General features: G+C 34.5%; 3 protein-coding genes across 5 annotated transcripts; 2 read left to right on the top strand and 1 right to left on the bottom strand.

The window, feature by feature from the left end:
• Positions 1-49164: 49164 nt before the first annotated feature.
• On the top strand, positions 49165-53278 carry LOC142344407 (uncharacterized). The gene has a single exon (XM_075396022.1). It carries the CDS (start codon positions 50541-50543, stop codon positions 53136-53138), a length of 2598 nt encoding a protein of 865 aa, XP_075252137.1. The 5' UTR covers positions 49165-50540; the 3' UTR covers positions 53139-53278.
• Positions 53279-59523: 6245 nt separating this feature from the next.
• On the bottom strand, positions 59524-110407 carry LOC142344406 (dynamin-like GTPase OPA1, mitochondrial). The gene is made up of 4 exons (XM_075396021.1): positions 110387-110407; positions 69144-69412; positions 60858-62557; positions 59524-60460 (listed from the first exon to the last, which is right to left on the bottom strand). Exons 2-4 carry the CDS (start codon positions 69402-69404, stop codon positions 59740-59742), a joined length of 2682 nt encoding a protein of 893 aa, XP_075252136.1. The 5' UTR covers positions 69405-69412; positions 110387-110407; the 3' UTR covers positions 59524-59739.
• On the top strand, positions 87941-133143 carry LOC142344405 (uncharacterized). 3 transcript variants are annotated; one of them, XM_075396018.1, is made up of 8 exons: positions 118320-121227; positions 121293-121519; positions 125968-127934; positions 128638-128879; positions 129828-130265; positions 130813-131382; positions 131779-131940; positions 132049-133143. In XM_075396018.1, exons 2-8 carry the CDS (start codon positions 121320-121322, stop codon positions 133066-133068), a joined length of 4599 nt encoding a protein of 1532 aa, XP_075252133.1. In that variant the 5' UTR covers positions 118320-121227; positions 121293-121319; the 3' UTR covers positions 133069-133143. The 3 variants fall into 3 exon arrangements, with proteins under 3 accessions (XP_075252135.1, XP_075252134.1, XP_075252133.1); XM_075396020.1 differs by lacking the exons at positions 118320-121227; positions 121293-121519 and adding an exon at positions 87941-88022; XM_075396019.1 differs by lacking the exons at positions 118320-121227; positions 121293-121519 and adding an exon at positions 111659-111869.
• The last annotated feature ends 11036 nt before the right edge of the window (positions 133144-144179 follow it).

The raw sequence follows: 144179 nt of genomic DNA, 5'->3' as shown, positions 1-144179 counted from the left end.
TATAATTATTATTATTTTATAACAATTTGTAATAATTATTATATTTTATAATAATTTTAAAATTTATAAATTTAAAATAAAACGGGTTAATACAACGCTTATTTGAACCGAACTTCTTTTCTATTGCAATGCAGCAGGTTTTAAAAAACAGATAGAGACAATTTGAAATAACTGAACTGAGTGTAAAAGATGACAAACATTGAAAAGACCCTATGGGCCACAGAGAACACACTTGAGCGTAAGAAGCCATCTCTTTTAGCCGCAGTAAGCGTTTTCAGTACATATTCATCCTCTTCAAAATATTATTGTCTTTTTCTTCATTATTTCAACGCTGAAGAAATGTCACTCCCCAAGCGTCAGGAAAAATGTTAACAAAAAATAACCGGTTGTTATCGAACTCAAAAAATCATTAAACAATAAGGCGAAGCTAAGCTGTTAGCCAAACTTGCACAAGACAAAATATGCGTGCGGGGAACTTTTTAACTAACTCTTTTTGCTCTTACATAAGTCAAAAAACTTAATTAGGGAGAAAAGAGTGGCAGTGCAGAATACAGTACACACAGAGTACGGGCTCGCAATTGTTTCAGATTTTCATAGAACAAATTAGGTGCCAAACATTAATTTAATCAACTAGTTAAACAGCTGTTATTGAAATGCGTAAATTAAAATGTGGCTAGATTAAACCGCGTGAATGCGAGGCTTATCTGAAATGCTTTCCTTTTTATTTACAATGCAGTAACTTGGAGAAAGCAGATAGAGTTGAATTGAAATGACCGAGATGAGTGTAAGAAATGGAACATGCGAAGAAGACTCTTTTGACCAGAGCAAAAGCACTTGAGCAAAAAAAAAGCGAGCTTGACTTGTTGAAGGAAGCATTTTCAGTATTTGTCCACATTCTTCAAACAATGTCGCTTCTTTTCATAATTGCAAGAAATGGGAGTTGCAACAAAAATGATATAATCTGACGACAAAAAACGAATCGATATCTTCAAAAACTGTTCTGAGCTAATACCCCGTGGCGGGAAAAATTAGAAAAATTACTCGGCGGTTTTTATTGCAGTCTGCTTCCTCAAAATTGTTTCGTGAGCTAATTACACGCATAAAAACATTATCAAATAACTATGCGACAGGTATCGCAATCAAAAAGTGATCAAATTATCAAGCAAAGCCAAGTTACTGAAAAAATTGGCAACAATCGGACGGACAAGCATACCCGGCAGATTGCCGGAAAATAGCCGCCGTTGATTCCAATAAGCATGATTGGCATTGAAAGAATAGAAGATATTGGAAAATAAGACTTTTGTACAAAATCATTTTTTTAAGTCCGATTTATTTTGATGGCATTTCGTAGCTGAACATAACGTACTTCTGTTTCTTAGAGAGAGGCTACAGGGGCTACTATCAATACCAATAAGCATTAGAGATGGTAACTAAGACTTATAGGAACGACGTTCAAATAGCGGGCATCTAAAATTGGGCTTTATGGGTTTATCCCGTTTCTATTTCTGACTTCAATTTTTTATACTGACTCTGTTCATTTTGAATTGCTTTGCTTAGCAACTGATGTTCAAATTCACTTTTAGCAGAATGAGAGAAGAGAGAAACTAGCCTAGAGAAGTCAAAAAGATTTCACGCAAAATGTCGAAAAAGCGGCAAAATGGTAAAGCGAAAAAAAGTTTGACGAAGTAAAAAAAAAAATACGAGCGCAATAATAGCCGGCTGAGAAGATGAGGGCGGCTATTAAAAACAACCATATGGTGAAATCGTTAACTGACTCTTGTATTAAGTTAAAAGCAGATAAGGAATTGAAATAACAGTGTCTGAGATGGCATAAACGAAGAAGCCCCGTGGGCCGGAGAGAAAGCCCTTGAGCGTAAGAATCCAGCTGTATTAGGTGTGGCAAGCGTCTTCGGTACTTGCCCAGACTCTAAACAGCATTCTTCTTTGATGTCATTATCTATATGCAAACTACAAATTTGGCAAAAAAACGACAAATCACTTTTTATCAATATTGACATTATTCATATGATTAAAATTACAACAACTGAGAGAAATGAGAGTTTTAGTGGACAAAAACTCATGGAAGGAAAAAAACTGACTCAGATTTCTCAATGTAATACTCTAGCTAATCTTATCTAGTGTCGAGAAAGAATATTACAAAACTTTAGTACGAAAACGACCATTGGTGAAATTTTCAATTAACTCCTGTTGCGCTTAAATCAGATGCAAACCATACAAGACCGCGTGCCTGGTTAGACTACAAGTCCCTTCTCTTTATCATTGATTTCTCTTTAAGCAACAGTAGCGAGCGAAAAGTGGCAGAAAAATGCTCCACGCCTAGAGCACAAGTTGGCCAAAAATTTAGATGTTTGTAGAATATATTGTGTCACGCCCTTATTTCGTGCCTCAAACTTAAGTAATGTTATCCTAAATAAAGCCCAAATATTCTTAATTATTTACTATAAGTAGGTTTAAATTTAATTAGTTTAAGGCAACATTTGATCTCCATTTCCATCTAAGACTGTTAAACTCTAATTTGTTTAGGTTTATTGAAAAAAAAAAAAACGCCAGAATAAGAGATTACTGCTAAACATTACGTATAAAAAAGTCTTATTATTTACCTTTTTAAGTTCGAAGAAGATGAATTTGTATAATTGGTAAATACTGTAAAGAGAATTTATGTACCTGCTGAAGTATTTGTGCCGATAAAGTAGATTCTAATACGGAATGGCATATGTACTTACAAAACATCGAGAAACGTAAAAAAACGGAAATTGCCCAACTGGAAGAGCAGTAAACATTTACAAAGGACCAAAACAACTCAAGGTATAAGCCTGTCGACCCCAGAACACCAGAGAACCAGACTGCTAATCACTGAAAACAAGTCTTGAAACTTTCTTGAATTTTAGTAAAAATTTCTAATTCCTTCTTCAGATATTCTCTATTGAAAACAGACTAATGAACTGAAAGAAAGAACTGGAAAAATTTTGTTCGTTTCTAAGTTTAAATGGACGCTGAGACAAATTAGTACAGCGGTAAAAAAAACTATTTAAAAACAAGGCTACTAGTGGACAAAACAAGCAAACCACTCAAATAAACGCAGTTTCTAGCTAATTGTATTGAATTTATATCCACTAAAATCGCACAAGGAAGAAACCATTGTAAGTCCTTTTAAAATGACAATAATACTCGTCGATTACTCCAAAAATAAAAACTTTAAATACCCACAAGGAATCATTAAAAGTTTGGCGTAACTCATTGGGTTCTAACAATTCAACTCATCGATAAGTTGGTCAGCTGTTATTATCACAAAATGACTTAATATTAGTAAATACTATGCTTATCTGAGCTGGTTTTCTTCAAAATTTTACTTTGGCAATGTGCAGTAAGTTTTAAAAGCAGAAGATAGCCGACAGATTGCCGTAAAATAGCCGCCGTTGACGCGCTAGACGCACTTCGGAATTGAAACAGAAAGAAGAGATAGAATTTGACAAATTTTTTTCCTTAGTGTCAAAAATTGTTCTAATTCAGTGTGAAGTCTCAGTTATATTCTAAACCTATACATACTTCAGCTTCTAAACTGAAGGGTTTTAAGCTTAATACTAATGTCAGCTAGCAATCGCTCTAATTTACTTTGATAACCTAATGCACTATGACTCAATGACGGCGCTTTATCAGTTTATCCCGTCTCTTTTGATTTTACTGTTTTGACTTTGACTGGATTCACCACTACAATGCGTAATTCAATGCGTGAAAGAACTTAAAATCCATTCAGTTGAAACAGTGAGTGAGGTAAATCAGAAGTCACACGCGAAAATCGTGACTTATGTAAAACCAAAAACGTGATCAAAAGGTAAAGCGAATTTAAAAAAACGAGAGCGCCTAAATAATAGCCCTTTGAGAGGCTGACGGGAGCTATTTATAAAGAAATGAAATGAAATAGAAAGAAATGGCACGAATGAAAAAGGCCCTCGGGTTCAACTATACAACCATTGCGCGTAAGAAGCCAGCTCGATTAGTTTCGAGTTGCGTTTAAAGTACTTGTCGAGGTTCTTCACAAAATGACACCTGAAAAGGATATTTGGAGTACGCATCAATAGAATATACCCGACAGATTGCCGGAAAACAGCCGCCATTGATGCCCATAACACCTATTGGAATTAAAAGCACTGAATAAACATTGATTGTCAATGAGAGTATAACGGGATTGCTACTAAAGATAAGACTTGGTAAGGCAGAGGATTTAGCAGTCACGGGGCATCTAAAATAGGTTAAACGTTTAATCACGTTTCTATTTTTGACATCAAAAAGATTTTATAGAAAACGACAAAAAAGCGGCAAAATGAGGCTAAGCGAAATAAATTTTGATAAAGCGAAGCAAAAAGAAAACCAAAAGGGAGCGCTATAATAGCCGGCTGAGAAAAAGAGGTTGGCTATTAAAAATACTCCTCGTTCCCAAAACATACCCACTAAGAAATTTCCCCCTAAAAACTGACTGGTAACCCCCAACACGCAGACAGTAAGGGAACTATTGTGTAGCCTCAACTCAATTGAAATATCCTATAAAAAATGTACTGTCAAACTTTCTCATCTGTCAATTAAAACTTAGAATTAAGTGATTAATTTCAAGAGTGCTTTAAATTAATACCTCAAATACCTTCAATTGCAAAGGGAACTATAGATATTTTTAGCAACCTGCCCCGCTTGATTTGTCAAAGGCATTTGATTCAGTGGACTAGAAAACACTTCGAAGTTGAGGGAAGCTGGTCAAAATTAAAAAGTTTAATATTGACCAACAGTTTCATTCGAGGACTACAAAGGCTTGGTTAACTGTTTTAAAAGTCATTTTGAAACAAAGGGTGCCCCATGATATAGTACTAGGAATGTTAAACAATAAACAGACGATACAATGTTAATAGTTTAATTTCCAATCCAGAAGCCTTTATCATCTTCCTGGACAGTAACTTCAATCATCTCAGTTTTAATGATCTATAAAAAAATTTAGTTAATCAAAAACGATATTTATTTTTTAAGCCTGTAAAAAAAGACAAAATCAACTGTTAAAAATAGCAATAAACACCATGAGGGCTTCAAATTGCTTACAATAATTAGGCTGACAAAAAACTAATAACACAGTCCAAATTTTTTATTGATTAAATAAAACAAAAGGTAGAAGGAACGAGATGGTAAAAAGTGTACTGAAAACTGCAAAAACAAAGCCTTCTTCACAGTAATTGTTGCAGACATAAAAACTTAAAAATTAAAATCCTTGCAATTAAATGAGGGCCAAGAGTTGAAATCACGAAAGAATTTTGTCAAAGAGCAATTTTGGAAACAAATTTGAAACATACGCGGCAGATTGCCGGAAAATAGCCGCCATTGATTCCAATAAGCATGATTGGGATTGAAAGAATAGAAAATATTGAAAATGAAAGATTTTTGTACAAAAACATTTTTAAGTCCGATTTATGTTGATGGCATTTCGTAGTTGAACATACTTCTGTTTCTTAGAGAGAGGCTACAGGGGCTACCATCAATACCAATAGACATTAGCGATGATAATTAAGACTTAAAGGAACGACGTTCAAATAGCGGGCATCTAAAATTGGGCTTTATGGGTTTATCACGTTTCTAATTCTGACTTGAATTTTTTATACTGACTCTGTTCATTTTGAATTGCTTTGCTGAGCAACTGATGTTCAAAATCACTTTTAGCAGAATGAGAGAAGAGACAAACTAGCCTAGAGAAGTCCAAAAAATTTCACGCAAAATGTTGAAAAAGCGGCAAAATGAGGTAAAGCAAAACATTTTTTTGTTCGAAGTAAAAAAAATTAGGTGCGCTATAATAGCCGGCTGAGAAGATGAGGGCCGCTATTAAAAATACTCCCAGTTCCTAAAACATACTCACTAAAAATGTCTCCTAAAAACTGACTGGTAATCCCCAACATGCAGACAGTACGGGAGCTATTATGTAGCCTCAACTCAATTGAAATATCCTTTAAAAATTTACCGTCAAACTTTCTCATCTGACCATTATCACTTCTGTTTTAGAATTAACTGATTAATTTCAAGAGTGCTTTAAATTAACACCTTAAATACGCTCAATTGCATAGAGAACTATATAAATTTTTAGCAACCTGCCCCGCTTGATTTGTCAAAGGCATTTGATTCAGTGGACTAGAAAACAATTCAAAGTTGAGGGAAGCTGGCTAAATTTAAAAAGTTTAAAATTGACCAACAGTTTCATTCGAGGACTACAAAGGCTTGGTTAACTGTTTTAAAAGTCACTTTGAAACAAAGGGTGCCCCATGATATAGTACTAGCAATGTTAAACAATAAACAGACGATACAATGTTAATAGTTTCATTTCCAATCCAGAAGCCTTTATCATCTTCCTGGACAGTAACTTCAATCAACTCAGTTTTAATGATCTATAAAAAAGTTTAGTTAATCAAAAACGATATTTATTTTTTCAGCCTGTAAAAAAAGACAAAATCAACTGTTAAAAACAGCAATAAACACCATGAGGGCTTCAAATTGCTTACAATAATTAGGCTGACAAAAAACTAATAATACAGTCCAAATTTTTTATTGATTAAATAAAACAAAAGGTAGAAGGAACGAGATAGTAAAAAGTGTGATGAAAACTGCAAAAACAAAGCCTTCTTCATAGTAATTGTTGCAGACATAAAAACTTAAAAATTAAAATCCTTGCAATTAAATGAGGGCCACGAGTTGAAATCACGAAAGAATTTTGTCAAAGAGCAATTTTGGAAACAAATTTGAAACATACGCGGCAGATTGCCGGAAAATAGCCGCCATTGATTCCAATAAGCATGATTGGGATTGAAAGAATAGAAGATATTGAAAATGAAAGATTTTTGTACAAAAACATTTTTAAGTCCGATTTATGTTGATGGCATTTCGTAGTTGAACATACTTCCTTCTGTTTCTTAGAGAGAGGCTACAGGGGCTACTATCAATGACAATAGGCATTAGAGATGATAATTAAGACTTAGAGGAACGACGTTCAAATAGCGGGCATCTAAAATTGGCCTTTATGGGTTTATCCCGTTTCTAAATCTGACTTCAATTTTTTATACTGACTCTGTTCATTTTGAATTGCTTTGCTGAGCAACTGATGTTCAAAATCACTTTTAGCAGAATGAGAGAAGAAACAAACTAGCCTAGAGAAGTCCAAAAAATTTCACGCAAAATGTTGAAAAAGCGGCAAAATGAGGTAAAGCAAAACATTTTTTTGTTCGAATTAAAAAAAAATTAGGTGCGCTATAATAGCCGGCTGAGAAGATGAGGGCCGCTATTAAAAATACTCCCAGTTCCTAAAACATACTAAAAATGTCTACTAAAAACTGACTGGTAATCCCCAACAAGCAGACAGTACGGGAGCTATTATGTAGCCTCAACTCAATTGAAATATCCTTTAAAAATGTACCGTCAAACTTTCTCATCTGACAATTATCACTTCTGCTTTAGAATTAACTGATTAATTTCAAGAGTGCTTTAAATTAACACCTTAAATACGTTCAATTGCATAGAGAACTATATAAATTTTTAGCAACCTGCCCCGCTTGATTTGTCAAAGGCATTTGATTCAGTGGACTAGAAAACAATTCAAAGTTGAGGGAAGCTGGCTAAATTTAAAAAGTTTAAAATTGACCAACAGTTTCATTGGAGGACTACGAAGGCTTGGTTAACTGTTTTAAAAGTCATTTTGAAACAAAGGGTGCCCCATGATATAGTACTAGCAATGTTAAACAATAAACAGACGATACAATGTTAATAGTTTAATTTCCAATCCAGAAGCCTCTATCATCTTCCCGGACAGTAACATCAATCATCTCAGCGATTACTTTAATGATCTACAAAAAATTTGGTCTATCAAAAACGATACTTATTTTTTCAGCCTGCAAAAAAGACAAAATCAACTGTTAAAAATAGCAATAAACACCATTAGAGCTTCAAATTGCTTACAATAAATAGTCTGACAAAAAACTAAGAATACAGTCCATCCAAATTTTCTTTTGATTAAACAAAACAAAAGGCAGAAAGAACGAGATATTAAAAAGTGTACTGAAAATCGCAAAAACAAAGCCATCTTTATAGTAATTGTTGCAGACATAAAAATTTAGAACTTAATATCCTTGCAATTAAATGAGGGCCACGAGTTGAAATCATGAAAGAATTTTGTCAAAGACTTATGCATCAGATGCCCAAAATATTTTGGAAACAAATTTTAAACAAAACCGACTAGCGTTGGGCGAATTGCTCTCAAACGACCGGCGAGCGGTTGGTTTCGTCATCAGCTAACCACGGTATATTGAGGCTAGCTTTAGATTAATTGAAGGGGCGTGAGGTGAGCGCAGCGGGGGGAGTTGCATGATGGGGGCAGTAGTGGTGCAATAGTGGGGTGGGCGCAGCAGTGGGGGGGGGGCAACAGACAAAAATCAACGGTTAAAAATAGCAATAAACACCATAAGAGCTTCAAATTGCTTAAAGTAATTAGGTGCGCATATTGACAACCACCTCACTTCTCAAATTCCTGAAAAAAACATAAGCAATAGAAAGGCACTTACGCCCTTGAACCACTGGCCTTGTCCTGTCTACTTATCCAAAGACTAAAACCATAGCTGGAAGATTGCCAGAAAATAACCGCAATAGCTTCTTAGATCTGCCGTCTAAAAAAACAGTATAAAAGACAGACCAAAAAACACTCGTCTTTTCATTGAAGGCTGATATGTTATATTTTGATTAAAAACCTGTATAAGTTTTTGCTGCCTTTATTAGCTGCTCTCAAATAACCTTCATTTAGTGTGACACACACCCATTTGACCTTATCTCTTTGAATTAAAGTAAATAAAAGTCAATTTCAAAGTGAGGAAGTCATTTTTGAGAGTGAGGTAAGTCAAGTGTGACCAAAAATTTAATCACGTGAATGAACAAAAACACTCGCTCCACTAAGAGCGAAAAATGACGTCACACACGCACTTCAGTTGAAATTGCATGAACGAATGAACAAAAAGCAGATTTGAAGTGGTTGTGACGTCATATGGTCGAAACAAAAATCGCGCCGACGAAATAAGAAAAACATAGCAGGACAAGTCCTGACGTACAATTCAAAGAATTTTCATTGACTAAACAGAAAACTAGACCTAGATCGGACTATGAATGGATTGGGAAAACCATGTAGAACAAAATCCGATCCAAAAAATTGAAAAAAAAAATTAAAAATCAAAGTGAAATTGCCGCATGTGAACAAAAAACCACTAGCGAGAAAGCGAATTTTCGTTCAAACACCGTTTTCTCACTCTACTTTAAATTTACAGCAAAAAAATTCACGCCGCAAAACCACTCGCTTTTTCGCTCCACTTCCTGTATCGGCGTGACCAAAATCACTACAATTTGACTTCAGAAATCATGAAAATGTGTGAACAGATCTTAAAAAAAAAGACAGCGTCCCAATACAACTCAAATTCTTTGAATTGTAAAAAAAACCAAGAGAAGGCCAATAATAGCCCCAGATATCGCTGTGCGGCTATTAAAAACTTACTCCCAACCGTCAAAAACAGCTGATCCGGGCTAACCTGGCATGTTTGTGCAGAAGGTTTCAGATGGTCGAATTTTTGAGAAAAAAAGCCACACTTCCTATAGAACATTTCATTAATCTGACTAAAATGGTTGAGCTGGGAAGTTAAAAACGATTCATTACCTGTTTTATTCCTCATAACTCCAAAAGTATTTCCCAATTGATTGATCGATGATAATAATGGCAGCCCTTATCCGTTGTTTTATTTTCGCCGTCTAAAAATAAAGACTCGCGGAAGTTTTGCTTGCTTGATAATGTTGTATTAATAGAATCGAACAAAATACATCAAAGAGTTTTTTAACTGGGAAATCAAAAATATTCAAAAAAGTGCTTCAGAGATTAAATAATACATGGTCTTCTGGTCTTCACTCCTTTTGATATTCTTCTCATAAAACTAATTTGAAAAAAGTCACGTGATGTGTTTCAAACATACTGACTTCACACCATACACACCTGCCTGGTTTGTAATTATAGCTATATCTGAGTTTAAATTGCATCAGGAAATAAAATGTTCTTTTTCAACAAAATAGCTCTTTTGCTTAAAGGATGTCGATAATGGCTCTAAAATCTATCATACATTAAAAGCATAACAGCCATTACAATCAGGCAAAATCAAATAAAGAACAAGATAAAGCTCACCTTTTCCGTGACGCTGTGCTAGCAATTTGAGTGAAAATTTTTGCCAACCGATTTTTGCACCATGCGCAATATAATGACACAAAAATATTAACACAATCAGGATTTTGTTGCATTTAGAAAACAAAAATGGGAAGAAATGGAAAGAGGGGGAGGGGGAACAATGAGAGCTCTTGTCAAACTGAAAGACATCCCACAAGTATCACCTGTAGCTGGGGAAAGAATACACTCCAACCTCAGTTTGACATCAAATACACACTGTGGACAACTATGGATAACAATTCAATCAATCTTGCCCCGTCCCAACAACAATGGTAAGAACACCCACAAACAGAAAAACAGAGAAAACATGTCTCAAGTTTGCACAATGCGCTTAATCCACCACAGGGTAAACCCACTTGCAGGTTTCAAAACAACATTTGAGGTAATTTGCAGCAAATACCCATTCTATAAGGACACTCGCAGGCCACAAATTTTCTTCACTGACAGTTGCTCAAAATTAAATTGACAAGATGAATGAGATAAAATAGAAATAAACTGCAAATCAATAGTTAGACTTGGTAAAAGCTGTTATAAGTAAACGCCTATCATAAAAACCATCCAAGAACCACAAGCGACCTAACAACATTGTGCTATTCAGCAAATGCAAATTTCAATTGAACGAGGAAAAGACAAAAGATTGAAAAGAACAAAAAGAGTTAAAGGTGAAATAATATCTTTATATCAAAGGACTGTCATATTATTCTCAATAAAAAGCGCGAAAAAATGTGACGGCATAATCTATCTTAATTTGTCATTGAAGATTGTAGCAAAGGAAACCGAATTTTCAAAAAAATACCAAAAAGTAAAGGGATTTCTCCGAGAATTTAATTTTTTTTGCAGGTGGGACAATTTAACGCCGCTATTCTAGAATTTAATTTTTATTGCAGGTGGGACAATTTAACGCCGCTATTCTATATTGCAGATACAAAACATATGTAACAATTCACATGAAAATGTCTTCAATTTTTTACAACAAACCCGCCAGATTTCCAAAAAATTAATCGCCATTGATTCCCATAACCATGATTGGGATTGAAAGAAAAAAACAACAATGAAAACAAGTGATAACAATTTTGATGTCATTTCCTAATGACAATCCAAAGAACTAAACAAAAAACTAAGAAATAGGTTACCTAACCATCACGCCAACTGAACAAAACAAGCCAAACAGACACAAATTTCAGTTTCACAAATTTAGAGCACTAGAAAAATAGCAGCATTCAAAAATTAAATACTTTTAGTATCAGCGAAATCAATACCAAAATGTTTGATCAATTTTGTAAGAAAGAAAAAAAAATGGCAAATAAGAAAAAAGTTCCTTCATATATTAGGAAAGCAGATGAAGGGAAAACGACAAAGTATAAAAAATTGGACGTTAGACCTTATGATGTCCATATCTTTAAAATACAAATGTTGGCGTGCAACATAAGCACAACACTAAGCTCCAAAAAACGAAAGAACACCTGAGCTCAGAAAATTTGAAAATGACAAAAAAATCAATCCATGAACTTAAAAAAAACAGAAGCCAATGCGATTTGTACAATTCTTCATACTTTTGTCTTCAAAACCAATTTTCTTCTTGCTGGGATCTGCAGAACAACTAAACTGCATGCTAGCAGAAATCAGGCCGCAGATATTAGAGCCAAACAGAAGCAGGATCCAAAAAAATCTAAAAATTTGTTTAAAAAAATCCAAAAGGACAGTAACGTTGCAGAAGTTTTTCAAGTTATTGATCTCACAATTTGTATTCATGCAACAAAAACAAACACTATAACCCAGAAACAAGCTTTGGAAAATCTTCATTGGCCGTTAATCATCAAAAAGTTCTTGAAGTAACAAATGACAACTGTGATATAATAAAAATATCATAACAGCCCTTTCATTGTCAATAAAAACCATCCAGTAACCAAATTTCAAGCCCTGAAAAAGTTTCACTGGATATCGAAAAACTTCAAAATTTAAAAGAATAAAAAAGAAAACCAATGCCAAATAAATTTCATCAAAACCATTTCCTTGCATCTAGAAACTATCCAGTGACTCGACCTCTAGCGCTGAATAAACTTCATTGGCTGCTGAAGATAGCAACACTAAAAAGAACGAAAATATTTCTGCAATCTATTAAAAAGACACAAAACTAGTAAAAATTACGATTTCCAAAACCAATTCTGTGACGAAAAGCTATACAAAACCCATTTTCAAGCCCTCAAAAATTTTACTGGCCCCTGGGGACCGAAAAAGGACAAAAAATTAAAAACAAAAAAAAATTTCAATGTATATTAAAATTTTGCCCAAATTTGTGCTATCAATATTTTCAAAATCATTTCCTGACACCCAGAAGCTATCGGTTCGCCCATCTACTGGCACTAAATTAGTATAATCTGTCGCCCAAGATAAAAAAAATTAAAAAAAAAAAGAAATTATTTTGAAAAATAGCTCAAGTTCAAGGAAAAAATACCTTCAAAATCTTTTTTTTTGTATCTAGTAGCTATCTGCTAGCTATCTACAAACTCACTATCTTCGGCCCCCCAAAAAAATAATTGTGCCCAAAATATAAAAACTCATCATTCTGCGCTAACAAAATTCCAAAAACAGACCTTTTACCTTGAATTTAGGCTTTCCCAGGAGGGTCAGAATTCTAAGCGCATGAAAGACAACTAAAGTATCTTAGGGCTTCCAAAGAAATTAAATACCTACTTACACCGTTTTGAATTTTCAAAGCCATGGAAGAAAAACATCTTCTAAAAAACACAACAGGACAAGTCCTCAATTCAAATCAAAAATAATGAATGACCTAAAGACCTGGCAATCATTTCTTTCCAGCATCATCAGATGATAAGAAAAACAAGAAATGACATGATCTGATATGCGCAAAAATAAACAAAATGCAAAAGAAAATCTTCATTCAATTTAAGAAAATTTAATTTTCCTTAAACCAGCGTTTGAAGAAAATTTCAAATCACTATTGACATTACGCATCCTTGGATTGAGTACACAATATAACACACTTGTTGAAATCAAAAACATGCAAGGCAAAAAGGGAAAAGAACTGAGAAATTTTGTCAAAATCAGAATGTTTCTGAAAATTAGTGACGCCAAAGTTAAAACACACACAAAATTACATACTAAAATCCTTAATCACAGATAGCATACAACTTTAAACCGCATAAAACAACTATTAGCCGTTCCAACGCGTAAAAAGCGACAAAAAGAACAATACATAGCCGGCAAATTGTCGGAAAACAGCCGCCGTCGACGCGCCGGAATTGTATCAGTTCTTTTGCTCTTTTGACTCTGACTGTAGGATCATTCTGCGCTAACAACAATAGCATCATTCTGCGCTAACAAAATTCCAAAAACAGACCTTTTACCTTGAATTTAGGCTTTCCCAGGAGGGTGAGAATTCTAAGCGCATGAAAGACAACTAAAGTAGCTTAGGGCTTCCAAAGAAATTAAAAACCAGCTTACCCCGTTTTGAATTTTCAAAGCCATGGAAGAATGAGCAAAAACATCTTCTAAAAAACACAACAAGACAAGTCCTCAATTCAAATCAAAAATAATGAATGACCTAAAGACCTGGCAATCATTTCCTTCCAGCATCATCAGATGATAAAAAACAAGAAATGACATGATCCGATACGCGCAAAAATAAACAAAATGTAAAAGAAACTCTTCAATACAATTTAAAAAAATTTATTTTTCCTTAAACCAGCGTTTGAAGAAAATAATTTCAAATCACTATTGACATTACGAATCCTTGAATTGAGTACACAATACAACACACTTGTTGAAATCAAAAACATGCAAGGCAAAAAGGGACAAGAACTGCGAAATTTTGTCAAAATCAGAATGTTTCTGAAAATTAGTGACGCCAAAGTTAAAAAAAACACACAAAATTACATACTAAAATCCTTAATCACAGATAGCATACAACTTTAAACCGCATAAAACAACTATTAGCAGTTCCAACGCGTAAAAAGCGACAAAAAGAGCAATACATAGCGGGCAAATTGCCGGAAAACAGCCCCCGTCGACGCGCCGGAATTGTATCAGTTTTGATTTTGCTCTTTTGACTTTGACTGTATTCACAATGCGTAATTCAATGCGTGAAAGAATTTAAAATTCATTCAGTTGAAACAGTGGGTGACGTAAGTCAGAAGTCAAGCGTGAAAATCGTAAAATCGTGACTCATGTAAAACGACCATATTTAAGCTGCATAAGAAATCTAACGAGGTTGATTTTTTTTGAGACAAGAGCACAAAAAAGCAACAAAACCAAACAAACATTGTTGCCTCATTATAAAAAAACCTGTCATTAATAAGATTATGTTAAAGGACAAAAAAGAACTACAAAATTGGAAAAGATTAAAAAAATCAGTGATTTTCTTTTGAAAAACAAAACGTGATACAGTAGTCAAAACTATTAGATATCAAATGAAATTATTACATAGCTTCTAGTACGCCTCAATATAGAGCCAATCAGACAAGTCGTAAAGCGACAAACAGACTCATAGAGATGCCAACAAGAAGGACTACTAGATCTGAAGACAACAACTTAACAAGTTCAATGACGCCTCATTGGAGAGCCAAAGGGACCTGTCATTTATGCGACTTAGTGACAACAACAAAAACAAAAAAAATTTTCAAAACAAAAACTACTGATATTTCATTCAAACAAACAGTGTTCACGTCTTTTAAAGCATTAACTGCCCTTTTAGCAATTCAAAAAAATACAAAATGCATTATTAGAAATTTATGATCTTTTGAAATTATACTTAGGAAAATGTGGAATACCACAGCAACATTCGTGGCAATAAGCCGCACTTGGAAAAAAGCTTTCCAGAACTGGCATTTTATTCGAACGCCAGGTTTTCAGTCCATTTTCAAGGTAATTTGAAAACGTTCTCTTGCTTTCCCGCTGCTTGCTTGGTCGTTACCGTTAGATCATCGTGATTAAAATCGAAAGTCCAATTTTACTGCTAATTGAAATAAAACAATGTCGAAAAGTGAGAACAGGTCCAAAATAGAAAGACAACATTCACAACAATTCAAATTCTTTCAAATACAACTAAAAATGAATTACTAGAATACGTTTATGACAGTTGGAAACGATTAGTTAAAAAATAGGAGACAAATTAGGAGAAATTGCCGCACGTGAAAAAATTTTGCTTTCAGAAACCGACAATCTGTTCATACGCCAATTTCTCACTCCACTTTAAAATTTATTTGAAGAAAACCACGCTTCAAACCTACTCGCTTAATATATGAGGGCCACAATTAAAAGCATTTAAAATATATTTGAAAAAAAAACATTAAAACTACTTCTGTCAATATCTTTTATCAAAACGTCCAAGAAAGTCAACCGCGAGCATTCAAATTTTTTTCTAATACTTCTATCTAAAGAGTCTGATGATTTGTTAAGGAAATCAAAACCTTTGGGAGTTATTTGAATAATTGTTTTTTTTTTGGAAACATGGTGATCCTCAAGTGCTCGCCATAGTACAATACGAGAAAAATTTAGCATATACTTCAAATTTACGTTTGGTTTGGCAAATTTTAGGAAAAAAGAACCCCAAGCGCTTTTTATAAATGAATGATTAAAAAATACTTTCTACTGGTCACTTTGAATTGATGGTGTAAATTTCAACTGTTTTGTTTAAAAAAAATGGAAAATTTAATTTGAAACGCTCTACTGGCTAGAATAGATTGAACAAAAAATCCGCTGAGAATACAGTTCCTCCCTCTATATAAGTGCGGTCGGAGCAAAATAAAACTTCTGATTTTTTTTAAAAACGAATTCCTGTGCTTTACTTCGTGATAACAAGAACTGATTGTTAGAATAAAACCTACATTAATTGATAATATGAAATATATCTACATAAAATGAATGAAGTGCAGAAAGAAAAAAACTTGAAAAAAAACAGATCATTAGAAAATTTCACAGACAAATTACACATGTGCCTTCTTAATATCTGTTTAATAATAAAATATTTTAACAATTGTCATCAGCAATAAAAGTGTGAAGACCTTTTCAAATAAACTGTTAATGTAACAAATCAGATAGTAATATAATACAAAGAAACCTCACTTGACTTGCAAAAGGAAGAACAGGAAACGAATGAGCCCAAGCAAGATTTCATTTCAGGAAGTGCAAAATTTTCATAAAATGGTCTGAAATTCGGTCACGTGGAAAAAGAAATTAACAAATTAAGCAGACCGTTACAGCAATGTTGTTAAGACACAAATTATGGTTCCATTTTAAAAAGTGACCAATTAAGAAAGAGACAACATTCCTAGCCTGTCAAAGATGCTTCACTGAATTACAATTAGAGTAAACAGTCTCGCGAAAACGGGTGGGGCATTTTCACCCCTTGTTAGTGGTTTCAACCCCTGCACTGGTGTTAAAATTCGCCGTAAATAGTTATTTTATATCGAAATTGATAGTAGCAACTATGCGACTAGTCTTCTAGGCAACATTGGACTAACTTCAGTAATCCGTTGACATTTTGGTCACGCAAATAAATCAAAGTTAAACTATCCTGGCTTCGCTGTATTATTATAATAAATAAATTCATTCAAAATAGACAGAGTTTTCAAAAATTATCAAATTAAATATGATTGTGGATTTTAAACAGACGTCTAATATAATTGAAAAAGCTAATATTCAAATTGAAATCGAACCCAAGGAGCGTGCAATAAGTGATATATTAGCAAAATTTAATTGCAAAATAGTGAAAGGAAAAATTTATAAACATGATGGATAAAAAGTAATTCCTTACCAATAAAATCGGTCCGCCCACTATTCAATATTATAATACACGACTCACTTTCACACATAAATCTCTATCGAGTATTTCTGACCTGTTTTGATAGGCAAAGATTCATTAAGAGCTGTTAAACTCAAACATTTGAATCAAAACCAGTCCCCCTGTTTGACAATTTTAATAAGGGTATAAAAATAAAACGGTATAAACCCTGACAAAAATAAGCGCCTGTTTAGCTCTGAATGTTTTGTCAACTTAAATACTAATATTTATCTCGCTTTCACTCTAGCTTTCGTAGGAATATGAAATAATCGAAGGATCGATTTCGTGAGGGTTAATCAAAAACTGACTGTGGTTTTAAACTCAAAGTCTAAATCAAAAGTGAAAGCTGGTGGAAAAATATTTGATCGCGGCCTCTAAGAAAAACAATTCAAATCTACTTCCACGCAATGATTAGAGTTATGGCATATTAACACACAGATAGAACACTCAATCCAAACTGTTGAAAGTTGGGAAAATATTTCTGGAATGTTTTATCCACACACTTGGATAAACAATTAATAATCTAACAGAATGACCCCTCGAAACGTGATTTTAACTATTTGAGAACACCAAATAACTAACTCGTGATCAAAAATAGCTGAAAATTATAATCAATTTTGGTAAAAATTTCTGCTACAGAGCATTGATATATTTTGTTTTGTGATAAATTTTCTCTTTCCGATTATTGGGCAACTTTTTAGAGAAACAATACAATTTATTTATTTTAAAAAGCAGACACTAAAGACCGCATTCTCTGATTCAAATGACAGGACTAATTATTGATAGACTTTGAATTTATTCAGCTGTTAAGATAAAATTCACAAAATGTAGGGAACAATTTTTTTATAAAAAAACCAACGATGAAAGAAACCTAGAAATAAGAACAACAAGCATGATCAAGATAGGAAATAGCGTTGATATTAAAGTGCAACCATTTTTTGATCTTCAATCTAATCCACCAGAAAACAGTTCTTAAGATTCATGAATAAAATTGCAATAGGCGCCAATTAGAACAATTCATATATTAGATACCATTTAATTTAAAAAATTAAAGGAAAATTTAAAAAATAGGGCACCTTTCAGGATAGTGGCGAGCCTTAAAAAATAAGACACGCAAATGCTGAGTGGAGATAACTTGACCAGATATAACTTCATAACAAGGAGGCTCGGTAATAATGTTCCGACACCGCTCATCCATATTTCTGACTTAATTATCTAACAAATGAAGAGATTAGAGAAAAACACAAATAGATGTTTTTGTAAAAATTGTAGCAAAACCAAACCACGAAATGAAAAATATAATGCCATGCCGCATTAGAGATCTCACGATAACTGTCATTAAAAAGACTACGAGACAATACAATTGACAAAATAAACAAAAAAAAACATATTTATGGCAGAAACTCAAAATCTTCTTTTAAAAGCACATAGTAACAAAATCAAAATACCATCAGAAGAAACCAAAACTACAGAAAATATCTTGTTCTCAAAAACAAAGCAGATGGGACATGTCCATAATAGGACAAATAACAAGTCGACAAAAACAACAAAAAAGGGGCAATGTTCAAAAATCCATCGATTTTCTTTCAGCAATTAATTTCGTAAGTAACAAAAACCATTAGTTTTCAACTAGAATTTTTTGATAGATTTACTTATAGTACCTCAAGGACTATGTCTCTGGTGACACTAAGTCACAGGACAAGATTAAAAAATAAATGAAAATAGAAAAATTTACAAACAATTTACGAAAACAAAGTATTGAAGCCATTAACGTCATTGCCTATTATCTGAAAACAATTTGTTAATTTTTTATTATTTATATGATTTCAGTTAACATATACATGTAAAACTAAATATTTTCCCTTGCGTCTAAATTAAAATCAATTGGACTTGTTAATAACGCGAATATCTTAAAGGTCATCAAATAGGAAAATCAGAAAAATTTTAAGAAAACGCAAAGTGTCCAAGAGATAAAATACATAAAACCATTAAAAAACTGAGGTTTAAGTCACAGGAAATATACCACTCACGCAATTTCTAATGATAGCACTCACGATTCGAGCCTCTCTAACGATACCACCCACGATTCTCTACGATGAATATATCAGCCGGCCAAAATTGACTGAACAAAAAAAAGAGAAAAAGCCCATTTGAACATATAGTTGCCCCTCCCCACTAAGTGGAGTCGGAATATTAAAGATGAAAAAGATCCGGTTTACTAGTACATTGAAATATACAAAATTTTGGACGAATTGCTGTCAAAAGACCGATCATTTTATTGTAACCAATTTTGGCCGGGGTGTAGCAGTGGTACAATAGGTTCGCTTTAGGAAAATCAATTTCAGGTGACAACTTGAAACCAGTTTTGATAATGATTTACAATTTATATCACACAAAAATTCAAGTCAAAGTAGCAAAAGGTATGTACGCTTTGATTTTGGTAGAAAACTGCCTCTATTTGAAATTAGCTGCTGAACACTCAGAATGAGACTATTAAAGATCACGCAAAAATCAAGAATTCAAGCGTGATAAAAAGACACAAAAAGTCTAAACTATCGAGCAAAAATTTTGCATGAGAACATACATGACCACGATAATTGATTCAAACTTGTTTGACGGGAATCAAACTTTTAAAATATGAGGAGATATTGTGCGGTAGAAATTTTCCGCAGATAAAACATTTTGTTTTGACTACAACTCAGAGGAAAAATGAGCGCATCATCTGATGCTCATATGACAGTTTCAAAATAATATAAATCTTTGGAAGTTTTTGAAAAAAAAAGAAGTTCGGGCGAGAAAATTATCGATTGTTAAATTTCAAAACTACTGAATTTAATTGTTAAGATTAAATTTAACCAATTTCAAGCCCATAAAAACAGTGACAGCAAATATAATATCAATATTACCAGACACGCAATTTGATAATTGTACTATTTCGAGATGGCTAGTCCCATTCTCTTTTAATATACATACAGCCAAGGACTTCTTTACTAAGAAGTAAAGAATCGACTGAAACTGATAACTGATACTTTCAGGGTTACGTCATTTTAGGTCAATTATTCCAATCAAACTCGTTTTCGCTTTTTGCCTTTTAGCATCCACATTTTTCACACCGAGATAAAATTGTGTTCAACTTTCATATTCTCTATTTATTGTGAAGAAATGATTACAAACAAACAACGATTGCTATTAGAAAAATTTAAATTCTCTTTTCAATTTTCAACATAATTTTTCAATCATGCCACCTTTATGTCTCCCACAAAAATAACCGGCTGAAATGACATTATTGAAAATTCAGAGCAAATACGATCAAATACAGATCATATATCAGGAAAAAATGACTCAATGACAAAAAGAGAGCATAATTTTGAAATCCTTTTAACAGCATTACTAACAAATGTTCAAGATGTACTCGGTTTTACGAATCTAACGAACTACGAATTCCCTGGCCACGGAAATTCAGAATGAATATCTTGTGTTGCCTGGTTAAGGCACAAGATGAACATTCCTGGATGCTCTGTACCCCCCCCCCCCTTTGTGCAGAGAAAGGGTGGATACAGGAACGTCGTTTCTCTCAGACCGTCTCAAAATTTATCATAAACGCTGATAGTTAAAAACATGTCATTTTTTATTTGTTTTTCACTGACAATTAATTTCGGTTGCTGTGCAATTATTTTTCAACAAGGCACTAATTTGCGTCAGTGCTCGCCAGTTGACATTTGCGGTTATAAGCCAGTCAAAAGCCTACTTTGAACAAGTTTCTCTATTAAAATTCACTAACATGGTGATTTCCAAGAATGACATTTTCGAGCTCTCCTTGCTTGAAGTAAATATCAGTACAGCCGAGAAATAATTATTAACAAAACATTAAACTAATTATCACAAACACTTCTCGCCTCTTATTCAAGTGAAATTCAATTTTTCCGTCTTTTCAAAAAATGAAAATAATTAAACAGTACCTGGTGAGATGGAAAGAGCGCAATTAAATAAAACCAAGAGATGAAAATTTCGGGAGAAGGTGACGCAAATACTTAACAACAGGGAGGAGCAACAGGTAATAATGATTTGGCCTCTAGTTTATTTACAATTTTGACTCCCACGTGTCACATGGTTTATGGCGCGTGGTTAGAAAGCATTTCAGCGAAAATAAATAAGCAATTATTAAAAAGGAGGACTTATAAGGATACTTAAATCATTCAGTCATCCATTCTCACCTGCTAATTATTGTGACAGGAAAATAAGGGCGAGGTTTTGTGTTAATGGACGTCATGTTTATGTTGTTCAACCAACGCATGACAGGCTTGAGATTACAAGAGAAATGTCAGCGAATATCAAATTAAAACTTTTCCAACATTTCGCTCAATTGGTAGAGGATAGATGCCAGATGTCATTTTGAGCTCAGAAAGCCCCCCCCCCCCCCCACCTCCGATTACGCCGTTGCGGTATCAGATATCAAAGAGACATGACGATTGAAAAAAAAACGCTGATTTTTGCTATTCGATATTTCAAATCAAACCTTATGACGCCACATAGATTATCTTATTTCGTGTCGATTTGTATAAAAGCTCATCCGATTGTATTAATTCGTGACCAAGGAAGAATTTGAGAGGTTTTCCAATTTTTGAACTGCCAGTTGTAAGAACAATTAACAATTTCTATCCATTTTTTGGCATTACTTAGTACGGATAACAATGGATAGGCAGTTAATTTGGTCAGCTGGCATTATTAATTGAGGGTTGAGACTTTCCTTTTCCGAACGAGTGACCAAATGAGATGTAATGAATGAAAGTAATGAAATAATGAAATAAATCAAGCTAAGTTTAGCTCACAAGCTCAATAACTTCTTCAAGCACTCCCATTTAGACAATTATTAATAGCTGTGATTTATCTTCTGACCTTTCCCAAACCACATGTTAAGCGATTTATGATTATGGAAATTAATTTCGATTACAATTTAGATTCAATTCGGGGAACATTTCAAGTTCAAACCACATTTGGCCAGCTTTATAGTGAAAATTAGAAACCGTTAGGGTTGTTTCAAAGCTGTCATTTTGAATCCTTCAGTTAGAAAAAAATAGAGGGCCGAAAAACAACAAAGAACCCCGTCGTCAATAAGAGCTTCAGTCAACTTCTCGTCACCTCAAAAGAATGGAGGGCTGATAGATAGCTACTCCAAATTCCTTAATTTTGCCAATTTTTAAATAATGGTTAAGTGAATCTGCTTGAAGTCACTGAGAACTTCTGGCGTTTATCGAGAACCGCGAAGCTGTTTGAGATATTAAGTCAGAATTTCAAAGTGACTTCTGCAGAGTCACTTAACCATGCTTAAAACACGAAACGCACACTTTTTAAAATGACGAAAGTCAACGAAATTAAACTTCTGGCTAAGTAGCAACTTCTGGCATTTTGAATTCTGGCACTGCAGACTTCGGCATTTTAAAATGTGTACGTGAGTGTTTTAACATGGGTACTTGAGCTGTTTTCATCGATTCCAAGCTTGACAAAAATGAGCAAGCGCCTTTCAACGAATAACAGGAAACTATTTTACGCTGCACTTGAAACAAACTTACTACGAATATTCAAGTTGTGAAATCTGACGCACTTTTCCATCTAGGAAATATCAAACCTTTCGAACGCAAATTTTTACGACAAGCTCTCCATAAAAATAGTTGGAAAATTGTTCGATCAAATAAAAATGTTTGTTAGCGTCCTCTAAACATGAACCGACTAACATCGGACAATTTGTAATTTAATATAGAGGGTGTATAGCCCAGATAAATTTTTTATGGGTGCAAAAATTTCAGACCAAGCAGTGGTTCGAACTCCTGCCATCATTCTGCTAACAGGTCTTTGTAAAAGATTATATAAATAGTAACCAGCTTATGGTCAGATGAGGGTACATTTACTCGCTGGAAAAGTGAGGAAGAGAGGCCGCTGAGGGCAAAATTGAAAAATCTTTAGAATTCGGTAGACCCGGTTGCGGAAAAAACACACGGAAAAAAACCCACTTCATTTTAGATAGAAAACAACCCACGGAAATAAACCCCAAAGGAGATAAACCCCCACATTACTATTAAAGAGCTGCGCATTTAGCGCGTTTGGCCATGCCTTAGCGGCCCATGGGACTTGATATGAAACTATCAGAACCGAACAAATTATCATGACCGAAATTCAATTTTAAAGGTAGACCTTAGACCTTTACAATACCTGTGAATTCATTGGCTTTAGAAGACTAGAATCGAAATTTAAGAACGCCATACACTAAATGTCGCGGCCAAAGCGCTTTTCAACGGAATACATACGCAAAAAATGTGTGTAACCTAAAAGTAGTGGGTCAAGCATAAATTTTACCATTTTTGTATTTTTGTCCTACGAAATTGGCAAGTTAAGAGCTATACTGTGTGCAGGAAATGAAAATAAAATGATAAATGGGAAGCAAATCTTTATGAAATTATAATTCAGGAGTGTTTTTGACCCAATAAATGTCAGCTGAAATCTTAGTGCAGGTCACGTATTATCTCTTAACGCAACCCAAACTCATGCCAAGTAGATAATAGATGCCATTGAAAAGAACTGAGTCTTTACAGCTCATCACAAAAGAAACAAATCACTTTACGGGCAAATAAGTCAATCAAGATAAATCAACGGTCTTAAGCTCAAAACTAGAACACGATCTACCCGAAAAGTTCTTTAAAGAGAAGCTGGTAAAAATCGCTTGGACAAATCTGCATAAGATAAGAAGGAAAAAGGTTCTCGATACTCCATGAGCGGAACTTGGGAGTACAATGAGAACAAAAGAGAAAATGCAAGAGATAATTTCCCCTCTTTACAACTGTTTTTACCTCTTACCAGTTCAGATAAAAGAAATATACACAGGGGAGGAAATTGGATTGGAATCATGGTCCACGAGCAAAGGAACTCGTTTCAAAACTAGTGCTGCTGTTTGTGATACCCTAACCAATCAGTGAGCGATACTTATAATTTTTGATACCAAAATAACTGAAAATTTTTGATACTTATAATTTTTGATACCAAAATAACTAAAAATTTTTGATACCTATAATTTTTGAGACCAACATAACTGAAAACTTTTGATACTTATAATTTTTGATACCAAAATAACTGAAAATTTTTGATACTTATATTTTTTGATACCAAAATGAAAAGTATCTTTTTTTCAAGATCCGTTCCGTTTACCGTGAACAAAATCTTTGTGTTGTCGAAAAGTAGAGAATGTTTTGAATTTAAAAAGGCTACTTGTAATCCTTGTAGGCTATTACTAGGTGCGACCAGCCATAAAAACTTACACATGCAGTGCTAAATTTGTAAGGAGGTCAATAATGGAGGCTCATATTCCATAATCAGGTAGGGGGTAAAGTAAAATTCTTGCTAAATGATTTAAGTTTTAATACTTGGATAAATCAATCTCAATTTCATTTATAAAATTATACGGTATTACTTTTCATTGCGGAAGTTCTTTATTCCTTTTTATCCGTTAAAGTAGGACTTAAATGGCCCCACCTGTTATTTTAGTGCTCCCAGTCATCTAAGCTACTTATGTACCATATTTTGTACAGCACGTGCTTGTGATGCTGACAACGTTCTTTTTAACAATAAGAAGTTTCTTAGAAATCAGGGATGTATTCTGTTCCCCCCAGTGTTTTTTATGACCCCCAAATTATATGTTGTTATATAGCACGTTACTATGTAAGAAAATAGCACGTGCGCCTGGGGGTCATAAAAAATTTATGCTAACTAAGCTGGGGGGGTACAGAATAGATCCGAAATCAGTAATCAATCAATTGTTTACCACCAAATTTTAATATACGACCAACAATGGGGCTTTCTGCCATGCCTCTGCTCATAATGTTCAGCCCCCTCCCATTCAAATATATCAAGTAGCTATAAGATAGAGAGCAAACTAAAGTTTTTCTGACACTTAAATAGTTTTTGAGACTTCATGAATAACTAAAAGAATGCAAATATCTCTCTAAAAGTGTTGCGCGCTTTTCACAGTTAAATGTTTGACTCAAAATCTTTACTTTTGAACAGTTTCGCTGTATGCAATCAGAGTAGCGATGCACAATTGTTTCAAAAATATTCTCGAAAGGAAACATGAAACAACAACACTTATGGGACTGAAATAAACAGCCGACTAATGTAGAATAGACAAATGACAAATGGAGCAGTTAGGAGAACGGTACAGCTAGTGAGGGAGGGTTAAGAGTACTTAAATAATGAGGGAGAGTCTGTTAAGAAGCAAAAATTTCTCAAAAGGAAAACTTCGTCTTGAATATAACAAGAGGTTGCATAGTGTATATTAGTGTATACGTGTTCTTCAAGGTATCGAGTTCTTCAACGAGTCTTCTTTTATCTGATTGTAACAAACTAACCTCTTCTTCATAAAAAAATTTCGTATAGAATTGTTTTGTTTCGCCTATTTCTCGATTTAATTCTTTGATGAGAAATTTACAAAGTTCATACATGTTCCCTTACAGTGCATAGTTTATGTTTCACTCTTAAATTCTTGACTAAATCGTTTCTCTTCAAAGTGAAGAGAATTGTCCAATGAATCTTTGGTATTTTTCAATTTTCATGATATTTGTTTTGCTTGTTGTTCTACAGATTAATTCACTGTACTGAATAACTGGTTGAATGTAGTTAATGTAGATTCGATTCAACCTTTTACGGCCAATAACTTTCTTAAATGTTTTTCTTATTGTACTCGAAATATATTATTGTACTCACATTTGGTATTATAGCTTTGTAATTCCTTTTATGGGCGCTTCAAATTCTAGCTTCTGATCAATTATCAAACCTTGGTACTTGGAACTGTGACTAGTTTCTATTTCTTGTCCATTTACCACAAATCGGTTGCAGGAATGACAAGGAAACTCAACTATGTGTGTTTTAACGCGTTAATCGTAAGTTTATGTTCTTCAAAGCAGTTGCTATTTTTTTTCAAAACTTCATTTGTAATTAAAATTCCAGTATCAGGCTTGTCGTTCTGCAAAAAATTTTGAAGCTCTGAAAATGCTTCTGGAAGATCATTTATATAGAAGAAAGACAGTGGGACCAAGCACAGAACATTGGGGAACCGCCGTATTTATCTTTTGTAAGGTAGACTTTTTGGCTGCAGCAATGACACATTGAGTTCTGTCGAAAAGATAGTGTTGCCAAATTTTTAACACTAGTCCTTTGAAACCGTAATCTGCACACTTGTAGAAGCAATTAGGGATCAACAGTGTCAAACGCTTTCTTCAAATAAAGGAACGTGCAGATACTTTTTATTTTATTGCTATTATTTGATCTGATTTTTTCAATAATAACTGTACAGTGCTTCTACAGTACTTTGTTTTTCTCGAAAACCAATTTGATTGGAGTTCAAAATATTGAATTTTTCTGGAAAAAAACCAATTCTTAATTTCAAAACTCGTTCATAAATTGTGATGATTACAGTGAGCAAAGATATAGGACAATAATGGCTGCAATCTAAATTGTTTTCTGACTTAAACAATGAAAATTTCTTTCGCAAAGTGCCCTATTAATCAGAAAAGACAACGCCGCTGATTTGAGAATTGACCAATTTTAAATACTTATTGCTTATACACCTAAACTCTTCAGACCCACTGTTTTTAAGGCTACTAAAACAACTAGCAAAATCGAGAAGACTTGTTTGTCTAAGAAAAAGGGATGGGCTAAACTTATTAATTTTGGTTTCACTTGGGTCGGGTGAACAGATTAAAAAATTTTAACAACATTAACAAAAAATGTGTTAAGGCCATTGGCATTTGAGTTATTTACATAAAGCTGGTTTTTATTTCCGTTATTCTGAAAGTTTTTTATGACTTTAATTTTTTTGTCCCAGGATATCATTAAGAAGATTCTGATTAAACTTTTTCTTCGATTCGTAAATTAGTTTCTCGACTTTGTTTCTGTTTTTCGAAGCGCTCCCAAGAGTTTTGGGTTCTTCAAAAAGGAAACCTTTGTAAAACCTCATCTTTTTCGCTGACGCATTTTTGATATTATTTGTAATCCAAGCCTTGTTTTTGCTTTAATTAGATTCCAATTTTCTTTTTCTGAAAAAAACGTTAATAATGCTTTACTTGATAAATTGTTGGTCGATGCAAAAGCACCATTTTTTCCCAATATTGGAGATCTTCACAATCCTGAATAGCAAAGTTCATCCAATTTTTAATAAGTTGATTTAAGTGAGTTCCGTTTTCAGATTTTTTCCAGTCCTTCATTAAAATCTTTTCAAATGGGCTATATTCAACTTCAAATACATCTGTTTTGCCTAGAACGCTGAAATGATCGGTTATATCGGTTTGCGCAACGTCACAGTTAAGTGTAAAGTTGGCGAAGCACAAATCTATTAGAGAAGTACAAATTCTTCCTTGTCTTGTGGGTTCAAGATTTTTCAGAGAAAAATCATAGCTCTCCATAAATTCAACTAACTATGATGCCGCAAACGAAAATTTTAACAGATTCAAATTGAAGTCCCCGCAAACAGCATGCTGTGTAGTTTTAGGTCTCGGTAGATTGTCTTGATGTAAATTCATTGTTTCTATTTAAAAATCTTCGTTTGTATTAACACAATTGTCAATGCATACTGAGGTGTAGTGTTAAATACAAAAACGGTTAGCAATTTTGTAGCATTGCTGATTCTAGTACGCAATACCTCAAAATCAAGATCATCTTAAGGTAGATTCCAACACCACCTCGTTTTTTCCGATTGCATAACATAACTTCCTGATAAATTTTATTTGAAACCATTTTGCATTGATAATGTCAGTAGTCCAAGTTTCAGTTGACGCTACTACCAAGGGATCTTTTTTGCAGGCCAATTGAGTTAGTTCTTCGCAATTTTTGCTCAGTGATCATATATTCTGGAGTGGAAAGAAAGTAGACATTTTTCCATCCATTTTAAATCATCGGACGCTAAACCATTTCAAAAGCGCAATATCCTATCCTGTTGTCGCTGTTGTTGTTCCGCCGAAGTCGCAGAACAAAGCAATGACGATATAAAATTGAAACTCAACTTTAATTTTTCTTAAACAGAAAAAAAACAATACAAAACCTTTTCAAAAATCTAGTTTAACTAAACCAAAAATTGTTCAACCGATCAGCTTACATAGAGGACAACACAAATATTGTTTCATAACGAGAACACATTTAGTTGAAGATTGATACAGTTTTTCTTACTTTTTATGCTTCAGCTGGAAGGTTTTTGATAATCATTTCCCCTTTTTCTTTCAGACATTTTTTCATAACTTTCAGCTCGCAATCTGGCCTGTTTCATGCGATCATGAGTTCACTTCCACTCTCGATTGCTATTGATGTTTTGCCGAGCTTGCTTTATGATAGGAGCTTTCAACTTGTCGAGACCAATCAGAGAGTCCACACGCACAAACTCTTTCTCATCGCTGCCAGTTTTAAAGCATAATACTGAAATTTTGCAATTTCTTGACGTGACAATAAGCCTACGCTTTTTAGCTTCAGAGAAAATACATTGTTCTACAGGACGAAGAGGCTTGTTGATGTATATATTTTATTCTTTCAACGGGTTTCTATACCTTTTAGTTTGCGTCGGTTTTTCATAATCAATGCCTTCTCATGAAATTGAACGATCTTAATAATCACAGTGGGCATAATTCCTGCTATTAATGTTTTAAAGGAAACAACACGATACGCCTCTAATCCACTCTTTCTGATTCATTTATTATCAAAAAAATTTTCAAAAAATTTTATGATCTCCGTCAAAATTTTGTTTTACTGGCGTCGAAGGGAGGGTTCGTGATTTGCACACTATCTTTTCGCGTATACGATTACTGATCGCGGAGTCTATCAACAAGTTCATCGACAAAATTTACCAATTCTCTAACCTTTTGATTCGCAATATTACTTTGTTGTCGAAGCACTCATACTTCCTCCTGTAGATTTTCGTTAATCTGCTCCATGGTCTGTTCCACCGAGTTGTCGTCAGACTTAATTGATAATAGTATTAAGTAAATTTTAAGGGGATAAATTGATTAAGGGATTTGAAACCAAAGTTGTTTCAATTTTGTTCTTTTCAAGTAAGTTCAAATCAATGTTCCCATCGCGTGGATGAAGCAACAAGAAAATCAATGCAAAATCTGTCGCTGCATGATGCGACCGTTTTCGAACTTTGCTCTTTTGTTCTCTTTTAATTACTATTATTGCTCTTTAAAATCAATAGAGCAGTAATAGTAATTTAATCCACTATACCAATGGATTAAAGCGAGTCAAAAGTCCGAGTAAAACCATATAATATATCCGATTACAGTTCCTCTCAAACGAAAGGTGGAGGTCAATTTTGCCATAATTTGGCCCGAGCAGGGGGTATAATGTCACTAAGAGGCTGAAGAAATGGTAGTTGAGCTTATTATAGACAAAATAAAAGACACTGCTGAATTGACTTTTAGTAGTAAACTGCCTTGAAATAATTTAACGCCTTCAATTCTGAATAAGATGCATTTAGATCACGCAAAATCAAGAAGTAAAGCGTGAAAAGTCACTCGAAAAATTTAAGCGTCAGAGAACAATTGATGAAGCAAAAAATAGCATAATCAAGACCAACATGACTAGTATAATAGTATAATTGCTACAAAAATCGTTCAATAGCAAGTATTTACACCTGTCGAAAACAGTAGTCTAATGTGCTTTTTTTACGAAGTTGCGTGTTTTTTGCACGCATCAGCACAGCTGTTCTACGACAAAACATTTCATTGACATTGAAAATCAAATTAAGTATCCCAATATTGGACAGTTTATGTAAAAATCACTATTATTGTACAGTTAACATAACAGGCAGCAGTATTATTGGATTGTTGGCGTAAAACTCGGGTGTTAATGACCAGTTTCGCTCGTATTATTGCTGTATTACAGGATAAAAACGTCACTCAGATCAGATAATTAACAAGTGATATAGAATTAAATATCCACTAAATGTTGATGCCAAAGGTGCGAAAACAGATATCAACGTTCGAAAAAAAGAAGTAATGTTCAAGTCATCACAAAGTGTAAATCAGCTTAAAAACAACTGGCGATGACCAGAAACGACTCGAAAGGACAAAAATCAAAACATATCGCCTTATAATAGTATAGAAAAATTCTTGAAGAGAAAGCTGTTATTGCTGATTGGGGGTAAGGTACTCGAGGGGCATGGTGGTACGAGTAGAACCTGGGAGGGGGGAGGGGGGGGGTTGTACATGAAGCACAGAGTGAGCAAGGGGGACTGTTAAGGGGAATAAACTTTTCAAATTACCTTTCCAATGATGCCTCATAGATTTTTACCCAAAATATTTCGGTTGACCGAAACTGAGTGAACAGTATAAAATTGAGAATAAGTGAGGTCGGAGCAATCAAATCAAAATAACAAACTTTTAAAAACAACTGCCGATGAATTGTATGTATTAAAAAAATTAGATATGTGAAAGAGTGCAAATTTGAGTTTCGAGCTTTTGAACGAGAACATCACTATAGTAAAATTCTCCATCATCACAATGGATCACTTAACTCCATTTGTTCATTCTTCAAAAACAATTCTTGGAAAATAAAACAAAAGAAAATACTCACATTCTACAATATTCCACAAGATAAATCATTCATAAACGTCAGATTTCAATATAAATCAAATATGCCATGCCCATTCATTATCAAAAATTAGTCTCCCGAGTGAAAACTAAAGCAAAATTGGGGATAAACTCATCTAACATTAAGGAGAGTAATTTTCCCTAATGGAACGTTTCAGCTGTCAACCCTAGGCGTTATTGTGTTGAAACAATTTTTATTGTACTCCAATATGACGTAAGTACAATGACAGCAAAAAGTGACAGCTTAATGGTATCATGACCACGTACTGTTACAATACTAGTATAATACATTATAAAATTATTAATACATCAGTACAATTTTACCCCTCCTCCTTTTTTCTCCTTGGAAAAAATCACTTTTATTTGTTTAAAGTAGCACTCGTGGGAGTCACATTATTTCAGAAAGCAACAATTATGCCATACTGACAGCAACAAGTATGCATTAGCTCATATAAAAGGTCAAAATATTTAAGCTTGGAAAAACTGCGATAACGCACGAAATTATGTGCAGGGCATGAAAGCATTGCCTCTTGTGCGGACGAGAGGTTTTAGAGCTGAAATGAGGTATTGATTAATATACTTCAAAATCCTTTGTTGTATTGTCGAAAATTTCAGCTAACAGGGGTAACAAATCTCATAGCATTGGGTTACTCATCTTCACAACTTGCTTCAATAGCTTGCGCAAAAAATGTAATTTTATTGTTATGTAGTAAATATGAAACAAAAAGGCTCAGTGATGTGCGATCGCACAACGTTCGATTTTGAAAAAAAATTGAACTCACACCAATAAACAAAATCAATAATGACGCATTATTAGGTCGATCAGATCTGCCATTAGTGAGACTATGAGACGAGACAAACAACATCAAATAACAACAACAAACATAAATTACGACCAAAACTCAAAACTTTACTTCAAAAACACTTAATAACCAAGTCAAAATAACACCGCAGAAAACCTAAACGAAACATATTATTTTATACTTCACCCTGAAAGATAGGAACCTGTCCTACATGAGACTAGGTAACAAGTAGACAACAAAAATTAAAAAAAAAGCTATTTGAAATAAAAAAATGAAAAAAAGAAAAGTTATTTAAATTTTTCGATACCGACTGCTGAAATCTTCCATGAGTAGCTATCAAACAAAATCATTAAGTACGCTCATTTATGATCATTCAGACCTGAATTCATCCAGAATATGTCACAAGACTATAAAAAAAACGACAAATTCAGGGGAAAATAACAAAATCAATTAAAAAATTTTGCGAGAAAACGACATCGAAGACGCTAACTCACAACTCATTAGAATTTTTCAATTGCGCCTTCTTTCAGTGCCAGTAATGTGACGTGTGACCTGTCATTAATATAATATTGTGAGACGACAGCAAAACTATAAGCTCGAAGATTGGCAAATGTCCAAAAATCAGAACAAATTTGGTGAAAAGTCGAAGTATCAAAGCCCAACACCATTCCAAAGAAAAGAAAATAGAAACGAAGACACTATAATTCACCAGAAATTCACTATACTTTTCACTAGATTTCACTAGACTTTTTAATTCACTCGAAGGATTATGGGATCTGTCTTTGCAGAGACAAATCCACAAAAAAAAACAAAACAGAAAAAAGATGAAAAGGTGAGAAGCTCAAAAATCCATTGCTATTTTGAAAACAAATATTTTTTAAAAGAGAGAACAAACCATGAGCTTTCGACTTAGAATTATTACTTAGACTAATTTACAGTTCTAAACGAAGGCAATTAGAACTGTCATTAGTGGGACTAATTCATGAGACAAAAACGAATGCAGGCAGAAACCAAACGCTCAAAAGCAATTTTACGCACAGTGTTGAAGCCAAAAAATATGTAATACTAATATATTGCGCCTCAATTGTACTTAAATGTTATCTACAAAAACAGCCTTAGTTTGAAACCATTTCGGTCTGTAATTAACATAAATTAACAAAAAACCATAAAGATTAAAAACGACAATATAAATCGAAAAATTTTGCGGATTTTAAAAACCCTCGATTGGAACAAAGCAGCCCTGTCATAGCTTGGCGTCCATTAAACCCAGTTTATTATTCCAAATGTTAGCGCAATAGACAATTTGACAAAAAATCCATTATATCAACCCTAAATGATGAATTTTGAAAAATTATCGAGTTAAATAAGCGAAAAACTGACAGAAACTTTAATTCCAGAACACTCTCATAGGAGGCAAAAACTAGCCATCAGTAGGTTTTGCGAACGTTGTGGATGCAGTTTTTAGGTTTATATGTTCTGCAAACTTGAACAAAGGGGTCCGAAGAAACATAATTGATGTCGTTTTCGATGAAAAGGCAGAAAAAAAAATTTAGCCAAAATTATAGCAAAAAATCAGATCAAAGCGTCCAGAACCACTCCACTGTCTTTAAAATTAAAACCAAAAAATTCTTCATGAAAAATTTTAACATTTGTTTGGCAAATTTGACAACAACTGAGCAAAATACGGAAAACGTGAAAAAAACCACAAAAATCAGTCACATTTTAACGAAAACTTAAGCCTCGATAACTACATGGAAAATAATTATCTTTTTATTTAAATATTCTCTTCAATGAATATATCGATCGGCAAAAAAATGACTAAAAAAATTGAGCGTATAGTTTCTCCCCCACTAAAATTGGTCGGAACAATGACTTAAGTTCTCAAGAAAAGAGATTAATATCATCTCAAACTCCAATTTTATGAGCTCCAGCGGAGTTCGCTTTCTTAACACTTCCAAATTCTATTCGGCAGAAAACAGCGCGAAAGTTCTCACAGTAATCATGTTCAATTCACACTTTTCAAGCTCTTGCATTCCATACCCTTCATTATTTGAAAACTTGAAAATACAGTTACACATTAGAGATCAAAAATCGCCGTATTGGAAAAGAACATCCAAGGCACAATATAGCTTTTGAGGATACAATATTTATTTTTTAAAAGACAGTTTTGATAAACGTATTAGCATCAGAACAATTAGACAAAAAACGGATTAAAAAATCCAAGTCGCTTTGAGTTCCTATTGAAGAAACAACCAACTATCGTCCGGCGAATTGCTCTCAAACTACCGGCGAGCAGTTGGCTCTGGTAAAAACCACATGGAGAATAAGGATGCTAGCATTAGGTCGGGGTGAGCGGAGTGGGTAGGGAGAAGTGTTTGGCGGGCTGCACGACAGAGGGTTCAAATCTCAAGGCAGGAGGGAGGACGGGGGAGTGCTTGTGTGTGTGTGTGTGTGGGGGGGGGGGGGGGTTGATCGATGAGGGTCAGACTTTTAGGTTTCAGAACAGCCCTTAACACCATAAAATTGTCTCCTCAAAACAGATTCTCCGAATCGCATACTTAGAGATAAAAAAGATGTTAGGCTTTAAAAGAGCTGCTCAGGCACTTACATTCGAGCATTACCTGTTTACACCGTTTTGAGGACGTAAAACTAATAGGGTCAGATGAAAAATTGTCAAGCAAAAAATTGCAGTAAACAACAACAAACATTAATTACATAAAAATTTAATGTCCGTTTTAAAAACAAAATTTAATAACAAAGTTAAAATATCGTCAGATAAAACTGAAACTAAACAAAATAACTTCTAATTCGCCAGAAAAGATATGGGACCAGTCCATAATAAGGCTAGGTAACAACTAGACAATAAAGAAAAACAACAAAGTTTATAATTTTTGAAAACAATTAATACAAAGTAATGAAAACCATTAGAAATCAACTAAAACATCCCATAGATTTACGATTACCAATGCTTCTATAGAAGGGGATTAAGAACTGTCAGTATTCAATTGTTTATGCGAGAAAAAAAAGAACAACAAAAAGGCAACAAACAAAAAGTCAATTAAAACTTGCCAGAAAACGCTTTCGAAGCCGTTAAAGCCATACTTTGGCCCTCAAACTATGTTCAATTACACCTTCTGCGAACACCAATAATATATTATGTGGCCTCTTATTAACGAAACTAAGTAGCAAGTAGACAAAAAGAAAAAAAATATTTCCAAAGACATGAAAGCCATTAATTACCACAATGAAATAATTGAATACGTTCGTTTATTCTTCCAACGAAAGCCCCTGAGACTTGCAATTATCCAAAATATGTCTTACGTCTATAAAAAAACGTCAAATATGACAAAAATCGAAAAGTAATTTACTTTTTTTTGTGTGAAAACCCGTGTCGAAGCCAGTAAAGGCATAACGAATTCTTTAAAAACATTAAATTTTGTGACACCAATCATTTTTGACACCTTCCCCTGAAAACAATATTGTCATGTATTTGGCCTGTAATTAACGAGACTAGGTAACGAACGGACAAACGGAAAAAAATTGCAAGGTTTGTGTTTTTTTAATTTTGGAAAACAATTGTTTTCGATGTCATGAAAGCCATCAGCTATCTACTAACATCAGAATATAAGTTCATCTATTCTCCCGTGAAAACCAATGGAACCAGGTCACTGTACAGGAGATTCCAAGAGCTAAAAAGACAAAATAAAAACGACAGTTGAAACAAAATTAAAAAAATCAATTAAATTCGTCGAGAAAGGAGTGTCAAAGCCGATAAACCCATAACCTAAATCTTTAAGGATTTTAATATTATCAATTGTGCCTTATTTTGAACTCCAATAATGCGATATATGAAATGTCAATAACGTGATAATGCGACAAAAATAGAAAACATGAAAAAGTGGCAAATAACTAAAAAATTTTTTAAAAAATGTAAAATCTAGTAGTATCACAGCCAGAAAACCATAACTTAAGGCTTAAAACCTCAATAAAGATTGAACTTGAATTCAGTAGAAAGAAGCATTCTTTCAATGCTGACACTAAGCTACAAGTAGACAAAGTAAGAGAAAAATGGAGGCAAAGTTCAATAAGCCATTTTTTTAATTTAAAAATCAAATATTTTTAAAAGTCAAATTGACCATAAGCTTTCAAGTAACAATATTAGATACGTTAATTTGGAGCTAATTATGAAACCAATTAAACCTATTAATAGTAAGCTTTGATTTGAAATGTTCGGTTAATTAATTAATATAAAAAAGATCCAATTTTTTTTATAAAAAAGACCGACTGATTACAATCTGAATTATTTTTGGATTATCACAGTCCTAGACTGGTCCAAAACTAGCCCTGCTAAAGCTGTTTGTCCATTCAGAACACCTAATGCTCAATAGTAATACGAAAAATGTACCTCTACCATAATAAAAAAAAACAAACCCTTCAACGAATAAAGGAAAGATGTCACGCACAGCTTCAGTTACAGAACGTTGCACTGAAACAGAAGCACAAAAAAATGCACTAAAAAGGAAACGCCAAATTCTTCTTAAATTACGATTGTTTTAGCCCTTAAAAACAAACAAAAAGCGTAACTTATTTGACACCATCAAGATTTTAAGTCTAAAACAAACGCCTTAAAGTTAAACTTTATAGAAACACAGAAAATACATCTTACGGGCTGGCTAACAAAGGTTAAATACTTACCTACAGTATACAAGTAAACAAATATAGATTATAATTGCACAGAAAAAGGAAGCACAATTAATGTCACCCAAAGACAAAGTACCTCGTGAAGGGAAAACGAACTTAAATCAATTCCATCTACGTTGATGACACCTTAGGGACTAGACGTGAAAACAGATGGTGAAAACTACCCGTGAAAACAGATCAGCAGTGGATTCAAGCCAGTATCTCCTAACTTACGAACCTCTTAACTTTTTCATCTGTTAATAAATCTTTTTACTCACCTAATTTTATGTTCAACTTAATCTTCGTTAAGGAAACATGCTTTTAATGTGTCCTATATTCCAACAAGCTCTTGAAAATGCGCCAGTTGGGCCAATAGGTTTCTTGATGGTGCAGCATATTACAAATTAAAAGATGAATTTACAATTCTAAACATAACCGACTAACGTCGGGCGAATTGCTCTCAAACGACCGGCGAGCGGTTGGCTTGGTCAGTAGCTAGCCACGGGGGGGGGGGGGGGGGGGGGTGGAGCCAATAGTGGGGGTGGGGGTCAACAAAGGGGGGGGGGGTGTCAACCTCTAAGAACCGCCCCTCACACCATAAGTATAAGTATAAGTCTCCAAGACAGTTTGAGCTGAAACAGACCTGAAAGGCTCTAAGAGCACATAATGCCCGCTGGGCGCTACCTGTTTATCCCGTTTTTGAGGACGAAAAGTCAAAAGCGTCAGACGAAAAAACTTCGTTTGAGAGCAATTAATAATCAACTCTAAAACCAAGGAACAATTTATTATAGTACGGCACGACATATGACACCACCAACTGGTCTTAAGCTCTCAAATCTTGACTTCACGTGCAACCAGTTACCTTGTTCGTTGTTGCTTCTCGGATCACCTTGTTTTCATATGGATATTATATATGAAGATATATTGAAACAATGCCCAGCCAGTCTGATACAGCAAACTACAAATTGAATGCTCTCGGATTATTCTACCGTGATTACTTTTTTGATTATTTAGCTCGTTGAATATTTTTCAAAACTCAAATTATGAAATGATTTGCAAAAAATGTGCTGCTACTGAAAGGAAATCGGAAATCGGAAATCAACATCAATATTTTTCGAAAACAACACAGCACACAACTTGCCAGAAAACATAAGTCAACAAATTCATTTCATCTCCAGCAAAAAATTATAGACTACGAAACTGAAAACATGATCGAAAAACAACTTTCTTTTCAATAAAAAGCTACAAGTAGTATAATTATTTGTACAAAAGATTGTCTGCAAAGACAGGTTTTTAAGCTTACGCAGGAACCATCCAAAATTAGGCCGAAAAGATCTAAGTAATCATGAGAAACAATTTCAATAGACCATCATCGTCTTCCAGCTTAAATTACCGTAATTTATAACAAGTTTGAAAGCGCTTGATTGTGTATACTTATGCTTATAAATAATTATGAAATACCTACGCTCTCCTGAATTCAAATTAGAAAACAATTATAAATGTGCTAGAAAAAATTGTTAATATTTTCCTTAGTTGCTCCAAAATAGCTCAATGAACAGATCTCAGCAACAGTTCGAAGAGCCAAGTTTGTTTCTTTTGCAGCAAAAAAAATTGAGAGCGGAAACGTGAAGATTACAGGATGAATACGGATTAAACATGAATTGCAACACAACAATTTGAACATCAGCAATTAACTGGTATAGACAGTTTTCATTCGATTAGCTATTTTTTCTAAAAAATCCTAAAAAGACTGCGACCACGACTAACGAAACAAAAAAGTACCAATTTTGTAAACACTGATTCAAATTTTGGAATCATTAAGGTCTAATTTGCAAAAAATTTTAAACAAACAATTTTAAGAGAATGGCGCAAATAATCGTGCAGAGAATGGCGCAAATAGTCTGCTTCGGAAAAATTTTAGAAAACATTATGGTAACACCAGTGTATGGGATAATTTCACAATACTTTTAAATTTTCGAATCATTAAGGTTTAATTTACAATAAAAATGTTAACAGAATGTCCCAAACATTTGTGAGAAGGTTTCTGCTTCGGAAAATCTCTGAGAATCATTTATTATGGAACCACCACTGTATGGGATAACTTCACAATAATTGTAAATGTTCTTGTTCAATTCATCATATAGTAAAAAAAAACAAAATGTTTCGACATAAATTTAGCGCAGCTCAAGAGCCTCACAAACAGTAGACGATAAGTTTGTATTAAGCACTCAATTTTATTTCCGAAGAGAATTAAAAAAACAATTTTTGCTGAAATTAAAGTTGCTGCTAAAAAGAAAATATTAAAAATTAAGGAACCAATATTGTAAGAGTCCCACTTGTTTAAAAAAAGCAATTAAAAGAGAAATTATATCAACTTCGAAAAAAAAAATGAAATTTTTTGAATAGACTATTTGACACAACTTGAGAATCAGGTTCTTTCAAACCGCCATCGTCGGACATTGGTTATGGTCCACAGGCTCAAACACAGAAGCGTCAACTGATTATACACAAAAATTGATTTAAAAGAAAACGTCACCTCGGAGAAGTCTTCTAAAAAACTCAACAAAAACCAGCAATATCATTTCCGGATAGTTGTATCTGATAACTTCCAATTAAGAGATAAAATGCTGCCAAAATTGCTTTTTACCAATTTAAGTATTAATTGTATTAACAGTTCTTTCAAGAGAGAGTTCAACCAAAACATTTACGGAAGAATTATATTTCAAAAATCTGTTTTTTTTCAGATGTTAGACAGATATTAAAGATGATAACTGTCACTTCTAGATGCCATATACAACAATTAAACAGCAGAAAAAAAGTGCGTTCAAATAATGGTTCAACAAATTCGTGTAAAAGTAGCCAAAATAAAAAATGCTGGTAAAACAAGTTACATCAAAAAAGCGTAACTTTTCACACGATGTTATTCCAGTGTACTTATCACATTGTTATTCTATTTCATTCAGACTAATTTGAAAAGCAAACACTTATTGCTCTACTTAAATCGAAGAAAAATAAACACGGATCATTGACTTCTTTATATTTGAACTGCTATTTCTTTAAAAGCTCTGAATTAAGTACAACTACAGACATCACAATTTAATCACATTTTCTCTCTAGTGTTTAACACAAGTGCTAACTTAGCAATAATTGGAGAAACCTGAAAACACAACATCTTGTGACAACTTTCTTTTTACGATGAAACCTGGATGAAGCTCACCAACTTCACATTTCTGGTAATTGAACGTTCTGTTTTATCTGAATTTCATAGGCAGGCAAGAGGAATAGTGTAGAAGATAAATGGTGTAGAAGTTAATTTCGAAATTTTATTTTAAGTCGGAGTAATATAACCTCAAAAATTGAAATTTTACTTCGTAAAAAAGGGGGTGCTAACTTATTTTTGCCGTACAGTATAACACGTCTCATTCACCCTGATAATTGGTGCAGTCTTTTTCGACATTATTTGCAACACACAGTATTCGCAAGATACCCTAAGGAACTTTCATAACTTAAACCACTAATTCTCGGTTTACACATTTAAACAATAGTGCCCGAGGAGTTTTATTGATTTATTCCATATCGCCTCATTTTGCTTTAACGTAGTGGCGAAATATTGCTCAATCAAATCTCAATTCCAATCAGTTAGAACAGAGAGCGCGATAAATCAGAAGTAAAATGTGAAACAATGTGTCTTATGCAAACAAAAAAAGGTAAAACTAATTAAAAAAAACAGCGGGACATTCCTGAAAAACAAAATGAAGAATTCAATGAGAAACTATAAGGTTTTTTAATGGACTAGCACACAAATTGAACGTAACGATCCAAAGAGATGAGAAAAAAAAATCTTTTGGCACTTCAATTTTTTATTTGACTGTTTGGTATGAGGGTGATGAATATAAACACAGGAGTTACATATTCTAGCAACAAATATTCTGGTCGTTCAATATGGCGCTTAATAACAAATTAGAGATTCCATGATTCAAAAAGACAGAAAACGAAATTCTGAGAGCCTTCGCTAACAGAATAACAACTGTTAGCTGTTACAGATGCAAAGATTTTCAGAGTCAACAGTGGTTTATTTCAAGAGCCGATAGCATTGCCTATCCAAAAATCAGAAAAGCATTCCTTTTCGCTAAAGCAACCAACGGGAAAATGTTCCAGAGTACGAAGCGCAAAAAATATGCTATTGCTTAGTTCAACTGAAATAACTTCACTGAAAACTGGCTATTAGTAAATTAGCTATTGATTCGTACATTTACATAATCAACAAAACGCTCCCAAGCGGTCTCACTAAAAAACCCGGCCAATACTGTTTTTAGCTTAACAGAACTGTTTTTGAAGGAAATGCGTTTCTATTCAAAGCACTAAGCAAGGGGCTGCACTAAGCAAAAAACAGCCCCCAAAACGGTATCGCGGCTTTTAAAAAAAGTTCTTAAAAATTAATTATCCCGACTATATAGTGACTATTTAATAGTGTAATATAATCATATTTTCTTTCAGAAACATAGCGCAGCTCATGAGCTGTATAAACAGTGAACAATGTATCTATTAAGTACTCAATATTGTTTCACAAAACATCTAAAAGCAACCAAATTTCCAAATGAAATTGCAGATGAGTATATGCTGACAAAATTACTTATGTTGGGCTGGCTTCAAATTAAAAAATTATACAGATCAGAGATCTTATCAAGAAATTGAAATGATTTCATGTAGTTGTTCCGAAATAGTTCAATGGGGCAGATCTCAGCAGCATTTCAAAGAGCCAAAATTGTTTCTTTTGCAGCAATTAAATGACTTTTGAATAAATTAGGAATGCGGAACAATTACGATTACTCACGCAAAAGATAAGACGCGAATTTCATTGACCAAAAAGAACAGCAGAAACAAAGTGGTGTAGAGTTTTTTTTGTATTCGATGAGCAATTTTTGAATTTATAGCTTAAAAGTTTGATTAAGTCTGTTTTAATTTTTCGAATCATTAAGGTTTAATTAACAATCAAAATGTTAACAGAATGACCCAAGCATTTAGGAGAATGTTTCTGCTTCAGAAAATCTTTGAGAAACATTTATTATGGTACCAACAGTGCATGGGACAATCTTATATTTGTTATGAGTATTCTTGCTCAGCTCATATTAAACGTAAGTAATAAGAATGATCAAATTCGGAATTATTTCGACTATAATGGTGATTTTATGGAAACAGAATAAAAACTCTTTCTGTCGTAAATTTCGTGCAACTCAAGGGCAGTATAGACAGCAGATAATAAATTTGTATAAGGCAGTCGTTTCTTTTTCAAAAAAAATGTCTCAAAGCACTAAATTTTTGCTCAAATTGAAGGTGTTGCCAAATCACTAACATCAAGAAACAAAATGTAAATATTATGAAACCAATATTTTAAAAATTCTGCAAAAAACGATAAGCTACCCAGATATAAACTTCAATTTTCTTTCAAGAAGTACCGACGTCGGGGCAAAACAGTTCAAATTATTCAAATTAAAACTATATACTTTTTTTGACCATTTGAGAATCGGGTTCTAACTTCAGAGCCTTTTAAAAACAAGAAACAGCAATATCGCTTTCTAATATTTGATAACTTCAAATCAAATCGAAAGATGAGACGAGTTTTTCCAGGATCTGTGAAGTCAGCTGGAGCTATAGTGCTTTTACGTGAATTAACTGCAGTTGTTAGCTGAAGCTATTAATTGAAATAACAGTCCATCTAAAAGAAAATTTTACAAAATTATATCCCATATAGTTGTTTTCGAAAAATCTGCTTTTTTCAAAGTTGGATAGATGTTAAATGTTTTTTTAGGTTCCTGTGTTACACAAAACAACAATTGAACAGCCGAGAAGTTGCTCTCTGAAATATTTCTTTTCCCCGTGAAAATAGGCAAATATAAGTTGCTGGTAAATTAAAAGTTATTCCATTTCTCTTTCAAATTTGAAAGGCAAATCTTAATTGAATTACCTTACTGAAAAGAACTTATTAGTAAATTGATTCCTTTATATTTGAATTGCTATTTGTTTCCAAGCTGAGAAATTGTGCATATTGGCTGCACAACTGTAGGTTTTTGCATTACCAGGGGCAACCAAAATATTGATGAAGAAGCAACGTGCATTTATATTGCATAATAACAAAGAATTGGAAAATCGTAAAATGAAAACTTATGCCTGAGACATGATGACTGAGACATGTTAGATTTCTAGAAGAGCTGAGGCACTTCAAAAAATCTAAAATCTAACATCCTGATACTTTGTTTGGTCTCTATCAAATGTATTTTAATTAAGATTAAATTGTTTGAAGGAAAAGTTTGGAGGACTTCCGATTAGAGCAAGAGATGTTTTTTCACTCTCAAAAATAGCCGGCGCTGTCTGGATATAGCCGCCGTTGACCGCCCTATCCGACGTCCGGATTGAAACAATTGACAAATTATAGAGCAAAATCGACGCGAAATTTTTCTAATTGCCGAAGACTGTCTAAATTGGTCTGCAATTCCATCAAATTTGATGAATATGGTGAAATCAGTCACTAAAATGAAGGAAAATAATCGTTATACGAGTAACAATTAGCAGTGTACTCTACATAGCTTACTGAGCTAAGTCTTTAAACATTAAGTCTTAGTGCCCGGGCTTTGGTTTATTCTCTATTGCCTGATTTCGGTTTCTGTTCTTGAAAGTATTCGCATATTATTGCCGAATGAAATCCAAATTCTGCTCAATTGAAAAAGAGTGTAGGTAAGTCAGCAGCCATCCGAAAAGGCGCCGACTTATTTAAAACATAGCCGGCAGATTGCCGGAATAGCTGCAAAATAAAGACTTGTGTGCCGTATAAAAGAGATGGAAACAGATACAAATATAAGTTGAAAGAGTTATCGACGCCGCTCTAAAAGCTATGTAAAAAATATTCAGCGATAAATTAATAAAGCTTCTTAAAACTCATTCCAAAACTTTTTATAAGGAACCTTATAAGGAAACAACTTTTTATAAGGAACCTTTATTACACATATGAGTTCCCTTGACCTTAAACTAATTCAAGCTAAACTTAAGTTTTAAAAAGCAAAAGTTCATTTTCATTGAGTGAGGTAAGTCACGTATAATCAAAATCTAATCACGCAAATTACCTAACAATTTTGGTTGAAGAGAGTGAGAAATGACGTCATGATAGCCAATGCCGTTAGTGAGAGGAAGAAGTCATTCAAAAAATTTGACCTTTTCAGCTTTGCTGTTTCAATAAATATGAAACAAAAAGGAGCGCAAGACGACGAAGCAATAAACACGAACACATCAATATAGCTTCGCTCAGCTTACAGCTTCGCAGCTATAAACAAAATGAAACGAATTAAAAACCAGCAGGACAAGTCCTAAAGTTAAATTCCGAGAATTGAACGAAAAACTTAAATCTTTTTAACTGACCAGCAGACCAATGAGCCAAATGCACACAAATGCACACAATCAGCCAGAGATAAGACATCAGTTTAACAAATTTAGAGAAAGAAAACTATTGGCACTTAAATTTTTTTAATTAATAGCCCCGAAGCGGTAACGGCTATTATTGGGGACATTGTGGTTTTCTTTTAAAATTCAAAGAATTGGAATTGTATTGGGGCGCTGTCTTTTTTTTAAAAGATCTGTTAACAAATTTTGTTGATTTTTGAAGTCAAATTGGAGTAGTGACTTTGGTCACGCCGAAACTAGAAGTGGAGCGAAAAAGCAAGTGGTTTTGCGACGTGAAATTCTTTGCTCTAATTTTAAAGAAGAGTGAGAAAACGGTGTTTGAACGAAAATTCGCTTTCTCGCGAGTAGTTTTGTTTGTTCACATGCGGTAATTTTACCTGATTTAACTGTTTTCGGTTTTTTGGATCGGATTTTTTTTCTAAATGGTTTTCCCAATCCATTCAGAGTTCACTCTAGCCCTAGTTGTTTTATTTTTGAACCAAATTTCCATTTCTCGCTGGTGGTTTTTTGTTCAGATGCGGCATTTTAACATTCATTTTCTGTTTTTTTTTACCCTTTTTGCAGAAATTTTTTAGGCTATTTTCCGGCATTCTGTGGTATCAGCGTGTTGAAAACCCATTTTTATATTTGAAAAAAAAAACAAAGAAACCAGGAAAAAGACTTTTAAAAAAGAAATCTTACGATTGGTATACAGGAGACAAGCAGCTGCATTCGGAAAATCGGCAAAAAAAACTGAAGATTAAAGATTTACTGAAGATTTCTGTTTTTCATATCATCAAACTAAATGTAGACGCAACAACCCATCTTCAAGCTCAAAAATTACGTAAAAACTCAACTTCAAGCTCAAAAGAAGTTGATCGACCACTTGAAGCCAGATTGTACAAAACTTGAAAAAAATCTGAAATCATTGCTAATTTGTCAAACCTATTTTGACAGATTGGAGTTCAAAACCAACTCGTTCATTAAATACCCACAAAAAATTGCAGTTCAGAAGAAAACAAGTTGATTGATAATCTGATTGATAAACAGAAGAAAAACAAAAGAATGGTTTACAAATTTGAAAATATGAGCAAATCTAATACAAAAGATGGAGTTCCTGACGTAAATATGATCAAATCTTACAAACAAAGAGCACCAACACCGAAATATATGGATTATAAAAAAGAAGAGCACCAAATAAAAAAAGTTTGAGCGGCTGATGGCAGCTCAACTGTGTTTTAACGTGATGAGGATCGTTTGATAGCCCTGAAAAATTATTTCGATATCTCATTGCCTAACTCCTGAGAGCAATTTTTGACAAGGAGGCTACTAGGGAAGGAGGCAAGGAGACTAGGAGATCAAAAAAATTATTGTCTATCCTATTTTCAAGTAAATATCGAATTACAATGTAACGAGAAAGTAACTGTAAGTAGCACGTGGCCTCTTCGATTAGATTTTAAACTCTCAGTTTAGATCTAATGATGAGAAGCAGAAGAAAAACGACATCTACACTCGCTTATAAATCTTAAATTGAGGATGCAAAATCTGATAAATGCAAGTAGAGGCTGCCCAAAGTAGATCATCACGAGCTAAGACACAATTAAATTACGTCATGTTTGCCATTCAAACTAACAAAAACAATTGTCAAAGCAAATTGGTTATCAGTTCATATAAACACAGAAGTTACAAAATCCTGAGCCGAAAATCCAAATTTGAAAGCTGACGTTTAAAATACCAAAAACAAACTCTGAGGGATTTCCGAAATCAAACTATTAAGCAGAAAAATAGCGATTTGAGTATGAACCAGCAAGAGCATGAATGGCGTCAATTCTATACATATGATTAGCTCTCAATTAGATGGGCAACTTAGGTCAAGATATGCCTCATAACTGACCTATGGAGATAAAATAAATTAGTTCGAAAAGCAACAACAAATAAACAGTCGGAAGTCAAAGTTTAATGTCCAGTCATCAAAACTACTAGCTATGAAATCCAGCTGTTCAAAACCTCCTTTATGCCACCACTGAGACCAATGAGATCTCTCATTATTCAGACTGTAACAAACTGAAAGATAAAAACACTTGAAGTCAAAATGAAGCAATACAAATGGGCAAAATTTTAATGAAAACACGTGTTGTCAAAGAAAACAAATTCAGTAGTTGCGCAAAGACGAATTCAGACAACACTATCTATGCGCCCTTAACATTGATATATCGAGTTTATTGGACTTATTAGTTCATTTTTTGTAATTTGAGTTTTGTAATTTAATTTGATTCCATTTTAAAGAAAGACGTGTACACAGAAAGGTTAATATCAGAGACCAATACTCTTTATTTCACTAGAATGAATATTAGAGCAAATGGAACGACGGACATTAAATCAAGCGAAAATCGGTTTTAAAATATTTAAATGAAAATTTTATCAAAAAAAAAATTACCAAACAACAAGAAATATGATTCAGAAAACAACCTATATCCGGTATGATATCAAACTAAATTCCGAACTCTTAAATTTTCTCTTGTAAGAACTTCATTACTATTCAATTTCCATGGCCTTTAATTGGTTTTGATTACATTACAGAAGCGCAATCTAGATGACAAGTTAGTACAGAAGACAAAAAAAGAATATGAACTCTCACAATTTGAATTGAGAACGCAAATTCAAATATAGGAAACCCAAGCTAGAAAATCACAAGCTAAGTAATGAGTGAGGTATGCCAAGATTGCGCATGGAGCTTACCGAGCGCTTATTTGATCAAATTAAAAATGAGACCACTCACAGAAACAAAAACAGAAAAAAAAATTAAAACACAAAAAAAAAACAAAACAGAAGCCCCGAGTCTAAGTTCATTTTCATTCATTGGTGTCATAATTTTAAAAACCAGATTACACTTTAAATTAAGTTTAAAAACCTTAAGCTACTAAGAACAAGCACATGGGGTTGAGCATGAGGCAGCTAGATCTTCTTCCTAGTGAAATATTCTACAGGTCGGCAAAAAATTTTGAAGGTCAATTTTTTCCATATTCTACTTATTTTTAAAGAAATTTAATTTACGAATGGAGACATTCAATTAAACTTCTCAAGGAGCCAGGCGGTCTCGTAAGCAAGCAGAGTAACTCATAAATCCGCTAGTAAACAGCCAAAAGTAACAATAAAAACCAAATGAGTGAAAAACTAAATTAAGATGAAATTCAAAAAATCTCCAAAAATTTACGACACTAAATTGCAACATTTTTGTATCTATGACTCGCTAACAACTGAAAACAAATTCAGATTAAAAATCATCATCACCTAAAAGAGTCTGATAAACGCGATTGAGGTGCCAGACAACAAAAATAACAACAAAAACCGTCATAACTCAAAATTAATTTTTACACTTATAGAAAACATTTAGTTTCCAGTCAAAAACAACCCTTAGCTATGAACTCAACACCTGATAAGCTTAATTTACTTCGCCATTGAAATCAAATGACACGACATTACTCACACTGTGACAAATCCAGAAGCAAATCTGTAGTCAAAACTCCAAATAATTACAAAAAATTTAATGAAAGTAATCAAGGCTATAAATTGTAAACCGAGATAAAAGTTTATGTTCGTTTAAATATCGTGAGAAATTTAATGAGACTTAACAAAGAGACAAATTCAGAAATATTTTCTCCAGAAACCCGTTGGTCTCGTAAGCAAACAGAATAACTCATAATACCAATCGTTAACATAGCCGGCAAATTGCCGAAATATAGTAGCCATTGACCGACTTGACGTAAAATGGGATTGAAAAGGAGGAAATCAAGAGATAGAAATTGACAACATTTTTCTAAGTGTCCGTGTTCTTATTAGGTGTGCAAATTCTGCATATTCGGTTACATTCTAAAATTACACTTAAATCAGCTTCAAAACCGAACGCTACTAAGCATAATAATAATAATGCCAGCTAGCAATCACTTTAATAAAATTTAATAACATAAAGGACTATGACTTAATGATCGGGCTTTATATGTTTATCCCATTTCTTTTGATTTTGCTCTTTTTACTTTGATCGTATTTACAGCATTAAGTAATTCAATGCGTGAAAGAATTTAAAATGCATTCAGTTGAAACAGTGTGTGAAATAAGTCAGAAGTCAAACGTGAAAATCTTGAAAAACGTGTAGAATGAGAAACCTGCTCAAAAGGTGAAACGAATTAAAAAAAACATAGCAGGACAAGTTCTGACGTACAATTCAAAGAATTTTCATTCACGAAACAAAAACCTGACCTAGAAAGAAGCACGAGTAAATTGGGAAACTGAAAATCAATGTCAAAATGCAGCATGTGAACAGAAAACCACTAGCGAGAAAGAGAAATTCGGTTAAAACACAAAAAACTAGTCCTAGAATAAACTATGAATGGATTGGGAACACCATTTACAAAAACAAATCCAATCCAAAAAATTAAAAAAAAACAGTAAAGATAAATTGAAATTGCCGCATGTGAACAAAAAACCACCAGCGAAAAAGCTATTTTTTGTTCAAACACCGTTTTCTCACTCTTCTTCAAATATAAAGCAAAAAATTTTACTCGCTTTTTCGCTGCACTTCCTGTTTCGGCGTGACCAAAATCACTACTCCAATTTAACTTCAAAAATCAGGAAAACGAGTGCACAGTTCTTAAAAAAAGACAGCGCCTAAATAATAGCCGTTAGAAGGCTGACGGCGGCTATTAAACAATAAAACTTAACCATAAAAACCAAATGAGTGAAATTGACAAGTGTGGTCGCAACAATATCCAAATTCATAAATGAAAAAAATTGTCCACGTTTTATTACACGTTCAGAAATTGTTGATTCTCTTTTTAGATACAGAACTAAGATCGATTATTTTTATTCCTTAAACTGAATGAAAGGCTGTCCATCGTAGAGTCAAGCTGTAATACGGTTTCCACATCATAGAGCACAAACGTCACAAATAGAATACAAATTTCAGTATTTTTCAACAAAAATTTGCGTCTAGCATCTTATGACAAAATTTCTCGATTAATTTTTTTGACTTTTTGCAGAAGCAAAAAAATCTCAAGTATCTAGAAATTGCACTGAGACTTGCATACTAAACGAAATTTGATCAGTTTTAAGCGTTCTCGTGGGGTGAAAAGGCAAGAAAACTTTGAAAATTTTTAGCCTCATTTTCCCCCTCGAGAAAGCAAAGAAATTGACAATGCTTCTTCATGGACGATTCAGCTTTTCGAGAGCAGTTTGATGGCACCCCTTTTATGTCTCTCCGGAACATATATGGATTGGCCAAAATTGACTCAACAAAAAAAAACAGGCTGTCAGAAAGTTACTAGCCCCCACAAAATTTAGTGGCTTGAACAAAAGTCTTCGACGAAGTTAAATCAAATATAACCTTCAAGAGTATGAAGTATGAAGTCTGCACCAAATTAACATCTGCTCATAGTGTATAGCTTACAAACATAATTATACCAAACATTTTGCTTGTTAGCAGTTATGCGCACAGTCTATTGTGGCATTGGTTTCAATCAGTATTTCCTAATTTTAAGAACTCATGACGTGTCGGCCATTTTGTATTTCACTTCATTCAAGTCCACTCTTGTCCTTTTTGTTAACCAATTCAAGACTTTGATAATGTCTCAGTTTGTGTAACCTAACATAAACATTAGCCAATAAATTAAGTAAACAAAGTAGACATAGATACACTTTACCGATGTGAATATCGTTTTTAGTTGAGTACCTGTTTAGATCATTACAATACCTGTTAGTGTGAGAATTGAAACCTGTCTCTACAACACGACAGACGCAATCAAAATATCACAATTGAGTTGATTAGACTCAAAATCAAATAGAATAGATTGCAATTGTTTTCATCGGCACTTTATACTACGCTAATGAGTATTGTTATCAAAATCAATTCCAAAGAATCGCATTACTCGTCAATTGATGAACCATTTCGTACGACCTCAAAACTTTTCAATCATTCTTATTACTAATATAAAAGGAATTCAAATATTCAAATTTTTTGCCATTAAATCATTTATTAAAACTTAATAAAAACTATAAAGTTGAAACTTATCGGACGGGAAAAAACTTTCCTATTTATTCCACGGCGTCCGATAGGCGAACACAAACATTAAATGACGATTTAAATACATTCCATTCCAGCGCTCACTTTACAATTCTACCAACGCTATCACGTCTTACTTTCTTCTGAAAAACGACAAAAAATACACTGCGTACGTTTTTTATACAAGCGTATACAAGCAATACCGTCAGTCTTTTTATGCATAGTTTCATAGTATATTTGCGTGAGAAAAAAAAGCAAAAATACCATTAAAACGGAGCGGTCTATTTTTATACGTTTAGTCATACCACACGCCGCACTATACACACGTTTTAGTACGCAAAACAACAAAACGTGTACCATTAGAAAAATACCAACAATGCTAACCATTACCGTCAAACGATCTATTAATTCGTAAAATAGTTACTTAACTTGATTACGAATTTGAATTTCATTACTTTATTTGGTCGAATTTACAGACTTTCCACGACTCATTTAAATTTTGCAGCTTTGGTCTAACTGCTTCAAAAAATAAACAATTGTTTTGTAAACAAATGCATAAACAACGCACATTTTTCAGTGATGAGTCATAAAACTTAAAAAGATTGCGAAAAATTTTCCCAGAATTAAAAAAGCAAAACTTGAATTGCGACTTTCGATAACTCATTCAAGTGTCATTCAAACTATATTTACGAATAACCATTACCAAAGCAATCTTAAAATAGCAAATATCAACATTATACGAAATTAGATTGCGAAACAAATAATCAAACAAACGCCTTTACAAATTGAGTACAACTTTCAAAGGTCGGGTTTCAAACAGTACTACTGAAACAGAGCTTCTAAGTCAAAGAAAAGAGCTGAGAACCTTGAAATGTTCAAGAAAAAGTCTAAAAAATCAAAAGATCCTGCGTCGATAACCAAAAGCGACATCTCAGAACCTCAGAACCCTGTTCACAAAATAAATGTTACCCACGATCAGACGAAACAAGAGTTGGTTGGTTTACCACGTCAATGGAGCAATTTAATAGACAAGAAATTTGTAAAGAAACGAAGTGCATACGTGGACCCTACACAAATTACAGAAGTCGCCCCTGTAAAGTTGATAATTGGGCACAAAAGCAGTTTAACGCCCGAACAAAAAGCCGCAGGGCTAACGCGGAAGATAAGCTTAGACAGATCCAATTCCCTGCGTATGAAGTACAATGAAAAGTTCAAAATCGAACAGACGAATAACTTTCAAACGTTGAACGAGACGGATGAAAACGAGCTGGATGATGACTCATCAGAGAGGGTTAAGAGGTCAAGTTCGTCAAGTGAAGCTAGTTCTTCAACCAGCGCCCGTTCCGAGAACTCACGATCGTCGAGCCAAAAAGTAAGCCAAATTTTCCATACGTCTCAAAACAACGTCGAACCTCGTGAAAATTCAAACACAAGTCCAGAAAATTGGAACAGCTCAAATTATGATGCCAGGCCAACTCAACCACCAAAAAGAATTCAAGAAAACAATTTTGCATCAACTCACGAGTATTCTCAACTCAAATTTGAGGATCCACGACAGTCAAACAACAAATTTGATCATCCCTTTTACAAGACTGCAGAGCCCAGCCCGCCTCCCATAGCAGCCCCAAGAACGAAGCTGCCGCCGCCAATAGCCCCAAAGCCAAGAAGAACAGTCCAACAGTACAATAACAACAATAATAACAATTTTATCCCAAACCAACAAGAAAAGCATGCACCCGATATGAATAGATCTGCCAAAAGTACCAACCAGAATTCTGGATATTCGGAATCCGGTAGGTGGAGCTCTCAATCAATGCAACCACACAACTTCAAATTCGATAATTTGACAAAAAATGCAAATTCCGACTATACGTCATCTAATGACACGGTTTCTCGAAACTCTACCCTAATTCCACCCACAAATACCAGCCAAAATAGACCTAGGCACCAAAATTCGCCTCCTAAAATTGACAACCCTTTTGATCAGAGTCGGAACCTAAACCCACAACACCAAAACAACACTAGACAAGAAGGTCGAGCAGTAATTCAACGCACCGAAATTCCCGATAAAAGCAGAACAATATCATACTTAGATTCAGATGCGAAACTAGGAAAAATTGACACTTCATTTCAGCTTAGATCATACGACGATGAAGAATACTGTCAATTGTCACAACAGAGAGTTCGAGAAACTGACCGGAGAATGGAGCGCGAATCTGTCTCCTCATCCATTCAAAATCTTGACCTCTCATTTCAGAAATCCGACAATTTTGGCACCCTTGACCGAAACGGCGGGAGCGATTTCTCATCTCGACCTCATGAAGCTCAAATTTCAATACTAAGAACAACTAATAAAAAGATGGCAAAATCTGCCACGAATTTGAACCAATCAGGGGTCACCTTCAAAACCCGTGTCAAGGTCAAAGATCTAGACGGAGGTGCGCGAACTAACTCCGAAGAGTATTTACCCTTAGCAGCCGCCCACAAAAAGCAACCAACCAGAAGTTTCGACAATCTTGCTCGACGCCAAAATTCTCTGGATTTGGACAGCGATGATAAAACTAAAATGAGTTGCATGGAAGACCCTTCTCATTTAAACGACGACGAATTCAAAAACTACTTACAAAGTCTATGTTCCAGAAAAGACCCTAAATACCGGTTCAAAAATTTGAAGAAAATTGGGGAAGGTTCAACATTTACATCTTACAAAGCGGACGACCCGTTTTTGAAACAAACAGTTAACATCAAAATTATGTCAATACGCAAGCATGCCCGAAGAGAATTGATATTCAATGAAGTTTTGGTACTGAAAGAGTACCAACATCCGAACATTGTCGGTTTTTTTGAGAGCTACTTAGTGGACGACAATTTATGGATCAGTTCCGAATACATGAGAGGCGGAAGCTTAACAACCTACATCACAAAACGAAAGATCAAGTTTAAAGAACCCCAAATTGTTTACATCATCAAATCCTTACTCAAAGTGCTAGTTTTTCTACATTCTCACGGCATTATTCATCGTGACATCAAAAGCGACTCAGTTTTGTTGACCGAAGAGGGCATAGTCAAGCTATCCGACTTCGGCTACTGTGGGCAAATCTCCCAGGAGTACCCTAAACGCCGCTCGTTAGTTGGGACTCCTTACTGGATGGCACCCGAGGTTGCTTCGAACCGACCATACGGCACCGAAGCCGATATATGGTCTCTCGGAATCCTGATAATTGAGATAGTAGAACGACAACCACCCTACTTCAACCAGAGTTTGAAACAGGTCATGAAGACTATAGTTGATAGTCCAGCCCCTATGTTGAAGGATACAAAAAACGTCAGCAGGTTGCTAACCGGATTTGTGGCCCAATGTCTGGAAAAGAACGTTTTGAAGCGATCCAGTGCTAAAGATTTGTTAACTCATCCTTTCATGTGTCAAAACGTGAGCAGTGAAGTAATCGACTTCGTAGTTACAAAGTAAACAAACAAACAAACAAACAAACGAAGACCAGTCTCATTAAAGAGCTTTCAAATGAAAAATATTTGAAGGTGATTAATTTTGTTTTGTAATTTGTAACATTTACAATTTTCTCATTTCAATTAATTTAAAATAGATTAACAGTTTCCAGTTTTTCAAATAAGCGATGTCGAAAAAACTGGTCAAATTGAAAGTGAATAAGAGAGCGATATTGAAAGGTATTAATTGTACAATGAAAAAAATGAAGGGTCGGAACGTGAACTGCGACCTGTCAATCCTAAGACTCTAATGCTTAAAGTTGTGCTTACGAAATTTACCATACAATTCTTCGATTCGACACAACAAATAATGAATACAAAAATTAAACCTGATCAACTAATTTACAACAAATTGCACATTTTTCTATTGGGCCCTTAAAACATGATCTTTAAACATACTATATTGCGTTAAAAACTAAATCTGAATTAGTGAAAAAAACTGGCGTTGATAGTTATGTATGTCTTCAATGGGTTTACATGCCGTGGGAAAATTCCCTGGGCTACTGAAATGATTGAAAAACCTGTCTAGTCAATAATTACGAGTCCATTTTCAACAAGATAACAGAATTCAATTTTATTCAAGCCAGTTTAAAAGCAATGGAACGCATGAAGAGCATAAAAAGTGCAAAAAAGGTAGACTTATGAATTCCATGATTTCAAATAGGAGTTTGAGTCACTATACTAAATGAACTCTTGTCTTAGAAAACATGAACACTTACCTAATCATGTGAGTCAAATATCCTTCCCCTTTCATAATCACTTAGCCAGCGCGTGTGCCGCAATGTGAAGTGATCAGAAAGCATATCTTTTCGATCTGAAATAAATAATGCATCTAAAATTTAATTTTTGGAATTAGATAAAAAAAATTCGGTTACCGAAGAATTGATTACTATTCTGGACCCCTCTTGATATTTCATGCATCAAAAATTACATTTCGTCACGCAAAAGGCGCCGAGAAAAACTATTATTCTGCGAGTTTTAGTTTTGAGAACAGAGTTTGAATTAATAAAACGTTCAACCCTGAATGAAGAAGTCTGAAACAATTCGGATCATGCAAGTTAGCACGGGTAACCGAGATTTCGACAAGATCTAAAAAAACAAGCTCGTGCTTAATGACAAGCTAGTGCTTCAAAATTTTGCTTAAAGACCGATCGACGCGCACATATTCATACTAAGTGCGCTGTTTCAGCATTCCACCAAAATTTTGAGTCATTGCACCAAAACTTTAGAGGCGAGCTCCAAAAATTTTTGGTATTAAACAAGATTGTTCCCAAAAGGAATTGGTCACAATTCTGGACATCTCTTGCTATTTTTCATGAAGTAAAAACATTTGGTGAACACAGGAACATCAATTTTCAAATGCGAATTTCCTACAAAGCAATTTAACAACAGAAATGGAGAAATATGTTCTGCAAACTGTCTACTATTCGTATATCTATAAAGAAAGCACTTGGGAAGAACATTTTTCTGATTGTTGCAAAAACAGCTGAATAATTAAAGGCCTGTAGAGCAAGCCTTTCAATCGTTTTCAGAATTGACCGTGTGTGTGAATTAACATGTGCCTGCTTTTGCACTTATAATGATCTGTGCAAGCTTTTGGTAGACAAGGACTATCCTTTACAATAAAGGTGAAGAAATTATTCTGCGAACATTTTATCTCACACAGTTCATCTCAGCAGTTTCAAGAGCCGAGACGTACGTTTTCGCATTTCTTGAAAACTATTCAAGTGATTGTAGTATATTTTTAGAGACTCCCCTTGAAGTAATAGAGAACTTTGTGAATAGGGTTAGTTAATTGATTACCCGGCGGTTCAAATTGCTCAGCCAAAAATTTAAGGCGACCTCTGCAGAGTCATGCAATTTCGTTAAAAACACGCAACTTGCAAGTTTGAAAATGCAAAAAGCTCAATGAAGCCAAATCCTAATTTTGGGCGATGTATAATTCGAAATTCTGGCATCATAAATTCAGGCACTGTAGGCTTTCGGCATCCTAAAACTTTTGAAAACCTGGCACAATTAATTCAAACATTCTGGTTTTTGCAACCATCAGAAGCAAATACGTCATGAAAAGCTGCAGTTTTACTATTATACGAGGAATAGCAATTTCATAACATAGTTTGTAGATTGCAAGAAAAGATCTCTTCTTAGATCTGTAGCCTCAAAAAGATAATAAACAACAGACCAAATAAGACAAAATATTATTTTTATTAATTGCTGAGAAGTTATATTTTGCTTAATAATCTGTATAACGTATTGTTGCTTCTATTAGCTGTTTCCAGATATCATTCGATTAGAGTGACACACTCAGTTGACTTATCTCATTGAGTTCAAGTTGATTTTCAAAACTCAAAATGAAAACTCATTTTGAGTGGGAAGTCATTTTTAAGAGTGAGGTAAGTCATGTCCGACCAAAAACTTAACTTTTATGAACAAAAACACTAGCTCTACAAAGAGTAGAAAATGACGTCAGGCGAATTATTGTTCAAATACCGTTTTCTCGCTCAATATGACCAATATTAAAATTAGAGAAAAAACCAAGAAAGAATTGTAATCTTCGAATTGTAAAAACCAAGAGAAGTTCTACAATAGCCCCAGCTTTGCGGCTATTAAAAACAATGGTCCATTTATTTCTGTTGTTGGTTGCTTTGAAAAAAAAGTTTTTTTGTATTAATCAAATGTTATTCGCTAGAGAACATCAAGGAAATCCAGAACAGTCACCATTTCCTTTTGGGAATAAGCTACGGATTTTAATTCTGGTGAATAAGTTTTTTGGAGCACCATGAACTGCTCGTCTACACACTTTGTTCAAAATGAATCAGGGGTGTATACAACTGTACTATAAACAAGTCTTAATTTGAGCAATAATCCCCAAATTTGCACCTAGTAAGAAGACTGTTTGCCGCAATCAGTGATTCAGTTCTCTAGAATTTTTCATGTCATATTTCACATTCACTACAAAAAAATCAAAAGAAATTGAGCACACAATTGAGGTGCCATAACCTGCTTCTATTTATTTTTTAGGGTACCAGATTGCAAGAATCCTCATTTTGTTCTTCAATTGTTTATTATATAGGGTAATACAAAACTTTCCACTGTTTTGAAAAAAAACAATTTTGAAATTGATGCGGGTGTGCAAAAAAAACCAATAACGCATAACACAATGGTTAATCATGTGAAAAAAGCATGAATGTTTAACGTAGCACTCGATTAATTATCATAGTTTTTATGAGTTTTATAAGCTCTAAAAAGTCAGAACTTACGGATTCTTGTTGATAACTTTCAGTGTTTGTGAAAACTTTGCAACCAATCAAAGTTCATGAACTCTAATTACAACTTACCGTGAATGTGTGAGATCAGACCGAAATAAATGGATGAATAAATGATTCTCTGACAGTTTCGTTCAATCCTCGTCGTTTAATCCTCTCTTCAATAGCGAAGATACCGTTAATCCGCGTCAAATTGTGTTTTACTTCGTTCAGAAACGTCGAACCGATAGTCTTACAGTCACTGATCTTCGGCTCAACATTTCCGCCCAGTATTTCTACTGTTTAAACTATACATGTTGTTATTTCGAAAACTTAACATGAAAATTCAAGTTGCCGATTTACTACCCCATGCCTCTAAGTTTGAAACAAAATTTATTACAACGAGGCAATTTATTTACTGGTTTTCATCGTGTTTTGATATCACTATTTCATGCTAACGCTTTGTTCAAGCGAAATATCCAAATTTCTTTTGAAAATCTAACAATATATTTTTGTGGAATTTATCCGGCACGTTTTTCAGAAAGGTGCACAACGTTAACATTTTGTTCCAAGAGGAACAAGAAAAAACTGAGATTTTTAATGGGCCAGAAGGCATCTGGTCATCATTGCGATTCCTTAGCATCACTCATCGTCATTCACAATAAAAGACTTCATTATAGGCGCAATCAGCTTACGTTCTGGCGAGGGCATGCCACGCCAGTTACTTGTATACTTCATCTCACGCTTTAGATCCAAATACATGCTATGCTGACTTCGCAACTAGTTTCCTATCCAAGACATATTTCTATAACCTGCAAATTGCCGGCAAATAGCAGCCGTTGACCTGCTTGACGCACAAAGGGATTGAAAAAAAAGAAAAACCTAAGAGATCAAAATTGACAATATTTTTTCTAAGTGTCAGTGTTCTTATTTCGCTATTAAGCATAATACTAATGCCAGCTAGCAATTGTTTTGATGAACTTTAACAACCTAATGCACTATGAAATAAATGACAGGGCTTTAAACGTTTCTCCCGTTTCATTTAATTTTGCTCTTCTGTCTTTGACCATATTCACTATATTCCGTAATTCAATGAGTGAAAGAATTTCAAAACCATTCACTTGAAACAGTGAGTGAGGTAAGTCGGAAGTCAAACATGAAAATCGTTATACGATAAACGTGATCAAAAGGTAAAGGAATTTATAAAAAAGAGCGCTTAAATATTAGTCGTTGTGAGGCTGACGGCGGCTATTAAAAATACAAATACAGACTGTTATTGAAGCAAGTTTCTTTATATTTGTGTAACCCAACTTATACCTATAATTCTTAATTCCGCTCAAGAAGTCACTAAATACATTTTCATAAGTCATCCAATATCTGGTTTGATTGATCCTATATAATTTAACGCTTAGATATTCCCCGTTTCAAACCAAAATTTGTATGTAAATTGCGCAAAATTTCACGATAAATATCTTTTTCTACAATTGTAAACACAATGGCGCGAAACTAATAGCATAAATGTTGATCGATTTGGGAAGCTCAAACTCTAATTTGGGAAGCTCACAAAAATAAGTGTTCAATAGAACCTGTCTTGGTATGGAAGGCTAAGGCCGAAGAGCATTAACAGAGACCATCGTGAAAAGTAGTTAAATTATCAATCAACGCGCTTTTTTAGAAACGTACTTTGTAAAAAAAATACTAAGCAAAGTATTACAGCAAATTAGAGCTAATTTAGTATCATTTCTAGCTAACAGCATTTATCTCTTTTTGAACATTAATTATAATGTTGAAAAAAGCTTCAACTAGAGTTTTCAACTAAATTTCTTTCATAAAAAACGTTCATACTTTTTCAGGGTTAAAAAAAACATCGCAACGACAAAAATCACAGAAAAGTTCTTTTCGTTTCACTACAAAAAACTATTTGACTTCTAACATGAACAAGGTGAGGCGCAATGATTGCAAGGAACATTGTCATGATATTATATATATATATATATATATATATATATATATAAATCGATCTATAAGATTGAGATTCTGAGATTGAATTTCCACGGCAGAGGACACAGGGCGAAACAAAAAATTCAATTAAAATCTGAAATAAAAACCATAAAATCTGCAATATGGGGCCAAAATTTCGCATGTTCCAGGCACTCGCCGTGTATTTACTGGTCTTGGCGGGGTTTTTTTCTAATGTTAATACGTTGCTTGCAACGTTTTGTAATTGTAAGCCGTCGTCATGCTCAAAAAGTGCGATGTCCAAAATTTCATTTTCCCCCACAAAAATTTCACAATTTTCCTTGATTTTTCTAGGAACATTATGGGAATCAAAACAATGGATGCTCCGAAAAAAACACAGACCGACCAATGTCGGAAGAATTGCTCTCGGACGAAAGGCTGGTGGAAAACCATTTGACCCCACCGGGATTCGAAACATTGACGTCCCGCTTCATTACCATATGTACTACCGACTGTGCTATTTTGCCCTTATTTTTGGTATGCTGCAAACAAGTTTATATTAGCAACAAGCTTTACTTCGGAGTGAGAGCAATAGAGATCACTCAAAAATGAAGAACAAAAGCGCGAAAAGTCACTTGAAAAGTCAAAGAATGTTCTAGAAGAAAAACGCAAAATGGTCAAGCGAAAAATTTGCTTACAAAAGACCACTATGTTTACAATAATTGCTATAAACTTCATTCAGGAGCAATTAAAAAGTATCTATGAGACTTATAATGCACATCATGAGTAGCAAGATACTCTTAGGATACACTGATACAGTACTGGTCCAACGATATACAATTGGAATCCAATGTTTCAGTACTGAAATTCTAGGGGACTAGGGACGGGGACCCTCGGATGTTGCCAGCGTTACTTTTTCTTGAGACAGAAAAGTCGAATCCGCAAGACGATCAAACGATCCAGCAAATAATATTGCATATCGGTCATCAGAACCCAACAACTGCGACACATTTCGTTGCAGAACAATTAAATGTCAAACTCAAAGCAATTGGCAGCAATTAACTAGAGTTTAAATTTTACAGCCGACTGATTACACCGAGAGATTTCACGTCTAAATTCTTATATTTTGATCTGTAATAAGCATAACGCATTTTCAAGCAGCTTAAATTTAAATATTTCATGCTAACATTTAATTGCAGTACGGAAAATTAAAAATTAATGGAAATAGTTGGCATATTTTGACAAGTTTTGCTGGAAACTGAAAAACAAGCACTGCAATTCATTAATACGTCAATATTTTCTGGCTCAAGTGAAAAGAAGCAAATTTCCAACAAAAAATCAGATATTAAATCAAATATCAACTCATTTTTCTTCTTTAACAGCGGCTGCGAAAGTTTCCAATTTGTTGTAAATACTTCTCACTTTCTTTAGTTGTTCGGCCAATTCAACCTGCTTTCCCATGATCAACTTTCTCTTCTGTTCACTGTCCGTTGACAAATTGTCCAACATATTTTTAATATACTCATCAAGCCTCTTAGTCTCCGAGTTTAGAATGTGCTGACGTAGCGACTGTACCGTAGTTTCCAAAGTCTTCTGCAGTCTCCAAAACAGGACAATGTCATCACAGGTTAATCCTGGCTCCTTAAAACCTCGTTGGTAATGGTAGAAAAAAGTTTTGCAGTCTTTGCATCGTGCAATTGATTGTTCGATAACGTGCAGTTTGTACCTCGAACTCCACACCTCCTGTATGAACGAATTATCAACCACAAATTTCTTGTCACGGAGAGAAACATTTTTGCGAATAGCTGTCAATTCATCGCTACTCAATGCGTATGCGTGTCTTGGTTCCGTTTTAAGAATCACGTCAATTTCCGAATTGATCAATCGTCGTTTCTGTTGGTCAGAGTCAACGTATTTCCAGCTTGACCACCTCTCTACAATCCCAGGGCCTAGAGACTTTTGGAAGTCTTCAACTGCTTTTTTCTGTTCAGAAAGTAGCACTCGTTCCATGAACGCAGCAGCGTTTTTCCAAGCCAGATTGTCTGGAACAGCTTTGTCTTGAAGCGATGCAGCTTGAATGTGCCTGAAATAAAATGAAAAGTAAAAAAAATAGAGTCAGTTACTTACTGTACCGATATCTTCTGCATATGAAAAAAACGTGGTCAGCTAGAAGTATCTCAACAAACAAGCATTTGGCAAGGGGTTGAGCGCATTAAAAAGTTTTCGTTTCTATCATACTACAATCAAAACATGGCAGATTTTCGTATTAAATAATACTAATCAGTTGACGGACGGAATGTGACGGAACTTTTATTTGGTTATTTCCAAGAACTGATTTTTTTTGTAAAGCAGTACACAGCTTACTGTACTAGCATTATCAATGAAAATGAGAATTATTCTCCAATTTGTCTTCAGAATATATATCTCTCGAATAAACAGAATCTATAACAAATTTTCTGGAAGTCAGGGACGCTACTCACCGTAAGCTGTCGGGTGCTCTCGAGTCCCATGAGACACCACCTTTCAATTCATTCTTCACCAAATTCCTCAGAGGTTCAAACAGCCGATTCGTTGATTTCTTTGACCACAGTGTGAACAACTCGCCCAGAAGCACATCTTGTGCAACCTCTACCGATTTTAGAGGCAGTGAATTTTCAGCCCATCGATGTAACTGAATATCAACCAGGGTCGAAAAATCCTCGTCTGGGTTTTTCAGAACTGGGAAGTATACATTTTCGAACACCTCCTTTCCCAGAGCGTCGAATAAATTGGTATACAATTTTTCGTCCCAATGCTTCGCGTTGAAACTGCCCAATTCTAATATTTCATCCAAAATGTCATACTTTGCCTTTTCAAAAAGACCATCTCGATCGAGTTCTCGGAGACCTGAAAATTTATTTTTCCACTGAGATTCAAGGTTGAATAACTTTGCTTTGAAGCTGTCGGCTTCTTGCTCAATCGACGCTTTGACCATCTGCCAAAAACAATCCGACACCGCCACTGTCAAATTATGAGTTGTCAACTGCGTTCGTTTAATACCTGTTTTCAGCAACTGTGAATTCGAAAAGAATTCTTCCTCGTACGATTTGATACTCGAAATATCATCGTCAGTTTTCCGCCCAGTACCAGTAACAACAGCGAAATATCCTCTAGCCTTCATAGGGAACCTTTTGCCTTCTAGAATGTTCTTGATTCTATCAACATCGGTTGCGTGTTGTTCTGCAACATCAACTTTGGTCATGACAAAAACGGTTCTGGAACCGGTCGGATCCACAGATGATACCAGATCTGTAACCAGACTTCTTTCAGCATCAACTGAACCATCTTGAACGCAGAGAATAATAGCATTTCGGTTACTCATAAACCTCTTTGACAAACTTTCAATTTCCCGTTTTGTATTTTCAGCCATTCCTGTCGTCTCAATGTTGATGATTCCTGGCAAGTCAACCAAAACCATACGTTGCAATCCAGGCCCTTTGACATTAAGCGAGATTATTTCACTAGCGATAGTTTTGTTCGAATTTTTCGATATCGATTTCATTCTCAGCTCAATTTCCTGTCGCAAGCTTTTCAACTGAGATTTATCATTTAAGTTAAATTCCCTATTGCTGTCTTTAAACTGAGCAATGTGGTATGGACCCTCACTTAAGGTAACCATAACAGGGCAGCGAGTCATCATTTCGCCCGAACCTCTCGGAAATATCCGCGCCTGAACAACCATCTCAAGGACACTCGTTTTGCCCGCTGATTGGTCACCGACTACGACAACCCTCGGCAGATGGTCCTGGACGTCGAAATTGGAATCGAATTCCATCAATTCTTCCAGAATCTCAGAGTACATATCAACCAAATTTGTCGTCAGACTACGACCACCTGATTTCTGACTTCCACGTCGACCACTTCTCGACTCTAAGATGATTTTTCGCAGTTCCTTATTCTCCTTTTCGAGCCTTTCAATTTCCTTCTGCTGCTTAATTTGAACTTTGAAACTATCGTCGTTATCTTTACTGAAAATGTTTTCGGCACTTTTAGGGGAAGCTGCAACTTCATTGCCAAAAAATGAAGACGATACTTTGGCAGCCCCCTCACCACTGGATGCAATGGCGCCTTTGGCATTAGCCAGTTCAGTTTTCAGATTTGCAAACTGAGCAGTCAGTTTATCCAGACCGTCAACAGACGCCTAAAACACAGATGTCCATAAAATTGTAAAAAAAGAGCCAAATATTGCTTAAAAAAATAGCCAAATTTTATGTTCGAGATTCTTAAAAATGGCTCAAAATATTCCAACTGTTATTCATTGAAGCTAGCTTCCGAACTGTTACGCAGATTTTTACTCAATAGACTAGGCAACGATCGGAAAGAAGCAGAAATAAGATCAATCTATTTTACATAAAATTTAAAAGCGTAGTTATATAATAACCACAGAGGTTCCCGCAAACAGTTTCAACCTCTTAATCCTGAAAACTTCAGAACAACAAAATAAAAACATGCTTCATTCTAGGTCTCCTTTTAATACAAAAATGGAACTCTTATGTACAAGAAAGAGCTTCAGAATCTTAAACTATCTTGGTTTCGTAAAAATGCACCATTTCTTTGAAAATCTCCCTATGAAAGAAAATTCATATCCAAAAAAAATGATAAAGCAATGTTCGGTAATCAGAACATTTTCTAAAAAACTGACGATGCGAACCGACTGAGTTTCAAAATTTCTTCATAAACTTCATCATATTTTGCCATGCCACAAAATATATGCATGTGTCATGCAAGGTTGGTGTCTAGTTGAACCTGACATAAAAAAGTGAACAAATAGCCTTTTCAAGTGAACGTGAACACACGATCGTAGCAACAAGGGACCACAAAAAACAGCAGAAGTCATGAAACACAGCATTCAAAATTTGGAGCTCAAAAAATGATGAAGGACCAAAAAGATCGGTACGAACGTAAAAACAGAACATCATAAATATTACTACAATATTCCTCAAAACAAATCAATCATTTTCACTCCACAAAACCATCTTTCAACCAATTTCTTAAAAAAAGCAAAAGTTTATAAAAACAAAAAAACAAACTCTTATTTCCATATTTTCGCAAATCAATTATAGTCAAAAACAAATGCAAAAATGGAGAATTTAATCAGCAATTTAATTGACAACACATTTGAGCTCTCAATGAGGCAAACTACCCACATGTGGTTGTTTTTTTCTCCAAAATAGAACGCTCTATTTCGAAAGATACAAAACAACAACACTTCGTCCCAAGCAAAGCAAACAAGACTTTCTGCACAAGAACTTGCAATATTTTATTGTAAGTATTTAGGGAACTTTTTTTCAGAAGTTTTTTGGAGCTTTAAAGACAACAAAATTTCGCACAAAATGAGTAAAAGTCGAAAAAAAACTAGCCAATGAGAGCTATTGTCTTCTAATTCGGCAATTAATTCTACTTAATGTGACTCAGCTGATGAACCGAAAGCCATTAAAGAAAATACCAACTAACAAGTTCACTACATAACACTGAAAACGTAATACGCGTTAAGTTAATAACAAAGTTTGATCGAGTTATCCAATTTCCTCTAATTTTGCTTCTCTTATAACTTCAATCTTGTCCTAAATTCAGTAAATTGAGTGAATTGTTTGAACAAATTCTAATATCCATTCAATGAAATATTTGAGAGCAGGAAAATCCTTAACAGAATCTAAGAAATGATCAGAACTGAAAAATCATCCACCAAAAAGTAAAAAGTCCACCTCTGGCCAAAAAGAAAACCAGTCTAAAATAATAAAAAAAACTTAATTCTTAGAAGCTAATTAAACTAAATAAAAAACTTGATAGGTTTTTTTTCACTCTTGTGACAATTTGGCTTTTGTCCTTAAATTGGTTGAAAAAATCTAATACACAATCAGGGAAAGAGTTGAACCTTCAGCTGAACCTAAAATTTGAAACGGCTAAACCTCAAATGATTGAATTTTTGTTAAAAAAAGGTAGATATTTAATGAAACTATACTACTATGACACATAAAAGCAAAATTAAACTTCCATTTAAATATACTGGCCGAACAAAAAAACGGTATTAACTTTTGAAAATAAAAGTTAACTAATCACTTCCAATAAATTTTAATGAAATTTTAACAAGAAATTCTAATATTAAAATAAAAATCTATCAAAATTTTTTGAAGATTCTGCTTTCCAACTAGCATGTACGGGCTACATAACGATAAATATGAAAGCTCAAAGGCCATTGTTGACCGCTTCAAGAGAAAAAGACAATGAGACGGGTGCACAACGTTATAAAATAGCTAAAGTCAGATGAGTTTGTGGTGTCCACGTTGGCACCAGCAGTACATTCAGATTCGAACAAAAACTTGTTTCTTAAAGAAAAAAACCCAATTCAATGATGACCGACTTCAAGCAGGCGCCAGCTTAATGACCTCAAGATAAAGGGGTTCATCTCGTTCGAAAATGGAGTCATGAAAAAGGTTTCAACTTAACTTGCAAAAAACAAACCGACTAAAGCCGGACAAATTGCTCTCTAACGACAGGCAGAGCAATTTCATTCAAAGGGGGTGTCGCCTATATAATTGTTTATGGGCGCAAAAAAAACATACCAAGAAGTGGTTCTATCTCCAATGAAAAGGACACTCGCGAAGTGAAACCAAAACAAAGTTATAGAACAAAACGGTTCACCAAAAATTTTGCATAAAAATACTAACACGTTTACAATAATTGCTTCGAATTTCGATCGAGAGAAATTGATCAGATAGGTTGCAAAAATAATCAGTTCTTGAATTATAAAAAATGGAGGCCATTAAAAACCCATTTGAGTAGCTTAATTTACTGCTACAAATTTGCTGAAAACTTTTCAAATAACGTATGGTAAATTTTAAGCAAAAATAAAAAAATTCCGATTTTTTTAGCCAAATTTGAAATAAAAAACTGCAGTTAACATCTATCACAATCAAAGATGCTTAAAACATAACACTTGAGAAGACGGACCACAATGCCTTCATAAACATCAAAACTGCCATTACTTTCTTGAATTTATACTTTCACCTTAAGACTAGTTCGATATAAAATTCATAACATAGTTAAAATCCGATGAAAACCAATTTAATTGCTTTAAAAATGTCCACAGAAAACTCAAACAGCAAATCAGATCTGCAAGTTTCAAAATTTCACTAAAGTTTTTTCAAACGAATATCAAAGTCATAAGGCATTAGTTTACACAGCTATCCAGATTAACTATACAGATATCGTTAAAACAATATCGAGCATTCACTAATAATGAGACTAAGCTACAAATTGACACAATTAATGGTCCAAAATGGCAACGATAAAAAATTCAATAATAAGTTTAGAAAGAACTATATTCAAAGACATAGGAGCAATTAGGTATCAACAAAATAATTCAAAAATTTTCACTTACACCTCTTTAGATAGCCAATTGGACAATTGATTAATGAGACTAAGTCATAAGACTGCTAAAAGAACAAATGCAGGCAAAACTCGAAAATTTGAAAAAAAAGGAAAACATTTTTTGTTCAGTGGGCCTCATTTGAACAAAGATGAAAGCTCTCATTAATTGAACCCCTAACTGAAATATACCTGTACTTGGGATGAAAAAATGCAAAAACATTTTAAAATGGACAGCGGCCCAACTCATACCGATTCTTTTTTTCATTGTAAAAATCAAACGATGAGACCAAAAGCAGCATCGATACTGCTGCACAGCATTTAAAAAACCTTATTCTTCCAAAACTTGAGTAAAGGATGATTTAGCAAAAAGTTTTTAAAACATCAATAATATATTATGCTTTTTGATAAATATCGACATAATTTGGCGAGCTGCCGACAAACTGTTTGTTTCAAAATATTTTCCCAGAAACCGGTGGCCAAAATAGCCTCATCAAAACCCATGTCTTTTACCGGTTAAATTGGGTAAAAAAGGATAAAGATGCATATTTAGTGCCGTTTTTCAAAAAACTTTAACACCGAATTTGCCAAAAATGTTACCCGAAAGAAACGGATCAAAAAATTCAGCAGCTCTTAATTTTTATTTGCTTGTATTTTTTTTAGCAAAAATCTTCAAAAATCCGGCAAAAATTAAGATAAATGTGAACAAAACAACGAAAGTGAGGCTAAAGTTCACAAAACTTTAAACCTCCGTAACTCCTGGAAACCAAAACTAAAAAACAAAACTTTTTAAATTGATATTCAACACGACAAATTTTCTAATGATACCACTAAAACACTATTGGATGAATAAATCGATCGGCGCAAATTGACTTAAAAAAACCAGTTCAGCATTTAGTTACTCCCACAATAATTGGGTCGAATCAACTATCTATAACAACCATATTTCGGCGACTTGTAAAACCTTCAATCGACATTAAATATTCCAATAATAAACAAAAGAGCATTTTTTACATTGAAGTTTTGAAACATATGAATGCATAAGCAATTTTGCGAGAAAAAATTTGCTCGGTGAAAAGTTTAGTGTTAGCAGAATTAAACTTATGCCAGTTTCAAGTCATATATCTTATTAGAAGGGTACAAATGAAATAGGAAGACTAAAAAATATTGCTCTCGTATACTTTTAGATACCATTCTTGCTCATAGAACTACTCAAATCTAGTGCTTGCAAAATAAGCATAATATGGTTCAAATATACTTCAAGCAAAATTGAAATCTTTTCCCGAGAATAAATTTTAGTAACCGACAATTTCATTGCAAAATTTTTATTTTTAACTTGTTTTCTTAGTTGTTTTCTTTGTGTTCCAGTGATTCTTGATTCCATTTTGGATGATTATGCACAGCGTCACTAATGTCTCGTGGAAATTAAAAGATCTTGACGAAACTTTGTTTTGGTGGCAATGTAAAGTTCTCGGCATTTTAAAAACACGCTGCCGTATGTAGTAGACTATAACCCGCCATACTCCGGGGTCTATTTCTGCTAGATAAATATCCACTGTCTCTAAATTTTAAATATTAAAAGGAGGAATTTTGCGTTGTAGGTCGATTGGATCCCCTTTTCTGCAAAGTTAGGCTCCTTAAGCTGAAGCTGTCGACTACCAAAGACTTTCAGAGCAGAGACCAAAAAATTGCAAACGAAATTCAGAAGATTTAGATAACAAGCTCTAAAACCTTCATGAATTTGATAATTGTAACAATTGGATCTCCGTTTTTTGGATTTAGATAACAAGCTTAGAAGATTTAGATAACAAGATCTAAAATCTTTGTAAATTAGGTAATTTTAATAATTAGATCTCCCTGAACTTTTCGCTGATTTTCGGACTTCTTAATTTTTCTCCCCAAGAGTCTTGATAATTAGACTTGTAGCTTTAAAATTTTTTTCTCCTCAAACTTGCTTCACTTTTATGTCTCTTCTACCAGTGAAACTGGGAAAATGGGGCCAAATAAGCATATTTGATGCCAGTTTCTAAAAAGAAAATGCTGAAATTTCAAGAAACTTGACTAAGCTGTAGCCGAAACACTTGATTGAAACAATTCAGCATCTCTTTTACCTTTCAACATAAAACCCATGGGACTACCACTGACATTTTTATCATATTTTAAGCAAAAATGGATCAAAATTCAAGCAAAAAATCATCGAAAATGTGAACAAATCAAATGAAGTGAGCCTAACGTTCATAACATGTTAAACCTCCGTAACTCCTGGGGAAAAGCGAAAATAAAAAAATTCTTTTAATTTTCAAATCAACACTTGACAATTATATATATATATTTAAAATTGAGAAAAAAACTATAAAAAATCTCAAGGTAAGATTTCAGCATAAAAGTATGTCGGTTTTGGAATCATTGAGGTTCAAATCTAAAAACACAATTCAAGAAACATTTACCGAGATGTGTGCATCTCAAAAGGCCTCCAATTGACAAGTCATATTTGTTGATAATTAAGCCCTTTATGGAAATTCTGGTACAACAAATGCCAGGAATAGCTTTAATTCAGATTTCAATTTAAAAATTTTTAAGCACTACATTTTTTGTATATACAAACAGCGTACTAAGTTGTAAATAACGATGACTCGTTAGATATTGCCACTTTTTTCATCAAATTAACTCCAAATTTCAGCGCGAACGTAGAAAACTAAAAAAAGTGTCTTTTGTGCTTGACACAAAAACTTGTTTACACAATTGACGTCTTACGGCTGATTGCTATTTGCCCAATTGACCTAAATATTTTGCTCATTTTTTTCAGAGCTTAAATTCAATTTGTAATTTTTTCCAAGTATTCACAGCAGTCGCATTTATTTGTGAAAAGGTCTCACTTCTGTCTAACGCATACGATCAGTTCTTTCGCCAACGAATAGTTCGCAGGTCAAAAATGAGAGAACAAAAATCTGTTAATTCATAGCAGGGTTCCTTCCCTAGTTATATGGGGTCAGAGCAAACAGTAATACAAGTAAGGTTGAAGAAAATAAACATAAATATACAAACGACAGAAAATAAACATTGCGTTAAGATGTTGGAGCTGCGATACGTTGGCTACGTTCGATAAAAATAGAAGACGATGAACAAAACCAGATCATAATAGAGCTCTTCTTCTGCCACTATAATCATTAAATACATAAAAACAACTGAATACCCGAACATGAAACGACTGACGTCGGGCGAATTGCTTTCGAACAACTGGCCAGGCAAGGGGCACAGGCTATAAGTACTTTTATGGAGCAAAGACTTCGGACTGATTTATTTCATAACATGTCTTCGAATTCTGAAAACCAATTAATTTATAATCATAAAAAACTTGCCTGGTTAAGAAACTTGGACGCATCAACCAGTAATCCTACAGGTTGCTTAAGCATTCCGTGTGTTTCATCAACCCACTCCTGGAGCTTTCTAGCTGATGCGAGAGCCGTTCCAGTGGTGCCAACGACTATCACTCTGAAAGGTGTGATTCTGAAGAGAAAGCGTCTGATTGGTCCACGAGACATGTGTCGGCTCTTCGACCACGTGACATGTCTGCTCGGTCGAGTGAGGAGGCATCGCTTTAATGTAATTAAATATCTCATTGCAACATCTGAAAATGGGGAAAAGAAATCTAACAAAAACAGCTTTTAGCCATCTTGGCCTGGTTAAAGAGCATTTTTTGAGTTTTAATGATAAACGATTTAACGATTAAAAAGAGTTTTAACGATAACTTGGTCTTTTGCTCCGATTAGGAAGCACATTTTAATTTCTGAACTTAACCTAGTTAAGAACGGAGATTTGAAGGTCTATGGTGAAATGTCTGTTCCGTCTAATCTATGAAGCCTCATACTGACCTCTCGGGGGTTTAAGTCAGAAATTAAAATCGATAGTTACATTGTCAACTCGAACAATCTAAGTCTTATTAATTGATAGAAAACATGATTCTGAAGCCAGCCCTCAAATGTGCATAGAAATGTTAAAAACATTATGCTTTTGAAAGAGTTGCTGGAATTTTATTCGCAGTTTAAGCAATAATAACCAGTGCAAAAAATGACTATTCTTGTCATAGCAAAATCGCTTTCATAACATACTTTTTAAAGCGATGTCACATTTTCACCCATATTACAGTAACCCACCCTATCGTGACCGCGAATACACAAACCCCTCATCATATAACACCAATTTTAAACACCACCTCTTTTCACCACGGTTTTGCAATCTCCTCACTGAAAGTAATTAAGTTTCCATTAACCACTTAAAACCAATGGACTAATAATTTAGAGATCCAAATCGAAGTGAAATGAATGAGGAATATGAAGCTTATGTGATAGTTCCAGCCTAACTCTTCTGGCTTGCAGACCACGTATTCTAACTAACGCCAAAAATGTCCGATCAAATTTACACTATACTAGTACACAGTTTTAGAATAGCTCCCTCTTGCTTGTACCACATCCTACCAAATAAACCCGAAAAACATAGCGAATTATTAAATACACTCGCAATTTTTGCCCCGAAATCTTCGATAAAACGCTCGATTTAGAGATTGCCTCAATAAATTTTTATCCGTGATTTTTTCAATAATTGGTCAAGCATCAATTCTATCAGCCTGTCACTTCAATCAAACTGAAAAAAATTTTCAAAAAAAACAAAGAATGGCAAACAAAATCAAGATGTGATCTTAGCTTTAAAAACGATTACTACTCAAGCGGATTGTGATACGTATGGATACCTATTATATATCGAAACTCCTATGTGTACTAAATTATTTATCCTCTATATCTATAATTATATCATGCGTTTTATAACTAAAAGTTATGACTTCTTTTATTCACCTATATTAATATTCCCGTAAGTCTACTAAATTATTTCATATTTTGTTCATACTAGTTTATCATAAGTAATCATAATTTCATTTAGTTATCTGAATTCAAGTTACTCTGTAAACGCTCTTCATAATCTTAAGCTAGATTTAACAACGGATTCGCGCCGCGTCTCCAATAATCAGAATTCGTATTACACAAGTTATTGTGTATTCGCCTAGCAATTCCTATCGTAATCTCGACACAAGTATTCGCAACGCGAATCCTAAAGTATTCAATACGATTAAGTATAACATGGCGCAGTCAGCGACAAAGGACAGCGGCAAATCCCCACTTGGAATTCAACCCTTTTGGGAAAAGGCAACACTAGAACCTCCAATTCGCTGGGAGTTTTGGAGAATACAATTGAAACTCGCAATTCTCGCCCGAGAAGGAATTGAAGTCGATCTCCTCTTATTGGACCCCCCAGACCATGTCCTCCTACCTCCTGAACCAGCATATGAAGATGCAGTTGACAACCCGACGGCACAATCAGAGCGAGACCGACGTACCCGCAATGAACAAGCAAAAACAGCGTGGAAGAATCAGTGTCAACGAGTTACAGCAGTTGGTATACTTTGCGGTGATAAACCGTGGAAGTTATGTGATCGGAAAGCATCCTCTTTGATGTACTTGAGCTTAGGCATGGAAGGTCGGCGCGTATTCAACTCAAAGAATTCGACCATCAATCTTGAAACAATTTCAACGAAAGATCTGTGGGATATTCTCAATACAACCTTCATTCGGATCCACAGTATAACCTTCGATAGATACCTCTTCCTCACCCGAAAACAGCAAAAGGGAGAACCTATTGAAAAATTCTATGGACATCTCAAAGAACTTTCGGAAAACTGTGACCTTGGAGATAAAGGAGACACGATCATCCGGGACGTCTTTATCGCAAACATGCAAAATGAAGACATTCAAAAGGAGCTCCTTAAGGAAACAGTCGACCCGGAAAAAGCATTGGCAATAGCGATCAATATCGAGATGGGTACGCTCAACCAATTAAAAATGAATGCAAGCAAAACCGAGTCACATTCAACTGTTAATCAAGTACAACGGATGCGCATCGCAAATGCTACCCCTTTCTCCAATATGAATACAACAGCACGGAAAAAGCCAACAACCTGTCATTTCTGTGGAACCAATTGGACCTCTGACCACCGAAATAAATGTCCCGCTCGGGGAAAAAGATGCAATAACTGTGGTATTGAGAACCACTTCGCAAGAGTTTGCCGAAAACCTAAAGATCCCAATTCCTAGCCAAAACCTAAACCGCGGGTCAATAACGTAGAAAAGGACGATCAAAATGAAGATGTCAATCAGATTTCGACTAATTTTGATCCTGATTTGGAATCAAACTATTCTTCAGATGAAGATAATTGTGTAGCAGCAGTATCTTCAACAGATTCCTCAACTTCAGTGGATGCAATCAATCTTCCCGTAATCCTTGGTAAAACATCAACAAATGTTTTGGTGGATGCGGGCAGCGTATGCACAATAATAAACGAATCCTTGGCAAACTCCATCATTTCTCATGATTCAAAATCGAAGTGGATACGCGAAGCGAATCCTAAACAATTGAAAACATTTTCAAACGAACCTATTCATACAGTGGGCATTCTTCAAACTTCAATTCAAAGCAGTAATTGGTACGCAAATCCAATAGAAATTCAAGTAGTGGCAGACGGACATCGTTCTCTATTGGGTAGAGATTTGTTTCCAGCTCTTGGACTCTCAATACATCAATCAAGTAACAATGTAACAATTAATCAGGTAGATCAAGAATATTGCCCAATCAAAAAACAGATTGCTATTGATTATCCCGATCTAATCTCCAGAATTGATGCTGATACAGTTCCTGTAGCCAAATACCTCGATGATGCTGGATGGGTCAACCCGGAGAGAAGCGATCTGGAAATTGAGACGGCTATGAATAAAGAACAACAAGACGCAGGCCTCCGGTACCGCGACTCAGACGACAAGGAATCGCGGTTCATAATCCACCCCAAAATTACGAACCCCATTCCGAGAACAGAAAAATCATTAAGTGTGAAGCTGGCCAGAAAGATACCAAACAAAAAAAGGGCGAAACGACAACTTGCTGGGCTTTATGAAGTTTTAAAACCCGGTTCATTCGTCACTAAATCCTCCCCCACGACAACCATAATTAATGAACCGGGGCGAACGCCAGTCAAAGTCAGAGACAGTGATCTGGCAAAGTTTGGCACCAAGGCTGAAAGATCTACAAATCTCTGGACGTACGCACAAAGGCGTCCTGCGCCTTATGAACAGACAACTGAGATAAAGATTGCCAAACACAGCAACGACATCAAAAAACAAAAGCGAGGGGAAATCAAAATTCGACATCGGCATCGAGACACCACCTCAGTTGTTTCCTCAGTCAATTCAAACGTGTCTAGAGCCCTCACTGTACGCAAACCTACAAAACCACAGCCCAAACGTCGTCGAAATGCAGCTCCAATCAACGACAATGATAACGCAACAGTTCAGGAACAACAATTAATATCAATAGTACCCGCTTCGCAAACGTCTTCCTCTCAAAACCAACAGTCTCAAGACACACATCCCGAACCACAAAAACAACAAGGAACCCGAAAACGAAATCGAACCCAATTCTACGGTTTCACGGACGCGGATATTTCGCCTACAAGTTCCTTGACTTCTACCAGTTCCGGTAAACAGAAAAAACGTAAATCGAAAAAAGAGAAGCAAGAGGCAGCAACCGCAAATACAGTAGTAGCCATGATTCAAAATGCAGAACATTCAAGAATCCCATCTCCCCCACGACCGGAAATTCAAATCGGCCAAGTTTCGCCACCAGATTCTAGAGTTCGATACCATGAATACGAACAAGAGAGAGAACTATCTGTTTGGGATGCAGAAAATGAGATTTAAGTTAAAAACTCAACAAAACTGTCAAAAAACTCAATTCACTTATTTAAACTTGTTTCCACTTTTAATCTAAAATTAATGTTAACTTTGCTTTATGTTACAACATTTGCTTTCCTATTGTCAGTTTTACATTTATTCAAGTATTTGCCCTGTGAATCCATTTATTTCATTTCATGTATTCAGTTTCCATGTTCAGAATTTTGAAGCGTATTCGCTTTGCAATTCCAAAATTATTAAAACATTGAGAATGCTATGTGCTGTAATTATCCGTCAAGTGATGATAATTTATATGCATTAACTTACACAGCTTATGTGCAATTGAATGTTCTTAGAGGTATAAGCCTCGCATATGCTAATATTTTCATTGTTAATTATTCTTAAATTTCACATTCGTAGTACTTCTACAACTTTGAGTTCAGTTTTGTTCATCCAACTCGGTTACATGTTTTGTGTTAATCTAAAAAATTGTAAATACATTAAAAATTTTTTTTGTCACGAGGGAAATGTGATACGTATGGATACCTATTATATATCGAAACTCCTATGTGTACTAAATTATTTATCCTCTATATCTATAATTATATCATGCGTTTTATAACTAAAAGTTATGACTTCTATTTATTCACCTATATTAATATTCCCGTAAGTCTACTAAATTATTTCATATTTTGTTCATACTAGTTTATCATAAGTAATCATAATTTCATTTAGTTATCTGAATTCAAGTTACTCTGTAAACGCTCTTCATAATCTTAAGCTAGACTTAACAACGGATTCGCGCCGCGTCTCCAATAATCAGAATTCGTATTACACAAGTTATTGTGTATTCGCCTAGCAATTCCTATCGTAATCTCGACACAAGTATTCGCAACGCGAATCCTAAAGTATTCAATACGATTAAGTATAACACGGATACAGAAATGAAAAAAGATCTGAACGCCATCTGGATATTTTAGAGTTGGCTCCCTCTTTGCATTCTCGCGCATTTAACGTCTGAGTCTCATTTTGTGACTCATTACAGAATTTCATTTCAGGCGCTAACTCTAAGATGGGACCCCTAAACGCAAACACAAATTTAGATATGAAAACACCACAGCCAACAAAAAAATCAATCTAAAAAATTACAAAAAAAAACATTGAATCTGACACGGCGGAGGGTTAAATGACTGAGGGTCAAATACAGACGGGAGATGGGATATAAGGCGAAAACCTGATTACGCGAACGGCAATTTTGTAGCCATTAGGCGAAAATTTTGAACTCAAGTTTTGTGGATATTAGGCAAATGCCAATTGAAATACTTAAGGCCTGTACTCCAAAATCCACTTGACGCAACTCAACCTTCCCTGACAATTGTATCTAAAGAAAAATCATTCAACAAAGCACATGTAAAAAACATAACCGACTAAACGTTGGAAGAATTGCTCTCGAACGACTAGTGGGAGCTCTGATCAATTTCGGCCTGCTTCAGTCGGGGGGGGGGGGGGGGGTCTAAAAAATGGGACTAAGAAGTTCAACAGTGGGCTTCAAATAACATCATTAGAGGTTAACATATACAAGAAGATCAATAGTGGGCTTCAAATAACCACATTAGAGGTTAACATATACCACTATTAAGGTTTGAAGTGAAAAAATGGCACCAGTTTCGGCGCATTTTTCATCTGACTTTTAGTACTAAATTGCCGCCAATTGAGTTCAGCTGCTTGAAATTGTGATTGAGAGAGAATTTTAGATCACGCGAAACGCAAGAAGTCAAGGGCGTCAAAGTCACTCGAAAAGTCAAAATTTTTAAGCAAAAAATTTTGCATAAAAAAGACACACGTTTTTAATAATTTCCATGAACTTCACTCAAGAGCAATTAAACACTACTCAGTTTCAAATTCTTACATCATTTATAAAACCCTTCATAATATTCGGGCAAAGGAATTTGCAAAGAACACGCGGAAAAGAGTAGCGAATCTATCAAAAAAGCTTCCGTGGTTTTACTCTAAATAGTTTACAGCTAACAAAAAATTGACAAAAAAGTAGCTATAATTTCTGTATGGGCCTAAACTTGAATTGCTTCTAGGCTCAACTTACTTTATTTATACGTGTAGTTTTTGTGACCTATTATCATCGGGAAACAATTGTGAGGGACACTAGAGTACTTCATAGCCCCAAGTGGATTGAGTACCGTCCTCAAGCATTTTAGGTGGTATTCGCCTAATGTCCACAAATTTTCGCCGAACGGCTACAAAAATTTTGTTCGTCTAGTCGAGTTTTTGCCTAATATCCTAAGCCCCACAGAGGGTGTTAAATTTTATGGAGTTAAGTAAGTCAGGGTGAAAAGAAGCAGGAACTCATCAGAGTCGATATCAGTAGGATAATTTCTGGACATCGATATTCCATTTTTTTTAGAATTGGCCTCTTTTGTTAGCCTCTCTATAGTTGCATTAATCCAGTTTCAGAAACTTGGATACATACTAAACAGTTTTTTGACATTCTGTCATTTACTAAGAAACAGTTCGTATTTCACACATGTGAGGAGAAAAATTACACGAACAATTTTTGAGCCTACATTGTGATGGTATTGCCCACCGAAAATATTTTTAAGAGTTGAGAGACATCATTTCACCCCCGAATGAACAGAAACAAATTTTACCAGATCATGCTTAAATGTGAGTTACAATAAGGATCAAAAATGGCTCTGAAAACCCTGATAATTGAACTGGCTCTATGCAGGAACCATCAAATGCGGAATTTGTGACTACAAACATTACTAACTTTATGAAAATTTGCTGGAAGCCTGTACAACACCTGACCTCTGTCGAAACATTAAGTTCACACAAACAAACAACCTACAATGCTAATGCTCTACATAACCTGGATAAATCCCTCGCTTTAACGAGCGCCAAATAACTGTCCTCAGCGGAAAGCGTTATCCTAGAAATCTTGTTACCTTTCAGGAGTAAGCTCAAGGACCCCCCCCCCCCACCCCCCCTCCGCGAGGTGACACTTCGCGTGTCAGATCAATTAGATCAGACAAATAACTTAACAAATTACACGTGAATTAAATTGCATCGGTGTACTAAATAACTTTACATGTCCACCCACCGGGGGTTCTAAGTTTTCAAACACCAAACGCATGAACCAAATACACGGCTCGTTTCAACCATTCAAATCCCTTATAATCCAAATTAAACTCAAAACTTCAAAGTTCACAGCTAATTTAAGTACTCAATCTGTTAAATTAAACCGTTTTAGAACGTTTCATAATTACTACCATAATTCTGTATTTATTCTCAACCTGCAAAATTTGTTGCTCAGATTAGAAATAACTGACGCTCCTGTAAAGATTTTATAAAAATAACGCTTCACTCCCGCTGTGAGTTGCTGAGATCCATGAACTTTCAATTCAATAATTTGCATAAACTTTGAGTTCAAATTGTTGCCCATATGAACGTACTGTCACCAAATACCATATTTCCCAACTGCCCGTAAAATTGTATCAAATAAAAATGAACAACAGATTAGGATCAGACAGAAAATAACCAACATACTTTTGCAATACACAGACTTTTATTGCTCGTCGAGGTTCTTAAGCAGTCTTTAAGAGACTTGAAACAGAACTGAAGGAATTTGAAATACGAATCAGCTGGAAAATAAGACTGGTCTAAATTAGGACCGAAAATCAGTTCACATTCAGTCATAAAAGCCATCTATCTCACTGAAACTTAATTTACTCAGACACCGGGTTTCCTGTTTCCTGAAATTGAGTCTTCACGTCAACAAAAATACCCCCAATAAATCGGGTTAGTTTTGCTTTTAAAAGCGGTTTATCGTTGAATTGGTCAAAAAATGTCACCAATAAAAATTGAACAACCTGAAGATTAGAATAAAGCTACTCTTCAAAGAGACCGCTACAAACCACATAATACTGTCAATAACTTGTTCTCGAAACAGCTCAATTTTTCTCTAACTAATAAACCAAACAACGAGTTTCGGTTATGTTCGTTTGCACATAATGTCCCGGGAGCTCTCATCCACTAACTTTTCTCAATTTCTACAATCGGCTAATTTCTATAATTTTCAATTTCTATAAAACGTTTGAAACAGATTATTCTCTTGGCTTGTAACTAAAATATGAAGTTCAAAAAAAAGACTGTTTTATTATCAATTTGAAAACGTTTTCACAAGGAGATTCACAACTCTACGGCGCGAAAAAAACTTTGTCAAAAAATTAACCACAAGAGCAACCAGTTTCTATCTTGAAAGAGGTTTCAACATACTGAAGAAAGGTTTGTCAAAGAAGCAAAATGAAATGAACAAAATTGAAAAATCAATGCCATCAAATATTTTGCTTTTCACGCGACTCAACGCTCATGAATCGAACGGCTGAGCAGCGCGCAGCACAATAAATAGCCAACAAAACAAAATATTGTACAAGGTTTAGATCCCCCCCCCGTTACATGGCTCGTCTATTAGTTGTATATAACAGAAACGGACTCATAAGCAAGGTATAACGTTGTTGAAAAATTAAATTGAAAGACAGCTAGCAACTTAAAAACAAAAGAGTCAAGACTTAATGATATTTTCAGAATTACAAAGAATATTTAAATGAACTGAAAAGTGTTTTCTTCAGCACTTCGTTCACAAAAACGGTGGCAGTGGGTAAAAAAACGGCAAAAATAGAAAATAATAAATACACATTAAAAATAGCGTCCAACCCAGCCGAAGAATAATTGTGTACCTAACAGCTCTCCGTCATCACCCATGCATTGAGTACCTACCAGATGTGGTTTTGAAAGATAACAATGGAAACGCGGGTTCTATATAGTTAAAAATGATGCGACGTCATGTCCAAAAGCTTAGCTTTCTTGGCAAATACTACCAAATCATAAATCCTTTTATGGAAAATCCTTTCGACTGAATAAAGTCATTTCCATCAAACGTTTTCTGAAAGAGTGTTTTCTTCACAGTCATTAATAAACCTGAAGTAATTTCGTAAACTTTTAGAGATTTTCGAACATTTTTTGTCCCCAGAGCCTCTGATGGTGTCCCACATGTCAACCAAAGTTTCTGTGGGCCTATATGTTAAAAATTGTGAAGTGTCTGTATGGAAGACGCTGTATGGAGAGAATTGTATGGAAGACCTTTTTTATTCAAACGAAGTCAACAATTTCCAAATTGTTTACAAGACATATTTTGACGTTTTTCGTTGTCTATCTTTCGACAAGAAAGACTCAAGATAGCCTAAATTAGAATTTTTGCCCGCGCAAAGAAAAGATAGTTCATGATAGCTCATCACCAAGAACTGCAATAATTTTGTTAACTTTTCACTTTTTGCTGAAAATCTGCAAAAACAATTTCGAATTAAATATAGTTTTTACTGTCTATATGAGTCTGCAAACTGATTGAGCGCAGCATATTTGAGGCCGTCTGAGTAGAAAATTTTTTATTTCTAAATTGTATCTTTACACAGAACATGGACTTGTCGATCGAAATTGATCCCACCGATGGACACATTGAAAATGATTAATCATTTCTTAGAGCTTATTGGGTGGAAGTTGCTGGCAAGGCCTGAACTTAAGGTAAAAATGCTTTTTTGAAGCCTGTATGCACAAAAAGGTAAACTCAATCTGTTTGTCAAAAAAATTTATCAATTTAATTTTTGCTCGATGTCGTCACTTGTTGATCTACTTCTGGCGCACTAAAAACACTCTTTCTTGTGAACCTCCTAATCTGTGTCTATTGCTAACAAAATTGTAGTAAATTTTGGAAATTGATGTTTTCTGACAATTTTTGTCCATTTTCAAAACTTTGGGGGCTAATGGAGAATCTCTAAAGCTTTTAAACGGTTTGCTGGGTTTCTCCAGTGTTTAATTGAATCCTTTGGACTGAAATTCAGAATTTGTTGCTACTCTTTGCCATGTACAGACACGCACGAGCCCTCTTGTTTTAATCTAAAATACCATTTGACTTTTAGTACTAAATTGCCGCCAATTGAGTTCAGCTGCTTGAAATTGTGATTGAGAGAGAATTTTAGATCACGTGAAACGCAAGAAGTCAAGGGCCTAAAAGTCACTCGAAAATTCAAAATTGTTAAGCAAACAATTTTGCATAAAAATAGACACACGTTTTTAATAATTTCTATGAACTTCATTCAAGAGCAATTAAACACTACTTGTTTTCAAATTATTACATCATTTATAAAACCCTTCATATTATTCGGGCAAAGGAATTTACAAAGAACACGCGGAAAAGAGTAGAGAATCTACCAATGTGGTTTTACGTGGTTTTACTCTAAATAGTTTACAGCTAACAGAAAATTGACAAAAAAGTTGCTATAATTTTTGTATGGGCCTAAACTTGAATTGCTTCTAGGCTCAACTTACTTTATTTAAACGTGTAGCTTTTGTGAGCTATTATCATCGAGAAACAATTGTGAGGGACACTAGAGTACTTCATAGCCCCAAGTGGATATTAAGAATATCCTAAGCCCCACAGAGGGTGTTAAATTTTATGGAGTTAAGTAAGTCAGGGTGAAAAGAAGCAGGAACTCATCAGAGTCGATATCAGTAGGATAATTTCTGGACATCGATATTCCATTTTTTTAGAATTGGCCTCTTTTGTTAGCCTCTCTATAGTTACATAAATCCAGTTTCAAAAACTTGGATAAATACTTAACAGTTTTTTGACATTCTGTCATTAACAGTTCGAATTTCACACATGTGAGGAGAAAAATTATATGAACAATTTTTTAGCCTACATTGCAATGGTATTACCCACCGAAAATATTTTTAAAAGTTGAGAGACATCATTTCATCCCCGAATGAACAGAAACAAATTTTACCAGATCATGCTTAAATGTGAGTTACATTAAGGATCAAAAATGGCTCAGAAAACCCTGATAATTGAACTGGCTCTATGCAGGAACCATCAAATGCGGAATTTGTGACTACAAACATTACTAACTTTATGAAAATTTGCTGGAAGCCTGTACAACACCTGACCTCTGTCGAAACATTAAGTTCACACAAACAAACAACCTACAATCCTAATGCTCTACATATCCTGGATAAATCTCTAGCTCTCGCTTTAACGAGCGCCAAATAACTGTCCTCAGCGGAAACCGTTATCCTAGAAATCTTGTTACCTTTCAGGAGTAAGCTCAAGAACCCCCCCCCCTCCGCGAGGTGACACTTCGCGTGTCAGATCAATTAGATCAGACAAATAACTTAACAAATTACACGTGAATTAAATTGCATCGGTGTACTAAATAACTTTACATGTCCACCCACCGGGGGTTCTAAGTTTTCAAACACCAAACGCATGGACCAAATACACGGCTCGTTTCAACCATTCATATCCCTTATAATCCAAATTAAACTCAAAACTTCAAAGTTCACAGCTAATTTAAGTTCTCAATCTGTTATATTAAACCGTTTTAGAACGTTTCATAATTACTACCATAATTCTGTATTTATTCTCAACCTGCAAAATCTGTAGCTGAGTTTAGAAATAACTAACGCTCCTGTAAAGATTTTATAAAAATAACGCTTCTCTCCAGCTGTGAGTTGCTGAGATCCATGAACTTTCAATTCAATAATTTGGACCAATTTGCATAAACTTTGAGTTCAAATTTTTGCCCATATGAACGTACTGTCACCAAATACCATATTTCCCAACTGCCCGTAAAATTGTATCAAATAAAAATGAACAACAGATTAGGATCAGACAGAAAATAACCAACATACTTTTGCAATACACAGACTTTTATTGCTCGTCGAGGTTCTTAAGCAGTCTTTAAGAGACTTGAAACAGAACTGAAGGAATTTGAAATACGAATCAGCTGGAAAATAAGACTGGTCTAAATTAGGACCGAAAATCAGTTCACATTCAGTCATAAAAGCCATCTATCTCACTGAAACTTAATTTACTCAGACACCGGGTTTCCTGTTTCCTGAAATTGAGTCTTCACGTCAACAAAAATACCCCCAATAAATCGGGTTAGTTTTGCTTTTAAAAGCGGTTTATCGTTGAATTGGTCAAAAAATGTCACCAATAAAAATTGAACAACCTGAAGATTAGAATAAAGCTACTCTTCAAAGAGACCGCTACAAACCACATAATACTGTCAATAACTTGTTCTCGAAACAGCTCAATTTTTCTCTAACTAATAAACCAAACAACGAGTTTCGGTTATGTTCGTTTGCACATAATGTCCCGGGAGCTCTCATCCACTAACTTTTCTCAATTTCTACAATCGGCTAATTTCTATAATTTTCAATTTCTATAAAACGTTTGAAACAGATTATTCTCTTGGCTTGTAACTAAAATATGAAGTTCAAAAAAAAGACTGTTTTATTATCAATTTGAAAACGTTTTCACAAGGAGATTCACAACTCTACGGCGCGAAAAAAACTTTGTCAAAAAATTAACCACAAGAGCAACCAGTTTCTATCTTGAAAGAGGTTTCAACATACTGAAGAAAGGTTTGTCAAAGAAGCAAAATGAAATGAACAAAATTGAAAAATCAATGCCATCAAATATTTTGCTTTTCACGCGACTCAACGCTCATGAATCGAACGGCTGAGCAGCGCGCAGCACAATAAATAGCCAACAAAACAAAATATTGTACAAGGTTTGGATCCCCCCCTTTACATGGCTCGTCTATTAGTTGTATATAACAGAAACGGACTCATAAGCAAGGTATAACGTTGTTGAAAAATTAAATTGAAAGACAGCTAGCAACTTAAAAACAAAAGAGTCAAGACTTAATGATATTTTCAGAATTACAAAGAATATTTAAATGAACTGAAAAGTGTTTTCTTCAGCACTTCGTTCACAAAAACGGTGGCAGTGGGTAAAAAACGGCAAAAATAGAAAATAATAAATACACATTAAAAATAGCGTCCAACCCAGCCGAAGAATAATTGTGTACCTAACAGCTCTCCGTCATCACCCATGCATTGAGTACCTAGCAGATGTGGTTTTGAAAGATAACAATGGAAACGCGGGTTCTATATAGTTAAAAATGATGCGACGTCATGTCCAAAAGCTTAGCTTTCTTGGCAAATACTACCAAATCATAAATCCTTTTATAGAAAATCCTTTCGACTGAATAAAGTCATTTCCATCAAACGTTTTCTGAAAGAGTGTTTTCTTCACAGTCATTAATAAACCTGAAGTAATTTCGTAAACTTTTAGAGATTTTCGAACATTTTTTGTCCCCAGAGCCTCTGATGGTGTCCCACATGTCAACCAAAGTTTCTGTGGGCCTATATGTTAAAAATTGTGAAGTGTCTGTATGGAAGACGCTGTATGGAGAAAATTGTATGGAAGACCTTTTTTATTCAAACGAAGTCAACAATTTCCAAATTGTTTACAAGACATATTTTGACGTTTTTCGTTGTCTATCTTTCGACAAGAAAGACTCAAGATAGCCTAAATTAGAATTTTTGCCCGCGCAAAGAAAAGATAGTTCATGATAGCTCATCACCAAGAACTGCAATAATTTTGTTAACTTTTCACTTTTTGCTGAAAATCTGCAAAAACAATTTCGAATTAAATATAGTTTTTACTGTCTATATTAGTCTGCAAACTGATTGAGCGCAGCATATTTGAGGGAATTTTGGTACGAATGGCCGGGAATCGGGAAAAGATATTAAAATTTACGGTACTTCCAGATATTAGTTTTCCGTAGCCGTCATTGTAATCGTGGCCGTCATTGTAATCGTAGCCGTCAATCGTAATAAGAAAAAGGGCAGCTGAGAACAGGCTACTGTAGGCCTAATGCTGTTCCGCTGCGATTACGCAGGAACCAAAATTATTATTATTATTATTGTAAACTTTACAAAAAAAATTATTGGACAAACTATACTTGATGTTTTTGAAAAAGTAATGTGAACGTACTTCAGTTACTATCAATTTTTGCATTTAGTACATTTTACCGCAACACTATTCAATTTTTTGAATCTCTCACATTACACATTTTTCAATGATTGTTACTCCAACAAGGCGGCTCGGTAATGTGCGATAGCACATAAGGTTCCGACCCCGCCCATCCACAATTTTGGCATAATTGTCTACCAAATGAGGAACAGATAGAAAAACCCAAAAATTATTTTTTGCGAATCCCAAAAAAGCCCGTCTTTTTCAAAAAAATTCTGTATGAACGATAAGATAGCCTCCAAAGCAAATAACTCAGTGGAGTAAAAATTGATGCAATAGATTGCTGTAATATGTCAATATTAAGAAAGCGAGTCAAGAGGAACAGCAAAATCAAACAACAACAACAACAAACATTAATTACATCAAAAAATCTATGTCCCTCTTAAAAACTAAATTTAATAACAAAGTCAACATACCGTCAGATAAACCTCAAACTAAACAACAAAAACTTATAAATCACCAGAAAACATATGCGACCAGTCCATAAAAAGGTTTGGTAACAATTATACAAAAAAGAACAAAAACGGTAAAGTAAAAAAATTAACTTATTTTTTTGAAACAGTTAACTTCAAAGTAATAAATACCATAAGGAATCAATTAAAATTACCACAAATTTACGATTACCACTGCTTCTAAAGAAGAGCATTAGGACCTGTCCTTATTCATTTTTTAAAGCGGCTAAAAAGAACAACAAAGAACAAACAAAATTTCAATTGAAACTTGCCAGAAAACGCTGTCAAAACCGTCAAGCCAAATTTTGACACTCAAAAAAAATTTGATTGCGCCTTCTTCAAACAGCTATAATAGCTATAATGTAGTACGTGGTCATTCATTAGTAAGAATAGGTAACAAGTAGACAAAAAAGCGAAGTGCTAAAGTATGTAATACTTTTAATTTTTTTTTCGAAACAAAATTACATTCAATGTCATGAAAGGCATTAATTACAAAAAGAGCTATTTAAATAGGGTCGTTTATTCATGAAAAGGAAACCCTCGAGACTTGTAATTATCCAGAATATTTCTTGCATCTACAAAAAGAACGTCAAATATGACAAAAATCAAATTAATTTACTTTTTTTTGTGAAAAACCGGTGTCGAAGCCAGTAAGGTCATAACAAATTTAAAAAAAAAGATTTCGGGACACCAATCCCCTTTTATTCCCCTGACACCCATAATGTCATATTTGACCCGTAATTAACTAACGAGATTAGGTAACAAAAAGAAACAAAAAGAACAAAATTGCGAAATTAAAAAGTTTTTGTTTAAAATTTTGGAAAACGATTGTTTTCAAACTCATGAAAGCCATCAGCTATCTACTAATATCATAATATCGGTTCTTCTATTCTTCCATGAAAAGCCAATGAAAGCTATCACTATACAGGAAATTTCATACGACCGAAACGACAAAGTATAAATGACAGTTAGAGACAAAATTAAAAAATTCAATTGATTTCTTCAAGAAAGAGGGGTCGAGGCCGTTAAAACGATGATGTATATCTTTCAGGATTTTAATATGTTCAATTGTGCCTTATTCTTAATGCTAATAAGGTGACATGAGAACTGTCAATAATGTGATAATGTGACAAAATTAGAAAACGCGAAAACCTGGCAAATATCAAAACAAATAAAAATCTGAAATCTTTTAGTATCAAAGCCAGAAAACAATAGTTTCAGGCTTAAAACTGCAACCCAAAATAAATGTTAAATCAGTAGAAAGAAGAAGCAGTCTTTCTTTGACGACACTAAGCTGGAAGTTGAACAAATTAAGAAAAAAAAATAGAGGTAAAGTTAATTAAGCCATTATTCATTGAAAAGTCATTTTTTTAAAAAAAAAAGAAACGACCATAAACTTTCAATTAAAAAACTAAATGCATTAGTTTGGAGCTGCTTAGCAAGCGAATTGGTTGGACCTATCACTCCTGGGCTTTGATTTGATATGTTCTGTTCTTTATTATTAAAAAAAGTCTTTTTTTTTAAAAAAAAGACCGACTGATTACAACCCGATTTTTTTTTGGATTTTAACAGTCCAAGAATGGTCCAAAACTAGCCCTGCTAATACTTATTGTCCGTTAGGAACAATTGATTTTTCAAATGTTGTAGATGTAGATAATTTGTTAGTTGAAAACTCAAAATAAATTCTGCATTTTTGATAATCAATGAGTAAAGTTAGCAAAAAACGGCAAAGTTTTAACTGCAGTGCACTCTCAGCGGACTCTGAAGTAGAAATAGCCCCCCTCTGAGTCCACAAAGATTTTATGAGGGTTGTTTGGGGTAGTACTGTCGGCAAATTTAATCAAAGTGGACTAAAGTAGCTTATTTCGTGCTGTTTTTGTTGAAAAAGGCTAAATTTTGAAATGTTTATCCAGATTTTTTGACCAAAAAAAATTAAATCAAAACAATCAACAATGCTTGTTCGTCTTCAAAATTAAAATCAACGACACTATTCTTAAAAATTATAACAAATTTTAGCAAAATTGACGAAAATTTAGGCAAAAATTCCGGTAAATGTGAATAAAAACAACGTGAATTCACTCTTCTTTTCTCAGAAGTTTAAACCTCGATAACTCCCTGTAGAAAACGAAAATTAAAAAAATCTTTTTTATTCCATATTCTACGCTGGACGAGCTTTCTAATGATACCAGTCTCAACTCTCTACGATGAATATATCGAGCGGCAAAAATTCACGGAACAAAAAAAAACCCATTTGAGTATATAGTTCCTCCCCCCTCAAGAGGGTCGGAACAATAATTGCATTGCTTGAACAAAAAAAAACCCGAGTACAAGTTCCTTACCACAAAACTAGCACGCGTTGGGTAAGTTAAATCTGGGCTGGAAAATTGACCGAGAATATAATGATAAACAATAACACTTTCAATGTTGTTCGTGGTACGCTTAATAAGAAAATATAAAGATCTTAGTAGAGGGTAGATGCGAAGAAAAAGAGGGAGTTATTGACAATAGAAACTACTCAATTCATTTCCCATTCCTCCTTCGTCTGAGATTGGAACAACAAAAACAACAACAGCAGCCTTCACAATTCAATATGATCATCGCATATGAGAAAAGTTCGATCGTGAATTGGGAATAATTACCTAAGTAGGACCACGCTGCCTTATCCCATCAGCTGCTTCATTCATAATTGATGGCTGTAAACACAGATTCTCCGCAAAGTCCGCCTACACAATCGCCATCAACTCAATTCCATTTCCTACTAAGAATTACTCCTCTTTACATCCACACAATTCGCCAAATCAAACAAAAAGCGGGACCAAATGAAACTCAACCACTAAGTAGAAAAAGGGGGCTTATTTCCAACCAACCTAACACGCTCATATATACACTACACTTAACAAATTCAGTCAAAATCTGATAACATAATTATTCCGATAAATAGGCGCAATAATATTACAATTGACAAAAGTAGCCTGAAAACAAGAAAGAATTGCTAACTACCCATGATCACAAAAATCAATTCATGGGATTGTCAATTTGCGAGACAAAAAATTCTTATGATAAAAATAATGTAAACAATAACAGCCTTCCGCAAAATTCGGAAAATTAGTCCTTTTATCACCTGCGCGACTAATCATAGTATCCGTTTTAATAGTGTAATTACAATTTTTATTGATGTTTCGTCAAACTTGAGAGTAGGCGAAATTCCATTACACTGATAAGCAAAGATTCTCTGATTAAATGGGTTTTTTATCGATAATCAAAGCTGTGAGAAACTACAAAAACTACATTACTTAGCCACATTAACACAAAACGTACCAGCAAAATGCAGGTTATTTTTTACTCCAGAATTCCATTTAGTTTTTGGTAAAAAAATTGATTTATGTCAGTCATTCATTTCTAGAGTACAAATAGACGATAAATTTGGACGATAAAAACTTGTGCAATAATTTGTTACAGCAAAATTTCTTCAGCGATTAAATTTTTATTTAAAGCAAAATCATGCACATAAAAGCAAAGTAACAATGATTTCGACTCTATCATTTACTGATAAAATTACTGATTTAAATTTACTGATTTTAATCGATTTACTCTGCGACAATTAGGATTATTCATTATGCTGTGACATTTGCAAATCCTATCAGTCAAAGTTCAGGATTACTTTTGACTGATTTTCTTCAATTTGAATGCCCTCCGAGGATTAGCGAACCCTGGCAACCTATTCAATAATTTACAACTGACCGAAAAGTTGTTTTTGTTCATGCGATTAAACACTTCACGCACACAAGGCAGGCGCCGATCTAAATAACTTGAACAGATTACAAAACATTTCTGCCTTGAATGATTATTTTCATTGCGTACTTTGGTATTTTATCGTCCCTTGAACTGCACATATTTCCGATAAGTTTGCGATTAAATTAAATTTGTTGATCTTTCTACCACCCAAACTAGTCAAAATTTTGTTCGATAAGCAGGAACATTATCTTGTCTCGCATCTAGATCCAAGTTTGAACAATTAGTTGCCCGCTATCTTTGCAGACCTCCCACACAGCAATCAAGGTAGGTCATCGTAATTTGAAGATTATTAACTTCTAGATTCTTTCAGCGGGACAAAGCTACAATATCATTTTTGGTCCTGGTTACAACTAGTCTAGCATGCATCAATGGTTCACTTAAAGGCGTTGATACACTAAATTTCCAGAACAAAGAAAACATCATAGAATTAAAAATGCGGCAACTGAATGGGGAGGGGTTTCCAGCCAAACACAAGTCAGGTTCTAGCACATCTAAGCGGGAGGTATGGTTGGTTGGTACCATAAAGCGGTGCGGAGGGGGAGGAGGTGGGGGGGGGGGGGGTGGTGCTATGATGCGAAAGAGCCCAATCTAAGCAGCATATAAAACATTCCGAGTAACTTCTGATTCTCATCATACTACTTGAGAGATACATTCACGGCCTGACCTTCGTACAATTCCGTGAACAAGGAACTGACTAATTTGGTCATTGTGTTCACTTCCCGAGGAACTAAGAGGCTAAAAGCAAAAGACAATTCCCCAATTTTTCCATCAACCTTCAGCTCACACAATTCGAAGTGTTCACATGTTCTCAGCGTCTGTAAAATAGGAGTAAAGCTAACGCTTCAGAAAATAGCTATTGATAAAACACCTCCCCGACACACAAACAAAACAAACAAATAAACAAACAAAAAACCCACCCTTTCCTCTTTTCCCCTGTCCTAGATTGCTTCACTGGTAAAGCACTTGGTTTCAAATTAGATTAACTAAATTATCTAAAATTGAAAAGTATATAATTGACATCAAAATAAATTATCCGCTAGTGTTACGCAGATTTTAGTATTTCTCATGCAAATTTAATGAGCAATGTTCTAAGACAGCAAGACATTTCTCTTGATGTTGATCTCTGTTCCATTTGTATATTTCTTTGCTTCATTGATCTACCTGCGTGCGCATAACTGAAGTTCTTTGATTTTACATCTTTCATTGTCAAATTTTTAATTAGACTAAGGAAAACAACCCCCGCTTCTTACGAAAAACATTGTTGTAAAGACCTCGAAACGTTTTTCCTCTAACAGAAAAGAACTGACACTACAAAGCCGCCCATAAAAGGCAAATTTAAACCTTTATTTCACAAACTGAATCAGCAGTTTTCAAAAGGTGTAGCAAAGTGTCAAAGTCAATGCATAAAGAATGGAAAAAACAATAAATCTTTAAATCTTTATCTTTTTCTCAACATTTTAACTAAGCAGAAAGCAACAATGTGCCTACGTGAATTACCTCTCAGAGTCCGCATTAAATTGAACTTATAAATTCTCAAAAAAAACGAGAAGGCTCACCGAATACTGCCCATATCACAGAAAGCTCCAACAATCATCTTAGATCATGTTGGAAAAATCAGCGGACACATTAGCAACAAACGTCAATAAATCCATATTGCAAGAAACAAAAAAATCAAATTCTGTGAAAATAGTGCTCTACAATTCCTATTGTAAGGGAAACAAAAATGAGTAAAGAAAGTCAGAAAGATTTTTAAATTAATGTTACCATTCCTGATATTCAGACAAGATTATTTTTGAACGCAATTGAAAACATTTTTTTATTTTGGACAATTTAATAACCTTATGTTCAGTAGACTCAAATGAATGGTTTCATCGAAATGAAAATTTTATTTTCGTGGCCAATTTTTTCTGGACTATTTATATTAAACACTTAATTTCTTTTTTAAACAAGCACCCAAACTTCTAAACACAATGAGAGAGAAAACTTTAATGCAATCGCATATTTTTGTCAACAAATCATGGGAAAATAAACAGAAAAGAGATTGAAACAAATAAATTGCAGTTTTCTCAGATTGTTTTTTTTATAGAAGTAAACAAATATTTTTCTATTAACTTTTATGACTTGGCTCTTTATATTCCTTCCAGGCCTGCAGATCATTTAATAAGCATTTTTTAAATTGAAAAGATACGAATGAAAGTGGGAAAACTGCATTCTTCGCCGAATCCGTTATCTCTTGAGTACTTTAATTTCTTTCTAACTGTACCTCTGCAATTGATTACTTTCTCGACGGCATAATTTGCTTTTTTAACCGTTTTGTTGGATGTTCATTGGAGGTAAAATTGTCCAACTCACAGAAAATGTTTCCGCAACACAACCAAGTTATTGAAGTATCTGTATTCCATAAAAATATTCGAGTCTATATCTATGCAAAAAAAATAACTTTGACCATCAAGAAAAGGATTGAGCAAAAAAATAGCCCCCATTGTCCAGAAAATGAAAATCTCGCTAAAATTTCAAAAAACAATTCGATTTGAGGAAAACTTTCCACGGACCTCAATGCTCAATGGTATGATTAAATGTAACACAGAACTAGTGCAGCAGAATTCACTCAACTCAAAACACAAAACCGTTCTGAAGAAAGGAACAAAAGATTGAAGAGTATAAACTTGTGAGATTTTAGGAGATTATATCACTCAGTTTTCGGAAGACACTTTCTCGATTCACTGATACCAATTAACAGCCCTTATAGCAAGCTAAGGTCGCGAGGAGATACCAGCACATCAATTGAATAAACAATAATTACACTTAAAACAGAACGAACCTGCAATTCTCTTTGAATTCCTTTTTCATGGAAACCTTTTAGAATATCCCTTAATTGAATTGAATTTAAATCCATAAAATATAATGCGATTTTTATGAATTCTAACACCTTGATTTTTACAAATATATTTTTCACGATTCGTGAAAAACAATTACAACGAAGAAGAGGAAACCGCAATTTCTCTTTGAAATCCTTGTTATTTTTGAACTTCCTATAGCAAAAAATCAAATGAAATTTTCATTTAGCAATACATATGTAAAGATACATACGTAAAGATGTTTCGTCGCAGAGAAATAAATTTTAAAAAAATGCACCCAAAATTTTGAGTTTCGGACACCTTTTTTAAATAGAGATCATAGACGGGAACAAAACTGCTTGTAAATGCAAAAATAAACAATGGAACATTAAATTTTCCGTTTGTGGCAGGTGAAAATTAACGAGAAGCACATCGTAAATTTAAAGGAATTCTAACAATTTGGGGTGACCGACTCACAGCCTATTCTGCTTGGCTTCTCTTCTTTAAAAAAGACTCGGCAAACACTGAGTTTTCCTCTTCTTTAGACTAAATCAACCAGAAATAAGCAAAAATGCCATACACAGATGCTACTGTGACACATAAACAAACTTTGATTGTTCGTTTGTTAGGGATGAATTTTTGGGTAATAACTTTTTGCGACTGAACAAACTTAAAACAGCTATGCATTGTTGTTCTCGCAAGTCGGCTAAGAAGGATTCGAACAGTAAAAGCTCAAAATTTTGCGACGGATACACAAAAATAGGAAATGGTGAGCAAACGTCTATAGCATTGGCAACAATAATCGGCTACTGAATTTTCATTTCTGTTCCATTCCTGCTCACTGTTGTCATGAACAGAGCCGTTTATTATTAAATTTAGAAATCGCAAAGTTCTAATCTCCATGGTTTTCTTTCAAATGTTTTAAGTTCGACTGATTTTTCTTTTTTGATTTAAACCAAACACTGCCAATTACAAATTCAAAAAACAAAAAAAAGGTTTAAAAAAAGGGAATAATAAAGGATTCAGAACAGATGATGCTAATTCCTTACCATTAACTGAAAAATGCAATGAAATTTATTTTGTAATTCTCCGTCGTTTTTTTTTGCAAATCATAGTTTTTCTGCTTAGGCCATTGTCGCCACAATTCATTTCTCAACAAAACATAGTGCCCTCAAAACAATGTATGGAAAAAGTGTGGCATTGTAGCAGCAAAATCCGAGCAAATACGAAATCGGAATATTATATTGCCCGAATATAAATTTCGGCCGATTATAAATTTAATAATAACTTATTATCCGTTTTCTCAGAAAATTGTTTTTGAATTAGTTGGATTATAACCACCAGACGGCCATAATTTCAGTAAATGAATTTGTGGGTTACGAAATGGAGACAGAAACAAATGCACAACTCAATTGATGGAGACACCGGCATCACAAGAAAACTATTACCATTACATTTTGTAAAAAATATGTTTCAAAAAGCAGGCAGGTGCTTACTACATGCATCTAATTATCCCGACGTTTTATTGATTAAAATCTTTTTTAAAAACTTGCATTGAGTCCTTTTTGACCTTGAAAATGTTTGAAGTTACATTAGATAACCTCCACATGATGTTAATTACAGATCGCAAAATCATCTCATAGAAATAAAACATAATACTTATTTCGTCTAAAACTCACTGCTAAGGAGAAAAAATCGCTCGACAGATCCTGAATCACAACCCATAAAATTGAAAAAAATGACTTGCTTGACAACCTTTTTTTATAGCAAACACAGTCTGAAAACTTCAACGCATCATATGACACTAGATGGGCGAAAAACAACCGGGGAAAACTGAAAATTCTTTTTTAGTATGAAAAGTATTATTAAATTAATCAAATTCAATCACATAATCTTGCCATGGTTTAATGCGCGTTGCAACAAAAATCAAAGACAGGCTATGTTGAAAGACATTGAGCATGGAAATGTACATTTGGCAAAAATCGTAGTGTCTTTGAAAATTAGTCGCGTCAAATATGATAGAACACGTAATCATATATCAAAACCTTTACGAAATCATACACATAAATGTTTGAAAGCAATAAACTTTGTTTCGATGCACTAACCGACAAAACTGAAATCAAGATTCAGAAAATCAGTAAATATGTTCCGAGTAAAAAGCAAGCGGAACTTGTAATTGGCAAGTAGGTGACAAATTGCTAAATAGACCGAAAAAATAGTTATGAAACTCACATACACATTAGTTGTAAAGACAAAACACTATCATCAGAAATCATTGTAAATACTAACTTAAGCCTCCTCACAAACCCAATTAGACCTGGCAGCAATTAGCTCAAAAAGTAATAATACAAGAACAAGAGGTACAGCTCCAAACTCAGAACTTTTATGAGCACAGTGTCAAAGCCAAAAAACATTAGCTATTGATTAAAAACCTGAACATGGGTAACTGAACCCTAGGATAAGAGAGAATAAAAGAAAGATGAGCAAAACTAAAATAATCATATATAATTTTTACGAAAACACATTGCTAAGTTAAAAAATCTAGTAGCGACCCATTGATCAAGAGCAACAAAGGCAGAAACGCATCAGTAGAACACATTTAACGACTTATCTAAAATTAACGAGCAAATCAAGAGCAGAATTTGCATATCAGATTAAACTGCCGCACGTATAAAAAAATCTCTCTAAAAACCGCACAATTGTTTAAATACCAATATGTTGTCTGAATTCAAAAAAAGTTTGAAAGTTTTACGCTTTAGAACTACTCAATTTGGAGTTCCGTTTACTGTTATAGCGTGATTAAAATCACATCTCAAATTTAGTCTTATTGCCATCACAAAGCTGAAAAAAAATAAGACCTTAAAAAGACCAACTTCTACATAATCAAAACACTTTGGATTGCAGACAACCATGATGAGATTAAACATAGCTCGCATGAGACGCTACTTTAGGTGACTAATTTTACCAAAAATTAACATAAAAACTGAAATCGATTGAAAATGACGCTGAAAATGAAGAAAATTAGCTAAAAATATAAATTAGCTAAAAATAGTAAATGCTCAACCAAATATCTTTGCTAGATAGTACAGGTACAATTAGTTCTGGTTATAGTTTTCAAAGATCGTATGGGCACGTTTTACGGTGTGCTGTCGAAGATTTTTGCAGTTTCAGCTAAAATAACTGATTTGGCGCAGGTTTTTAAGAAAGTGAATTTCCAATATTTGACTTTTCTGGCCAGTTTTCGGGATTAATTTTTATCACTATTGGAACGCCAATAATCGTCTTTAAAAGTCTGAGCATTTCACCAACAATTTTTCGGGGACCTGGAAGCTTTTAGTTAGAGAGTTGACCCTTATTTGACAAATTGCATTGCTTAAAAATTAGCAAAAATCAATTCACTTCCCGAATTTGCTACCTTAGAAAGCACAATGTTTTAAAAGTGAGAAAAACCGATGGTAGAGTTGAGGCATTACGCATGTGTTCATATAGACAAAAAATGTTAATGGCAACATACTTGGCAACATACCATTGCACCACTACACGAAATTATAGCCCCGTCTCATCATGACGGCTTAAATGCCAACTGAGCTTGAAGGGGGGGCACGGGAGGAAGAGAGGGGCTATAATCGGAAAATCCATTATTTTGACAGAAAATAGGAATGTGAAAATTGACAACTGAAAATCAAGCATGATGAGACACGACCGCAGTTTTATCTAAACATAAATTGGTACTGACTCATGATATTCAGTTGCCCAAATTAAATCAAAATTCATTAACAACTTGATTTTTCCCCTTTTCATTAATACCCTTTATTATGTACACCAGACAATGAAAGAAAAACAATACATGACAAAAGCGTGTCATGTTTAACATCGAGTAGTCTTGAGAAGGAAACAAAAGACAACCTTCAGTTTGGGACCAACTCTCATCATATTTTGATTGGTACTCCTCAATTCAATTCAATTTGATGCATTGCGTCATTGGGTCCAATTAAGACCTGCTTTTATCAGTGCTTGTCTTACTAAAGTGGTCTGCAGACCGAGATAAGGAGCTAGACTACTGTCAATTAAGGTCGCCACAAAATTTAAATGAGACAATTTTCCCAAATATTTTCCACGTGAAATTATATATCTACAAAATGTAATAGAAAATTATCATTTAACAATTTCAAAAGCTTTAGCAGTTCAAGAGCGAAGCTATTTTTAAAATAGGACTCAAAGATTTGTTAGTGAAACTTGGCCCTGCAATATTAACTATTCTATCCCTGTGAAGAATTAATGACAAAAAATCTATAGCGCATATCTCGGTCACCAAACAATCATAGAAAGTCATCTTTTTAAAAATCATACCGAACGCATTGATAAAACAGAAGTTGAGCAGTTTCGACACACCTCTTGACAAAATTATAATTTAGACAGACAAAATTTTGATAATTTTGACAGACATCTTTCAGAGAAAAAAACAAGCTTTCCAAAGATAAATGTTGTTAAACAACAAACAAGTCCTAGAAGCCAGAAAGTAAAAAGTTGAAAACTCTGATTCCTTGTCCGATTTCTTTCAAAAAACAGTTGCTTTTTCTTCCCACAACTAATCTTGAGAACAAAACTTGTTAAGTAAATGTTCCTCCATGACTAGAACGATATAATCCTAAGAATATACTACAATAAATACGGGTTTAAAAAGCTCTTTGTTTTCACCGAAAGTCTTAGACCTTAAATGGTCAACATGTTTGTGTACGTACCTTATGAAATGATGCATAAAATTCTATACAAGACCGTTTACTGTTCTGTTCATTTTATCCACTCTATTATATATTGTAGGAGGATAAAAGATTATGCTCTTTGATATGAGAGTGCTAACGCGATCCCCGATGAAGAGACAAACTATTACAAATTTCAGGTTTTTTAGAGTCTCATATGCAACGCTTAGGCAAAAGATTTCGGAAATGCTCCCATTTCAGGAAGCAAAACTGAAGATATGCTGTGAAATATTAAATGAGCAACAATATTCTTTTTTAAACAAATTATTCAAACAAACAAAATCTGTATCTGGTTGCCAATTTATACCAAGAGCAAAATAAGATGTTATTTCTCGTTTAAAAAAGAAAAAAACCTTTTCATTTTTTGTTTTAAAGGAATAAAAAACCAGTTCGAAACTTCGCAGCAGATGTTAGTAATGTACATGATTAGAAGCGGTCGACCGCGTGAGAGGAAAAAATTAAGTGGGCTGAAAACGTTAACAAGAAGTTCACTGGATTGTCGAAATTCAGCACTTTATTCCTCAACTTGTCAAAATAGGAACAAAATAGCGATAGTATATCATCCCACCAGATTATTTTTCCAGCATTTTCTACAAAACTTTCCGTAAAAATTGTTTACACCTCAACAATATTCTTCAAAGGTTCAAAAACTTTCAAAAAAATTTCAAAGAAAGCAAATTTTGGACCCATTGCTGAATCTGGTATCATTGACTATGAGAAAGAAAGAATCAGTAAGCAACGAGAAATTGCATCTAAGCTCCGACACTACACACAGCAGAAAAACTCTAAGAATACTATATTACTAATGTTGCTCCTATTTTGCAGTATGCAGTATGGTGCTTTGGTTTATTGCTGATACAAAAGAAAGCAATTAAGATTATTCACTTTATAAAAAAAGCGATCATTGCAACGAATTGTTTGCGAAGAATTCAATCTAAACAGTTTATGAACTACACATATACAAGCTTTTCAAAGTTATTCTGAAAGCTATAAACATGTCAACACTCACAAAATATTAGCAATAATCTTTTTGCTTCTAAACAACTCTGCGTAAGAGTAACCAGAGGTTCCAATCTGAAATTGTTAGAAGAGCCCTTTTGCAGACGAAAGATCGATAAAAATTAGGTGCAAAACTTCATAACAGATTGGGAAAATCGAGTTATTTCATCAGACTTGGATTTGTCTTCTGAAAAGAAAACAACCAAGTTTTAGTCACCAAGAAAAACTACTATTTAGTAAGAAATTGTGAACAAACAATGTTTATATTCGAATAAAATCGGTCATCATAGATACTTGAAAATCAAAAATTGACTTCGATTGCAGAAGTGAATTTTTACTGGTCTAAGCATTCTTCGCTGTCTTAATTTGTCCGGAAATCCGTATCGTTAATTACACTCCAATTGTCTGTTAGTTCAATATGCACTGACTTTTAACATAACTGATGTTCGGAATATAATCCATTATTTACGTTGGAATTATTGCCAATTTGAAATTAGGGGCAGATTGAAATAGATCCGAATTTGATCCGAAAGACCTCATGATCTGTCATCGCTTATTGTTGATTTGTATCACAACAACAAAATTAATCCCTTCCTTCTTTTTTTTTCTTTCGTAGTTCTGCTCATTTTGAAAAAAAAACATTACCTACTCTCTCCGCATCAGAGGTGATGATAGAACGGCAATTATAGCATGAGCAAACTACGTTAGTACATATTGAACCTCACAAGTATTATCTTTTCAATATTCCGCATAAACTTTGAGCTTTGAAACAGCTGTTTTAACATTTTTTGAAAATCGTACACTGAATTTTAACTGATGTTGTTGATACAATTGGGGTTTTTCATACTTCTTGAGATAAGAAAATCTTGTTCTTATACAAAGACAATTTCGGAAGGTTCCTGATTTTCCGATTTTAACTGGATTTTCCTTCGACTCAATTGCCTCTGAAACCATTTACACTCATGAAAAGTTTTTGAATTAGAACCCCGCATTTTACCAAATAAAATGACAATATTTGCAAACAGTTTCACAAAAACTGAAGCTCTTTCATTTATCTAAAACATTTTTCACTGTCTATGCAAGCGTGAAATCCTGTCCTTGAAGCAAAGCAACACCCCTACGAAAACATAACTACCCTTATGACATATTTTCGGGTAATTGGTTGGGACATGGGTCTTTGGGGGTGCTTGAAGCCCTCACTAAGCTGGGTTTACAATGGGAGGGACTAACTCACAAACTGGTTTTTATAGTAGCGCGTTGTCAACTAATCAAGTCTAGGACTGTTTTTTTTAAAAATAACTTACGGGCTTTTTATTACAGCAACAAGCACGGTTTATATTATAATCAGAGGAGAACTGGCGTGGAGATTTAAAACAACTCAACCTGTAACTCATTTTGCAATGACCTTTCCTTTTTGAAATTTTGACTTGAGATTTTGCGCATTTTAAGTTCGCCCAGCTTACTCTCGTTCCAAAAGTGGGCTGGTAAAATTAAGCCCAGAAGCTTTTAAAAATTAAGTGAGCGGAGAAAGTCGCGCCTTGAATTATAAATACCTGGGCAAATAAATTGGATGGAAAAGGGGGAAAATTTCCCAACCCCAAATATAACACTACATACACCAACCAATTTCCCAAAGTGGTCAAGAGAATCTCCCAGCGGGCGTGAAATCCTAGCAGACTTACAGAATAAGTAGAGACGATGTAAAGAAAAGAAAACCAAGACACGGTTACTAATTCTATTTTTGTTTAATTTGACGTCACTTTGAAGATAAAGCAGAGAGTAAATTCGTCGAAATTGACAGGCTACAGCCTTCAAAGAGATTTATTGGCTTAGTGTTAGCAACACACGGACAAAAAATCAATCTTTCGACAAAAATCTCTAGCGGTTAAAAGCGCGTTCAATATAATTACCACATAAAAAAGTGTCCCTAACTGAACTATATCTACAGGAAACAGTTTTGTACAGCAATTCATTCAAATTAACTGTTAGCCTAACAGTTCACTAAATGTTACCCTAGAAAACCCAGATAACCAAAAGACAACGCACCGAGCGCGAGCACACATACCATTCGCTCTCACAACATTGACTGGCATCCTTTATAAATGAAGGAAATGACTTATAATGGATCAAAACTTAGTGTTGAAAGGAAATCCCTTGAAAAACAGTGCACTTCCGGATTGTCTTTACTAAGGGTTGATAATAATTGTTTCAAAAAATCTTCTGTATTAATTTAACCTAAAGATAGCCTTAATTATAAAACACGGTATTTTGAGAACGAAATACACTTTGCGCATTCAAAAGTAATAAAAAATATTGCAATTTTCCATTCAAAACAACAAAAAGGTACTGATGACTTCGAAATGGTTGAACAATAAAATTTGCGCGAGTCTGCGAGTCAAAGAAACTAAAACAGGGATAGAAAAAATGAAACCAAGTCATTTAGGGTAGCCTGCTAGTAATTTCTACAAATTTTTTAGCATTCGGTTAATATAAATAACTATAGGCTCAAGAAATCAAGAAAGAGATATTTGAAAGTGCAAAAATCCCAAAAAAATGAACACAACGATTTCCCAATCAAAAAGATAATGTCAATTACAAGGTGTCACCTTACGATAAACGTAATGATAACATTATATTTAGATGGATCTTAGTAAGCTCAGATCACAAAGTTATTAACTAGAAACACCTGCAACCGTATTGAAAAGTTCTCTTTGCGAAGATGTTTAAGGTTTCAAAAACTGGCTCAATGAAAATTATGCAAATCACCACTTTTTGTATTGAGAAATAACAACGAAAATCAAACTCAACACGCACAAATTTGAATTATCCGTTTTCTGTACGATAATTGTATTTAATGTCCTCGATAAGTGTAGTTAACTGCTTCAAGCAATAAATTGAAAAATTAATCAAAAATGTTTTAAACACAATTTTGTGAGGAGAAAACAGTTACAATTAAGATTTACATATGAAGTGCAGCCACCATCTGCCTTTCCAATATTTATTAAATTTAATCTATTTCTTACGAATTGAATTGATAGGTTGCCTTATCAAAAAAAAACATTATGATGTTGGCAAATTCATTGTTCGTAACTCCAAATTATCATACATTGCTGATTAAAACATACAGAATCAAGAACGCTTTCCAACCAACCACCTGAACACTTCTTTCTAAGAGAACTACAGTAAGATCAAAAGAAAGTAAAAACAGCTCATCGACTCCAGCTTATAATCAAGATAAACGTAGAGCATCAAACTAAAGCAACAAAAAATTACGACGATCATTTTTTGCTGTAATCTCTACTGAGCTCCAAGAGGTTGCGGTAACTTAGGTTCACTTGTACTGCTCCAACCCCCCTTAGTCACAAATTCTGATATATTCTATAGCAAAGAAGACAGCCAGCGCTCACAAAAATTGGAGCAAATAAAATATTAAAGTTAAATAAAGAATGAGGAGCGATGAGGTAGTAGAATCATCGGAAGTAGATTATTAATTTAAATTTTCAAATTTAGGAAAAATTTTTAAATTGAGAATTAATTTAAAATTTTAAAATTTATAAGCTTTTGTTTATTAAAGCAGAACTTTTGATTTTTGTTCCGACCCACTTGTGGGGGCGAGGAATTATATACTCAAATGGGTTCTTTTTGTTCAGTCAATTTTGGCCACTCGATATATTGATCGTAGAGAATTGAGACTGGTATCATTAGACAGCCCGACCAGCGTAAAATATGGAATCTAAGATTTTTTAATTGCGTTTTTTACAGGGAGTTATCGATGTTTATAAATCTGAATAGTGGACAAAATCCGTTGCTTTCATTCTCATTTAGCGTATTTTTGACAAAAATTGCCAAAATTTGATAAAATTTTTAACGACAATGTTACTGGTTTTATTTTTAAGGATAGAGGAGGCTTGCCGATTGCGTTTATCCGAGTTTTTTGGTTAATACTTTTGCCTAAACTTCTGAATTTCAGACTTTTAAATCAATAATGGCTCCAGAAACGCTTTTGTCTCCGGTTTTAAAAGTTCACATATGCCAGGAGTAGAGACCTAAATTATGCTGTCATAATCTCTGGAAACTCCAATAAAGGCTAGTTGTACTGGTGCTTCCTAAAGGAGTCTAAAGGAAATAAAATTTTGCTGGTTTTTAGAACTTTGCTGGTTTAAATCAATAATTATACAAAATGCATCATTATTCTTTGGTTTAAAGACAAATTTCATATGCTAAATGATCTATTTTGTAAACATATGGAACAGTTATTTTTTTTGTTTCACGCTCAACAAAATCAGGGATAGGTTTGGACTCATCTTGGATTCTTACAGTGAACAATTAATTGGACTTTATTTTGGCTCGCTCTTCTTCAGAATATTTTCGCATTTCTGTTTTTTTAGTGATTACTGACAAGAGTGGTTTCAAATCAAGGGCCAATTAATGACAGATCCCATTTACATCAAAATTAGACCAAAAAATAAACAATGTTTTCAGAGGAAAGCTCGTAGTTTTTAAGGCTGACTGTGTCTTAGTAGTTTCATTGATTTCCTTTCTTTTGCCTTCATTGGTAATTCTTTCTCCAGCCTGCAGACTGCGTTCTATTAATCATAGATCCGATTGGATTCCTTAAGAGCTATAAGTGAATCTATACAGTGCTTTCAGTTAATATCTATTACCTCTTATGACTTTGAATATATTCGTTTCAAGAGAAAGTCAGTGCACTTTTGATTTTTTTATCTCATTTCTGTCAAGATGTAGTTTAGTCTCAATATATACAGGGCAAAACTTATTTCAAGTGAAGGAAAAAAACTCTTTTTATAGTGGTTTGCATTTAGCGAATGAACGCTTGGCCTTCCTACTACGAAATTTCACATAAGTTTCGATTTTTGCATGCTTGACAATATTCGAATTTGATATTAGTTCACTTTTCGAATTATCACAATACAGATAGCTCCAAATGGCAATGAAAGAGTCCACAGAAGAACATTTTCTAGGGATTTCAGAGAATAGCCATAGTTTTAACGGCTGCTAAACCGCACTCTCGCAATACTTCGTAAGTTCTCTTGTTTTTGCTTCTAATTGCTGTTCGTTTTGTTATCGTACGGCATATTTATGTCAATAAGGAATCTTTAAATGACTAATTTTATTTTATGAATAAATTGACTTTTTAGCTAACGCTTTTAGTAACTTTGCATTATTTTTTCAAAAACATTTCATTTTTTATAATTGTTGTCAAAAATGTCTAAATGTGTTCTCATAAGAATGAGTTTTCCATACTGGTCAATATCTGTGGTTCTTTTCAATGTCTGTTCCACAATGACACTTTACAAAAAAAGGTCCAGTACAACTCGAATAAAGCATAAAATTCAAACCTTTAACAAACTAAAAATTTTAGCTAGAACTTTAGCAAACTAAAAAAACAAACAAATTAAAAATTTTAGCTTAATGACTTCAATACTGTGGTTTCGATAAATGGTGTGCGAAGTTTTGAGTTCTGTCCATATTTGTTGTTTATTGTCGTCTCATGATTCGGTCTCACTAATAACAAGCACAACCGGCTTCCAGAGCAGCGTAATTTTAATCTTTTATTGTTCTAAAAATATGGATTTGTTAAATTTCGAAAATATATAAAATATCAGCGGATAATTGAGCTTTGTCAAATTGATCTCATTTCTGTCAATTTTGTAGCTTTGACTCTTCAACGACAGGTCGCATTCTTCCTCTATTGAAAAAAGATCCAATTTTTACAGTGGTTCTTTTTTCAACTAATGGCTTCTTGGCTTTGGTACTACTCATTTTCATAGAAAAAATGTGATTTTTGAATATTTGCCAATTTCTGAGTTGTTTGTTTCCTTGTCCCGTTATCACACAAATGAGTTGGCGCAATTGGCGTTGAAAAAAAGCAAAACTGAAGATATTTAATTTTCTCGTATTGCCTATGATTTTAACGGTTGCGGCACCGCTTTGTTATATTTATTTGTATTTTTTTTCGTTTTCGACGTTGTCTTTGAAGTCATCTGACATACTATGGATAAGGACAGGTCACAATAGCTTCCGATGAGGTCTAAACTAACCTTTTAAACGAGCTGAATCGATACGTATTGGTTTGAATAAATTTGAAACTGGTTGTTTTCAAATATCGAAACGTATTTTTGAACTTTGCCCTTCTTTGTCGGCCTGTTACCGTTTGTCGGCCTGTTGAGTCTCACTGCTGACAGCTCTCATATCTTGCTCTCATATCATTCAATTTTCGTTTCGTTAATAAGTATTTTTTATTTAGACATCGAGTTTTGGACGTAAATCATGTTTGCTATTATTTAATTTTATGTTTGTCTTGTCCAGTACTCTCATTAGTGTCAAGTTTCATCATCCCTAAAACGGGGTTTACACTTAGTTTTCACTTAGCTGTATGTTGAACGATGAGAATTTCTCTCTTCTTCATTTGGTAGACAATTAAATCATAACGTGGATGAGCAGGGTCGGAACATTATGCGCAAAAGCTCATTACCGAACCTCCTTGTATTTTATGCAGATAAACGAGAAAAATAAAAGGATTATTGGCAGGTAGTTTTTTGTTTGAAACGAAACCATGTGACCTAGGAGATGAAATTTTTAATGAATTTCACTGTTTTGGTAGCTTTTCCCGAAATTTGCAGTGAAAACCAAGTTCACATAACCCGTGATGTAAATGATTGAAATGACATTATTCATGTCCTTCTCCGAACAATAATTAGGGGGACAAAAAGCCAGGCCAGCATAGAGTTCCTATCTTCATCACATGAGGTGAGAACTATAATCAAGAGAGACCAATCAACCAATATACAGCTTTTAAGAAGTGATATACTCATTGAAATAACGGACCTTCATGATTATGAATTTTATTCGAAAGAGTAATAATGCGAGGTGTGGGTCTTCAATTATCGTACTTTTATTTCCTTTATCTGAAATACCATCCGGACAAAAAATGCATTTATATGCAGTGAATAGTTAATTTCATGGAGCGTGGGAACAACTATTTTCGAGTGTTAAGAAAGACTTTTTTGCAATCCGTTAAAAAAATAGGCAGGAACGCAAAGTCGTTCTAATTTATATTTTTGAATGAATATTAAATAGGTCAAACTTTTGTTTCTAGAACGCTATGCAGAGACAATTTACTATATTTAAAAGGACTAAGTTGAAAAAGAACGCTTTTAGGGCAAGAAATTGTTACATTGGCTTTTATTATCAGTCAGAACAATACACAGTTCAACATCCATAAAGAATCTATCAATAGATCTTCTTAACAAAGAAAAACGTTTCTTTCGAAAAATCAACTTGAAAAGAATTAATTGTATTTCAACTTGAATAGAAACCGTAGTTAAAACAGAAGATTATTATTATCACCATCAACTTAACAAAGTTACATATGTCAAAATACCTTTCTATACGTGTTAACAAAACGGCTCGCACGCTTTGCAGAAACCCTACCGTCAATAATTCACCCTTAAAAATATCAATGACGTCAAATGCTATCACGCATGCCTTTAAAATACATAAACGTGACAACTAACTTTTGCAGACTAACGCAGCATTAATAGGAATTAAATCGGATAAGTTGCAGACAATTATGGTGAAACAGTGGAGTGGTAAAATTATAGGGGAAGGGCTCCGGGCATAATCATAGCGTGAGAATTAGACGAGGTCAAAAGGGGACAGCGCTTTAAAATCTGTTCATAGATACATGCCTATTTAAAAACTCATTGGAAATTAACTAGTCTCTTCATACAAAAAATTCACAGCATTTTTTATTGATTACATTAACAATTTGTAAAATTAGCTGAACATCGGGTAAAACATCGGACCACCAAACGTAACACCTACCTGTTCAATAATTTTCGAACTTTGTCCATTTTTTGTCATCCTTCATAATTTTGACTCGAATTATTTTTGTTTCTTTTACCTATCAATTTTTGAGAGGAAACTTAATCATTTTGGAAAAAAAATTGTATTTCAAATTTCCATTTTGTCCCTTTTTTATCGCGCCAACTTCCGAATATTGATAACCTAAATCATATTTTCCTTTTGCGCATTCAAATTTGGTTTAAAAAAATAAATGCGATACAATTGTAACTCTCTCGATGTCAGTCTATATTGGTGAATACTATACAGGAGTTAGCGCACAAACCATGACAACACGTAAAGCAAAACAACAGGATCCATTAACTAAGTGCAGGCAACAGGCCGTGATGAAACAACGTCAATATTTAAACTGAAGTGAGTATGATCGAACTGAAATAAACAGGCTCCTAATGGGAAGGCAAATAAGTAAACAAAGCACCAGGGAAAATTCAGTTCAAAGTAGCTCCACCAAAACAGGAGGGGATAGGGCGAGGGGGTGCTGATTAAACTGAAGAGTGAAAATGAACTCAAATTTGTTTTTAAAAATCACTTCAAAATGTAACTATAGAACGACTATTGCAAACGACATCTGATGAGGGCTGGGGGGGGGGGGGGGGGGGTTAAAAACTGTGACTAGAGAAAATAAATGGTACATGTGTATTTAACACAGGAGTGAAAAAAGAGGAGTCCTGCCTTTATAAATATATTTATGAACAAAAAATTACAGCTTTTTTATTTCACTTTTTAGAAGTACAATACTGTTAAGCACAAGAGGAAAAAACTGTTAAAAAACAGTTATTTCTATCCCATCAACTACAAAATGCTGGATATACGGGTCATGAAATGTGATTAGGATTTAAACAAGGTTTATTGATTATGATTTAAACACAATGTTCCGACACCACTCTTTCACATTTTGACAAAATTGTCTACCAAATGAAGGAAAGATAGAAAATTTTGGAAAATTCAAATATTAATCGATAATAATTGGTGCGTCAATTGAATAACTCGCTTTGAACTCTAATCATTAAAGGAATTAGAGGGCCGACGATAGCTCCCATAAGCAAGACTAAGAAAAAAGACAAAACAAAATAAGAAAGATGATTAATTACGAACAAAATTCAATGTCTATCTATTCAATGTCTATCTATCTATTAAAAAATGATAAAACTAAAAATAGCATAAAAACTAAATTAAAACAATTTAATAAAACTTTATCGGAAAAGGGACCTGTCTGTATTAAGAAAAATTAAGAGGCCGACAATTTTCGAAAAGAACAAATTTCAAAGACAGGAAAACCATTAGCTATAAAATAAATGCATTAAATAGGTTCGGATCATCTACACCTCCAAAATCTAGAAAAAAGAGTGAGAACTGTCTCTGTCATTTAGCATAAAAGGGCATCGAAAAAACAATTAGATTTTGCTAGCAAACGGTGTCCGAGCAGTTAAAATCATAGCCTCTTCACTAAAAATTATCCAGTTTATTTTAAAAAAACTTAAGCCAATAGCCAAATAAGATGTCAAACAGCCAAACAAAAGCTTTGAAAATTCGTACTTTTAAAGACAAAAAACTATTATTTAGAAAATAAAACCTCAATAAGAACACCATTCTAATTTTTTGAAACGATTGCAAACTCTCTTTGCTGAAATTACGCTGCAAGGTGAGAAAAGCAAGAAAAACTGGCAAAGCTCAAAAATTCGTTAAATTTTTTGAAAACCAACAAACAAAACAAACAAGATTTCAACTAAAAAATAACTAAATTGATTAACTTTTAGCTGCTGTAAAAGCCAATTCGACTTGTCATTATTGAGATTAAGTCAAACGATAACAAAATAACAAATAGAAGCACAATTAAAAATTCGAAAAAACAGTTGAAGCAAATATGCATTTTTCGGTGAAATTACCATAAATATTCATTGACCCTCAATGGAACCTAAATTTGATCTATCAATAATTGATTGTTGAATTGAAGACATTCTGATCTGTAATTAACAACAGAAAAGGCAACTTTAAAAAACAATTTTTCAGTTTTTGATAACAGTTAACTTCAAAGTCACAAAACTATTCGTTATCAACCGACATAAATAAATAGCTTCAATTACTGATCGACACGAAGCCACTGAGACAGGTCATTTTCTAGAATTTCACACGCCTCAAAAAACAGATACAGGCTCCTCTCTCTCTCTCTCTCTCTCTCTCTCTCTCTCTCTCTGTCTCTCTCTTTGCTGATACTAAACTGCAAGGTGACAAAAAAATCAAATGTGGCGAAAATAAAAAAAATCGTTAATTATTCGAAAACAAACAATTTTGAAAAATTCTTAACAACTATAAGCCTTCAACTAAAAAACAATTAAATTGATTAACTTGTAGCTGCCAAACAAACTAAATTTAATTACTGGGATTAAATGAAAAGACAACAAAATAACGAATAAAGGCATATATCAATTTTTCAAAAACAATTTCACGCAAATAATGTTGAATCTAAAAACAAATTGTTAAAAATTTTGGCTGAAATTAAATTATATGATATTTGCTCAGTTTCCCTTATTTGCACGTTAATTGGATCTCTCAGTATTTGATTATTGAAATGAAATCATTGTGATCTTTCATTAAGATAATAAAAACCGCAAAAAAAACAAAAATTAAAAAAAAGGACAGCGTCGCAATACAATCCGAATAATATTCAAAATTCAAAAATCCGCACTTAAACCAAACCTCACTCTGCCTTTGCTCTCCTGGTCCATTAACACATAATTGTTCGAAATTCGAGCAAAATATCGGATTTACAAAAAATTCAATATATCTTTAATAGACCATCAATTTTGGATAATTATCGAGTTATATCAGCACCAAAATATAAGGTATCATCTGAAGGCATAAGATAGTTTCACTTATTGCACCCTCAAAAGTGAATTAGACCTGTGATTAATTGGACTCAACCATGATACTACAGAGAGAACAACAAATACAGGCAAAACAAGAATTCAAACACACGCAATTCAAACTCAAACAAAAAAAAACAAGAAATCAAACATTGCAAAAGAAACGCAAGAATTAAAAAATCCAAAAACTTTTTACCGGCGTCATAAAAGCCGCAAGCTTCACTGAGAAAAATTTTTTTATTCAATGGGTCTCATTAGAACATGCAAGGGATCTCTGATTAATTGAAACCTAAAAAGAAAACAGACTTCTCTGTAACTAGGATGAATGCAGAAATTTTTTGTAAAGGACAGCGAAAACACAATCCGAATCTTTCTCATTGCAAAAATCAACAATGAGAACAAAACTGGACTTGTTATCGGTGTGGGGCTGCTACCTGCCAATTTGGACAAAAGAAGCATCATGGGTGCTATTCTTTATGAAAATGAAAAGATGCTGGATTATGAAAAGTTTAGTCAATTTTCAGCCGAAAAGAGTCAGTTCAATCAATTTTGATTGGTACTTTTATAAAACGACTGAAAATAATTGATTTTGCAAAGACCTCTGTTGCACAGCTTAACGTAAGCTACAAACGTGCTTCTCAGATATCTTTAGAAGTCGAATTTAAATTCTTGAGGCTCTGGATTAATTTTTAACGGCTCTTAAGCATAATTTTGTACTACTTATTTGTTTGCTTTGCAAGAAGTATTTTTAAAAAATTTTCCTGATAATGACATTTTGAACACTTATACAATTCTTTATTTAAAACGTAGAGGACGAAACAACGCAGTTCTACAAATCAGAACAAATGATCACAAATATGATCTAATCCAGATAATTATATAAACTTTCCGAAACATTGTTTCTCATTTTTCCGATTGACCATCTAGATCCATTTCCGATCCATCTAGTATTACTGTAGGTTCTTATAATGACTATGCACGTTACAATAAGGCATTAGAGTACGATTGCAAATGTGTAAACTTTTAAACTCAAATATAGTTTCCACCACCCACATGTTGCGGAACAAAAACCGGCAAAATCAATAGCAAAAACCGGCAGCATAAAAATAAGGCCATATAAGATGACGGCTTAACAGCAGTTGTATTTCCCTTTTTTCCTGTTGCTTTTACAACAGTATTTTAAACTAAGTTTGCAAAAGTTTCCCTCGTACACTATGCAAAAAACTATTAAATTTGATGCTATCAACAACACAAGTCCGCTCTTCTTCCTAACAATTTCTTCGCATGGCTTTGAACCCTAGGGTTTAATTAGCCAAAAGACTAAGTTAAAAATTTTATCTCGGGTGTTCAAGCAGTCCTGTGATAAGCTGTTTTATGTTTCGAAATTCCGACAAAATATTTAGCGTTCCCCAGTGATTCTGGAATTTTTATCGTGCAAGATCTTATAAGATGCTGATCAAAAAATCTTTATCGTGAAAGATCTTATCTGGTCTTACACGATAAAAATCCTGCCCTACGTGAACTTTAATCTTGTAAGATCTGATAAAATACTTATAAGATAAATTGACCTCGTTTGACCTTTATGACAAAATGAACATCATATATCCTAGTGACTAATTGATAGCACCTTCGGCTGGCTAATCACTTTCCCCCAAAAAAGTCTCGAGAAGAAAAATCATGAATAGGTTAATGAGGTAATTCCGTAAGTTGCACCAGTATATTTTTATTCTCGAATATATATTAATATTATATGAATACATTGAAATTTTATTGAAATTGCGCCACCTATATTAAATTCTTCCATACAGTTCCGTCAATTTTTCGCAATACATGAATAATTAATTTGACTCCTTTTAGATCATATCTAAAAAGTGAGCCTTGAGAAAAATAGATAACTCCTTTTCGGCCGCTTTTCAACTTATTCTGACTTATTCTTCCAATTTCTAAGCATTTTTTTGAAGCTCATTCAATACTTCCATTGATTATTTCAGCTTCATTTCTACATTTTAATCCTTTTCCTAGTCTGTTATATAAGAGCTGAAAGCTAATAATGTCTGCAGATCGCGATAGACATTCTCTTTAGCGCAAATGTACCTTATAAAAAGGGAAAATGATAATTTTTCAGCATATTGCATTTGACAGAAGAGAGCGGTGGTGTATTGATAAGACCCGCTGCTTTCGTTCCTTGCAATCCTGACTAGCAAAAGTCATCCGTTTGCTTTTAGAGTTAAGTAGTCGATCATTAGCATTATTACCCGTACTGTCGGCACCGCCTTTCAGACCTCATCCCCATATTTGATACTGCAACGTCTCGTTACTTCTGTTCACAACACTTAGACTGTCTGAGCGTGACAAATTTGAATCTTCACAAGGTGAATTATTAAATGGCATTCTATTGGTTACCTATAGTCTGCAAAAAAAACTGATTCATCGAATTCTAATTGAACCCATTTTTCATAGAAAACCTATCGAGGAGAGAAAACCTCACATGCAGCTGATCACGTCTTTTCACGGCCAAAAATGCCAAAAAAATGTTCAAAAATTTCCGGAAAATAATTACATTAAAATTTTACTATTGCGTCACATTAGCATAGGTTACTCAATGTTTATGTTTTTGCTTTAAAAATTAACAAGATGACACATGAAAACACTTTTTTTGGATCTTTTCAACAATCGCCTCCCCCTATTACGAAATGGGAGGCAATTGTTGAATCAGAATTAAAGCGAGCAATTGATCGACCAATCAGAACTTATCTGAACCACAGGCTTATGCGCAAATATTAGTGTGAGCATTATGTATATAACAGAGTATAGTTTAGAATGGGGGGGGGCAATTCTCTACGGGTACAAAAGAGGAGGCGATTGTTCAAAAGATTCTCTTTTTCTCTTATTGTCAAGGTTTTTTTCTCTTATATAATCATGGTTCTCAATGTTTAGGATTTATAGTTTAGCAGGATGAAAAAAGTCAAAGCGCACATAGATATAGATAGAAACGCGAGGCAGACTAGGGACTGACTGTTCCTCGTGCAATTGTGCTAATTATTACCACACTACAGTGCCGTTTTTATGGGCCTTTCTTGCGATTTATAACAGTTTATTACCCAGCATCATTACTTATAACAAAAGCAAGCCCACGATGGAACCAAACAGGAGCGAAACATTGGGGAGGGAAGTAAGCCGAAAGGACATTTGATCGAAAGCAGTAAAATAGGGAACACCAATTGTAGTGAAAATTGTCTCGTTCAATTGGAATCGTCTGAAATCAATTTCTAATTACTAACCTTAAAATGACATGAGTATATCCATGTCGCAGCGGCTTGTGGGACTTAAAAACTCGAACTTTTAAAAAAAATAAGGTAAAAATTTGAAAGAACAAATTTTTAAGGCGAATTATCACAAAAGAACATTTAAGAACAAACAAGTTTTTTGTCAGTAATAATATTTTATGGTTAGTAAACAAGTAATAATATTCGTGCTGCCTAATTATAATCGGCCACTTTGATTTATACAATTTTTTGAGATTATATCTTTTGAGATTATGACTTTTCATTTTCGATCTAATGTCTTTCGATCTGGTTATATGTGCAAAATAGCATAGCACACTAGAATACCACCATATTGTTGTAGTATCAATACACAGGAGGGGTGCTAAATTCCTGCTTGTTCTCCAACTGCTTAGGAGCAGAACAAAACAAAGAGGGAAAAGACAATATTAAGGACAGCAGTGGAAGCAATGGGGTTTAGATTAGCCTACATTCACTCCAATTCCGCCACATTCTCTCAAGAGCTCAATAAGTCCATACCTGCAGCCGTCTCGTCTCAATCGTCTCAACAAATAGTACTGAAAATTGCCAAAAATTTAACAAATTAGCAAGGTCAACTAGACTATTTTTCAGCTAAACAACCACTACGCAAAATTGGTTAACTTCCGAAAATATAACGGCGGTGACATTTGAGAATTCGCTCTTTTAGACTTATGGGTTAGGTAACGACAGATCGGCCCAAAATAGCAAGCCCAGAATTAATATCGCAATACAACTAATGCGGCCGCTACTTCTAAACAAAGAGGCATGGAATTTACTATAATATTGAGGGGTAGTTACCGTAATTTCTTCAAACCCATTTTCACACTTTCTTCTATTACCATCTTTATACGATAGTTATTGCCACCGCTGCTGTTATTTATCAGCCACTAAGAAAAACGGGGGGCACAATAATCTCAACAAACAAACAGTACCTCTTTTGTCGCTTTCCCCGTATCCCCCCCCCCACCTACCCAGGAACACAGCACACACACTTAAGGCAAATTCCCACAGCTTAAGAGGCCAAGTTATAATATAACTAATCACTAACTTAGTTATAACTACTTCTCAGCGCCTTCATTGTTATCTCTGCATTCCTTTTCACCTATTATCGGGATAACCCAGAACCCAAACAAAGCCCTTACTCTTCTTTTTAATAACAACCACAACAACAGCCATCACCACTTTCATTATAACTACAATCAACGAGTTACTCCATCTCTCATCCCTTTTTTACTCCTCCGTGAAGAAAACGTAAAAATTGCACATCCTATCAAATTCGCCCAGATCAAATAAGTGGGCAGCTCTACCTCAAAGCTGTGAACAGAAAAAGATTAACATTCTGCTTGTGCTATTGCAGTTGTTATTTATTTATTTATTTATTTATTCAAATCAATCTGCCTGGCAATTTTGTGCCCTTGGCTTTAACTCCGGTCACGTGTATTACTTGTCAAACTCAAAGGTAAGAAGCATTCTAAACAAGTCAATACTTCGTAATAGGTCAAAAGTGATTTTTTCTTGCATTCATTAAAAAACAAAATAGGAACAAGAATTTAAAACACTACAAAACTCCTCCTCCAGCTACGTGTACAGTGCTACTATCAATGGAAACAGATATATTGGTCATTTTTCATTAAGTTCCGCGGCAACCAAATTATAAAAAACCCTGCAAAAATACAAAAGTGTCACTAAAATGTGATTTATAATTTCTCAGCCCAATACTGGGAGGTGCTCTGTAATGGGATATAATATAAACTACCAAGGCTGCACGTACACAGTGCAACCTGCAACACTTGCAATACGTTACAGAGGGAAAACATGTACTTCAGGTAATACATCAAATTTGAATAAGAATCGAGATTTGTAGATGATATGGTGCATGTACAATTAACAACCCACGCTCATTTCAATATGAATTTTTATAATGTAGAAAATAAGTTTATTATGTAAAAAAAAAGGTTTCACATAATGTGAAAAAATAAGGTAGACACGACGCAACAGTAGATTCTCAATTTCGGAGATATTTAGCAATAAGTACACTCAATAAGACAGCATTCAAATGGAAACAGAACAGCAATGCATGGAGAGAATAAATTATTTGGATATAACATGTTTGAAAGACTGAAAAACAAAGAAGACTTCACTGGCAATAAATAATAATGCTAAAAATATTTACCATAATTCGTACCAAGGGTAAACAGCACATACTTTAAAATATCGAAATTGCAGGAGAAAATTAGGAGGATTTAGAAATTACTTCTATAAAGAAATTTAAGACTTATATTTGTTTTACAATATCACCAATGTAATCTGTTGGGTTACAAATATTTTTGACGGTTAAATTAAGCCCTAGTTAAACTCCATAGGCCTCCAAGCAGTTACAAAAATTGCAAAAACGACTAGTACCAGATGTCATATGCATCTGATATGTTGCCAGGGGAGTGTGCTGAAAACATCACGCCAAGTTTTTTATTAAAAACTGTGCCATAATTTAATGGATCAATTTACTTTTAGTCCTGATTACAGCATTACAATTTTATTTTTCAATGGGAAGCTCGTACCTAAAAAAATACTAACTAGTCATAGGTTCGTTTAACATTCATTCCGTGAATATTTTTACTGTTTTTTTCCATTCCTTTCATAAATCTCCGTTGACAAATTACAGTTTCAACTCATATATTGCTCAAGATTGTCTTGAAAATTCTTCAATTTTGACCATAAACAACTCTAATCACTGATCAAAACAAAATTGTTAACTTTTCGACGATGATCGTAATCTAAAGTCCAAAATAGTGAAAAAGGTCACCGTAACACACTGCTAAAATAACTGGCCTGCCTTTTTTGTTTTGTATTTGACGAGCTGAGAACAAAAGAACTCAAATATTCAACGTAAAATTTGATTTCAATTTATTGGATTTAGTTCTATTTTGCATATAATTACTGCAGCACAACATTTAAACAATTAGAACGATGCTAGCATAAAAAAATGAGCATAACTAATTCGAACCCGTGTTCCTATCAAATAGATCTCAAAAAATTTCGAATTAATTCAAAATATTTGAAAGTTTCTTCTGAAGGCAATAATAAATTCAAGTAATTGTTATTTGGAAAACTTTTCGATACAGGTCGACAATTTGCAAATTAAGGAATGATTTCCACGTCCCGCAAAGCTAATCAATTGATAATAGAGTGGTTAAACGACACATTTTGAAGTAAGCATCGAAATTTAAGAAGTGGTCAAAATAGTCTACGTAAAGCGGACAATTTCTACTTTAAAGTAATTAAACAACTGCAAATGATAAATGATGACATTCTGTAACTTAACTATCACTATTTTGCGTTACAAGATCTGAAAAACTCATACCCCTTAATGCTAGCACTTTTGGAGCTTGTCAGCAATCCTCTTTTGATACCTAGTTGAGATTCCCCTCTTCTGTGACATACTTTACCACAATATTACTTGGCATACGGTAGGTAGTCGAATATCAGTTTAAGCGCAATTGCAAACCGCTGTTCATGGCCATTCCTCTCATCGGCTGTGCGATGTAATCCGGAAATCGCGGCGCGGTTATTGCGGTTAAGTCCCCACCGCCCGGCAGTCAGAAATTCTTTTCCGCACATTTCGACTTTGCTACATGGGAAAATATAAACCGGCAAAAGATGACAAAACAAATTCTACTATAATGAAAATGGAATTTCAAAAATATAACACGAATTGAGAAGCAACTTTTGCGTAAAATGTCTCGAATGCTTTTTTATTAAATTAATGCTGCTAAAATGTTCATCATTTTTTTATTATTTTATCTCCACCTAAGGTAAGCAAGGCACTGCTCAGTTTTTTGCCCATTTTTTTTCATTTCTCGTTCTTTCTTAAAAGCAATCATCTTTCTTAAAATAAAAACTGGAATACATTGAACAGACAACACGGCTTCTCTTTTCAACTGATCTCAAATATTTAGATCTATTTAGAATATAAATAGATAAATATCTAGAATATTCTTTCGCTCGCCTATGTGATTTGACTTTTTTCAAAAGAACTGTGATAAATTGGAAAAACCAAACGGCATTGAGCAGATCTCTCGGAGCCATAGTAGGCGCTAGCCAAACACGGTTCAGCCAAAGTGCTGAGAACGCTTGAGGCAGAGTTTAGTGATGCGAAGAGTGATTTTAAAAGGAGTGAAACTACCCCTGATTTTTTTCTGATCTGCTTCCAAAAAAGACAGTGAAGAGGCTTATCGTTGAAGACAGGAAATTTATTTTTATGAAGCAATTGCAATTTTGGACAGCCGTTCCATATAGTTTCACAATTCGCATGGTTATAGCTTGCGACCGAAGTCAGCCACGTTGCCCAGTTTGTGATTCTAATTCTTACGGTTGCAATTAATTGTGTCTTAGGGTTGTAATAATCCATTTCAAACACTCATTAGCTTAAGAACCTTCATCAAGTCAAAGGAATCATGACCAAAAAGGGGACCACGATTTACAATGACGTCAGAAATGATTTCACTGAGATGAAAACAATAAACCAACGCAGCCACTGAAATAATTTTTCATGACGTCATTAAATGATTACAGCTTGACGAACAATATAATCATTCAACACAGTCAATGAAATCATTGAGCGTTGAGCGATAAGTGATCGATACTAAATCAGTATTTACAACTGATACGCGAAGAAGTCTATGTCAATTTCCACAAGCTCTATACGCTGTCTGGTTTAGCTCTCTACTCTTAACGCTTGATCAGCAGAGCCAACTGAAGAGAGACAACGTCTTATATGGCACTCTAAGTCCGCTCACCGAACAACCATAAGTCAAGATTACATTATAAATTCTGACGATACAAAACTTCACCCCTCCCCTCCCCCCCCCCCTCCACCCTACCCCTCCTCTGCTTCTTGCACAAAACAAACAAAAACTTCAATCTAGACAAACTCCAAAAAAAATACAAATGTAAAAAGGCCAACAAAAATTTTACAGATTAAACAAATCTTTTTACAGATTAGAAAAATTTATCCAAAACAAACATCATTTATGCGCGTTCAAAGACACAAAAAATCAAACAGACGTTAACATACCAACAAAAAGCACATTATGACGCAACGCAATTCAAATCCAGGTTAAATCTATAAATCTATACTTTTTCAATGATTAGAACACTAACTAAATGGACATATTTTTTCGCGTTCAAAGCGCCATTAATCAGTTCGCGAGAAGCTTTTCTTTTAAGCAAATTTTGGGTGGGTTTGGATAAAAGGGGCGAATTCGCCAATTAGTCCAACCAATCATACAAGTCTAAGCATTTATTCTGAAGACAAAACATTTTATTTTGATCCTGGGTATTAACCAAAGGGCTTTAAATCCAGGTCTTTGCCCAGGTTAAAGCGGCCAAGACGTGTGAACAAGTTGTTACAAACAACCAAGAGCTAGCTTCACTCATTTTTCCTGTTATGGGGGACACTGATCAAAGGATCTGCTCAAAAGCGGCGCCTCAAATCGAATTGTAACGGCACTTGTTTTAAAATTGTCCCCTCGGGAGCCCAAATTAATGCACCTTCACTTATCACAACATTATGCCACTGAACAAACAAGCATACATGCAATCTTCACCTGGTATAAAGTGTATAAAAGATATATGGAGGTCGCGTTGTTGTTGATTAAAAACGAGAAGAGATTAAAAGACCTTTTGAAGGGGAGAACTAGGACAGAGCAAGTGCTGAATATTTCATACGCAGACACTACTACAAACCCCACTTTGAGCGTAAAATCGATATTTTAACACTATCTTTCATAGGCGCAGATGAAAAACAAAAACCTTCGTTTGATTTGTCTCCTATTTAACAAAACACGAGGCTTTTTGAACTCATTAAGCTATGTATTTATAACATGCAATAAACCACATAAATACCAAATATTAAGCTCTGGTTTGTCTGAAATTGTGTCCGTAAGTATCGCTGATGTGGTCGAACGATCAGTGAAAGAATCACGCACCAGCTCAGCAAATCGGTTAATCCATTGTTTCAAAGTGACAACATATGTTTCTTATCTCAGTCTCTGACCGTTACCGCCTGATGCGACTTGTACATATCAAAATACATTAAATGCCTTTAGACAAAAATGAGAGCTTTCGGTAACAAGAGATTAAGTTGAAAAAAGTTCAAGAATGCAAAATTAGGAAAAGCTGAGGGATCAGACCCATATTATGACGTAATATATCACGTCAAAGATATTCTCTATCATTTCAGTTATTGCAGCTAATTCCGGATACATTTTAGGACAAGGATAAAGATTACCAATGTACTGCTAATTTAATATCACTATTTCAAACAGAAATGGAGATGACAAGAAAAGTAATTGAATAGTGTATCAATACAGTTTGTAGTACTTTCCATGATGATCAAATCTAGAGGAGTAAACAAAATATCAACACAGAAATTTTGGTACGAAGGGCCTTGATGGGCCGTGTTGATATTTCTATCCACTTTTCGGCGTTTTATCACCAGTAAGACTATGCGTCAGAAATCTTCAGCGTCAGAAATCTTCTGTCTGCCCAAAAACCTTGTCATCAACTACATCTATAACTCTGCTTAAAGTTGTTAATCATCAATTCATATTGTCTTAGTGTGTTATCTTGGTCTTACTCATTTTTGCACGTTCTATTTTCAAATTATGGCTCTGACTGCTCAAAAGTCAAGTTCATTATGAGTTCATTACAAACCTCATGCTGTCAAAATTTCTTCTTAAATTATAGAGAAATCAACATAGAAGAAATTTGAAGAACATTTGGTCATTTTTCTTTTCCTGTAAACTTTATTACGTCAAGGCTTTGCTAGGGAATGTGCTTGAACACGGTCCCGTCCATCAGCCCCCTTCCGGTTCATTTAATAATATTCTTGATATTTTCTTTTCCTTAGTACTTGTTTATATAATGAACCAAAGAATTTCATTTGTTTTTTTCTTCCAAGTAAACATCAGAGGACATTAATGTGTAATGGACTTAGAGATAATTTCATGACAGTCTTACAAATGCTAAGTTGAAAGCTCATGAGAAGTTGAACACTTACAAAGTGAGGATTGGTTCCATTAAATTGTGAACGGTTTATTTCTTGAACAGTTTCTTTTGGAAACGTAATACATAAACGTGTTTCAACTGCGAGATATTCTACTGATTAGCCTTAAGATAGGTGGTAATATTGCATTTTTAAAGTGGTTAAACAAAAACCCAAGTTTTCAGATAACTAGAACACATTTCCCTTTTTTGCGCATTCTCAGTTTTTGCTCATTTTCTGTTCAGCTATTATACTAATTTTTCTCTCAGGCTACCAAAAATTAGTTTTTATCTTTTGAAAAGCAACATCAAAATCATTTATTACAAACAAAATTTTCGTTTTTTTTCTCAAAAACCATTAACTCCTATGTTTCTCTATGAGGTCAAAGTACTTTACCTAGATTATTTTGTTCTCAGTTTTCCTAGGTTGGCAGGAACGTATCGATTATTTTCGACGCCAATAATATTACTTCTAGGCGTATTATTGTTTTGGAATTGTTGATCTTTAAACTTCACTCCTAGAGGACACAGAGATTTTGAGTATGCTTTCTGTTACCTAATCTTTTAGCAGCTGGAGAGTACTTTGTGGCCATGAGGACAATCACGAACCTGATAATTTTTTTGTTTGAGGATCATTCTATTCTTCTTAATCTTGACAGTTAATATTTTGCTTTGAAAGAACAAATTGTTTAGGTTAATCATAAGGCTTTTCTTTGAAAGCTATCAATTATTCTTAAATTAGAACAACGATTTACTTAAAACATTTGAAAGTGCTTCTATTCGTCTTTGTTCGTCAGCGCTCTTGTCATGTCGATACTTTGTTTGGGGCTGCGACTTTTTCCCATTAATAGTTTTCAAGTATCCATCTCTCGTGGCCTGGAAAATTCTGCTTTTAAGTTGCCGTTGGATATTAGTACGTTTAAAAAACTTTGCACCGATGACGTCAACATGTTCAGGAAAAACTTTTGACTTTCGGAGTTTTGCTTTTTCCTTACTACACAAAGTAATAAAAATCGGGAAACAAAATTCTCTGTTACAACAGCGCCGCACAAAAACAGTCCTTCTGCAATTAAAAAGTGGGACCCTGGGACTTGATATGAAACTATCGCAACCGACAAACTATCATGACCGAAATTCAATTTTAAAATGTTTTTTTTTCCGTGGGGGTTTATTTCCTATCAAAAATGAAGTGGGGTTTTTTTCCGTGGGGGTTTTTCTCAGCAACCGATTTTTTAAACTTAAACACAGCCCAATGTCTGTGTGAGAAAATCAAGATAATCAAGTAAACAAATTTCTCAGCTCTTATGAACCATTCAAAGCTACAATAAAGAAAACTTATTAATGAAAAAGGTATAGTAAAAATTTATTTCAGATCAACTGTTGCGTGACCCACATTTAACCCACAGATCAAACGAAAACTGAACGAAAAATTTGAACCAGATTAAGTATTATCAAAAGGACAACCTTGTGAACGAATTATTAAATATAACTCACACATTCTACAGAAGCAACAAAGCGGCAATAGAAATGATAAATTTTCTACCAGTCCGATATCGGAAACAAGAATCGAAGAGGTTCAAAAGACTTAATCACTTTCTATTTCCTGTGAATATGTTGAATTTGGCTGACTAGACGATAGAGCTCACTTTAATTCAGCTTTTCTTCATAAATTATAAAACAATAAACCCTAAATACTATTGACGTAAGAATTCCTATTATATTGACATAAACGTGAAACAATCGGCCAACAATTGTCAATATTATTTTTATTAAAACGTTTTGTTTATCTCAGAATTTTTTAGTCTGTTGTTAGTAGTACAATTGAAAGTGCTGTGCTTTGAATTGTGGAAGAGACCACATATTTCCAAACAGATTTCTGTCCAAAAAATTCCATTGAGCATTTTAACTGCAAAGATCAATAAAACCTGTTCAAAAATTCAAGCATTCTCATCAGACCATACTGCTATGCATACAAACACACAGCAGATGAATCAACTATCTATCTTAGCAGAATTAAACTCAGCTCAACAGCACAGAAAAAACACAATGAAACTATCAACAGACTTAAAGACAGCCGTCGATACACGATTGTGGCGTAATTTGAATCAACAAGGCATCTTTTCTATTTTTGAAATTGGCCGGCGGACATTTTGAAACTGAAGTTTTTCAACTATTTTTTGCCACTATTTCAATTCAAATGCTACAACTTTTCCTTCTACTCTACTACTATGCAAATAAACAATATACATATCAGTATCCATAAATACGAAATTTCGCATCTAATAGCCGGAATGCGAATTCCAGATTTCCATATTTTTCACATGCATTTTAGATAGCATTGTCTCGTGTGGTTTCAGTTTAACTCTCCCGCTAAGAAAGCGCACTTATGTCAAAAAGGACCTCCTTAGACAATCTCAGTTATATTTGCATTTCCAGTCATAAAAATTCGTCAAATTTACTATTGCCGTTTGAAGTTATTGCAAAGAAAAAATTTTAACGCTCCACAATTACGTTTGTGACTTCCTCTATATGGAAAATTTCATCCCTAATTTTTTTTAATTTGACAAAATTCTTCAGCATTTTAACCCTTCGTTTATGAAATATACTGCTTTCCGTTTACTCTGACTCTTTTAACCGCCAAAGGAAAAAAGGAAAAAAAAACATTAACACGACCGCGATTGCTTTTAGCTCCCCCTTTTATAAATTCCGTGATAGAAAACCTTCAAAAATAAATATTCCCTAAAAATTAAAACATTCCCTAGCCCTCATTTTTGAACTAGTGTAAAATACTAATTCCGTTTAGTTTAAAGCATCGCGCGCAAAAATTACCGTTCTTCTCAGCGGAAGGGGGTAGTCAAAACTATTTTGAAAGACTGAATAAAAGATTTCATGTGCATGGACACTGCATATCGGGGCTATTTATAACTCCATTTGGGTCTATAATGGTCCTTTTGAAGTAACCCCTTTTGGGAGCTTATCAACTTATTTACCAGGAAAGGCAGTAACCAAATTAATTACATCAAGTGCGTTTTTTCATCTCTTCACTACTCTAGTGCGAAAAATGACGCCTAATTCAAAACTCAAGTTCGGCTTCACTTTTTTAACCACACAATGCTCATTTGATATTGGTTGAATTTGGAGAAAAAAACAAATTCGTCATTTTTACAATATTTAAGCGTATGAAAATCAATAGTTTATGTTAAAAAATGTTATTTATTTTCCTTTTTCCCTTTCCTGTATTCAGTCCCAAAGCAGGAAAAGTAGGTTATCTATCAAAGCTATTTTTTGTACCCCAGCTTGGAGCAAAATTTTTATTAACGCTCTATGCCTTGACTAATATCGAGTTTGATTATCACCAATCTTTTACATAAAGGCTCAAAATATTACATTTTCGCTGGTGGTGTGAAGGAAAAGAAAGAGAGAGACGATATATAAAAAGACAATCATAGGAGAAATATTGAGGTTTTAATTGCGCCGATAACTGTGAAATGCGAATCCATTCATTGCCTTTTATTACCAACAAGAAGCAAGCATTTCAAAGAGCACTATCAAAATTTGTAAAAAAACAACACAATTGTCTGTTTACTCTTTAACCAACCAATACGCACGCACTTACACACATAAACGAAATAACAGGACAACACCTTCGAGGAAAAATTACTCCCAATCTATTGTATGTTTTTATTTCAACACAGCCAACATTCCGTCGCCTTTCCACCGATTCCATTTATGATCGCAACTTCCCTTCAATTAAATCGCCTGAATGGAAAAAGGTTTTTGTAATAATTTTCAAATAAACTTTACAAATTACGCTTTTCCGCAGACAAATTGATTCCAGGCCATTATCATAACCAATCAGTGAACGATGGAGCAACATTTAAGGAAAGATGGCAATTTTATTGATTCTGACAACATTACTTCACTTTCTGCACATTCGAATGAGTCCCAAAAAATGTCGTCAAAAGTTCAAATTTTCAATTTGGATAAAACGGTTATCCACCCTGTGCGTCAAAGGCTGCCAATTAAGACCAGCTATGATCATAAATTTGACATATGGGAGAGAAGGTAGGTGTTAGTATTTTGATTCCTTTAAAATTAAAACTGACTTAAAATGATTTTAAAAAATAAACAGGAATTTGAAGGCTAAAAATTCAATTTCCTTATTCACGAGATATGTATTTAGTTGTTTTGTTCATATTTCTCGAAATTTTTTCAACCTGCTTTGATTCCTTTCAAAATCAAAACTGACTTAAAATGATTTCGAAAAAAACAAGCAGAGATTTGAAAGCTAAACAATCTTAAGAAATCAATTTCCTTATTCACGAGATATTTTGCAGAAATTTTTTATAAAAGGACAAATCTTTTATAATTCAAAAAGATCTTTCAAACAGATTGCTTGAACAGAATTTTTTCTCACAAGGCTTAATTTTTTTTTGTTAAATGTTAATTTAACATTCTTAAATCTCAATCACAATTACTCAGAACCTTTTTGCTCATTTGCAATAAACGCAAGGTTTAAATAATGAAGATTGATATCGTCTAATTTGAGATCAATTTCTTGTCAAAAACAATCTTCCAGTTAAACAAATATCAAAATAAAATGCGTTTCATAAAAGTATTTCTGCTATCATGACAAGAAAAAGCTTCGTAAAAATCTGTACTTAATGAGAGAAAATCGCTATCTTTAAAACCAAAAACAATTTGAAAAAAAAGGAACCCGTCCAGAAACGTGTGAAAAAGTAATTGAAACTGATTTAAGTTTACAGAATTGCTAAAAAGTGACAAGTTCAATGATTCTAACCCTACATAACTGGGCATTTTTGTATCACTACGAAATGATACACAAATGACACCAGAAACCAATTATAGCTACTAAGTCCATTTGAATCGAGCAAAAAAATAGGCAGGCATAAGTTTCACAGGGTAGCAATCAGTAGCGAAAATCCAAATAAGAGCAACTGATTTCAAAAAGGTAAAAACAAACAGGTTAAAAATATTCCCAATTGTGCCTCTCCTGGTGACCAAAACTGTCATATTATAAAGGTGGAAAATATTAATTGTGGAGTCATAAATCTACCTGAGCAAAAGGAAACCGCCAAATAGCGACCAAGTTAACATCATTCACACATAAAATCGAATAGCCCAAATCGAGTAGTCCAAAACTATTGCCTGCAGAAGAACAACAGGGCCCAAATTCAAATATATTACAATATCAGAGAGCAGTAAATAAGGTATATATTAAAACTTCAAAACCACTACACAGTGGAATCCATAAAAAGTGATCGAGATAAAGCAAACAACCAAAACCTTTCAAAAAATCACTCCAAGCCACACCGGATGGTTACCTTGCAAGATTCCCTCAAAGATATTTATCTTACATTACCAATTCGATCTTGAAAGATGAACCCTAACTTCAAAATATTGAAGCCGATGGGTACCTTCCAAGATCTTACAAGACCAATGGTTATTTTCAAGATCTTTGTAATTTGTTCCGGTCAAGCTTTGCAAACTAATTGTACCAACCCACTTTGGTGGGGGAGGAACTATACGCTCAACTGTTTTTTTGTTCAGTCATACTTCGATACTGATCGATATATTTATCGTAAGGAATTGTGATTGGTATCATTAGAAAGCTGGTCAAGCGTAGAATATCAAAATAAATTTTTTTGAATTTTCCCTTCTACGAGGAGTTACGGCGGTTTTATGCTGTTTGCTCGTTAGGCTCACTTCCGTTGATTTTTTTCACATTTTTGTAATTTATTCAATCTGCTTACAGTTTAAAGACAAAGGGTTGCTGAATACTTTGACCAACTTTGTCTAAATTTACCGGTAGTGCAGGTATAAAAAACGCCTTCCTATTTTACTATGTTTCAGTTGATAAAATATGGTTTGCTATTACTTATGATTTTTTTAAAAAATTGTTCTAAAAACTACTGTTTTTTTTCAGATTTGCCATTTTTGTCTCATTTCTGTTACCTTGTAGCGTTGTCTCAGCAAACCAAAAGGTCACATACTCTTTCAAGTAAGTTAGAACGTAGTATTCATTGCGTTTATTCATTGTTTAAATAATGGTTTTATGGCTTTGAAGCTACCATTTTTCATAACTTTTTTTATTTTTGGACATCTTGAAAAGGAAGGACAATGATGGACATTTTTGAAAAGTCATATATCACATTATTGGCCTTCAAGGTATTGCACGACACAGTTTTCGTGCAATAATTGACATTTTGATTTCTGCCTGCATTTTTCTCTGTCTAGTCTACTAATCCCATTAATAATGTTGCGAGTTCCTAGTGGCTTCATTCAACTTTTAGTGGTTAAAACTATTTTTTAACTGGATACACCAATTGTTTTCAAACAATTTGTATTCAAACAAAAATTTTCTCTCTTGCTCATTTGGTTGGCAATTAAATGAAAAATGTGGTTGAGCGGGGTCGGATCATTATTTGATTTAAGCGAAATTTTCCCAAAATACAGTTATGTGTGCATTACGAGTTAATTTGAAACTAATTATATTGCATATCTATATCTGATACAGTACAAAAACAACTTCATTTAAGCCATTACTGATCCATTGAGTAGTGCTTACCGAAATGAGAACCTCTTATGAACTTAAAATTGTTCCTGTGCTTGCTTTCAGAATTTACACAATGACACGTTTCACTTATAATTACGTTTCTTTGGAAAAAGATGATGTTTCAAACTATATTGCAATTAAAATCCCTCTCATTTCAGAACAGGACGAACGTTCTTTCTTTCTAGTTGCTTTATATACTTTAATTTACAAAAAAATCCGAATTGTAGGTATATTGGTTGTAACAAGCTGAAATAGCAGAAAAAAGTGCTCGGAAACATCCTTCTTGTCATATGCTGATCATGCTCAAACTTGTTCAAACAATTTGCATGTTTGCAAGATTTTTGATGAAAATCGAGAACGATTCTTGTATGATAAGCATTCGAAGTCGATCTGAAATCAAAATCGATGTCTTTTATTGTTAACAGGTTTTTTTTATTGGTTTAAAGTGGCTTTCTTGTTAAAATATTGAAAGATCATTAAATTAATATAACCGACTACTATTTGACGGACTTTCTTAAACGGCAGTCAGGGTGCCGGGGGTAATCTAAACAAGCGGGGTTCTAACATCAGCAAAGTCTGTCAATGATCAATGATTGTCAATCAGAGATTTTCTCGATTTTAAAAATTTTAAAAAGGTTTTCATTTTTTTCAACAGTCCGCTCATCAGCGCACACTAATAAGCTCAGCGGTTTAAAAGTTCAAAATCGGAGAAATTAAAAAAATGAAGCCAGAACAGGTCATCCAAAACAAGCCAGACATCATCCATGCTTAAAACAAACAGGATTTCCGTTATTACCCCGCCCGTAACTGCTATAAACCCGTGCCCTTTATTGCACCCACATTTTCCACGTTCTCTAGGGGGTTCCAAATATCAAATAACATGCACTCATTAAGTTGGCGGGTGGTATGGGAAAAGGGGGGTATACCGTTGTTAGTTTAGCTTCAGCTCAAACCGTTTTATAATGAAAAAAGCGGTTTCCATTTGTGACAGCTTCAAACAACACAGAAAAGACTATTCAAAGGCCTCCCACTCAACAATTCAATTCAAAAACTATCACCTAAAAGGAAACTTAGAAAAAACACAAGAAAAGAAGATTTTATTGGACCACAACAGATCCATCGAGTGTTCACACGCGCACACAAGCACGTACTTGGTTGGTCGCTCGTAAAGAGTAAGCGCGAACACTCCAGTCTTTGAGCGCGCATGGAGTGAAAGAGTTAGATAGATGGATAGAGGCAAGAATGGATGGATGGATGTAAACTAAAGCGGGAACGAAGGGATTATAAACCAGACGCAATAATCAATCTAAAAACATCAAAATATCCAATTACAATGTGGGTGTTTATTTTACAACCGCTAGTAGCTACCAGCTCTCAGTTTTGTCCCAAATGTTTCACTCTCTCACATCTACACCACCACCACCATCACTATACAACTACCACAAACACCATCACCAACTACACCCCCCTCCCCCTCCTGTTATTCATTCATACCCCCACAACTACCATCAGCACCACTAGTACTGCCAATACTACTACTACTACTACTACTACTACTACTACTACTACCATTACCGATATCACACTACTATAACTACTGCTGCTTCTGTTCTATAATCTATAACTAATAATAATGCTTATTGCAGTAAACAAAAAATAACCGGCATTACTGGCCTGCCTCCTTTTTTTTCTGGCGGCATTATTGTGGTGGTTATACCAAAAGACATATACCGACCGAGCGACCTTTGTTGCTTGAATTTCTATCCGTCCAAATAAAATATCCAATTGCAATATTTTGCATAAACCAGTAATTTTGTTAACTCTACCTATCTATCATTTTTACGTTACCTATCACTTTAAATTCGCCATCCATAGCTTATAATTTAGCCTTAATCTTTCCCTATTTCTGGTTCACTTTACAATTTTTATATTCCAGAGACCTCAGCAGCCAAAAAGAACAAGAACACCCCTCCCACAAACCCAATACAACAATCTTGCGCGAAATTCTACCCAAACCAACATTAACCCAGAGATTAACAGAAGCACCAGCGGGCGAGGAGCTGCAGCTTTCTGTTTCCTGTTTTCTGGGGAGCCATCGAAGGGAAGACCAACAGGATAAGAGGGGCAGTTGTGATTCTCAACAGGGGGATTTCAGACTAGTTCAGCAGAGCGGAGTTGAAGAAGATTGCTTTGAGAATATAAATCAGCACCATCACGCACAGGCAAGACGAAGGACAGAAGAGCAAATTTGCTTTCACACTCAAAACAAACAAACTTTCATTGCCCATAGGAAATTCAGCCACCACGTGGAACGTTCTTCCTATTTTGGGGGAGAGAGCGGGAGTGAATTTGAAAACGAGTCAAATTGGCCTGATGCGCAAAATTGGCACAGTATTCAGCAACACCCCTTACAGCCTCAAACAAAATCCAGTTACCAAACATTACCAAGCCACCCCAAGTTGATACGGCAGCAGGACTATGGAGCCAACTTAAACATCGTCTCGAGCGAGGCTGAATTTTGCGAGAATCAACTTCCAAAAACATTGTCTAATCCTGTAATTTTTCAAACATCCACCACTCAAAACGCTAATTCATTCTGTAATGAAGCAAGTTTCAATATCGATCACACTTGTTATAATCAGGACCCGGATCAATCTGGAGCGAGGTTACATGGCCCAAACCAAATTAGGAGTTTCAAAGAGGACAAATTACATACTAGGAACCTCAGCTGCGATTTGAGGGCTATAAAAGGTCATAAATTAACAGACGATTCTCATGTACCACCAGGTAAAATAGCACACAAGAAAATCTCAACGTTTAAGCTGAACTTAAATCAACCTTCGCAAACTGTAACAGAGAATTCGACCCAAGCAGAGCAAAACTCTGAGGGCATAAATGGAAACAGCTCCACATTCGTTACTGATGGAATAGCAAGCCAGAGTTATAGCGATCAGTTACTGGACTGTAAAGATTTAGCTGCAAAACATATTCTAAGCCGCCCAAACAATCCAGACTTCAAATTACAGCAAAACTACCCCTCGGCCGGCTACAATTTAAACCAGACTGAAAGCTTGAACAGGCGAAGCTCCAATGTAAACAGTGTAAATAACCCAAACAACAACACACTGTTAGCTCTATCCAACAACACCCAGAGAGACGGGGGCAATTTTGGTACAAGTTCAGCCAACAGTAATATAGAGCTGAACATAACGAACCAAATTAATGAAATTATTGACAGTTTGAGCAATATCACTATCAACTCTAATTTAGCCACCCCGGCGCGAACCCCCATTACTCCTATAAGTCAATCAAATGAAACTGCAAACACCCGATTCATTTTCGATTCCGAGGTCATAAACTCAACCCAAAATTTATTAACTACTGCTAGTAATTTGACAACTTCTATCAGCGATCAAAACAATCTCTCTTCTTCACTTTTCGTTCACACTTTACCAAGAATGCCTGCTAAATTACGTCATCAGCAGCATTTGACCTTGGACGGAAGCGTGAACACTTCAAGAGATGTATCGCCGCTGAGGAGCCCAATTCTGAAGAATAATTCTTTAAACATGCCGCCCGCAGTTCCTCCCAGGCTTACACCTCTAACATCCGAACATTCGCCCCAAAGTCTTGACTCATCAATCCAGCTTCCAGGAAGCCATAAGAACAGTTTCAGCATCAACAGTAGCAGTGGTTACTACTCGACAAAACTGGAACATTCTCCGACGTCCACACAAGAAGGAAGCGTGACCACGCAGAACCAATTGGATGATTCCACTATTAATTTTTGGTCCCGACCCGGGGGAGGAGGGGTGAAAATTCCCAGCGCTTCAAACACCATTGACTCCTCTTCAAACGGAAGCTACAACATGGACCATGTGATCGATATGAACCCAAATGACGGTTAATTTTGTTCCTCTTTTTCTCTCTGTTTCTTCTGTCATTCAAATGTCATCCAAGAATATAAACTCAATCAACATGTACCAAACCAAACAAACGCCTCGCCTTCAACTCGATTTAAATGATTACATGCTCAATTAACTTTCTTCATACGGCCTCAATTAAAGTGCTTTAATTGACAATTTTTGCAGCGAGTTGCTTCAAAAATGTCTAAAACGCACTTTGTTGCCCCAATTTCTTTGGAAAAATTGCAACACATTAATTGCAAATTTGTGCAGTTTAGACGGAAAAGGTATTTCAGAAAACAAGACTTTCAAATTCATTCCTACTGTTTTTTTTTAATTCAAACGTAAATTCATGATTATAGAGGTAGCGAAAACCAGTAGCGAACAGTAGCAGCAGCGAAAACAGACATTTTTCAAAGATATTTCACGACTTTCAAAATTAGCTAAACCTTAAAATGCACATAACTGCTTATTCAAATATTTTACATATTTTTACGTAAAATTTCTCTTTACATCAAAGTTCTTTTTATAAATATATTGGAGTTAAACAATAATTAATTTTCAGTAATAAACGTCTATACTCAAAAATGACTTTTATAAATAACGTTTAAGATTTCAAAATGGTTGTTAAGAAATGGTTGTGAAGATCTTAAATTGGTTGTTAAGATCTTAATATGGTCAGCTTTCTACATTATTTACAGGAGATCTGTTGGGATGCAGCAACAGTGTTGAGCCCCTGGATAACTTCACGGGAGCTTCCGGAAACTTAGTGGGGGGAGGGGCAGAGGGGGGGAACGTTGCGATTGGAGGAAGGAGTTTGGGCATCAGTGTGATAATGGGCGGAGGGGACAATGACGACAACAGTAGCGGGAGTAAAGACACAACTCTCTCCCACAACACAACAAGCTCAAATAAACAATGCTGCAAACAAACTATGGAGACGGTAAGATAATTTGTTTGTAAATCTGAGCGGGGATACTTGAAAACCAATTTCACAAGACTCTAATGCGCAGGTAATCAATTCTGTATTGGGACATTTGTTTGCATTGAAAACCCGATTTTGTGGGTTGGACATTTATAATTGTGGTTTCTGCGTAATCGCAGCGGAAGAGCATTAGGCCTACAGTAGCCTGTTCTCAGCTGCCCTTTCAAAATGTGTTGACTATCAAAAGCCTTTATTTGATTTCTTCATGATTTGATTTGATTAACAAAGATTGTTTAAAGAAATATCTAACTAAGGAATTAAATCATAGTTAATTTTGTAACTTTTTTCATGTAGGTTTTTAGAACCTTCGAATAAAATTACATGAACAAAATCCATAGCACAAAAACATGGAAAAAGGGAGAGGTCAATTGCGCCAATGGCCCGTTCTTTTTCATCTCGTCTCAATTGTTTTCGAAGTCAAGGAAAAATTGTTTTTGATATCAGCACATTTGAATGTGAAAGTAAATAGAAAACTTTAGTTTTTAAAAAAGGAAAAATTTATTGTAACACCTGAATGTAATTACCTCCACATTTCCTTAATTTACATGAGACTCTACTGTCATATTTTACCAGTAATTTATCACTTTCAACACATTGCTCCTCACAAAAATATTGTTAAAACAAATTAAGTGCCACAAGATTTTCAGAATTGTTACGGTTAAAAATCCGAAAAATCTTTATGAGCACTAAAAATTACAACTACCGGATTTTAGACAGGGTGATTTGAAAAACGGTTATTTGGTTCTTTCCTTAAGAGAAACTTAAACCACGGGTCCTTTCTACGGAGAGAACAAACAAACGCTGTGCAATTAGAATCGACAATAAGACTTCATACGAGAGCTTCATACTTTGTTCAAGCTCTTGCAAAAAAGTATATTACCTTCGCCTTAAAAGGTGTCATTTCAGCTTATCACAATCAGCAGTTTAATCGAAGACATCGAACTCGACCTGCACAAAATAGTTCACGAAGCTAAACCAAACTGTGTTCACAAAAGCGAACTATCCGACATTGTCAACAACGTCACCGGATCCCAAACAAGCGGAGGCGGCACTTTACGTCGCAAATGGGATTCCTCGTCTCTAAAATCGGGAGAAAAGGGGAGTTCATTCAGAAGCCGAAGTGTTAGTGACGTCACTGGAGGCACTTCGTTCGGGAGGCAAACGGCTTCAGTTCACGATTACGTTCCTTTCGACTTTCAGTTGTTAGACGTGGCGGAAAAGATTAAAGAAGTGAACAATTTGGCTAAAAACGTGAACTTATCAGAAAATGTGTCCAATAGAATAGCAAGCATTAACACAAAGTGGAGGGACATAAGAGCGGATATGCAGGGATACCTCATCAAGGTTAGGTTTCACACGGATAATAGTCTCGCGTTTCTAAATTACATCCGCTCTTTTGAGTACCTTTGAGATGCAAAGCATGAACAATGACCTGTCATTTCCTGTCGCTGCAAAAATAAGAGCTGCAGAAAACAGGCCTGCAAAAAAGAGATAACCTCCCCCCAAAAAACATGGGGAGGGTATTTCCAGGGCAGATATTTTTGCAGAGTTTGATCCCACAGACTTCAACTTTGACGCTTCAAAGTAGCAGGCAATCTAACTTCGACACAAAATTCTACTATTCGAAAATCTTGAAAAATCTGAAAATCTTTAACATTAAGTAAGCGCCGAATTTTTTTTAGCAATTCGCTAATTAGCTTGCGCGAAAACATAATTTCATCTTTTAGCGCTCAATAATGATTCTATATCTATAGTTTAACCGAAGATAAAATTTATACATTCCAGTATGAGCCTGTCAAAGTATTAATTGCAAATGCTCACGCCTACCCCGTGGGGGAGGGGGGTCCCCTTAAACTATACCTATTAGGTCCCAAAATATCTTTTGTTTTAGGAGAAAGACCTTGACTTAGGCTACCAAATGACAGCTCCATGGAAACGCAAAGTTGCCTCAAATGGTGTGCCCTATTTCTTCAACACCTCAACCAACAAAACCCAATGGGACCACCCCTTATTCCTCGTCCACCTCCGAAACGTCGAGAGCAAAACGTCCGAGGTCCAACTATCAGCTTACAAAATTGCCCTCAAATGTCGCGCAACTCAGAAGTTCTTTATCCTGTCGCATCTCAAAGCTGAAGATATTTTACAAATATGTCTCGATTACGCAACCATAAACGTCATTACAGTGAACCAACTTGAGAAACTAATAAAACGGATTTACAGCGAAACAGTTAAAGCTTCTAAGAGACCTTTAGTTGCTGATCTACTTATGAGTTGGATCATCCGGATGTACGACCCTAGGAGGTCTGGTTCTCTCAGATTTGACTCTCTATTGACAGCCCTGATTTTAATGAGCAGCTCAACCCCGGCTGAGAAGTTTTACTACCTCTTTAAACTTGTTGCTGATGACAATATGCTTCTGGACCAACCAAGATTGTCCATTTTGTTGTATGATATCATTCAGGTAAAGGAAAAATTTCCGATTTATCCAAACCTTTCCAAGGAAAACTTCAAACATTTCAACATAATTTTTCTCATCGGAATATTCCCAAAAATTCCACGAACCACTATTCTTTTAATTTAAACAAAAACCTTTGACAAAATGCCTCAAGTTGAACAGACAACATGAATCCAAATATGAGGATCGATAGTCAATGCGTTTTAATCTAAACCAATTGATGATTCAAAATATCAAAATAGATGGCTGAATTCAGGAAAAGGAGCAAACATATTATTTTTCTCGATTTATGCGCCATCGTCCGTAAATTCATTAATAACAAAAAAATTGGAAAAGCAATTAATAAAAGTCACCAGAATACAAAAACAGTTGCAAAAAGACTTTCAGCTTTGATGCTTTCAGGTGCCGCTTAGTTTTCTGGACATGCAAGACAGTGCAATTGATGCCTCGACCAAAGACTCATCCCAGATACCTCTCAAGAGCTCACGCTCGTCCGACTTCCTCAGCAACAGCACCTTCAACGTCGAGGGAGCTGTCCAGTCTTGTCTATCTTTCAAACCAAAGGTCAATTTTACGAATCCTGATTTCAGCTCAGTTTTTTAGCCTGCGTTTGATCCTATATAGCATCGGTTTGGAACATAAATCCTTAATTTTCAATGGTGTCTATTTCAGGCTACCCCAGAGCAACTATGTCGAGGTCTCATCTCAATCGACCTGAACACGTGGATGTCGTGGGTGAACGAAGAGCCACAATGCCTAGTCTGGGCATCTCTCACCCATCGAATTATGCTGTCTGAAGAGACAGTTCACAAATACAAGTGCTCCATATGCGCCACCTATCCCATCAAAGGGTTCCGATATCGATGTCTAAAGTGCTTCAACTTCAACATGTGTCAAAACTGTTTCTTCATGGGATTAAACTACCAATTCCACAAACCCAACCATCCCATTCAGGAGTATTGCACATCTCAGAAGTCAAGCGAAGGTGTCAAGGTCATGTTTACGGTGCTAAAAAATCGGTTCATTACATCAAAATATCAACTGGCGTATCTACCAACAACGCAAAACTCAAACGACCATCGCAGCTATCCATTCGTTGGCATCACTGACAAAATGATTAGAGATGATAGCAGCATAGCCAGCGATTCCAGCGGCACGCTACACAAGAAACATCAACCCACGTCAAAATGCTGGTCGAAAGCTCTGAAACCGAAAAGAGCCAAAAGTGTCGACAACTTAGATCAAGCTCCGTCGCCTGAAATGTCCAAACATTGTAACAATCCGAACTCCGCAAAATACGAACCAACTGGAATCAACTCACCCAATTCCATTCTGAGCAACAAAGAGAACTCGAGCAAATCATCAAATACGTCCCCCCATTTGCCCTACAAATCCAACTCACATTCTTTGCGAAGACCGATAAACAAACAAAGCCACGTTCAATTCGGAACCATTTCCAAAAACGGGAGCATCTTAAACGACAGTGGTCATCAGCACAACAATCAAGCAACAGGCAACAATCACCACGTATCTTTTCATTTGTTAAACAGCAGGTCCAATGAATCCCTGGAAAAGGAGGAACACATGAACAACAACTCTGTTCACGTCGGGGTTCCCAGGAGGAATAATTCCCTCACACCTTCACTTTGCAGGTCTTCGACCACATTCAGAGGCAGCACTGGCAAATCTTGAATGTTAATTGAATTAATTCGACTTCTTATTTCCTCCCTTATGTTCGTACAGAATAGATATTTTGATACATAACAATATTTTCAAACAAACAAACATTAAATTAGAACTAGTAAATTTTCGAGAAAGTTAAATCTCCGTTAAAGCTGATGTAGTGCTGAGTATAGTATGTTAAAGGAGGTGTAAAAAAAAGTTCACTGATGAAAATTACTGATGAAAAACACTACATTCATTGAAGTAAACTTTCAGGTAACAGGCGTGACAAATTGCATTGCAATAAAAAAAGGGCTCTTTTGGCAACTAACTACATGTTTTGAAGAAGTATTTCTACAAAAACTGCAGAAAATGTCACAAAGAGCGAGGTTTCACTATATCTGGTCAAATTCTACTTGTGGAAGAAAAAATATTAATCTCTTAGAGGATGAAACACAGTTCTTCAACCTATTTTCATGAAATACATAAGAATAAGGTAACCTGAAAAATCAATTAAACATCTCTTGATTTTTAATATATTCTTGCTCAATAATAATTAAAGGCTTACCTGATTATTTTGTTCGGAAAAAAAACAATTATCACCCAATAGAAATATTGGGCAAACAAAATTTGCAAACTTTAAACCATATTCTTTTATTCGACTGAGCAACTAAGACCAACGTAGTATATGTCATAAGTTAGCAATGAATTTTATAGTCAGATAGGATCTTCGTGGAGGACAAAACGAACATTACTCAAAAATCGGATTTCAGAACTCTTCAAAATCTGCTTCTTTGTTTTCTACTCTTTGCCATATTCAATTAAAATCTCAAAAATCTTAATTTTTTGGAGATGTGCAGCAATTGTTTGGCCAAATTGAATTCATTTCGATCCGAATCCAAACTCATCATAACTCAAATAAATGCCTCAAAATAGGCTCAAGAGCAACAAAACTTATCTAAAACAACACATTCAACAGTGTTTTGGAGAAACAAAACACGTTGACAAATAGCATTGAAACTAAAAACGGGCGCTTCTATTGAGAATTTTATACACTGCAACTTGTAATTCACCGCAACAATGAACCAACGGAAAGATTGATGAAAAATCACGATGATGTATAATAGTCAAGATGACTTTCAGATTAAAATAATGTCAGTTGCTGGAAAAAAACCACATTTGGCAAACCAACGAAAAGCTTTCAAAACTGTACAAAGGAATAGAATTTCAAAACCAAATGTCAAGTGCTGAAATGCACTAGAATATTGATGCATCCAGTCACAAACAAACCGACGTAAAATCATTAAAAGATTTCATTTACCAAAATCACCACAGGTTCAGCAAAAAAAGTAGACGCAACCATAAACGCAAACAGAACAGAATGTTGAACAAAGAGCGTGAGAACGTTATAACAATGGTAAAACAAAATGTCAACAACAGCAAAATGAACATAGCAAGAACAATTTGAAAAGAATTCGAAAACTATGAAAGAGTACAAGAAAGCGCAAATTTAAATTTAAATCTTAAAAACTGACATTCTTAGAAAATTTCTTTTCCACAAGCATCCTCCAGGAGTCTTCAAATTTAGCTACTTTTCAGAATGACCGAAATAAACGGTGTATAATCTCATCATATTTAAGAATTTGGTAAAGTGCAAATTGAAGCTACGAGTCAAGAAATGATTCAATTACTCTAAATGAAGAGCTAAAAATTGAGTAAAAATACAGAAGCAAAAACAGTCTGGTACTAATGAATCCTGAAAACTTTCAAAAAAAAATAAAACGCAACAAAATTCGGAGCTCAAATATATACTCCTATCGTGACACAAAGCCATATTTGGCGAACTTAATTAAATTAATAGAATAGACAATAAAAAAAATAACCGACCAAAGCCAGGAGAATTGCTCTCAAACGACCGGCAAGCGGTTGTCTTCGTCAGTAGCTAGCCCCGGTTTAGTGAGGCTAATTTTAGATTAACTGAAGGAGCGTAAGAATCATGCTTCGAAAAATCTTTCCTTGCAATGCATTCCCTGTGAGCATTTTCGTTCTTATGTTTGCATTTGAGAAAGAAAACTCATAATACACCTGCCAGACATCCATGTTAAAATTGTTGAACTCATCCAAATTTCAACGCAAAAGTTGTCAAGAAGTAAAAATCTTCCACAATTTTTTCTTATCTTCATATTCATCACAAAAGCAAACACAATGGCAGCTTAACTAGCACGAATAACATTTTTGGTGCGTCGCTATATTGCATTGGAAACTTAAGAAGATTAGCACTGGAATGAAATAGAACATAAGAGCAGGTGAAACGAATGAGGGGTAAAAGAAAAAAAATCGACCCGGGAAAAGGAAACGGTTTCGCCCAACAGCTCCCCAAGAAAATTCAAACTTTCGGCCGAATTAACTTGTATACTTTTGATCACAAGTCTGAGGGGGAAGAGTTCTGTAAATAATTTAAAAAACTGAACACCTAAAACAGCTGTCTACGGTTGTTCTACTGCTCACAAACAGCAGGTGGGGTTTAATTGCGCTTCGCATCGGCAAGAGAGGGGTATAAAGTCCCTAAAAGGCTCAAAACAATTGCATTACAGATTATTATAATCTAGGAACAACACTTTAGGTGAAAAAATGATACTAATTATAGCGCAAATTTTAAATTTTAATTATTAAAATGACGCGAAAATCAAATTAGCAGCAATTCTTAATATTTGAAAGTGCGCAAAACATGCAAATTTACTCGCTCAAAAATACAAACAGTCCAACGAAAAAACAAGTCACGATTCAACCAACATTAGCAAACATCTAAAACATAACTAACGTCGGAAAAATTGATCTCGAATGACAGGCGAGGAGTAAATTTTTCTTTATGGGTGCAAAAACATCAAGCAAAGGTAGGGTTCGCACCGCAACCTCCGGAGTCCGATTGCTTCACCTCGACAGACTCACTAACCACTCGGCTATCAGGGCCTTGTCATCGTTTCACCAAAAATCGGTTTTGTTTGAACAACGAACTTTATTCGGAGTGAGAGCAATTGAAATCACTCAAAAATTAAGAAGATGTGCGTGAAAGTCACTTGAGAAGTCAGAAACTATTCTAGAAGAAAAGCGCCAAAACGGTCAAGCGAAAAGACACACGTTTACAAACCCGTTTACCCGTTAATTCGAGAGCAATTAATAGGCAGCTACTAAATTGAAAAAAATTGAAATAGAATTGAAACTAATGACAAGATGAAGTCTAAAATGACAACAAAACTGCAATGGCAATTAATACAAAAAATTGCTCTCGTTGTAACCTGTAGCGCAAAGAAGGTTTGGGCTAAGTCGTTATTCCCAATATGCACAGATGGAAGAACCCAAAAACGAAGAGCCCGAACTTACTACAACCCAATTTACATGCAGTTGTTTCTTCAGATCCTTCGGAATGCTCTAAAAAGGTTTCTTGGGTGAAAACAAAATTTTCGGAATAATAAGCAAAAGTTGCCCTGTTATTAGTTCATATACGTAGACTAATTAGTTCCTCGGCCTTAAAATACCCAAAATTGAGTAAATAGTCAACTGCAAATTTACTCGAAGGCACGTTCCAAATTTAGCATCTGGAAAGTTAAATCTCTTCTTCTTTAATTAGTAATAACAATAAGGCAATTCAAATTCATAAGTAGCAAATTATATTTACATCCATTACAAAAATTGCCAAATTTAATTTGTATCACCATCAAACGTGGAAGAATTATAAACTGTATGATCATCTTGGAAATTTCTTGTAGTGATACTTCCAAGTGAAGTAAATCGAACTGCAATCGAGGGGATTTGGTCGATGATTGAGATAGATTTTGAATTTGGCCGATGATTGAGATTTTGAAAGTTTTTTCCCTCCCTTAATTTTAAATGAAATCGCTCAATTGCGTGGAAAAAATTCTACACCGATTTAGCGTCATCTCCAATAAACCAATAGTCACTTCTCGACAGTTTTTTAAACAAAAAGTCATTTTGGATCTATTTCTCATCTTTGAACAAAATTTGCGTTTTGATAAACTTGTATCGACATATAAATGCACTTCTTAACACTAATAATTGTTTACATAGTCTAATTAAGGGTGGATTTAGGTAAGGGGAATAAAAAAGTTTAATGATTTTTGATGATCAACAATCAATCTAATATTTTTTGGGAAAGAAAAATTTCAAATTTCTCCGAAGGTACCGACCGGCCAACAACACTGTACCCTGCATACCCCATCTCCGTTATCAATTCGTCTATAATTGTTAGTATGGCTTATGTACAAATAAACATTCAATTGAGCACTCCATAAATGAGATATCCCAGACCAGCGTACAATCCCACATTCAAAATGGCAAGAGCAATTGTTATCCTGTAAAACTCTGGCTTGCTGTTTTTGTGATGACAAAGACACATCGCAGACACGGCACCCAATATTCCAAAAAATGCTGTCAGCAGATGCAGAGTGAGCTCTGGAATCCTCCACTCCTTGTTTTCTGCTCGCCTCTTGTCCAACGCAAACACTGCAAAAGTGATCGTGGTTTCAAGTCCGATAAAGATTAAGAAGAAAATCGACTTTTTGACGTTGTCGTTGTCAAAGACAACGCATAGAATAATCAAAGTGGCAAGAAATATCATTTGATAGACGGTGATAAAGATAGGTTGACAGCGATCCATGGCGTCAATAATGTAGATGATGACAATAAGCACCCTGATATGAGATTTAAGGCCACGAATGGAAGACTTTTTGAAGTAGCTAACTACATGAAACTATCTGAAATTATCAGTTGTTTTTAACACTACTAATTGAAGCGACCAAATACAAAATAGAGGAAACAGTGAGAATAAAATTGAGACTTCAAAAATCATCTTAACAAGACAAATGCACTGGTATTTAATACCACAAGGCGGCTCGGTAATGTGCGTTTGCACAAAAAGTTATAACCCCGCCCATCCACAATTTTGACTTAATTGTCTAACCAATGAGGAACAGATAGAAAACTTTCAAAAATTCAAATAATGTTCAGCAAACCACTAAATGAACAAATTAATCCCGCTTTAGACGGCCGATGAGACCTACCATTAACGAGAATACGAGACAACACAAACTTAAATGTTAAATAAATAAAAACAATAATTACACCCAAAAACCTATGTCTGAAAAGAAAACACAAAAAACGGCATCATGTAAAACTTAAACAACACCAATTAATCTGTGCTACACAAAACAAGTCATGAGAACTGGCCTTAGTGAGACTCTGTAACAATTCGACAAAAATAGGAGAAAAGGCAAAGCACAAAATAAGTTTCCGTTTTTGAAAACCATTATTTTCTAATCGACTAAAACCATTAGGTATCAACTGAAATCATTAAAAAAAGGTTCCTTATTACTCTTGAGGTAAAATTGTGCGAGAAATTGAGACGTCTTAATTATTACCCCTCGAGGAAGCAATTGAGACATGTCATCATCCAGACAATGCCATACGACTACAAAAAGAACGAAGTCAGTCAAATTAAAATAGTCAACTATTTTAACAAGAAAAAGGTGTCGCAGCCGTTAAAACCACAAGCAACTCAAAAAGAACAATAAAAAAGTTCATTTGCGCAACACTATTCATTCAACGCGACAAGGACCTCCCCATTAGTGATATTGGGGCAAGGAAACAAAAATAAACTTCAATTAGCCGTCAAAACCAAAAAAAGCCAAAAAAGATATGTTCCATTCAATATCCCTTAAACGCCAATTGGAACTGTCAGTAAAGCAATAATTTGCCAAGTAAACACAAAAAAGAATTTCAAAAAAGCGCAAAGAATTAAAAATCACAACGTTGTTATTGAAAACTGGTAGTATCAAAGCCGAGAAACCATTAGTTAAAAAATTTAAAATTAACATTTGTTTCACAAAAAATCATTGAGCTGTCTGAACTGCGATACAGCTACAGGTTGACAAAGTGAGACGCAAAAATAAAAAATTCAGTGATATCTTCTAAAAACAAATATATACAAAGTCATAAGAGCCATTAGATATCAAAAGAAAACATGGTTCAGTTTTACTAGTAGCAATGAAAGCCAATTGGATTTAATTGATTAGTGAGTTTTATTCCAGAGACTGCAAAAAATCAGGCAAAATGCAAGAAATCAATTTAGATTTACAAAAACAATTTACAAAGCAAAAAAAAACAATGATCTCATCCTGAAAACCTAATATACATGTTCATTTGAGATCATTTTCATGCAAATGGGATTTGCATTTGTTCAACCTTGATTTGAAATCATTCTAACCGTAATTAACAAAAAGATCACGCCCCAATACAATCCGAATATTTTTTTATTTTAAGATTCCATGAAGTGAACAAAACTAGCCCTGATATAGCTGCGCGTGCAACTAAAACACGTAATTGTCGAAAATTTTTACGAAATAGATAATTTGGCAAATGAATTATTTCAATATATCAAAAATAAATAAAACATTTAGCAAAAATGTTACCCACAAAATTCAGAAGAAACCATGCAGCTTCCCTCCTCTATCCTTAAAGGTAGAACCAATAACAGTGTTGTTGGCAATTTTAAGCAATTATAGCAAAGCTTCCAAATATGTGGCAAAAAAAATTACGGTAAATCTGAATCAAAACAACGGAGATCGGTCCACTATTCACAAAACCTTAAACCTCGAAAAATCCTTGGAAACCACGAATTGCAGAAAAAACTTTTTTGTTACATATTCAACGCTGGACGGGCTTTATAATGATACCACTCACAAACGTGTACGATAAATATGTCAATCGGCGATAATTGACTGAACAAAAAACCAGTTTGAGTATATAGTTCCTTCCCCCACTAAGGTAGGGTCGGAACAATAATACAACATTTTGGTTGGCATTGAAAACCCTATTGCGTGGGTTTCACGTTCAAATGAGCCGCAAATTATGATTTTTTTCGGGAATTGAACTGAAAAAAACTGTCCAAATAACTAACATTGTCTAAAGAGTGTAACCATGGAAACTAATTGGTAAAATTTCTGAAGTAATATCTCGTTCATTTAACAGTTCACTCGAACTTTTCGAAATTTTTTCAAACTTTAATTTTCTGCACTGAGAAGAATAGTGGCAATAACTTCGTGTCTTTATTCATTTTCAGCTCCACTGGTCCTTATAGTATAAAACGGTTAGAAGAAATCTAACAGCAATTATCCACAAAAAAGACAACTTCAAAGTTCGCGACCATTTTTCTTCAAAAAAATGTTTGCAATAATCAGCAATTAATTTTTCAGATAGCAAACATTACAGGAAAGTGCTATTAACTGTAATGAAATCCGGGCCTTAGAACTTCAATCTTAAACCTAATGCAAACTCAACTAACTCACAAATTATTCGAAGCCAAGTGATATAAAAACTAGTCATCAGAAGAATTCTTGAAAAATCAACAATCTATCAAACACAGCTAAATGATGAAAAACGGAAACCACTTAATAATTGCATGTTATCCTGACAACTATTTTAGTTAAGCATTTGGTGGAGATGACGTCAAAACGTTTATGAAGTTGAGCTACGTCTATAGCTAGCAGATCGCCAGAAAATAGCCGCAACAGCTTACAACACCAAAAAAATTTCGTCTTTTCATTGAAGGCTGATATGTTATATTTTGAATAAAAATCTGTATAGGTTTTTGCTGCCTTTATTGGCCGCTCTAATAACCTCAGTTTAGAATGACACACACCCATTTGACTGTATCTCTTTGACCTAAAGTAAATAAAATTCAATTTCAAAGTGAGGACGTCATTTTTGAGAGTGAGGTAAGTCAAATGTGACCAAAAATTTATTCAGGCAAATGAACAAAAAAAACTCGCTCCACTAAGAGCGAAAAAGACATCACACAAGCACTTCAGTTGAAATTGCATGAATGAATGAACAAAAAGCAGATTTGACGAGGTTGTGATGTCATATGGTCGTAACAAAAATCGCGACGACGAAATAAAAAAAAAACCAAGAGAAGGCCAACAATAGCCCCAGCTATCGCTGTGCGGCTATTAAAAAAACTGATGCACAGGAACTGCTGTAGGCTTTCATTTGGATGTTTCTTGCATACACCCGATTCTTGTAACCATTAGCACCATCGTGCTAAGAGTGAAAAACGACGTCAAGCACGCACTTCAGTTGAAATTGCATGAACGAATGAACAAAGGCAGATTTGAAGTGGTTGTGACGTCATATGGTCGCAACAAAAATCGCAACGACGAATTTGAAAAATTAAAATTAAATAATTTTAATTTTTTAAAAAAATTAAAATTTCCCGCTCAATACTATTAAAGAATTACGAAGACAATTAGCAGCTTAACAATTAACCATTGCACTGTTCGCAAGAACAATTCAGTCTTTGAATTTGGTCTCAATTAATTACTAATAAAATTCGGCAACAAAGTGTCAGTCTACTTACATTCTCAAAATGGCGGATACATATCAATAAATAATCGTAAAAATGTAATTCCTTTCCACGATATAACTATATTACTTCCACATTTTGCGTAGCTAACTTCCATGGTTGAACATATTCAGGATCGTGGAAAATGGCGACACGTTTTGCTCAATCAATTCCAGAAAATGAAACGCAAAACTTATAAACTTTTACCTTTTTGCAAAATGGCCACGTAATGAAATTGACGAAGAACTGACTAAAATAATACCAAAATATCCAAAACGTGTACCAAGAACTCTCAAAACATAGCTGGCAGATTGCCGCCTCTATTAGCTGATCTCAAAACATTGCCGGAAGAATTCCGGAAGCGACTTGAAGCGTCAAGCGCTAACAAAACCGTAATTGCAGCGAAAGCCACTACCTTTTTCCATTAACTCACTACCTCTCCAGGTCTGCTCTGAAAATTGGTGAAAATTAAACCACTGTCAACAAGAGAACCAAAATGCAGCAAAACTTTATATTATTGTAAACGTTTGGTAACGTTAAAAAATCCAAAATAATTAAGGTGGTCAACAATCTGATAGCCTGAAAAAGCTGGCAAGGCTATCAATAGCCCTCAAATAATTCATGATTCTAATCTGAAAAAGATCGCGAAAGCAAACGCCAGATAATGATCTTAGAAACCAAGTTAAATCTTTTCAAAAAAGAAAGCTCAAATTTCAAAATCAGAAAACACCTATAATTACACTTCTAATCACTGCGATAAAGACAAAAAACAACACACATACTGATATTTTTTGTACATAAGCTAGACAACATGATTTCATACTAAATCAAAAATAAAACTGATCATAGAAAAGACATAAGCAGCAGAAGAATATTCAAAGGCAAAAAATCGTTTAAATTAACACCAAGGCCGAAAGAAAGCTAGAGTAAATAGTCATAAGTGGAAATTTTGGAAGAAGCTCGCTATCAAACTCTCAGTACTGCCTTTTTTTGAATGAAATCAATTGCACACCAAAGAAATGACGAAAATCTAAAAGCTGAAATCGTTCATTTTTTACAACTGAAAAAATCAATATATGAAAATAAATTTAGATGCCAGGACAAAACTAGAATGATGCTAACTAGAATGTGCAGAATATGGGCACAATGTAAGGAACACCGTAACAAAAAGACTTTCTTGATTTTTGAAAGTTCAAAAATCAAATTAAAAAATTCAAGAAAAACGAATACATTTCATTGTTCAGCATTCAAGACAGAGAAAAGATAACTAGTAATCCGATACAAATCCCTATCCTCCTGAAGAGACGAAAAAATAGGAAAAAGCAGAATTCATAAATAAGAAACATTGAGACATTTTGCAAAAAAAATGGTCAAAGAACTTTTAAGTTAAGACTGCATTTATGAAGAAGTTTTAACTGTTTTCTCTAAATTTAACGCCAAAAAATGATTGAATTTTTATTGAAACGAAAATGAAGTCCCTCATGTCGCGCAAAAAAAACTATTTCTAGCAATTACAACCAAAATACAGACGAAAAACTGACGAAAATCGGAAAAACTACCAAAATAGGATTAGCAAATGTACAATTGTATAGAAAATTACATCGAGGTATAATGAGGCGTTGAGTATAGGAATTATCAAAGAGAAAACGGCATATTAACTAATTTTTGACAAAAAGACGGTTAAAAGATCCAAAAAAGAAGAAATTAAAAGAAAAAAAGCCAAAAATTAACTAAAAAAATCAAGAATTATGTGCCAATGTTGAAGTTGAAACGCATTTTCAGGCTCTGCAAAAAACTGTGGCATCAATTTCCGAGGTTCACATTTCAATATAGTATCGAATAAAATTTATTTCTACAAGGAACCAAATTAAAAGCAAAAAAATATGTCCACTTAGAAAAAACGGCTAAAAACGGTTATCTATATGTGCAATTCAGTCAAACTACTTTTCCAAGTCAAAAAGTCATTCACAACATTAAACGCAGCGAATGATCGAAAAACTTCTCTCGCTTAGCGAAAATCTGTTCACCAAGAAAGCTTTTCTCACTTTCGCTTTTAGGTCAAAATGCCGCGTGAACAGATCCACTTCCTGTAAAAAAAAACCGAGACAACCAATACTCCTGTTCGAGTCGTAATAACCTTCATTTAGAGTGACACACACCCATTTGACCTTATCTCTTTGAATTAAAGTAAAAAAAAAGTCAATTTCAAAGTGAGGAAGTCATTTTTGAGAGTGAGGTAAGTCAAGTGTGACCAAAATTTTAATCGAGCAAATGAACAAAAAAAACTCGCTCCACTAAGAGCGAAAAAGACATCACACAAGCACTTCAGTTGAAATTGCATGAATGAATGAACAAAAAGCAGATTTGACGAGGTTGTGATGTCATATGGTCGTAACAAAAATCGCGACGACGAAATAAAAAAAAAACCAAGAGAAGGCCAACAATAGCCCCAGCTATCGCTGTGCGGCTATTAAAAAAACTGATGCACAGGAACTGCTGTAGGCTTTCATTTGGATGTTTCTTGCATACACCCGATTCTTGTAACCATTAGCACCATCGTGCTAAGAGCGAAAAATGACGTCACGCATGCATTTCAGTTGAAATTGCATGAACGAATGAACAAAAAGTGGCTGTGACGTCATTTGGTTGTAACAAAAATCATGACGACGAAATAAAAAAACATAGCAGGACAAGCCTGACGTACAATTCAAAGAATTTTCAATGA

Source organism: Convolutriloba macropyga, chromosome 8, assembly GCF_964194025.1.
Source record: "Convolutriloba macropyga chromosome 8, txConMacr16.3, whole genome shotgun sequence".
In the NCBI taxonomy this organism is placed as follows: Eukaryota; Metazoa; Xenacoelomorpha; order Acoela; family Convolutidae; genus Convolutriloba; species Convolutriloba macropyga.
This window is presented reverse-complemented; position numbering and strand designations above follow the sequence as displayed.

What these genes read in the sequence shown, in the direction of transcription:
- LOC142344407 (XM_075396022.1), top strand. Translation starts at nt 50,541, where the DNA reads ATGTTCAAGAAAAAGTCTAAAAAATCAAAAGATCCTGCGTCGATAACC.
- LOC142344405 (XM_075396018.1), top strand. Translation starts at nt 121,320, where the DNA reads ATGGAGCAACATTTAAGGAAAGATGGCAATTTTATTGATTCTGACAAC. An exon ending in TTTGACATATGGGAGAGAAG is followed by an intron (nt 121,520 to 125,967) that starts GTAGGTGTTAGT and finishes TTTATATTCCAG; the next exon opens with AGACCTCAGCAGCCAAAAAG. An exon ending in TGTTGTATGATATCATTCAG is followed by an intron (nt 131,383 to 131,778) that starts GTAAAGGAAAAA and finishes TGATGCTTTCAG; the next exon opens with GTGCCGCTTAGTTTTCTGGA.
- LOC142344406 (XM_075396021.1), bottom strand. Translation starts at nt 69,404, where the DNA reads ATGAGATATTTAATTACATTAAAGCGATGCCTCCTCACTCGACCGAGC. An exon ending in CGTCCAAGTTTCTTAACCAG is followed by an intron (nt 62,558 to 69,143) that starts GCAAGTTTTTTA and finishes TCTGTGTTTTAG; the next exon opens with GCGTCTGTTGACGGTCTGGA. An exon ending in AGAGCACCCGACAGCTTACG is followed by an intron (nt 60,461 to 60,857) that starts GTGAGTAGCGTC and finishes ATTTTATTTCAG; the next exon opens with GCACATTCAAGCTGCATCGC.